Genomic DNA, 144179 nt, shown 5'->3' on the forward strand with positions numbered 1-144179 from the left:
GATGTGAAACTTTGTGAAGGTTCCATGGGGAATAGATGCTTGGCAGTCTATAGTCCCTCCTCAGACACTCCCCTAAAAAACATTGGGAAAAGAGGTGCCGATGACTGTGAAAATAATGAAGGATTAATGTCTGATGGTTCGGTTGCCAGTGGTAACAAGAAAGGGGTTGCTAACCCTAAAAGACAGGTTGCATTAGCAAAGGTTGGTATCAGAATAAAAGGGTGGTCCCTTTACAGATACAGAAGGAGGAGGACCATTGAAGCTTCAGGGCAACAGTTTTGGCAGAGGAGTCGGGAAAGAATATGTCCAGAAGGTGAAAGAATGCCCAGTAGCCCAAGGCCAAAAGGTAGAAGGGTTGGTAGAAAGACCAGTGGGGCCCAGGTAAGGTTTCATAAAAAAAAGTGCTTGTAGAAGAACACCAGTTTATCTAGGGAAGGTCTCATTAAAACCCGCAGGTCAGAGTTCACCTTTAAAGGAAAAAGCATGCCCATACATAGAATGCAGAGAGGGGAGAAGTGTAACCCCTATAAAAAATTTAAAAAAAGCCCATAGTCTTTGTGTTTAACCGCTTGCCGACCGTATATTATATATATCTATCTATATATATATATATATATATATACATACATACATACATACATATACATATACACACACACACAGCGGCAAGGCGGCTCTCCTGTGCAGGATCATGTACCTAGTACGTGATCCCGCACTTCCGGGTCGCGCACACCCGCTACTGGCGACCTGCTCCCGCTGTGATTGGACACAGTGGGAACCAATCAGCAGGTCTGGCACATACCAGACGATCGTTCGGGACACAAGCAGAATGGCAGTCCACCTATGTTAACAAGTTAGATTGCTGTCCTGTCAGTAGGGAAGGTATTCATCCTGTGTTTCTGCAAAGCAGGAACATGGATCAATGCCTTCTAGTACAAGCACCTCCCACACAGTAACCAAGCACTGGCTAGGCACACAGTTATCCCCTTCCCAGTCAGTGTCATTAGTACAGTGACAGTGCATATTTTTAGCACGGATTATTGGTTCCCAAAATAAGTGTCACTTTGTGTTCAATTTGTCTGTGTAACGTTCATGCGTTTTTGTTAATGGATGGATTTTCAGCTGCAGAATTATCACACTCAGTAGCCTTGTAGAGATACTGTTGAATAAACCTATCCAACTCTCAGGACTTCATCACGGTGTACAGCCTGTTATGCAATATACATATACTCAATCAGATGTTTTAGTCGAGGGATAGAACATATGAGAATGTATAGATGAGAGACAGGTTGTATGGTGATTACTAGGAGTAATATTAGGAGAGTTGCAGGTGATGGTAAAGCAGATAGGTTCTGATGTCTAGTATAATGCAGATGGTAAGAGGACACAGATGGAGTATACTTAGACAGAGTAACCTAGTGCAAGGATAGTTGAAGGTAGTCCCAAGAGCTAACAGTCTATGCAGATGGTATGGAATAGATAGATAGATAGTCCTGGTAATTGCAGTAGATGACAGTAGGAGATTGGTTAGTAAGGAATCCCCTGTGGGGTACTTATCACTTAGATAGGTTAGTAGTAACAATGTCCATAGATAGAGAGGTGATCCCGTAGCGAGATACGGATCAACGGTGAGGTTCCGGCGTCAGTTCAGCCAAGGAAATGTCAGCAGCTCCGACTTCACAGGAGAAGGTGCGGTGAACATGTGGTTTGAACGAGCGATGAGTGAGAGAAAGCCGGCGATTGAAATAGCCGCTCATAGCGGCGCTCGGCAATGATGTCATCCGGTCTTAAAGGTATATGCGTCTCTTGTTACACAAGATGGGACGCAATTAGCAAAGGAGAAATATGGAACAAGGGTACCAGAGGTACCAGAACATTACAGTCTGCCGCAATGTTGCTATAAGTCAATGATTGCCACCATTACTAGTAAAAATAAATAAAAATTCCATATATTTATGTATCCAATAGTTTGTAGATGCTAAAACTTCTGTGCAAATCAATATATGCTTATTGGAATTTTTTTTACCAAAAACATGTAGTAGAAAACATATTGGTCTAAATTAGATTTTTTAAATTTTTTATAGGATATCTTTTATAGCAGAAAGTAAAAAATTGTTCTTTTTTTTTAAAAAATTGGCGTTTTTTTTGTTTATAGCGCAAAAAATAAAAAAAACAGCAGAGGTGATAAAATACCACCAAAAGAAAGCTCTATCTGTAGGGGGAAAAAAAGGACATACACTGCTCAGAAAAACTAAAGGAACACTTTTTAATCAAAGTATAGCATCAAGTCAATTAAACTCCTGGGATAGTGATCTGGTCAGCTAAGTAGCAGAGGGGGTTGTTAATCAGTTTTAACTGCTTTGGCATTAATGTAAATAACAGCTGCACTCGATGGGCAACAATGAGACGATCTCCAAAACAGGATTGGTATTACAGGTGGAGACCACAGACATTTTTTCCCTACTCATCTTTTCTGACTGTTTGTTTTACATTTAGCTAGGGACAGTGTCTCTACTGGTAACATGAAGCAATACCTGGACCTTATAGAGGTTGCACAGGCAGTCCAAGTCCTCCAGGATGGCACATCAATATGTGCCATTGCCAGAAGATTTGCTGTCTCCCAATACAGTCTCAAGAGCATTGGGGAGAGTCCAAGTGACAGGCTATACAGGGCCATAGAAGGTCCTTAATCCACCAGCAGGACCTGTATCTGCTCCTTTGTGCAAGAAGGAACAGGATGAGCACTGCCTGAACACTATAAAAGGACTTCCAGCAGGCCACTGGTGTGAATCTCTCTGACCAAACAATCAGAAACAGACTTCATGAGGATGGCCTGAGGCCCCAAAGTCCTCTAGTAGGCCCTGTGCTCACTGCCTGGCACCCGTGGAGCTTGATTGGCATTGATTGATTTTCCATTGAACACCAGAATTGACAGGTCCGACACTGGCGCCCTATACTTTTCAGATGAGAGCAGGTTCACCCTGAACACTTGTGACAGAGATGTAAGGGTCTGGAGAAGCCATGGAGAAAGTTATGCTGCCTGTAACATTGTTCAGCATGACCGGTTTGGTGGTGGGTCAGTGAAGGTCTGGGGGGGCATATCCATGGAGGGATGCACAGACCTCTACAGGCTAGACAATGGAACCCTCTGACTGCCATTAAGTATTGGGATGAAATCCTTGGATCCATTATCAAACCCTACGCTGGCGCTGGAGTACCATTTTGAGTTGCTGCAAGGATATTTCAGCAAAATTGACTAGCCTGCTGCATAATTTTTTCACTTTGATTTTCGGGGTGTCTTTGAATTTAGCTCTCTGTAGGTTGATCAATTTCATTTCCATCAAATGATGTGGCATCTTTTCGTTCCTAACAAATTACTCAGTCCTTATCAGTATAGATTTCTGGCCTGATTTTTTTTCCCCATTGAGATCTGATGCGTTTTCAAAGTGTTCCTTACATTTTTTTGAGCAGTGTATATTTTTATTTGGGTACAGTATCACACGACTGCACAATTGTCAGGTAAGGTAATGCAGTGCCGTATTGCAAAAAAGGGCCTGGTCATGAAGGGGGGTAAATGTTCTAGAGCTGAAGTGGTTAAAGTGCTTTGTAACTTAAAAAGTGTAAAACCGACTAGGATGATCCCTGAAAAAAAAGTAGACAGTGGTTTTGGATGCGCAGCTGTAAAAAGGCATGGGGATATCTGTAGAACCCAAATATAGGGTGACACAGGGAAGATCAGCTCACGAGACAGGAAAGTTTCCATTTGAGGATAAAAGTTATGTTAGACAGGATTGAGGCCATGTAGGTGGTAGTTGTCACAGAAGTGCCAAATAAAGGTGTTTAAACTCATGTGTTCCACCCCCTTCTGGGTCAAAACTAGGGGGGGGGGTGCGGTGCCAATGCAAGGCCATGCCACTGTGAAAACATTGGAGAAAGGGACACAGGGATCCCAAGAATACAGTTTAAGTGGCTCCAGAATGTCAGTTTTGAACGGAGAAAAATGTTTTTTCATCTTTCTCTAGATCAGGGTCTAGAGCTCTATAAAGTGATTTGGGTGGGAAGAAGTCTCCAACCCAGTGTCCAGGACTTGCCAGAGACCAGCAGGGTGTTTGGCAGGTGATTACCGCCCTTGTAATCTAGGACCTAAGAATAGTTTGGTGCTCCACGCAAGAGACAGGAGGTATCTGTTCAGGAAATGAGAGGGCCTCACCCTAGGGGACCTAGTGATCAAAGTGTGAGCCAGTATCACTTTGTGCTGTTAGGTGTGTACATTGGGAAAGAAGATTATCTGGAGGAAACAGACAAAGCCCTGCAGAAGAGCTTGAAGTAGCTGTGTGCAATGGTCTGGAGTAGGGGGTTTTTCAAACAACGGCCCTCCAGTTGTTCAGGAACTACAATTCCCATCATGCCTAGTCATGTCTGTGAATGTCAGAGTTTTACAATGCCTCATGGGACGTGTAGTTCCGCAACAGCTGGAGGTTCGTACTTTGAGGATCCCTGTTCTGGATGAACAGGTTTGAGGCCAGATGTAACTGTGTGGCAAAAAAGAGCCAAGAGGCTCAAGTATTTTGTTTTGCAATTGACAGTTAATTTGTTTGTGAACTTTCTTGCTCATTTTAAAGAAAACATATGGAGTGGACTGAACTCACTGGGAAGCTCTACCTCTGAGCTAACAATTCCCCAATGTCACAATATGCGTAAGAATATTTATTTTGTTTTCTTATCGTTAAAGAATATATTGGTGAATGATTCTAGATTTCTAATAAAAGTGTATGTTTTAACTTTCTCTTTTTTTTTTGTGGTTCTGAATTTCTAAACAGTTTTAATTTTTATTCTTTTTCAATGTCTATTTTTGAAGTCACAACCTTGATATGTACGGATTAGTATTGCCTGTTGCATTTCATGCTGTGTTGGTGTTCCTGGTACAACTTCAAAAGTTGGGCAGGACAAATTAACTAAACTGCAGCCAAACAGCAGACACATTAAAATATAACTCCACTTGTAAATAATTAAAAAAAAAAGTTACCTTTCCATTTTAATCTGAAGCTGCTGTGTTAACTTAAGGGATTTAGACCCTGCAGCTATCCTCATTAGAACACCGAAAGTGTACCAGGTGGTTAGAACACCGAACCACCTATTTAGAAACACGTCTGGATCTTGCTATACCATAAGTGCTGCATTTTTTTTTTTTAGTTGAAGGATAGATTTAGCAATTGCATTCTGGGCACTATAACTGCAATAGAGAGAAGCATGATCTAGCACTTTATGATGCCTGTTTGGAAGTAAATACACCATATTACCAAAAGTACTGGGAATCCTACTTTTACACACACATTAACTTTATTGGCATCCCAGTCTTAGTCGAAGTGTTCAATATTGAGTTGGCCCACCCTTTGCAGCAATAACCGCTTTAACTCTTCTGGGAAGGTTGTCCACAAGGTATAGGAGTGTGTCTATGGAAATGTTTGACCATTCTTCCAGAAGCACATTAATGAGGTCAGGCACTGATGTTTGAAAAGAAGGCCTGGCTCGCAGTCTGCGCTCTAAAACTTTCTCATCCATGTCTTTATGTACTTTGCTTTGTGCACTGGTCCAAATAATTTGGTGGAGGTGGAATTACGGTGTGGGGTTGTTTTTCCAGGGGTTGGGCTTGTCCCCTTTGTTCCAGTTAAGAGAACTCTTAAGGAAGGCATCAGCATACTAAGACATTTTGTACAATTTCATGCTCCCAACTTTGTGGGAACTGTTTGGGGTTGGCCCTTCCTGTTCCAACATGACTGCGCACCAGTGCACAAAGCAAGGTCCATAAAGACATAGAGGAGCGAGTTTGGGGTGGAGGAACTTGACTGGCCTGCACAGAGTCCTAAACTCAACCTGACAGAGCACCTTTGGGATGAATTAGAGCACAGACTGCGCTCCAGGCCTTCTTTTCAACATCAGTGCCTGACCTCACAAATGCACTTCTGGAAGGATGGTCAAACATTCCTATAGGACACACTCACTCCTAAACCTTGAGGACAGCCTTCCCAGAAGAGTTGAAGAGGTTATAGCTGCAAAGGGTGGGCCAACTAAACATTGAACCCTACAGACGAAGACTGGGAGGCCATGTGCATGTAAAAGCAGGTGTCGCAATATTTTTAGTAATATAGTGTATAGTTCACATCAGTAACGTAGATAATTTTTTGTTCTGTGGGGGGGGTTCAGCATCAGGTACCAAGTAAAAGTCTTTTTAAATAACATAACTTGCGCCAAAATACATAAAGTTTGGAAAAAGGAAAAACTATGTAATGCCCATAGTAAGTAGGCACATCTTTAATTCTATTTTCTCACATCCTCTTGAAAATTAAATTTTTTCTTCTTTCAGTTTTTATGACGTGGCCCAGCAACAGAGAATATAATGAGGACATTAAAAAAAAAAAATCTACCAAAGCTACAATGACTTGCCCAGTTTCTCTTTTCTTCTTTGAGAGCTCATCCTAAAAACTTCCAAGGTTGTCATTGGTTCCAAACAGTGAATTTGATAGGAGTGCTAATCCATTTAGCCTGGCCTGATGAGATTCAATAAGATGAGCCCCTTAGAACCTGCTCAGTTAGGATGGCTATTACCTAATTAAAATGTGCAAACTGAACAGATACAAAGTGAGTGTGCTTCTCCCTACCATCCTCAAGATGGTGCCCTTTTCACCTGGCTCAGTAGGGTTGGTTATTGTGGTGACAGAGCACCATTTTGTGTTAGGCAGTGTAATTGCTGACTTTTTATTTTGTTTTTGACCTTTTTTTTTTTTCTCTAAAGGAAAGGCCTGCCAGTGCCATCGACAGGATGGTGCACTGTAATAGCCAACTTTACTGGGCAGATGCAAAGGGCACCATCTTGTGGAAGGAAGCAGCAAAGCACACACTGATTTTTTGTTAAAGAGGCATACAGGACAAGAGAAGTGGTACTTTGTAGACAGACACCGCAGAGTCCATACATACAGAAAAAGAGAAGATACTTAGAATGCGGTGCACCCGGGAAACACAACAGTATCATAGCCTTAGTCAATGTCATTAAGGCCCTGTTCACATGTAGTGATTTGGGATCATGGGCTGGCAGTATCCCCTTTATTCTGCCTGCAATTCCAAATCACACTACAATGCTGGCAAAACGCAGCACGAGTGTTTGTGTTCCATTCATTTTTAGTGGCACCAAAACATGGTGTGATTTTGGATCCTTACGTGATAAATCGCTCAACAATCACAGCAAAACCACACCACACCACATTTTGGTGTCACTAAAAATGAATAGAACACAAACACACGTGCTGCGTTTTTCCAGCATTGCCGTGCGATTTGGATTGGAATCTGGGTGTGGCGGCAGGTGGAATGACAGGGATATTCTGCCCACAATCCCAAATTGCTACATGTGAACAGTCAGGGCCTAACAGGCTAACACAACAGTAATTATAGAAGACTTAGCACCCAGGCAGCACCTCAATCAACAAACTTTGCCAGCAGTTCCCACAATCTCAGATACCTAGTTATAGTATGAATCAATGACCGAAAGAAATTCTGCACTGCAGTTTTAGCCCGAGGAGCACACAAGGGAAAGACACACACACACACATATATATATATATATATATGTTGGAAAGCTGCGCTAACAAATGATATAGCAAATATAAGAACAATGGGAATTTGAATACAGTCCAAGTTCATAAAAGAGTATCCAGGTCAAGTGTAATAGTTCAAGGAAGCCTCCAACAGACTCCGAGTAAAAGAAAGTCCACCACCAGAGAGCACTCGGTCAACCGCTGTGAAGCATGCATAAGGGGTATGCGCTTACCAGAAGGATACAGGTTTTAGGCATGGGTATACACCAAATATCCTCAAAGCCAGCTCCAGCGTAAGTCACCTCTCCCACCGAATGCAATCAGGGATAAAAACAGCACCAGCTATCTCGTCCTCATCAAAGCCAAGCAAACATATGCAAGAGAAGAGTGGGGCCACAATAGTGTAGATGGTATATACAATTTAATAGAAAAACAAATGGAATAACACTCACAATAAATCAAAGGATAAAAAGCGTTGAGCAGAATCACAGCCGCCGCCGCCCGACTTCCGGCCGCACAGTGGTGACGTCAGCACGTCTTCCCTACGATCGTTTCGTCAAAACTGACGTCTTCCAGGGGAGGAAGACGTGATCCCCTGGAAGACGTCAGTTTTGACGAAACGATCGTAGGGAAGACGTGCTGACGTCACCACTGTGCGGCCGGAAGTCGGGCGGCGGCGGCTGTGATTCTGCTCAACGCTTTTTATCCTTTGATTTATTGTGAGTGTTATTCCATTTGTTTTTCTATTAAATTGTATATACCATCTACACTATTGTGGCCCCACTCTTCTCTTGCATATGTTTGCTTGGCTTTGATGAGGACGAGATAGCTGGTGCTGTTTTTATCCCTGATTGCATTCGGTGGGAGAGGTGACTTACGCTGGAGCTGGCTTTGAGGATATTTGGTGTATACCCATGCCTAAAACCTGTATCCTTCTGGTAAGCGCATACCCCTTATGCATGCTTCACAGCGGTTGACCGAGTGCTCTCTGGTGGTGGACTTTCTTTTACTCGGAGTCTGTTGGAGGCTTCCTTGAACTATTACACTTGACCTGGATACTCTTTTATGAACTTGGACTGTATTCAAATTCCCATTGTTCTTATATTTGCTATATCATTTGTTAGCGCAGCTTTCCAACATATATTTGCCTCTAGTGTTTCCCACTAAAGCTGCAGCTCCTACTATTATTGCTCCAGCGCAGTTATTTACATCTGCATATATATATATATATATAGATATATATATATATATATATATTAGGGCTGGGGAATATAATCGAAAGATCGATGCATCGCGATTTGACCCTTCGCGATTCTGCATCGATGCGGGCTGCCGGCATAATCGATTATACGAAATGACGTCATCAGCCGCGGCCACGCCCTATCGCGCAAGGGAAAAAAAAAAAATCACAAGATCGCAAGATCGGCAGCTGATTGGTGGGTTAGTGGCGGGAGCTTAATAAAAAGGCTCCGCCCCTCCCCTTCCGTCTCTTTGACCCGGGCCGAGGCGCAGCAAGACATCCCCCGCGTGTATCGGCGTCCCACCTGCGGCCTTGCAGCCAAGAAGCCAGCCAGCCAGCCAAGCCAGAAGCCAGTCCAGTGAGTCCACACTCCACACACAGGAGCGAGGAGCCCCAAGTGCGTCCCCATCGCAGCCAGCCAGTCACCTCACCGTAGCCGACAGGCCCTGGAGGCCCAGCCGCCACGCCACTGCCAGTGACGCCAGCCGCCCGCCACCGAGCCCAGAGAGCAGCACAGCACCTGTCCTCCTCTGCAATGCAGTGCACAACAACCCACACAGTCACACAGCAGGTATGTCCGAACAAATTGTGTAATCATTCATGGGGGTCTCTCGTCTGTATCTCTGGGGGATGTCTGTGATGGGGGGGGCCTGGGACAGGGGATGGTCGGTCGGGGCCCGGGGGTACTGTTCTGCTGTGGCAGTCTGACAGCCAGGGGGCTCTCTCTGAGTGTCAGTGGGGGCCTGGGGGTCTCTGTCAGTGTCAGTCAGCTATGGGGGTCTGGGCAAGGGGGGGACTCACTCAGTGTTTGTCAGTGCTGTGGGGGATTGGGGAAGGTGTGGGACATCCAGGTCTCTGTCAGTGTGGGGGTCTGGGCAAGGGGGGGGACTCACTCTCAGTGTTTGTCAGTGCTGTGGGGGATTGGGGAAGGTGTGGGACATCCAGGTCTCTGTCAGTGTCAGCTGTGGGGGTCTGGGCAAGGGGGGGGACTCACTCGCAGTGTTTGTCAGTGCTGTGGGGGATTAGGGAAGGTGTGGGACATCCAGGTCTCTGTCAGTGTCAGCTGTGGGGGTCTGGGCAAGGGGGGGGGAACTCACTCTCAGTGTTTGTCAGTGCTGTGGGGGATTGGGGAAGGTGTGGGACATCCACCCAGGTCTCTGTCAGTGTGTCAGGCTGCAGTCAGCTGAGCTCAGCTGTGGGGGGAGGGGGGTCTCTGTCAGTGTCACTGTCACAGGCAGCTGTGGGGTAAGGGGGGGCCCCGGGGGTTTTGGCTCAGTGCATGCAAGGGAGTCTGACAGACAGACAGTCATATTTTATGAAAGATGTTGCTTGGTTGACTTGTTGCGGCTTAGTTTACAAGTTTTTTTTTTTTGTTTTTTTTTTAAACACTGACAGAGTTTGGCAACTTACGTCATCCGTCTCCGTCACATACGTGGTAGTATGGTGGTAAATATGGCAGAAGGAGAAAAAGATTGAGAGATAAAAAATGCACCTAGCGTTTTAAGAGCAAACATCTGGGCACATTTCGGATTTTACGAACACACAGGGAAGCGTGAGTTGGACAAGACACACGCCGTATGTATAGCCTGTCACACAAAAATTAAATACCTAGGGAATACTACGAACTTGAGAAACCATGTTAGCCATTTTCACTCTGAGTTAGTAACACCTGTCACTACCAGCAGTGCCACCACTGCCAAGGAAAGACTGCTAGACCCAGAATTGATGCCATACTGTCAACTTATCCGCCCAACTCAGAAAAAGGGAAGAAACTAACCAAAGCTGTGGCAGCTTTCATTGCCAAGGACCTACGGCCTTACTCAGTTGTGGACAACGCCGGGTTTTGCTACCTTGTGAAGACGTTAGAGCCACGTTATAAGATCCCATCACGCAGGCACTTTACAGAAAACGTTATACCTGCACTCTACCACGACACCAAAGCTCAGGTACTTGCGTCAATGAACCAAGCCAGTCGAGTCGCAATAACGTGTGATTCATGGACGTCAGTCACAACGGAGTCCAATGTTACAATAACAGCACATTACGTTACTAAGGACTGGCAGGTCTTATCACATGTGTTGCAAACAAGAGCCATTTATGAGTCTCACACAGGTGCTCATCTGGCAGAGCTACTGTCTCGTGTTGTGGAAGAATGGCAGCTGTCTGATAAATCTGTAGTGCTTGTGACCGACAATGTGGCGAACATGATAGTTGCAGCTCAAGTTGGTAAATTTCCTCATGTTAAATGTTTTGCCCATACACTCAATATTGCATGTCAGCGGGCACTGAAAGGGGCCACGCTCTCCAGGCTTCTCGCCAGAGTGCGACGAATATCCACATTCTTCCATCGCAGCACTAGAGCAAGCCACTGTCTAAAAGAGAAACAGAAATGTCTGGGCCTGAAGAATCATAAGCTAATAACTGATGTGCCAACAAGATGGAACAGCGCATATGACATGGTCGAGAGGTTCTTAGAACAACAACCTGCAGTTTGTGCCACCTTGCTGTCTCCAGAAGTCAGAAAAGGAGAGTCTGATCTCTGCACTCTCAATGAAACAGATGTGTCAAATGCAGAGGACGCTGTGAGTGCATTAAAGCCAATGAAGGATGCAACCTTGCTGATGTCAGAAGAGCGCAACCCAACAGTGTCTCTCATTGCCCCTCTAAATGCACAACTGCTCCAGAGCATGACAGACACCATGGGAGACACAGCCATGACCCATGAGATCAAGAATGCCATCAAAACAGATCTCCTGAAGAGGTACAGCAGTGAGGCAGAGAAGAAGATCCTTCATACAGCCTCTGCTTTGGATCCTCGCTTTAAAGGACTGCCTTTTATTCTCACAGAGGAGGAGAGATCGGAGATATACAGAGGAGTGACTGAGGAGGCTGCATCTTTGGAGGTAATTAGAATTTCATCATGTTTCCTGCCAGACAGCTAGAAGCTCAGCTACATTGTGTTGTGTAATAACATGCCCTGATTCACTGATGCGGTGTGGGAAGTGGAACTGTATGGTATGGATTACCGTGCAGTTTCCCACACCTCATCAATGAATCACACTCTTAGTCAGTTCAGCTCTTCTTATACTATTATCTTTTGTTCAAACACACAGATTACATCTAATAGAAGGACAAATGTGGATGAAGTGCCTAGGGAAAAAGCAACTGTGGAAGAAGAAACAACACCCATTGAGGACAGCCATTCTCCTCCCAAAAAAAAGGCCACAACATCGCTGCTCATGACTTTGCTGGGGCAGTCTTTCACTGATGGTGCAATAGAACCTAAGACCCCCTATGCCAAGGCAGAAGACGAAATGGAAAAATATTGTAAAGCCCCACCTCTGCCTCTCACTGAGGACCCTTTAAAATGGTGGCGTGAGCATGAGGTCATATTCCCCCTCCTCTCTCAGCTGTCAAAGCACTACTTGTGTATCCCAGGTACAAGTGTATCTGCAGAGCGGGTTTTCTCTACTGCAGGAGATGTTATAACAGCGAAAAGAAGCAGTCTTAAACCTGAGCATGTGGATCATCTAGTGTTCTTACAGAAAAACCTACATGTTCCCAAATGCTAAGCACTGAAATAATTACTAATTCATGTTTTTAATGAATTAGTAATTACTAATTCAGTCTGCCGCCAGTCACCAGTCAGTCACATCACCAGTCTTGTTTTATAGCTTTATAGCACTGATGGTTTGTTTTTGAAGATTGTCCTGTCCAATGTGTCCATTTCCAATCCATAATCCGTTCCGTTGCTTCACACTAAAAGTGTCTAGGCAAGTAGGCAGGGGTTCATTTAACCCTCAACCAAATAAATAATATTAAAGTGTATTTTCTCTTCTAGACAACTGACTGACACTAAGCCAGCCACGGTGCAGCATTATAGGAAGGAAAATCATTGAGAGAAATAACTTTTACATTTGAAGCTTAACCTCAAGTAAATCTTATCTTATTGGATCACAAACACCAATTGTGGATTCTTGTGTAATATACTATATTTGTGAGTTTGTGAATGTGACCCCCATAGGATTTCCTCAAGGTTAAGCTTCAGTTTACAATTTATTCTCTCAAGGATTTTCCTTCCTCTAATGGTGGCTTGTTGGCTAGCTTGGCTTCAGTTACAGAGGTAATCGACATGGTAGAGTGCTGCTCAGTGCAGTGCAGGTAAAGTTTTCTTTCTGTAACGTGACTGACTGACTGTCGTGACAACTCAAGAGCTTATAACGCAGCTCTAGCATTAACTCAACACACACACACACACACACACACACACAGTGTGTGAGTGTGTGTGTTGAGTTGATGCTGAGGCTGCGTATAAGCTTTTGAGTTGTCACGACACACACACACACTGTGTTTAGTTGACTGGCAATGGCAGGGGCAAACACAATCGCAGTGAACCTGGAACATTTTATATTTTTTACAGCTTTTCTGGCACTGGAGAGATGGAGAATGGCTTGTTTTCAAAAATAGTCCATTCACATAAGTGAATTGATAATTATTTAAGCTTAAGCTTATATTTGTATAACTCCCCTCTAGCAGCCATCAACTCACTTCACTTGACTGGCAGTTTCAGGGGGAAACAAACATCACGGTGAGCATGGAAGTTATGCAGCAGTGCACTATTGCCAGGTTCACCTTTGATATTTGCTACTAGTCAGGAAGTGCTCTGTTTTGTAGAGGACAGGTTATGGCACACACCTGGAATTTATTGCAACGCATGTCTGTCTGCTGGTCTGTTGTACTCTGTAGCAATAGCAAGTGTAGGGGGTTCCCTCAACCAAACAAATACTAAAGGTAAAAGTGTATCTAGACAACTGAAGGCAAGCCAGGCAGCCACGGTACAGGAAAGGACATCCTTGAAAGATTAAATCAATCAAACATTGAAGCGTAAAACCTTGATTAAATCTTTACTGGATCACAAATACACACAAACCTGACCTAACCTATATGCCTTGAGTTGTACCAGTGTGGCAATGCCAAACCTTTCTTCAGTTCTCATGATTCTGATGCAGACAATCGTGTTGTGTGTTTTTTTGTGATCCCATGAAGATTTACTCAAGGTTTAAGCTTCAGTTGATGATTTACTCTGTCAAGGGTTTTCCTTCCTCTAATGGTGGCTTTGGCTTGGCTTCAGTTGGGTTTAATCGTGGTAGAGACAGACTGTCTGCAGGACAGGTAACGTTTTCTGTAAAGTAAGTGACATAAAAGTGACATAAGTGAATTGATAAGTTTAAAGCTTATATTTGTAACTCCCCTCTAGCAGCCAATCCATCAACTCACTTGAGTTGACTGGCAGTTGCAGAGGGAAACAAACATCTCGGTGAACATGGAAGTTATGCAGCAGTGCACTATTGCCAGGTTCACCCTTGATGTTTGCTACTAGTCAGGAAGTGCTCTGTTTTGTAGAGGACAGGTTATGGCACACCTGGAATTTATTGCAATGCATATTCACATAAAAGGATTTATATATAAGGTTTTGTGGGAATTTATGATGACCATTTTCACAAGAATATTAGCTTGGCTGGCTGGCTGGCTGGCTTCTTCTATCTTGGCTTGCCTTAAAGTACAACTATAGGCCAAACTTTATCCAAAATCCAAAAAGTTTGGCCTTTAGTTGTACTTTAAATGGTGGTAGGCCTGGCTTATATTAATATTTTCTTTTATGAAGCAGTAAACTGCACTACTACAGTTTTTTACTAATTTTACTGTTACTTCTAGTAAAATACTAGTGTTGTTGTCTGTCTCTGCTATGCTGTTTGCATTTTCAGACCTTCCTATATGTTTGCAGTGCAAGTGAACTAAAGTATGCAGGGCTTGCAGGCCATGACAGGGTCCAGGAAAGTGTCCTTTGAAGTAAATGAAAATAAAAAGGATTCTTTTATTTGTGACTGCTTGATTGTTTTTTTTGATAAAGTTTTGAAAACCATTGGGCAGTGGGCTGGGCATGGGCATTGGGCAATAATCGTGATGCATTGCGGAATCGAATCGTATCGAATCGCGACCCTAATAATCGTAATCGCATCGAATCGTGAGGTAAGTGAAGATGCACAGCCCTAATATATATATATATATTGTGACAGGAAGTCAGGTAAATCTATGGGTGTTGTCACAGACGGGAGATACATCTCTGCGTTGTTTAGACAATTCACCAATTACTATAGGGTGTCGGCTGCAGAGGTAGCCAGAAAGGTGTAAGGATGTTGAAAAGGCTTCAGCTATTCAGCATGAGGCAATTAAGGCTTCTATAAGTTATCCAGAGGATGACTGCTGATTGCTGCCTCCTGAGGCTGTGTGAGCTGAGGAGAGCAGTCAGCTGAAGACTTCTCAAGGTGAGGTCATGGACTTTTTCTGTGTGAAGAAAAACAAATGGACATTTTCTGTGTGAAGAGAAAATAAATGGACTATTGATTGACTGCTGTAGGATCAGCAGTGTCTGCCCAGCAGTAGGTTGGGACAGACTCCCTAGGTAGGTTCCTGTGTGTGAAGGTAGACGCCCACAGTGGCCAGGGTTTATTTTATGTTTGTTTTCAAATAATGCTGTTTTTGATGCTTGCACTTGTGTGAAGAAAATTGCAAGAATAAACCATAGACTGTTGTTTTCAACTACTCCTCGGTTATCTCTCTGTGTAACGAACCCCCCCCAAGGGGTCACCCTCTCTCGCTACCGAGCTAATCCCTCACAATATATATTATATATACACACACACACACACACACACACACACACACACACACACACACACACACACAATAAACCCCCCTCCATTGCGGGGGTTACGTTCTGGACCCAGCCGCGAAAAGTGAAAATCCGCGAAATAGAAAAACCCTATTAAAATGCATTGTAGGCATGTTTTTTTTACTGTCACTGTACGTGTAAAAGCATTTTAAGGTCTTTAAACACACTTTTAAAACAATAGAAACTCATTTAAACACATAAAAGATACTGAGAGACATAGCAAGAGCTATGGAAAACACAAAAATATTAAATTTGTAATGATTTATATAGTAAAATAACATTACAAAAAAACACAATATACCGGGACCGCAAAAACTGAACCGCGATGGAGCGGGGGTTTACTGTATATAAATAAAATTAAAAAATTTGAAACTGCACTTGGAAAAACAGCATTATTAAAACCACCACTAATTGGTGATATAAGCAGCGACTCTGCTCTGCTGTGAGATATATAACACAGAATACATTCAAATATAGAACAAAAGAGCCACACAAAAATAAAGTGATAAAAATAATCATAATAATAATAATAATAATAATAATAATGTATTCGACGCAAACTAGCACATTATGCCATTAACTTTCAGGGAGAAGATATTTTGTGGTTTACTACCACTTTAAGCTAAGACCAGTAGGCCTAGCATCGCATGGAAAAAGGGTCAACAACTTCCTCAGCAGGATTACAATGTAGCAGGCTAGCAGCATACATTTATATAGGGATTAATAACCTTCAGGGCAGCATTCAAATGTAGTAGCACAGCACTCCATACAGCTAAGGGTAAATCTCAGAATGTTCCCACTGTTATGTGAATGTGCAGATAGCACATACATGGGGAGAGAGAGCCTGTTCATTTGTAGTTCTCCTTCCTTTTTTTCAGAGCCAATCTTTGTCATAAAATAGATAACACAACAACAAAAAAAAAAAAATCCATCCTGCCCACTGTGCTTATATTCAGAATGGCAGGATTGGCTTTTGTAAGAGATCATCAACCTTACACCTATTTTACACTCTAATGTTGAGACTGAGGTGTGCATTGAAAAGCATGAAATAAGAGGAGGATAAGTAGAGATATTATGAAAGAGTTTATAAAAGAACAGAAGAAAAAAACTGAACTCCAACTGTTCTAGCAGCCCTGAACTTGATCCATGGTTGAAGTTCAGATCTAGAACACAGCACACAGAGAAACACCTGGTGGTTTTTGGTGATCTGTCCTCCTGGAGTTAAGGTTAAGGTCCAGACTCCAGCACAGCAAAGCAGCACTTCAGAAAAAATTGAGATGATCCTTCCACGTGGTCTTGGCAAGCAGACAGGCAGGCTCAGCTGAGCTAACAGCACTCAGACTCAAAAGGCAGGAAGTGGCAGCTCGAAGAGAGGAGGAGACGATCATGTGTGTCAGTGGGCAGGATATGTGCTGCCCACTCCCTCCCGCTCTGCTCTCAGTGTTGCTGTCCCCCAGGAAGCTTCTGTAACTGGCTGGACAAGTCAAGACATGTCTCTGGAGTCTCAGTTTGGACTAGAGAGGAGGTGTGGAGGCAAAGCAGACAGACGAGATCACTGTCAGCCAGAGTCTCCCTCATCCCAAGCCAAGCCTACAGCCCGGGCGATGCTCTAGGTGGAGTAACAACAGGTAGCAGTATTAAAATAACAATGCATGGGGCGCATGCGCGGCGCGAAGCTGGACGGTCGCTAGAGTCTCAGCTCCGTCGGAGGGGAGAGGGATTAGCAAGATCCGTGGGGCCATTTCTACAATTTTCAAGCCCGCTACCTTCAACACCCCCGTGGGAATACCTTGTGCATGCCGTCAGCGAAGAAAAAGAACCGGGGACGCCCTCCACAGCACTCCCTGACAACTTATCTCCTGCGCACTAAAGAAGTCACTAGGATGTCTCAAGATGGCACCCAGGCTCTCCCCACGCCACAAGCAGAGACCACACCACCGCCCTCCACCTCCACTATACCGGCTGGGAATCGCGAGTACTCTTGTGGTGTCACTAAAGCAGATTTGGATGCAGGGTTCGCTGCTATATATGAAAAACTGGCAGATAAATTCCAATCTGAAATTCATAAATCAACCAACACTTTGACACAGGAGATCGCTGCTCTAGCCGTACAGACCTATTAGAGGCCAAGCATGATGAACTTTCTATTGCCCACAATGATCTTAGGAAAGACATTGAGTTTTGATCTGACAACTATAGCTTATTACAATCACAAGTGGAAGATTTGGACAATAGGAACCGCAGGAATAACCTGTGCCTCAGAGGCATCCCAGAATCAGTTACTGAACTGATCCCTGCATTTACTGATCCCTGCATTTACTGCCCCCGATTTACTGCCTGACAAGCTTGAGTCTGACTTTATCTGTGATAGGATTCACAGAGCCCTGCGCCCCAAACCACCCCCTGATAAGCCTCCAAGAGATGTTTTTCTATGTCTTAAGGACTTCTTGGTCAAGGAGGACATCCTGCAGGCTTCCAGGAACACTCCTAATATATTAATGGAGGGTAATTGGATCCAAATTTTCCAGGATATATCCCAGGCTACGTTGGGGAGGCGCCGCAAGATGAAGGAAGTCACCTCAGTGCTGCAGGCAGCTCGAATCCGGTATAGATGGGGCTTTCCCTTTAAGCTCACAGTCCCCCACAACGGATCGGTATATGTGGTCTATAATCTTTCAGAAGGAAAGGAATTACTCTTTAAGCTGGGCCTCATGGATGCTGCACCAGAAGCTCGTCCACAGATCACTCCTAGGCCCTCGCCTACATGGTCCACTCCTGCGACTAAAAGAGATCAGCGAAGATGGCGCAATCCCTTCAGGGATGGAGCATTCTGACCCTGCACATTGAGGATGGGAACTCTTCTTGATGTACCATGATGAATTGGTGCATGATTCCAGTTGTTTGGTGACTCTGGTGGGCCCTCGTCTGTGTGTCCACCCCTTACATTTTGGGGTGGGCATGCTGGGGCGACTTTGCCCACCTGGATTTCTACCGTAGCACTCTGACGGCATTATTTAACAAGTTGCATACTGTTGAAATGTATTTTTAGCTTTTCTCTCTTCCCTCCCGCTGGTTTGTCCCCTATGTGCTGTTTTGTGGAGGTTTGGGCTCCTGCCGTGATCGGGTACCTATTGGGGCCTGTGACTCCTGGTCTTGGGGGCCCGGATTCCCACATTTTTATGATTCTTTTATGTTTTGTTAGTTGTTGTTTCAAGAACAATTTTCGGAAAAAAAGAAAGTCATATTTTCAGGTCCTCATAAGGACATTGTTGGTACTTTGGTCAAATTACAGGCTTAGGGTTTTTGTGATAGGGGCTGGCTCATATCCCATCATTGGGTTGCATTCACCCTCTCGTGGGATTGGGTTAACACCCTCTTTATACCTGACTTCTTCCCTGTTCGCACACCCAAAATCATGTCTGGTCCGTTTGTCTCTGATTCTAAACCCCAACCTTCAGTTGTTTCAGCTTGATAGTGGTTCTCTCCCTTTTAGTTATGGGTCTTAAAATATTATCACATAATGTCCAGGGGTTTAATTCCCCCAATAAGAGACATAAGGCCTTCAGACAATAGAAGCGGTTAGGCGCTGATATACTCCTTTTACAGGAAACTCACTTTGCAGCAGACAGACATCCTACATTTTTTGATAAGTCTTTAAGACAATTCAAATGCTCCTCTTTCCAGAATAAAACTAGAGGGGTTGCCATCTTCATTTGTAATAACATCATGTTTGATATTTCAAACATTAGTCTCTATGCTGATGATGTGTTGTTGTTTTTTGTCCAACCCCCATGTGTCGCTGCCTCATCTAATAATAGAGTTGGAATAGGGAGAGGTATAAGCAGTAGAAAGAGAGAAGTGCTTATGCCGCTGTACAGAACACTGGTGAGACCTCACTTGGAGTATTGTGCGCAGTACTGGAGGCCATATCTCCAGAAGGATATAGATACTCTAGAGAGAGTTCAGAGAAGAGCTACTAAACTAGTACATGGATTGCAGGAAAAAACTTACCAGGAAAGGTTAAAGGACCTTAACATGTATAGCTTGGAAGAAAGAAGAGACCGAGGGGATATGATAGAAACTTTTAAATACATAAAGGGAATCAACTCGGTAAAGGAGGAGAGCATATTTAAAAGAAGAAAAACTACCACAAGAGGACACAGTTTTAAATTAGAGGGGCAAAGGTTTAAAAGTAATATGAGGAAGTATTACTTTACTGAGAGAGTAGTGGATGCATGGAATAACCTTCCTGCAGAAGTGGTAGCTGCAAATACAGTGAAGGAGTTTAAGCATGCATGGGATAGGCATAAGGCTATCCTTCTTATAAGATAGGGCCAGGGACTATTCATAGGATTCAGATATATTGGGCAGACTAGATGGGCCAAATGGTTCTTATCTGCCGACACATTCTAGGTTTCTATGTTTCTATGTTTGGAGAAATTTCGATCCATGTCAGGTTTGGGGGTTAATCTTTCCAAATGCTCTCTTATGCCAATCAACTTACCAAATTGGATGCAAGTTTCCATAAGAAAGCTTTTTTCATTTTCATGGTGTACTAGATCATTTAGATACTTGGGGGTTCAGATCACTCCTCACTATGATTCTTTATTCATATCAAATTTCCCTCCAATATTTAAAAAACTAGGGTTATTATTAAAAACTTGTTCTACTTACCATATATCATTTCTGGGTAGAGTTTTAGCTATAAAAATGATTATACTGCCAAAGATCTTATTTTTTTTTAGAGCACTCCCGGTCAATGTGCCTAAGTCTCATGTCGTCTCTTTTCAGCGGGAAATATCGAAATTGTCTGGAATGGTAAAAGATCTAGATATAATAATCAAATCCTTTATGCCCCTCAATCCCTTGGTGGACTGGGTCTCCCGGATCTATGGTCCTACTATCTCTCAGCTAAACTGTTGCAGATGGCGCAATGGAGTGCCACCGAAAATAGCATTCCATGGCTATCTTTTGAACACGCCTCAGTTGCCCCGATTTCCCTTCATGCTATTCTTTGGAATGGTTCACGTTCGGTTAGTTATAGCTCATTTCCTAACAAAATAATCAATCACTTATACCGGATGTGGTCAAAACTGAAGGCTCCCCTTAAATTAGTTTCTTAGGTGTTTCCTTTGACATCCTATTTGGGCCATATAGGCTCCCCGTCTTTCCCGTTGAACGGAGCTGAGTTAACTCCATGGTTATCTAGAAACTTGGTAAACTTTAAAGCGCTATCTGTAGGTAATATATTTTGTACTTTTGAGCAACTAGTTAACCTGCATAAACTCCCTAGCTCGGAACTAGAACACTATGCCCAAATAAAAGCATTTTTTCAGTCGCAAGGCTCTATCGTTGAATCCACCGTTCACAGTTTTTGAGAACATTTGTTCCTCCTCTCCTAGAGGTAGAGGTCTTATATCATTATTATACTCACATTTGATTACTCTCACACTCCAGGATAAACATAAATATATGATGAAGTGGGAACAAGACCTTAATTGTGTTTTCTCAGTCCCTGAATGGCATCATATGTTGTCCAACCTGCGTAAATGCTCACCCTCTAATGCATGCAGAGAGACTCCTCTCAAGCTCTTTACGAGGTGGTATCTAACCCCCTCCTTGGTGCACTCCTTTTATGGTTCAGTATCTCCTCTATGCTACAGGGGTTGCCTCAAGGAGGGAAATCTACTCCATCTCTTTTGGAGCTGCAGTCACCGGCAGCCTATTTGGGATCAGGCTCATATCTAAAATGTTAGGTTCTTCATTCTCTCTCTCTCGCCAAAAATTTGTCTACTTTTTACAAAAATCCCAGGTGTTCCCAACTCTACTTCCAGTTTGATCCACACGTTGATGTGCTCCATCCATTGGATGATCAGACACCCTATTATGGTCTCAGGCACTTTCTAGAATGGAATGCATCAAACTATCAGAGAGAATTTATCACTCTCTGCATGGTTCAATGCCGATATTTCATGCCAAATGGGATTTCTGGGATGCTCAATGAATGTTGTTATTGTACCTCATGATGCCAATGTTATATCTTCTATGATGATTAAGATCTTCTGCTTGTTGCTGTCTGTTTGATATGCATTTATATCATGACCAATGTCCTTTTGATACGTGCACTATTTTTATATACACTGTATATTTTTGTATTTTTCTATATGGTATGACCTGTGTTGTTTTCTATGACTTTCTAATAAAAATCTTTTGTAAACAAAAAACAATGCATTAGTGCCAAATGCGGCGCAAAAAGAAATATCTACGGCCCTGGTTCACATCTTACCCTGAATATGGGTTACGAACTGGGTAGGGTATCAGGGATTCTTTTTGAACTATATTCCAACTTTAAAAAATAACAGTTATACAGAAGTTAAATACAAGCTGTAATTTCTAGTTGCTCTGGCAGCCCCTCTCTACAACTAAGCACCTACCAGTTAGTAAATATGTCCTATAAATTATTTTCTACTTTAAAATAAAAACATAAGTCTCAGTTGCAAATCTACATGGAAACCGAGGAATAAACTAAGTAGGAAGCCATTCTCTCCTATGTTGCAATAACACACAAGGATCTAGACTTGCCCAAATAGCTGGAGACCTTTTTGTATGACCTTTTAAAATGGGAGATCTCCAGCTGTACGGGTAAATAATAATTAGTAAACTTCCCAGTACTTAGCCCTACTATCCAATAAGATGGAATATGGAGCCATATTCTTTTGAAACATCAGTTCCTCAGTCAAATCTTAAATATGATTTATTTATATATTTTACACAAGCATGTTAAAGAACACACACAAATATTATATATACATATATCCAAAACTGAAAAAATGTGCATGATTTGCCCTGTAAAAAGATGTTCAGTTAGAGGGCATTGACACAAATGAAGGTCCATACTTTAAAAGATCATGCTGCACATTTACTAAAGCCAATTAAAAATCAGATGACTTTAATCTATATTAGCGTCAAATATCCAAACATGTAGAGAAATAAAAAAAAAAAAAAAAAAAACTAAAAAAAAAATAGGAGTATTTCCTAAATATTTCTTGTTTAACCCAAACAGAATTAGTTCACTCTAATAAATTAACCTCAATATGTTGCAACCTATAAAATGCAACAATTTACCAATATAATATATGAGATTTGTTACCAATCTCAAGAAATTTTACAGTGACATTTGTTTTATTTCCTCATTTTGCTTTAAAACAAGCAATTATCCAATGCAGTACACTAATGTGCATCCGGTTCCCGACCCTAATTCAGTAAGTGAAACTGTATTTTAAAAAATGGACAACAAAGTAATTGCCAATATTCACATTTTACTCAGTCCTGATTTTATATTTGTAGGTAGATAAATGGTTACTTTAGCACAGCATTAACCTACCCTTGGGGATATACGAGAACCACAATAACAAAAGTTCCAAGTGATTATTAAATCACAGACATAACATAATACAGAAGAACATACGGTAATTAATGTAGGCTCATCAAGTGCAGAGCAAAAAAAAGTGCAGTCTATGTATAACCAAATAAATCTAATTTCATATATTCCATGAATGTGTTACATTGTGACAGCCTTTAATATGCCTTTCATAACTTTGTAACTGATCAGCTGCTGGTTCTCCTTTGGAGGGTAACAAGGTCCTCGTTCTGTCACATAAGAGTAAGGGAATCGCAAAACCCATAATCCATCGGATGGCAAGGTGATTTCCTGCTTTTCAGGAAAGAAAACTGAACAGGGAGGTGATCCAGGCTGCACCTAAAAATATAAAAATACACCAATAAATGTAGGTTTATTTCATATCAAGAATACAGTACGTTAAATGTAGAAACAGTAGAAACATTGGCTTACAAAGCTGGAAATGAGGCCAAAAAATACATTGCTGTGTTTAATATCTCAGCAACCTGATGCATAAGTAAGCAAGCAATAGCCAGTTATGTACAGTTGCCACAAAGAAGCTACAGACTTTGCACAGGTGTCAAAACAGAAGCCCTGTCCAAGCTGATAGAATATTTAAAGCAGAGCTCCACTCAAAAGGGGAATCTCCGATTCTTTGCCCCCTCCCCACCACATTTGGCACCTTTTGGGGGTGGAGCGGGTATCTGGTTTTGACAGGTACCTGCTCCCACTTCCGGGTGACTTTGCTGGGAGTGGGTACCTGTCTCCGAAACGGTGAAAGCAGCACCCGAGAGGAGACTGAAAAATTGACTAGGGTGAAGACACTGCTGGATTTCTGGACAGGTAAGTGTACTAATATTAAGTCAGCAGCTACAGTATTTGCAGCTGCTGACCTATGGTGGCCCAATCACTGCCAGCCCCCCTCTGCTAGGATAACATGTAGTATATACTGTATGCTGTTTTGTAAAATTCATCTTGTAAATACCTGCCCGTCGCTCTCTTTCTCTGATGTATGTACAACAGAGGAAGGGGCCGAGATCTCCCTCCGATTTCTGGTGGGCTCCCTATGTAGGGTTTACATTGGGGGAAGAGAGCGACGGGCGGTCACGTGACCGCTGATCGGGGAAAAGGATTAAGGTATTTAGAAGATGAATTTTACAAAACGGCACACAGTATATACTACATGTTATCCTAGCAGAGGGGCTGGCAGTGATTGGAAAGAGTAATGTTTGCAATGCTCGGAACAGTGCTAGAAAGAGCATGCAGGGAGGGTAGGGGGGGGGGGAGGCAGACAGAGGAGGACACAGGAGAACAGAGCAGGGCAGCGGATGACTGAGGCACGTAAACTGACAACGGTGTTAGGGCTCAGCAGCCATGGTACACAGTGGTCAGTTCACAGGGGGGGGGAGGGGGGCAAAACCAGGCAGGATCAGCCAGGTATTACAGGTGATGGAAGGGGCCAAATGACAGCACAAGCACTGTGCTGTCATTTATGCTTTAAAGGAACATGATCTTTTTTTTTTTTTTTTTTTTTTATCGTAACCAACGCTTTAATTTTTTCTGAAGGAGCCTGGCGCTCCGCTTTAAGAACAAAACAAAACTCTGCCACAAAGGGATGATAGAAATAGGCATTAAAGTAGCATTTGTAACAAGTCAACAGATAAGATCACCATAAATAATATAAAAAAAATGTGCATTTATTATTTTGTTTTAAGAAGAGCATTGCAACTGCGATCAGCAGATCGTGGATTCAAACTTAGGCTCCTGCAGACCTTCAGGATAGCCATCTGCGTGTACATTGTATGGGCAAGGAGTTTCCTGAGAGCAGGAAGATCAATATACTACGACACCTTATCTTCGGTGTGGCTTGCTATGGGGGCAGATGTCCCGAGACGGGCTGTGTTTCTCCACAGTCACACAGTGCTGCTCAGCCCTGTCCCCGCTAACAGAATTTGATCGACAGCAGCAGAAGCCAATGGCTGCCACTCCTGCCCGATCCTCATGTGAGAAGAGAAAGACAGAGGAGAACAACTGCAGACGGGCACACAAAGGGAATTGATACAGAACCTAAGTAAGGACCCAGCAAAGTGGCTGAAAGCGGAGTTCCACCCTCAAAAATCAACTTTTCCCCGTCCGCTTGCTCTAAATTACCTGAAAAAGAATTGGATAATTAATTTTTTTTTTTTTTTTGATTCACTTACCTTGTTTTTAAAGAAAATATACTTACTTACCTTCCTTCCTCTTCCTCCCTCTGCGGCCGCGGCCCGCGCCGTCACTTCCTCCTTGCATTGACTCCGGGGAGATGAACGTCATCGATCCCAGGAGTCAATGGGCCTGCACCGGCCCTGCTGGTCATTTCCGATGCAGGGTCGTCATTCCCTGCTAAACAGCTTCTGGGCATGCCCAGAACCTGTGCAGGGATGACTCGCCTGCACCGGAAGTGACGAGCGGGGCCGGTGCAGGACATTCTGGGACTCCGACGTCACCGAAGAGGACGCTCCGGCTTCAGCTGCCCAGACCTGAGATGGCAGCGCTGGACAAGACATTTTCAAGGTAAGCATTTCTTCTAAAAGGTAAGTGAAACAGGGGACAGTTCAGAGGCTATCGTTGCTTAAATGCACTAGCCGGGGGGTATTTTTATCTAAAAATTTTTTTTCAGGATGGAACTCCGCTTTAATGCAGGGAATGCATTCACTTTAAAAAAGGTTGTAGCTTCAGAACGACTTTAAAGCAAAAATGTCAGTAGCAAAATACAGAATTAAATCTCCCTCCGAATATGATGGTTGCCTGGCTCTTGTGTGGACCTATTCATTATAATACATTTTAAGTTACTGTTCTGGGAAACATTTTGCAGATCAGAACACAGGAAAAAAAGGTCACAAAGTTTTATATTCTATATTTTTTCTGGGTAAGTGACTCAAGGTATTAAGGCAAGAAAGTGAATGACAATGACATGAAAATGACAACTATGCAACTAGTATTTTCAGGAGAGGTCAGTGTTGGCAGTCTCCATGTTATCCCCATGAAAGGTAACAAATGAAATAAATTCATTAGCTATTATCCAGCAAAACAGCAACTTCATATTAAAACAGACATGTTAACTCAATGTATAACTCCTGCAATTCCCTGCCACTAGAATCCTGAGAGCACCTCAGAGTTACAAGAATTGTGCCATATCATTTTCTATTAGCTTACTTTATCGCCAATAACATTAAAAATTTGAACAGAAAAATTTGAAAGCAGACCTGAATCAAACTGGTACCAATCAGAAACATCTTAGTACTCCCTTTTGTTTGCATGCGTCAAACAGCAAACTTGACTGGGTGTGTAAGGAAATGCTTTAGGTCAAAAATGACTGGATAAAGTGAACAGGGTGGATGGATGGGTGCAATGCAAATACTGTAACGTCATTGTTGCCTGTATTTGTCTGAAGGTGAAAAACACATTTTTAATGAGGTGGTGAGGTACTCTCCACTATTTCAAATGTCCCATAAGGCAAAAGGGACATTACTCAAAAGAGGAAGTTTCGTTTTAAGCACTCCTCTTTCCCAAATATGCCTAGGTGGCTCGAGCGGAAGTTCTCCTCTCCCCCTCCCTCCTTGCAATCTTCTGGGACACGTCAGAGGTCCCAGAAGATTGCCGCGAGTTGTCACAGCCAAGTTCCCACACTTGCAATGCTGGCGCAGTGGAGAGGAAAGGGAGAAAGGAGAGGGAGAGAAGCGAGGCTTTGGGGCGGCCGTAAAAGTAAGAAGCTACACTTTTTGAAGCTTCCGACTTTTAATAAACACAAAAATGAGTGGAACTCCGCTATAAGATTATGCTACAGAATACTCAACAAAAAAAAAATCCCCGTTTCTGATGCTTAGAAGGTAATGGTGCTTCCAGCATTTGTGCATTATTGCTTGCAAATATTCAGCAATGAAAAATTCTTAAAGCGGAGTTCCAGCCTTTTCACTCACCTGTCTCACGGTCCAGCGATGCGGCCGCCCGAAGCCTCGATCCTCTTCCCTCTGGTCTTGGCGGCGCCGACATCACTGGTGTGGGCACCCGGCTGTGACAGTTAGCGGCTTCACAGCCGGGTACGCACTGCGCGTCTTGATTGGCCGGCAATCTTCTGGGACCTCTGACATGTCCCAGAAGATTGCAGGGAGGGAGGGGGAGAAGAACTTCCGTGCAGGGCGCCCGCGGCGCTCCGAGCAGAAGTGGGAGCGGGTACCTGTCAAACTAGGTACCTGCCCCCCCCCCCTGACTTGGATCTGACTTGTGAGGCCCAAAGTCGCAGGGCATATGGAATGCCATGCACCTCTATAGGAGCCGTTCTAACTGACACTACTGGAGTTGCTGCGACTTCAGAAAAGGTTCCTGCACTACTTTGATCCGACTTTGACATGGCTTCAATGCCAAAGAGTGTAAAAGTCTTATCAAAATTAAATTAAAAGTCATATCAAAGTCGGACTCCAAAGATGCACTGATAATCGCGCAAATTTGAAGTCGGCTAGCTTGTAGTTTTCAATTACCTACAAGGGCACTGGTGAGAGGGCACACAGCTCATTCATTCTTCCCGCAGTTACTTGTGAATCTCTGGTGTCAGTGCAAAGTTAAAGAATAAGTTCACCTTTGGGAACATGTTCCTGCTCCTGCAGCTCTCCTCTTGATTCCAACCCCCATGACAGCGGGCCGGAGATCTTCTCCCTGCACCTGCTCTGACAATTTGAAAAGAGTTCACAGAGTTCAGCCAGTGCAGTTGACGGCTTGTAGTTCTCAATGAACTAGGAGGGCACCAGTGAGTGCTCTTCTCTTTCATCGATTCTTCCTACAATTCGCTAACTGGCTATACCTTAAAGGGTAATTCCACTTTCGTGGGGAAAAAAAAAAAAATCAAATAAAGAAAATAAATAAATATAGCGTATACAATTGCGACACAAGTCATATTGCAATTAAATGTTATTAAAAATTACTTTTCAATCTGCAGCTCTGTAATTTTCTGAAATTGCAATGCAATATGGCTACCTGGAGGTGTTCTGTACACAGAATGTGTACTGACCACACCCCAGAAACATAATTTCCTGCTTGTGTGATTGGCTCACCAATTTTCCCAGAAGTCTGCCTAGGATACAAGCCAGATTTCTGGCATCCCCTGCAATAAAAATTTCATTTTTGGCGAGATACTCCTAATAGGAACACGTCTAAAGGGATGCAGGCCCAGCAGATTTCCTCAGTGCCCTGCAGGGCAGAATATCAAAAAGGTAGGAATCTGCAACAGTTTGTTATAATCCTTGTAATGTACATAGATCACCCAGAGGAGAATGTTTTTATCTCAACAAAGTGGAGTTACTCTTTAACCGCTTGCTGACTGCCTAACGCAGATCTACATCGGCAGTCAGCCCCTCACAGGCAAAGCGACGTAGGTCTACGTCGCTAGCTTGTGAGGGTCTAGGGAGCGAGCGTGCGCCGCCGGAGGCGCGGTCACGCACAACCCCCCGCGCGTGTGACCGGCGGACCCGATGTCCGCCGGTCACTCTGCGATCGTCGGGGGAGAGGGAGAAAGTCAGGCGGCTTGTGTAAACAAGCTGCCTGTCATTCTCCCCTGTGTATGAAGGATGATCATACGGTTCTATGTAGAACCGTTGATCACTGTTCATACATCTGAAGCCACAGCCAATCACAGTAGAAAGCACGCCCCTAGGGACACACATAGCCCCTCCCTTTCAAAAAAAGTTAACCCCTTCACTGCCAGTGTATTTTTACAGTAGCAGTGCATATGTATAGCACTGATTACTGTAGAAATGTCACTGGTAACCCCAAAAGTGTCAAAAATGTCAGTCAAGGGTCCGATCTGTCCGCCGCAATAATAAAAAAAAAAAAAAAAAAAAAAAAAAAAAAAATCGCAGATCGCCGCCATTACGCGGTAAAAAAAAAACAATCGCTTTTTGCGATTTTTTTTACCAAACATAGGTAGCATAAAACAAATTGGCCGAAAATGTTAAAAAAGTTTGATTTTTACATTTTTTGGGGGGGAATTTCATATAAAAAAAATGTGAAAAATATTGCTATTTTTGCAAAATTTACGCTCTTTTTTTGTTTATAGAGCAAAAAGTAAAAATCGCACAGGTGATCAAATACCACCAAAAGAAAGCTCTATTTGTGGGAAAAAAGGACGCCAAATTCGTTTAGATACAGCGTCGCACGACCGCGCAATTGTCCGTTAAAGTCACGCAGTGCCGAATCGCAAAAAACCCCCTGGTCAGGAAGGGGGTAAAATCTTCCGGGGCTTAAGTGGTTAACCTCTTTTCTTCACAGGAAGTACAGGCAGACAGCTGATTTAGAGTAAACATGCAGGCAATGCCTTACAGGCTGCAGTGTAAAAAAAATAAATAAATGCATATATTTTTACCCGAAAAAAAGATGTGCATTAATTTTTTTTTAAACTTGTCCTTTATTAGGAGTAAGGACCTAAGTTATTTAGGCAATCAGTTTTGAGACACTTCTGCAATTATTTAGAGCTCATTAACAACTGTAAATGACATTCCTCTAAACTACATCAGCCTACTTTAGCATTCTTATTAACTTGTATGGAGAAAGAAACCATTTTAAAGCAAACAAAAGCTTGTACACACACATTTTAACAATGTGCCTTATTTGAAATAAAATTATATTCCCTTACTTTAGAAGAACTATACCTCTCAAAATAGAGTGACCTGGATACACCACTTACGATCAATATATTAGAAATGTTAACAAATGTTTACATGGCATTATTCTAGTCACCTCTCCAAGTCTTATAAAATAATAGATCATAACAGCAGTATAAAAAAAAAAAATAATGAGAAGTACAGTACACATTACCTGAGGCGTCAATATAACTTGTAAAGGTGCATCAGGAACCACAACAAACAGTCTCATGAGCTGTGCATAATGAGGTTTAAGTCCTCGCCCTTGTGACGGCGATAGCATATACAAAGGCATGTCACTGTTAAGAGCTTTAACTGCTGATTCTTTAGGTCCATTGCCTAATACTTTCATTATTTTATCAGGGCCTGAGCACATATATCTGCGGCCTCTCGAGTCCTCATATTCAAAACCCACAAATGCTCTTGCAATATCATCTCTTCTACGGCCTCTTCCCATTGCCACTCCACTTCGTTTTCCAGGGACAGATTTATTCGGAGCTGGCCAGGAATTGGTGTCTAGATCACCTTCGTCTTCAGGCCTCGTTCGGATTACAATGTCCCAAGGCATCAGGTAATTTGTCCCAGGAATGAAACCAAGTTGATCTAACCCAGTGTGGAAATTGTATGATTTTGCAGAACCAAGCTTTAAAAGTGACCAGCTGGAAAATTTAGGAAGAAGACCTTTTGGACAGTTTGAGTGCATCATGCCAGGGAGATATTCTACAGTGGATGCTTGACGGTCCACTAAACTTGGCCTCTTTTCCCCTTTGTCTTCTGAACCCTGTCCAGGAGCATCTCCATTATCTCCCCCTGCTTGAGGTTCAGCTGGATATGTTCCCAAACTATCAGTGGATTGACCCAGACTGAAGGCCAGACTTAAACTAGTACTTTCACCTTGTGTTTGAGGTTCTTTGTCCTTTAGCTTCTCTGTTTCTACTTCACCCTCTTGAGAAGTAAAAGAGGGTTCATTCTTCGCTGGTGCAGGGTCAGGGGTGCTAGGCTGGAATATTGGGAAGTTAATGTGATCCAGCTTTCCACAGCACTTCTCTTCTAACATCTATTAAAAAAAAAAAAGAAATAATAAATGTACTGAGCTAAACCACAGCATAAAGCCAGCACAAGAAAAAAAAAAAAAAAAGCAGTGATATGATAATTCATATTTTACCAACTATCTGAAAAATAAGATAAGTACAAATAGTTCTCCAGCTTTCCTTTCACTTTAAACAGTTTGTTTGGACTATTTCCTTCACTAAGTGCTGCACTGGCTCTAAGTTCTGTATGAACTGTATGTAGCTTACAGTGCTGGAGTCTGGCTGTGGGACAGAGACTCGCCATCTCACACCCAGAAGAAAACAGAGTCAAGCTCAGGAGCACTCAGCCATTTAGGGGCGACTTTGTATTCTGTGAATTAATACAAAGCATCCTCTGATTGGCTGAGGCAGAGAGGTGGGTGGCTGACAACACAATATCCGATATGGCCAATAAGATGAAGCTTTGTATTCATTCACAGAATACAAAGCTGCCTCTGAATGGCAGAGTGCCTGTCAGCCTGACTCTGCATTGTTCCATGTGTGAGACGGTAAGTCTCTGTGTCATAGCCAGAACCCAGCACTGTATACTGTATGCAGCAGAAGCTATATACAGTTCATACAGCACTTGGAGCCAACACAGCACTTTGTGAAAGAAATAGTTTGTCTGGACCACCTTGGTCCAAACAAACTATTTTACATAACAGGGAAACCTGGATATCCGCTTTAAAATGTAATGCTGCTTTATGTTCAACAAAAGCAGAAAGCAGTGTTGTAGTAGGAGCCAGTCATTGAGAACATCTTCAAAACTTCAGATGTCACAGAACCATTGACAATCCCTGTAGCTTAAAGAACCTAGGACTCTGCATACATAAAAACCCCCTTACTATAGTTTTTTATATTGAGAAATTTTGACACATACAGGTGTCCTTTTATGAAACGGAGATGAGCAGTGATCCTGCTGATCACAGCTCATTTCCGATCATTCTCAGTTTATGAAACAGAAATGATCGCAGGAGAACATGTTCTCCGCTGATCATCTCTTCACATGGGAATCTGTCATTGACAGACACAGAAACAGCCAGGCTATGAAGCTGCGATCCCTGCACTTCACTGGTGATCTGTGCCAGAATTCACACTCCTGGGTTCACCAGCCTGGAGCTTGTGAAGCGGGGAGTGAAGACAGAATCGGGGGAGAACTGAGGGGGAAAAAGGAAGATTATGGACTTCCTTCTTCCTCGTTCAGACCCCCCAACACAGTAATCATGTCCCCCTGCCATATTTATGTATATATATACATGTATATATATACACACATACATGTAGATATATATTTAATGTGTATATATATATATACAATGTATGTGTGTGTGTATTCAGTGTATATATATATATATTTATGTAAGGGGACTATTATTTATAACCTCGTGTACTCAGCAGTGATAATTTATCTCTGCTTGTTAAAGCGCGCGAGGGATTTTCATACTACTGTAATCTCGCTTTGTCTCACGAGATTACAGACGCTCCATTGACTTCTACACAGATCTCCGAGAAAACCGTTCTCCTCTGATCACCCTGGGTGAACTGAAGTTCTCCGATTCATAAAATGGGTGCCAGATGTGATCATTTTCCCCGGAGAACTGTAGAGAAGCCAACGGAGAAAAAAATTCACCCGTTCATAAAAGGACACCACAGTGCCTTGAAAAAGTACTGAAACCCCTTGACATTTTCAACATTTTGTCACGTTACAACCAAAAACTTAAATTATTTATTGGGATTTTATGTGATAGACCAACACAATGTGGCACATAATTGTGAAGTGAAAAGAAAATGATAAATGGTTTTCAACATTTTTTACAAAAAAATACCTGAAAAGTGTGACGTGCATTTGTATTCAGCCCCTATGAGTCAATACTTTGTAGAACCACCTTTCTCTGCAATTACAGCTGCAAGTCTTTTTGGGTATGTACCAGCTTTGCACATCTAGAGAGTGAAATGTTTGCCCATTCTTCTTTGCAAAATAACTCAAGCTCTGTCAGATTGGATGGAGAGCGTCTGAACAGCAATTTTCAAGTCTTACCACAGATTCTCAATTGGATTTAGGTCTAGACTTTGACTGGGCCATTCTAACACATGAATATGCTTTGATCTTTTTTCCATTGTAGCCCTGGCTGTATATTTAGGGTCCTTGTCCTGCTGGAAGGTAAACCTCTGCCCCCAGTCTTTTGCAGACTCTAACAGATTTTCTTCTAAGATTGCCCTGTATTTGGCTCCATCCATCTTCCCATTAACTCTGACCAACTTCTCTATCTCTACTGAAAAAAAGCATCCCCACAACATGATGCTGCCACCACCATGTTTCACGGTGGGGAGGGTGTGTTCAGGGTGATGTCAATTTTTAGTTTTCCACCACACATAGCGTTTTGCGTTTAGGCTAAAAAGTTTAATTTTGATCTCATCTGACAAGAGCACCTTCACATGGCTTCTCACCAACGGGACTTCTTATGGTTTTCTTTTAACAAAGGCTTTCTTCTTGCCACTCTTCCATAAAGGCCAGATTTATGGAGTACATGACTAATAGTTGTCCTGTGGACAGATTCTCCCCTCTTGAGCTGTGGATCTCTGCAGCTCCTCCAATGTTACCATGGGCCAATTGGCTGCTTCTCCGATTAATGGTCTCCTTGCCCAGCCTGTCAGTTTAGATGGACTGCCATGTCTTGGTAGGTTTCCATTGTGCCATACTCTTTCGATTTTTGGATGATATATTGAACAGTGCTCCGTGAGATGTTCAAAGCTTGGGATATTTTTTTATAACCTAACCCTGCTTTAAACTTCTCCACAACTCTATCCTTAACCTGTCTGGTGTGTTCCTTTGCCTTCATGATGCTGTTTGTTCACTAAGGTTCTATAAAAAACCTCTGAGGGCTTCACAGAACAGCTGTATTTATACTGAGATTAAATTACACACAGGTAGATTATTTACTAATTGGGTGACTTCTGTAGGCAAATGGTACCACTACTCTTTAGTTAGGGGTGTCAGAGTAAAAGGGGGCTGAATACTAGGGATGCACCGAAATGAAAATTTTGGGCCGAAACCAAAAATGCAGGATGTCCTTGGCCGAAAACCGAAAATGACTTTTTCCCCAAAATTTTTTTAAAATGGATAGAACAGGGGCATACACCAAAAACAGGTAGTGACGTACACCTGTCGCTGCCACCCTGTCACAGTATATGTACTGTGATGGGTTGGCAAGAGGTTAATTTAATTACCAATGGTATTTGTATTATGAAGCATGAGGGGTTAATGTATTGTCACTGCTGGTCACTCATCTATTAGTGACCGACCAGTGGCAGTTAATTAACCCCTTTGTGCTGCATTAGTGCAACCAGTATCAGTGCAACCAGTGTTAATTAACACTGATACTGGTTGCACTATTGCAGCACAAAGGGGTTAATTACCTGCCACTGGTCGGTCACTAATAGATGAGTGACCAGCAGTGACAATACATTAACCCCTCATGCTTCATAATACAAATACCATTGGTAAGCTGCCTCAGCCCCCCCCCCCCCCCATCTCCCCCCCCCACTGCCTCAGCGTCCCCCTCATTCAAAAGTCCCGCCTCTGGCCGGCGGCACCGCCTCTCAATGACGTCCCTACTACGATCTGTGCATTATGAATGGACATACCAGGCGGGGGGGGGGGGCGGGGCGAGCGGCCGCTATAGAGAGAACTAATGTGATCCATCCCTGTCAGCTCAGCACGACTATGTGTGAATGAGAACAGAACTGACACCGGGCGGGGGGGCGGGCGGAGCGGCCGCTATTAGCTGTAACTATGTGAGAGCTTCACTTCCCTGTCAGCGGAGATACATGCCTGTCAGGGAAGTGAAGCGCTCACATAGTTACAGCTAATAGCGGCCGCTCCGCCCGCTCCCCCGCCCGGTGTCAGGTCAGTTCTGTTCTCATTCACACATAGTCGTGCTGAGCTGACAGGGATGGATCACATTAGTTCTCTCTATAGCGGCCGCTCGCCCCGCCCCCCCGCCTGGTATGTCCATTCATAATGCACAGATCGTAGTAGTGACGTCACTGAGAGGCGGACGGCCGGCCAGAGGCGGGACTTTTAAAACCTGCCCTGCACTGCGCTGCGCCCTCCTCCTTCCCCACAACGGCCATATTTATTTTCGGCAATGTTAACCCATTATTGGCCGATAATTTTGGTGGCCGAAATTTCGGTGCATCCCTACTGAATACTAACGCATGCCGCACTTTTCAGATATTTGTAAAAAATTTTGAAAAACATTTATCATTTTCCTTCCACTTCACAATGTGCCGCTTTGTGTCAGTCAATCACATAAAATACATTTGCGTTTTTTGGTTTTAACATGACAAAATGTGGAAAATTTCAAAGGGTGCGAATACTCTTTCAAGGCACTGTATAACAGCACTCCCTTTTTGTAGAATATAAAAAGAGAATAGCAGTTCCCGTTTTCTGTCAGCAGCACTAAAGGGTCCCTGCACAATTAGCTTTGCACTCAAATGTTAGCACAATGGGGTTTAGGAAGACAAAATCTAGAAGCAGCAGCTAAAGACTTTGAATAAACCCGAACTTCAGAAAACTAAAAAGTCCTCCTCTGCATGTTTAGTGTAGGGGACATGAAAAGCACTTTTACTTAACCAATAACCCCCTCCCCTAGGAAGATGTGTTCCTTTAAATTGTGGGAGCAGACTGTCCCTCGGCGTCCTCACATCCATTGCAGGGCTATGGGCACAGCCACACTGGAAGGAAGTACTTTAGTTTTCTACAGTTCAGCTTTAACAACTACTAGATCATGCACAGTACCTGATAGAAATCATAATTGGCGCTCTTTATGTCGAATGGGTCCTCACGAGGTGCCTGTTTTCTTCCACAGTTACAGTTTCCAGTTGACCTTGCACGACTATTGTGATACAGTATAGGAGGATTTCTATCGGGTTCAATTTTCTCTCCTAAAAATATATCAAACATAAACAGTTGGTATAAATCAAGGATAAAACAAAAACTAAGCTTCAAGCCTAATTTTACTGTCCCTATTGAAATTAATATCTTCTTTTTACATATGGACACACCATGTGTTCAGTCAAATCTCAGCAAACAACACTGCATATAGATCAAATGACAGAAGCCAGTAAAGAAGTGACTGACAAAGATCTTTGCTAAAGCTAGCCATAGATTTGTTCTTTTTACATTCAGTTAGTCCCCGTTCACATTAGGTCGCTCCGACTTCGGGGGTGACCTGTGAAGACGCGTGCACCGCGAATTCGGCGCGACTTGCACGGACTTCATCTAATGAATGTCTATGCAAGTCGCCTCCAGGTCGCCCCGAAGTAGTACAGGACCCTTTTTCTAAGTCGGAGCGACTTGTGTTGCAGCTATTAGAACCAGTCCTGTACTACTCAATGGACCCGACGGTGCGCGACTTGCCTGGCTGACCAAGTCGCCTGACAAGTCGTATTAGTCTGAACCGGCACTTAGTGGGCTGAAGAAGAAAAAGGAAAAAAAACAAACAAAAAAAGTGGATGGTAGGCCAACCGCTCAAAACACACACACTGTTTTCTGAAGTGGGATACGGCTTTGTCAGAATACAATAATCAGCAGCTGTTTCAAGGAAGTCGATCCAGCAATTGACTTCTGTCAGAAAGGAACAGACACTCGCGGAAGGAAATTCATCCACTCCTTGCTTAAAAGCGGATCTTCACTGTATCTGAGCACCACAAACAAAAACTGCTATTTAATTCATTTTTAATATTCAAAGCAAACTCCCCCATCTATCCATGTCTCCATGATTTATTTTGGTGAGAAATCACTTTGAACAACAACAACCCCTTAGCATTTCTGGCCATGGCCATCTTGAGTAAGGGCAAATGATTCATACAGCATTTACTTCCTGCCCTTAGCCCAAGTATGCATGCAGGAGTGTGCGCCTAGCTGAGAAAACCCCTCCTCCTCTCCGCCCTTCTAAAGACTCTTGGGATTTATGACATAATTTGCCTAGGCAGGAAACCAGGAAGTAGCTGAAGAAAATGAAAAAAAAAAAAAAGTTTAAAACCAAGAAAATATGATATACTTGCCTATCTAATTACTAATGCGAGCAGCATGAGAATTAGAAATAATCAATGTTGATTTGGTGAGTGAAGTTCCACTTTAAAGTGGAGTTCCACCCAAAAGTGGAACTTCCACTTTAAATAGTCCTAACCCCCTGACATGCCACATTTGGCATGTCATTTTTGGGGGGGGGGGGGGGGAAGCGGGTACCTAGTTTTGACATGTACCCGCTCCCACTTCCGCTCGGAGCGCCGCCCTGAGCGGAAGTTCTCCTCTCTCCCTCCCTGCAATCTTCTGGGACATGTCAGAGGTCCCAGAAGATTGCCGGCCAATCACGACGCATAGCGCAACTCGCGCATGCACAGTGCGTACCTGGCTGTGAAGCCGCAAACTGTCACAGCCGGGTGCCCACATCAGTGATGCCGGCGCCGCGGAGCAGAGAGGGAGAAGACGGCGCATCGCTGGACCGTGGGACAGGTGAGTGTGCGGTTAGGCTGGAACTCCGCTTTAAGTGGACAAATTTTAATCCATCTATGGCCGATGATTAGTTGATGGCAGCCAGCACTACACATGCAACTACGAAGCCTTCGAGTACCTATATTAACCTTCATGGTAATTCCTGCATTCCTAATATGTTAGGCTCAGACTGTACATAGTACAGCCTCTACTGCTCAGTTAGGTTCTAGAATTTAACATCAAAATGATAACGGATGGGCTTAGCAAAAAAAAAAAAAAGTGGTAGATCTTAAAGCATAGGGGGTTCACTTCAAAGAAATAAAATAATAAATGCACATTATTTTGCAGGTAAAAAAAATGAGCATCTTGGTCACCTGACAAGTAGCTCCCAATGCTGTGCAATGGAACCGTTCTAATCAGAGCGACTCAAGTCGCTCCAACTTAGAAAAAGGATCCTGCACTATTTTTTGGCGAAGTCGGAGCGACTTGCATTGACTATTATGAGAAGTCGTTTGCAAGCCGCGATGAAGTATAGATGAAGAATAGTGCAGGAACCTTTTTCTAAGTCGGGGCGACTTCGTCGGATTAGTGTGAACCGGCTCTAAAATTGTTGTTTGTTTATTCTCTGCACACACAACCTTTGTGCTGCCATCAGCAGCGATGGAACAACCTACATCAAAACACATTCATAAAACATTTATTAAGTGCTGTGAGAATTCGTTCTGAAAACATAAAACAGTATTATGTGTGATATTTACTTAAAGTATAAGTTCACCCCAACATTGAAATCTCTAAATCTACTGGCCTCCATGACCTAAGACTAACCTATCCAGCCCTGTAAAGAAATCCCTATACATACCTTTTCTGAACCTGATTTGGTCCCGTCTCCAGTGGTGGAAGCATTGTAGAGGAGACAGCCGACAACAGTTGGGAAATTACGTCACCCATAGAGTTACTATGGGGCTTCCGTTGTCGGCTGACTCTTCTGCACAATCTCTATAGTGAAGCTGCTGCTGACAGCTCAGCATGGAACTAGCTTCAAAAAAAAAAAGGTATGTATAGAATAGAGCTGCACGATTAATCGCGATCTCGATTCCCCCCCCCCTACCCCCCCTTACGATCTTAAAACGGCATGTCCTCGATTCATACAGAGCTGCTCTCTGCTCGCTCAGTGTCAAAAAAAAAAATTTAAAAGCCTCCTCCAGCAAATGTTTATCAACATTGTTAAGGCTACGATAACTATAAACACAATGTATCATTTATTTCTTTTAGATCAAAGGAATAAACCTCCATCTGTAAGTGAGGGCAGTTTAACCTCTTAAAGACTAAGGCCCCTTTCACACGAGCGATCCAAACAGATCCGCCTGTCAGTTTTTTAGGCGGATCTGATCGGATCCCCCATGCATCCCTATGGGGCAGCAGATGTCAGCGGAGACATGTCCACTGACACCCGCTGCCATCTGCATCCAATCCTGTCCGTGAAATCCGGACGGATGGAAAGCCCGTTTTCCATCTGCACAGGCGATCAGATTGGATTAGAGCGGACAGGAGGTTCGCTCTCATCAGATTCCCCTATAGAGATGCATGGGGCTCTGATATCTCCCTCTCCGCACACAGAGCGGAGAGGGAGATGTCACCTTCCTGCTCAGTGGGGATCTGTGTTTACGATGCCCTGCTGAGGAGTACGGATCCGCCTACGGAGGCGGGCCGTGTGAAAGCGCATTAAGCCTTTTTCTGCCACTTGTTGCTTACAAGTTTAATCAGTATTTTTATCTGGAAAATTACTTAGAACCCCCAAACATTATATATATTTATTTAGCAGACACCCTAGAGAATAAAATGGTGATCGTTGCAATTTTTTTATGTGACACTGTATTTGCGCAGAAGTCTTTCAAACGCAGTTTTTTGGGAAAAAATACACTTTAATGAATTTTAAAAAAACTAAATAGTAATGTTAGCCCAATTTTTTTGAATAATGTAAAAGAGGATGTTACGTCGAGAATCAGAAGCGAATCATGATCTTTATTCTAAGCAAAAAATTGTGATTCTCATTTTATCCAGAATTGTGCAGTATAGAGATTTCTTCTTTACAAAGCTAGATAGGTTAGTGTTAGATCGCGAATGTCTAGACTTCTACTTTAAGGGGCACATATGTAGAATTAAAAGGCCTAAAGTGAAATTCCTAAGATAAACCTGCTTAACCACCTCTGGTTCTTGCAGGAACTGCAAAACGTCTAATCCATGGGTGTCCAACCTTTTGGCTTCTCTGGGCCACATTGAGTGTAGAGAAATTTTCTTGGGCCGCATATAAAGTAATAAAATGCCGCTGCGCCCTTCCTGTGCCCCCCGCACTAATTTAACACAACTAGAGGATGATGAAATGAAATGGAATCAGTGTACAGAGGTTTACTTCTTCTGAGAGATAATAAAGGAACACTCTAACCACCATGACCACCTCAGTGATTTGAAGTGGTCATGGTGGTAGGAGTCAGAAACACTGCACATGCTTGCCTCCGAGGCAGCCTCTGCCTACCGTTAGCTGAAAGCTGCTGTGGCCGTGCCCCGACCCGACTTCCTTCCTCCCCAGCAAAAAAAAAAAAAAAATTGTCAGGGGGCAGTGCCTACGGTTCTGGGCCATATGCGGCCCTCGGGCCTCAGGTTGGACATGCCTGGTCTAATCATTACAATAAAACACAATGGTTCTTAGGCTGGCCATACATTATACAACTGTCTTGTACACTTTTCCTTTACATTTACCAAAACCATATAATATGAGGTCAAACAAATACTTTCAAATGGTATGCAATCAGGCAGGCCCTTTTACTACATAGTTGAAAGTAAGGCCCCTTTCACACAGGCGGACCGTTCAGATCCGCCTGTCAGTGTTTGGCGGATCTGAACGGTCCCCCCATGCATTCCTATGGGGCATCGGATGTCAGCGGAGACATGTCCGCAAACCTGGACGGATGGAAACCCTATTTTCCATCCGTCCAGCGGATCGGATCGGATGAGAATGGACCGACGGTCCGTACCCATCCGATTTCCCCCATAGAAATGCATGGGTAACTGACAGCTGTGTCTCCGCACACAGCACGGAGAACAGCTGTCATTCTCCTGCTCAGCCGGGGATGGGCGGCTCGATCCCCCGCTGAGAAAAACGGACTCCGTCCAACGGACGGAGTGTGTGAAAGGAGCATAAATCTAAAAGAAAAATTAAAAAGACAATTGTATAATCTGCTTATATTTTGCCCTCTCTAAATCAACATGCAATTTTTTTTTAAATAAAACCTGGTTTTCACTGCATACCTTATTTGCCTCTCTATGCAATTAGGGCAGAGCATGACTAGTGTGAGGGGCCAGAATCATCACAGCACCTGCTCCAGTACTACTTTTAAGAGGCCTCTGCCATCATGCAAGCCGTAGGCTGGCACTTTAGAGGAAATATGTGTATGTATGTATGTATATATATATATATATATATATATATATATATATATATATATATATATATATATCTCTATCAAACTGCCTTGATGGGTGGGAATTGCCAAGCAGACTGCATCTGCATGGTGAACACCCCAGGGAGCACTCACGTGTTATCCAGAGCCTCCATAGTTATAGGAAATTGAATCCAATGTATGAAAGATGTGGGGCAGGAACAGTCAGGCGGAGGTAGAAATCCATGGATGATGGTCCTCTGAAAAGGAAATGAGGTGGGCTCCAGCTAATCTGCTGCAACTTCTAATGCACACTATGAGGAGTTCATTGTGTGCTATGAAATCAAAAGTAAGCAATTTCAGTAAGAGAAAGAAGCCTATACAAATGGTGCAAGACTGAAGCTTAACCACTTGCTGACCACCCTCCCACAATGTACTGCGGACCTGCAGCCAGTGCAGGCAAAGTGACGTACCTGTACATTGCTGCCTGCTTCCAGGTTTAGGACACACACATGCGTCCCACCTGTCCCCCTGCTGTGGCTGTACACAGAAGGGGTCTGTCAGCAAGTCCTGGCCAATGATTAATGGCTTGGACTTGCTGATTGGCTGTGTACATTCACAGCACAGAGTCCTGTGTTGACAATCAACAATGACGGAACCATCGCTCAAGAGTTCTTTTGTAAAAATCAGCACACATTACACCTTGTTTAGGTACACATTTAACCCTTTGATCACCCTAGATTTTAACCCCTTCCCAGCCACTGTCATTAGTATAGTGACAGTGTATAGTATTAGCACTAATCAGTGTATTAGTGTCACTGGTGATGTCAATGGCAGTTAGCCAGTTCCCCTTTAGCTGGATACACACTATACAACTTTTGTTGTTAGATTTACCTTCAACTATGTAGTGTAAGGGCCTGCCTGATTACATACAAATCGAAAGTGTTTAGGTCTGACCTTATATATGGTTTTGTTAAATCTAAAGGAAAAAATCTAAAGACAATTGTATAGTGTGTATAGCCCATTAGGGTCAGTGTCAATTTGACCGCTGCATGATCACAGTCCCATTAGTATAAAAATAAATAAAAAAATTCTAGTATTATATCCCATAGTTTGTAGATGCTATAACTTTCACGCAAATCAATATACACTTATTCAGATTTTTTTTTTTAACCAAAAGACATGTAGCAGAATACATTTTGCCCACAATGTATGAAGAAATCAGATTTTTTGGATAGGTTTTACAGCAAAAAGGTAAAAGATATATTTTTTTTTTTTCAAACTTTTTTCATCTATATAATAAAAAAAAAAAAAAAGAAAACAGTGGCAAGCAAATGCCACGAAAAGAAAGAAAAATATTATATAAAATTCGCTTGGGTACAGTGTTGCATGACCAGTTATAGTAGTGCAGTGCTAAATGGCAAAAAATGCTCTGGTCGTGAAGGGAATAAAGTCTTCTGGAACTCAAGTGGTTGATGTAGATGCATTTACCTGGTTTTGGCAACAAGTGAAATTTATGGACACAGTGCTGATCTGTTAAACTCCTCTCTTCACAAAGCTGATGGCCACTGCTCCAGAATTTGTAACAATCCTCATTAAGGATCATAGCATACTTCTGAAAAGCTGGTCCCCGTGCATGCTGGCTATATACACGTAATGCCTGTGCCAGTTGATTCTTATGGACCGTGGTAGTATAATTATGTGGCAGATTAGACTGGTAAGCGCTATGGGCTAAAGGAAGAGCCTTTTGGCACCTGTTTTCTGAAAACTTTGTGTCAGCGTCCAAGTATCCTTCTAGCACTTTCATGTTTGCCAATAGTTTAGGAGGATAGCCCCCTGGGAATGCGGGAGGATCATCGTCTTTATTCTCTATGATGACTTCATACAGTCTCAGGGCCACACTAGCCCATTTGTGATAGGTAGGTAGCTCAAAGTGCGAGGGCTGTGGGTTCCTGCCCACACTGTCATCAAAACCCTTCTTGGTGAGCACTAGCTCCACATGCTGGAAGAGGAACTCCCTGAGTGTGCAGTCCACTAGCTGCCCAGACACCCCAGAGCTGCTCTCTGCGGTAAAGGAAAGCTGCTGCCGGCTATGCCTCATCATCTGGTAGCGCCGGGGTCCTGAGATCGGCTGCGGAATGCCAGAAGAATCAGTGTCCTTGACAGTGCAGTGATGCCTCAAGCCCTCTAGTAACATCCCAATGGGATCATCCTCCTGGTCGGCCACAATGTAGACAAAGGCCTGGTTGGCCGGTACGGTGAACAGGCAATTGATGCTCTGATTGGTGAGGACGCGGCTCTTCCGGAAGATGCGGTAGATCTGGTCCTCCAAGGCGTGCTGGAGCCTCCTCTTGGGAGAGTGCTTCTTGGGCTTGCTGTCTGCGCCCACTTGGCCCCCTCCGCGGCCACTGGGCTCCACGCCTCGTAGGGCTCCGTTCAGCTGGAAAACAAAGAGCAGCCGGGGAGGGCAGGGCCTGGCGTTCAGCTTCCACTCTAGACCCACTGGGCACTCCTTGAGGGCCGGCTTGAGGGAGGGCAGCAGCTTCTGGCGGACGCTGTCTAAGGCGCGGAAGAGCTTCTCGTAGGCGATGTCAAAGCAGCAGGTGGGGTGTACAAGGAGCAGGAGGTGGCACACACAGAACAGGTAGAGGACGTGCATGCAATACAACTTCTCCTCATCCTTCCAGAACTCATGAGCCTCCGCATGAGGCACCACCCTGGCAAGCTCCTCACATGCCCGGGCCAGCTGTGCCGTGTCATTGATGCCAGTCAGCAGCACGTACAGCACCCGGGACTCCTGCTCGTAGTAGGTCTGGAACAGGCTGCGCTCCCGGGCCCGTTCTGGCGGCCGGTGAAAGAGGGGGAAGACATGACGGTCACACAGAGAGTTCACAAGGCAGCTCTTGTCCCAGCCGCCCTGGAGCAGCGCCGTCTTCCCGAACACCCCCACCACACACACCTCGTCCTCCTTCCAGGCCGGCTCAGAGCTCAGCAACTCCCGAAGCAGAGACGGCCCACCCGCCGACATTTTCATCTCCACCCTCAATACCCGCGGTGTTTCCGGGGGAAGCAATTGTGCGCTGGACTGTCAGGTGCACCAATCTAAACTGTCCCACCGGAAACGTTTACTCCGCTCCTTCCTAAAGTGCCTGGAACGTAATACTCCTGTGGTGCGCCCTCTGGAGCCTGGTGGAAGAACTGTACACTTGCTAAGATTCTAGCTTCAACTCACATCCGATTCCTGCCATTTTGAATAAAGTTTAACCTTTCAAACATGGGGACTGTTCATTTCATCAGTTCAGTCACGTCAAAATAGATGAAGTATTCAGCCCCTTTTACACGGGCTTTCCGATCCGCGTGTCAGTTTTTCAGGCGGACCTAATCGGATGCTGCATGCGCCCCTATGGAGCGGCGGATGTTAGCAGTGACATCTCCGCTGACACCCGCCGCTATCCGATCCTGTCCAGGAAATTCAGACAGATGGAAACCCTATTTTCCATCCATCCATTGGATCGGATGAAAACGGATAGGTGGTCCATTTTCATCCGATCTCCCATAGAGGAGAGCGGGGATCTGATAGGTCTGTCTCTACAAAGTAAGCAGAGACTGACCTGTCGCCTGCTCAGCGGGGATCGGCGGATCAATCCCCACTGAGCAAAACGGAGTGCGCTGGGTGGAAAGCCCGTGTAAGGCTGGCCATACATGATCCAATTTTCTTACAATTTTCTGTCCAATTTTCTTGAAATTTACCTTAAAGTATGTAGTACGAAGGCCTGCCTAATTAGATACAAGTGAATGTGTTGTTTAGCTTTGACCTCACATTATGTGGTTTGTGGTAGATCTAACAGAAAATTGTACAACAAAAGTTGAACATGTATGGCCAGCCTTAAAGGACCCTTCATCAGTTTTTCAATAGTGGTTATCCGTTTGTTCTTCATCAGTTTTTCATGTTTTTTTTAAATCCACTACCAATGAAAAAGCGGTTGCAAAACTGACCATTTATCAGTTTCCATCCATTTTTCATCTGATCCGTTTTAAACGGAATAAAAATAGAGATTTGATCAGTTTCAAAAAACGGATGCTGACAGATGCGTATGTAAACTGATGTATATGGATGGTCATTCATTTACATTTGTTTTTCCATAGAGATGCATTGATGTCCATTTTTCATCTGTCAACAGATGGATGAAAAACGGACAAAAAACAGCCTTTCACACAGGCTTTTCGATCAGGTCCGCCTGTCAGTTTTTCAGGCGGACCTGATTGGATGCTCCATGCACCTCTATAGGGCAGCAGATTTCAGCGGTGACATGTCTGCTGACACCCGCTGCTATCCGATCAGATCCTGTCCGTAAAAGCCAGACAGATGGAAAACCGATTTCCATCCGTCTGGAGGATAGGATCAGATAGAAACGACAGGCGGTCCATTTTTATCCCATCTCCAATAAAGGAGAGCAGTGCTCTGACAGGTCTGTCTCAGCACAGTGAGCGGAGGTGGACCTGTAATCCGCCTGCTCAGCGGGGATGGGCGGATCAATCCCCCCTGAGCAAATCTGAGTCCACCGGGCGGAAAGCCCGTGTGAAAAGACCCTAAATGCCTCCGTTTGTAAGTAGGAGTCATTTGTAAGTCAGATGTTTGTAACCCAGTGACCGCTTGTAGTTTATTTATTCACAGAACTCTGTGAATAAATGATGCAGCCTTGTGGGCAGAGCCCTGAATGGCTGTACTTTTTTTTAAATTGGGACAGCGGGTGCAGGGAAAAGATACCCTGCTGTCAAAGGTACGGGTGGGGGATAAGGATTCAGGAGCTGGAACATGTTACATCTTCCCCCCTAATACATGTAACATGTTCCAAAAGTAAACTTATCTTTTAAGGTGTCACTAAAAGCAAAACATTTTTATTTTAATTTTGGATAGAGTAAGGGAGGATTGTAAGCCCTGTCAGTTTTTTTATCCCTCTATAGTGTGTACTTGACTTCATTAAAAACACTAAGTGCCATTTCTGTTTGCTGCTTCCCTTCTCTGCTATCAGTATGAATCACTTCTGACAAGTTTTTTTAAACATCAAGAGAAAAAAGGTGACAGGGGAAGGTGCTCCAGCATGTAGCCTGTGGTTGACAGCCTCAGCTCCATTCCTGTGTGCTGTGTAAAGGAGTGCGTGTTACTTCCCTCCAATTAGCTCTTAGAGCTCTCCACACTGAGCTATGCAGAGTGTAACTCCAGCTCTCTACCACCTGTTTCCTGACAGCTGTAAAAATTCTGTACTTTAAAAGATGAAGAATAAACATGAATGCAGATAAACAGGCACCACTTATGTTTCATCTCTGTGTATCACACAAGGCCAGTCACTTCACTGGGTATATGTAAGGGTTTACAACCATTTTAAAGTTTAGTGAGAGAAAAGTGAAAAAACAGACTTGGGCGCAACTCTAACCAAGTAGACTAGAATAACATTTGTTTGGCCACCTCCAAATGTTCCCAAAACATTTTAGCCCAAGAAAATGTTTACATTTTTTTTTTTAACAGTAAACTAGAAAATGTTTACAAATTAGTATCTTCTGGGTATATGACTCCTGACCACATATCTAAAATTGTGGTGGCTGTAGAGAGCACCACACTCTTTTCCACATTTGGTGGTCCTGCCTCAACGTATCTTGCTCCTGGATACAAGTATTTACAGTATAACACGATAAGATCAGTCTTAAATGTACATCTTACTCATAACTCATGGGAAGCCCTATTACATAGGCCTATCCCAGCCCTTAATAAAAACAAGAGAAAGCTGATGGGGTTTGTGTTCTTGGGGGCCCGGCAGACATTAGCCAAAGCTTGAAGACAACCATCATTTAAAGTGGTTGTAAAGGCTTAATGTTTTTTACCTTATTGCATTCTCTGCATAAAAGGAAAAAACCTATGATCAGGATCCCTGTAGCCCCCCCCCCCCCCCTATACACCTACAGTACCTGAGCCTGATCTCGATCCAGCACTGTGCCCAAGAGCAGCGGCTCTCTGTTATCTCAGTCCTTCCTCATAGGACAGAAAGGCAGCAGCAGGAGCCATTGGCTGCTGTCAATCAAATCCCATGACGAGGCAGTGGGGGATGGGGTCAAACAGTGCTGTCGGTGTCTATGGAAATCAAAAACTAAGGGATTTCCAGTCACTACTTACCAACCAGCCAAATTAACCTGTCTAACAGTATGCGTTAAAAACAGGGGTTTAGTTGCACACATTTGCAAATACATGCGTAAGCTGCAGGCCCCGCCAAGGCACCCTGATATCTGCAGTCCCTAACTCTACCTTTAAAGAGTCTTCACAATGGAAGCACATGCATTCTGATGAGATAGATGGAGGACAGGTGACTGGAGGGAGCCCACCCCTCCTTAAAGGCGCAGGGTCACACTGAACACCCAGCACATAGCACAATGGCAGCCAAGGTGGCAGTGCGTTGCCTGACCAATATAAACGTTATACGATATTGCAAAAAGTGGCCACCTCCTCCATCTATAACTGGTCTTGATAGTAAGGAGCACTGGAAGGGCAAACGCAGATCAAAAACGAAGGGATTTCCAGTCACTACTTACCAACCAGCCAGCGACCAGCCAAATTAACCTGTCTAACAGTATGCGTTAAAAACAGGGGTTTAGTTGCACACATTTGCAAATGCATGCGCAAGCTGCAGGCCGCGCCAAGGCACCCTGATATCTGCCGACCCTAACTCTACCTTTAAAGAGTCTTCTATGGAAGCAGGCAGCGCGTCTCGGGATCCAGCCTGCACAAATTACCCCATAGGAAGCAGCATGCACTTATCAAACAGGAGGAGCCAGGAGCGCCAGCAAGGAACCCCAGAAGAGGAGGATCAGGGCTGCTCTGTGCAAAATTAAAGGTTTAGAATCACTTTAAATTTGCTGAGGTTAAACACATGCTCATGGGAACTATGACACATAAGATGCTCACTTCCATACTTCAAACATAATACACAAAATTTCATAAGGTTTGGGACCCGTGGATGATGTATAATGGTGATTTGAATTTGGATCGCTCCCTACTTTCAGTGTGGCTGGGCTCACCGATTTACACAGATGATGCTGTTTAGTTGGGCCTAACAATAACTCTCTTTACCCTCACCCCTCCCCCCTTTCTCCTTTCCCATGTCCTATTTTTCTCTTTCATGCTTGCCCTTCTCCCTTTCCACCTCTCTGTTTCTCTTCTTTCTTTCTTTCCCCTTTTCTGGTTTTTAGTGTCTGAGTTAAGAGTGAATCCATTTACCTCTTCCCTTCCCTACAGAGGCACTTTATTTTCTCATCATTCATGCATCCCCATAGGATTTGTACCCTTACCGTTCTCACATAAATGACGATCCTTTGGAGTTGTGTTTTAAATTGCCTCTGTGTTTGTTTTCTGGTACTGATGCCGGTTAACTTGTATGCTTCTGTCAATTTGGCGAACTTGTATACCCATGGCCTGTTCTACTGTACATAATTTATTATTTAAAAAATCCAATAAAACATTTTAAGACATTTAAGGCATTTTTTTAAATTTGGAAAGAGTAAGGGAGAGTTATAACCCCTGTCATTTTTTTTGTTTGTGTCACGTACCTTGTGGCAGAGCCTGACGTGCAGAGGGAGAACTCTCGTACAGCCTTGGCTCAGGCACCACTGGAGTTGCAACAGTGGATGCGAGAGCGCAGTGGGGTAAGAATACCTGCGCTGGTCTTCCATTGGCAGCCGAGATGTGTGGCCAAAGAGTCACTGGACAGGACTGGATTTCTGAGCAACAGGTAGAAGCAGGTACAGCGGTGCGGATGCACAGCAGATGCAGGACTGCATCACTAGGCACTGGACGGAGCAGGATAGGCAAAAGACAGGAGCAGGGTCAGACAAGTCGGATCGGTCACAGATAGTAAGATATGGCATAAACAGCAGGCAGAGAATATTTGGTGTACAGGCAGAGGTTGGCAGCAGAATATCAGGCAGGAAAGCAGGTATAACAAAGTCTAGGCAAGCCGGGTCAGGACTGGAGATAGGCAAACGTGGTCAGACAAGCCGGGTCACAACAGAGATCAGTACAGGCACAGGAACACAACTCAGGTAAAGCAGCCAATCAGACTGCACTAGTGCAGCTGCTGTCCTTATAAATGCCATTTAGGCGCCAATGCTAAAACGGCTAACACGCGCATATGCAAATCTTTGTGCGCACGCTGATGTGCATCTGCCTATTACCTGAATGTCCCTGACAGTTTGGCTATCTGTGTCCCATTTCTGTTTACTTTCTGCACTGTAGCCAAAGCAGGAAGTGAGAGGAAATCCTTTCCAAAGTAAGGGAATCCCTTGTTGTCACCAGAAATAGTGTCCCTATTGGAAGATTTGGAATTTTGGTAAATTTTGGGTTTTCTGTTACTTTCACTGATTGATAAATAGAGAGGTTAAATCTCCCTAACGGGGGCACAGACAGCAATAAAAACCTGATATGTGTTCTATTCCATCTTTACTATATTAAAAACAAAAATGGGTTGGCTTTAGTTATACTTTAAATGTTCATGTGAAAACTCAGAAGTCCAAGATCCTTTATTGGTATTATAACACCATACTTTCCAACTATCCCAGATTTGCCTGGGCTGTCAAGCTTTTACCTAAGCTGTCCCAGGCTGACCATGTCCTGGGCAGGGCCCCAAAATCTGGGCTGCGGGTATAGCAGCAGCCTGTCACTGGCCTAAATCTACAATCAGAATGACATTTTGACCTCCTGTATCACTTTGCAGGCGTTAAGGGAGAACACTCAAGGAGGAGTATTTTACCACTGCCGGTGTTTGTGTGGGTGGAATGTGTACTGCTCTGATCATATGGGATGAGTAGGAGAGGAGGGCCGGCGGGGATCAGAGCAGTACATATCCTGTCCACACAAGCCACGGCAGCTGTAAAATGCTCCAACTCTGGGGTTCTTCCCTAACCCCTGCAAAGCGCAGGAAACTGCGGGGGGAAAAGTACAGTAGGCGAGATGTCATTCTGATTGTATATTTAGCTGAATGACAGCATGCCAGTACAGGTAAATCTGCTCTGCTTAAGGAGACCATATATTTTTTACACATTACCGCCCCCTATACTGTACCCTACTGACCCCAGTATTGTGCCCTCCTGACCCCCCGTACTGTGCTCTCCTGACCCCAGTATTGTGCCCTGCTGCCCCCCTGATCCAAATGTTATGCCCTTATGACCTCCCTGTACTGTGGCCTCCTTCCCATTCTGTGCCCTCTTGCCCATCCCCATACTTTGACCTGTTGACCCCTGTACTCTGCCCTGCTGGCCCCTTTCCCCTGCCCTACTGACCCCTCTCCCATGCCCTGCTGATCCCCAGTCCTCTGCCCTGGTGACCCCCTGTCCTCTGTCCTGCTGATCCCTGTCTTCTGCCCTGCTGACCCTCTGCCCTACTGACTTATGTACACTGCCCCACATACTACTGACCTCTGTACACTGCTACACATCCTACTGACCTCTGTACAATGCCCTACATCTTACTGACCCCTGTACACTGCCCTACTTGCTACTGACCTCTGTACACTGCCCTGCATATTACTGACATCTGTACACTAATGTACCTGGCAGCTACGGAGTCTTTTAGGAAGTCAGACTCACTATTTATGCTCACGGATAGGCCTCGGAAGGGGTTGTCTGTTTCCTGTCTGCGACCATTCCCAGATGGATCAGACATATGGTTATTCAGGCAGTGAGTACTACCCACAGCAGTACCAGCCACCAGTATCAACCAGCAGTGAGTACTACCCAAAGCAGTACCAGCCACCAGTATCAACCAGCAGTGAGTGCTACCCACAGCAGTATCAGCCAACAGTACCCACAGCAGTGCCAGCCAGCAGTACCCACCAGCAGTACCAGACAGCAGTAACCGCCAGCTGTACCCACCAGCAGTACCAGCCAGTAGTACCCACCAGCAGTACAAGCCAGCAGTACCCTCCAGCAGGTAAACCGCAGTGCATCCATGTGAAAGCAGCCTTAGGCCCCTTTCACACGATCGGTCTGTGCATTAGCGTGTGTTAATTGTTGCAATATGTTTTTTTAATACCTAGTTGTGTTCTGTCATATTAAAACGTCATGTCCTTGTTCATACATGTATGAACAAGGACATGACATTTTCTGGCTGCCTAAGTCACATGTGCTAGGGGTGCAAATAGCCCGCAGCACATAACTAAATATTCCAGCATGTGCAGTGTTTCTGACTCCTACCACCATGACCACTTCAAATCACTCAAGTGGTCATGGTGGTTAGAGTGTTCCTTTTAATACGTCTCAAAAGATGTAAACCTCTGTATACTGATTCCATTTCATTTGATCATCCTCCAATTGTGTTAAATTGTTGGGGGGGTGCAGAGGCGTGGCGTGCCACCTCCCTGAAATTAGTTTTTGCAGGTTGGGATGTCTGGTAATAACATCCCAATGTAGCCTTTATACCTTGAAACAAAAGCAAGGAAGCATGAAGGATACAATACTTAACAGGTATGTATTAGAAAGGGATAGGAAAAGAAGGTGATAGGAAAGTAGGGGGGTGGGTCCGTCTGGTGGATTCGTACGTCAACACGTAATGTGTTAAGCCTTGTTCTTTTGGAACCTGTAGATAGGCGAGCCAAGGAGAGCATACTTTGTCGAAAATGCTTTGCTTCTCTTGTAAGATGCTCACAATTTTTTTTATTCAGCATAATCCAAGTGAGTTTGCGTTTCTCTAACGTGGTGTCTATTTTGGCTGACAAAAATATGTAATAAATTAAGGTTTGAGTGTGTCTCGGAATGTTTTCGCCAGGTTTATTTAGTAGGGAGATGCTCGCATTCTTTGTGATATTGATCCAGAACCGGCGAACCGTGGGGCATGTCCACCACATATGCAACCATGTACCTATCTGTCCACAGCCCCTGAAGCAGCAAGCAGAAGTGTTTGGAAACATCTTGGCCAGGCATTCAGGGACTAGATACCATCTCGCCTGTACTTTGTATCCTGCTTCCACTAAGGCAACATTGAGAATGCCTCTGTGGATTCTTGCGCTCCATTTGCGCCAGTCCTCCACCTCAGGGGCAATAGACCGATCCCTCTTCCATGCCGACTGGTAGGATTGTTTAGAGACAGGGTTCACCTGTAGTTTGTATAGCATGGATACACCCCCACATTGAGAAGCGTCTTGCATGCATCTATTTTTGAACATCGTTCGAACTGCCATGTCCGTGTTTTCCTTTTGTAGAGATTTAAGAAAATGGTAAATTTGTTGTATTTGGAAATTCTCTGTTGGGGGCATCTCCAGGATACCTGTGTAATAGAATAGGGAGCATATGCCCATGTGATCAAGGAAGTTGCCTAATGAGATTAGTCCCTTATTGAACCACTAACTAAATATATCGGGTTGCATACTTGGTGGGAACATGAGGTTTCTGAAAAGAGGAGCAACAGGGATGTGCACGGAATGTAAATGCCATTTTCTGCAACTCATATCCCATAATTGTAAAGAATGGGAAAGTGTAGGGCAGAGGATAGCTCTACGGTATTTCCTTGGGATCCACAGGTTAATGTACAATTTCAAACAGGAGAGTGACCTGTAAAACTGTCCAAAACTGAAGGCAAAACTGCTTTAATTATACCTTTTAAACATTCATAGCTTTTAAATAGTTATTTTATGTTTAGAAATAAAGAGAATCTCCATTTTGGACTGTGTTGGCTGTGTCCTGTGTTTACACCATCAAATGTTCCTGCTAAGATACTCCTGCTTACTGCTAGCACTCCGTTAAGAGACAGGTAGGTAGGTACTGCATTGGGCTGCTCATTATTAACAGTCAACCAGCCCAGCAGTTGACACTAGTATTTCATGTCACCTTTTCTGTGTAATTTGTCACCTGTCTGGCCATTAAACAATAAATCTGCATCAACACTATGTTTGGTATTTATCCATTGTGCAGAGGTGACACTTGCTGCCACAAAGAATGTGGGGACACACCAAGTAACTAAGACTATAACAAGAGTATATTGAATATTAATAGATGTTCTACCTCAATATCATGAAGCAAGTGATTTAAATTATATCAACACATTGATATAAAAACCCTTCGGGGGAGCCACACCTAGTACTTGGGGTGGGCTGTTTCGGCGGTCCCCCTGGAGAACGGGGTTTGCCAGGTCTCGGCCAGGCAAACCATAGGAAGTACCTCAGTCCCTGTCAGGAGTCTTGCGCCCCAGGGGATCAAGGTATAGGTCCAACCTCTTCGGAGGCCAGACCATTTTCGCACACCCTCTGCAGTTTTTGTGTTTCTTCACGTTTGCATGTGTGCACTTTTTTATGCACCGGGTGTTAAGTCTTTTGAGTGTGTTTCACACGCTACGGGCTTTAAAAAAAAATATATATATTGATATAAAAACTGTGACTCTCCTCTCGCAGTGAACTTACCCTATATTCCTGATCTTAGAGGAGCAGAGTTTTATGAATCTAAAGTACTGGGGAATTTTTCAAATTTAAGGTGAATATTGCAGCAGGAGCTGGTTTTGTTATTTTATCTTTTAATGTGCTATTTTTTTAATCTTATTTTTGCCTGGGGTTCTGCTTTAAAATGTGACCAGTTATTGTGAAAGACATGTAACATTCACCCTTTATAAACAGAGTGAGTCCCGGTTCACACTAGGGCGACCTGTGAGGCGACCTGGTCGCCTCACAGGTCGCCGTAGGTCGCCTCCCATAGGGAAGCTGCGGACCCGTTCTAATAGGAGCGACACAAGTCGCTCTGACTTAGAAAAAGGGTCCGGAGCTTCTTTGGGGCGACCAGGAGGCGACCGCCATAGACTTCAATGTTATGAAGTCCGTGGCGGCCGCTCCGAGGTTGCGGCGTGCTGCTCGCACCGCGACCTCGGGGGTCGCGGTGCGAAGTAGCGTCGCCCCTATGTGAACGGGGCCTTAATGTTAAAACACTTTTTCTGCTAAAAAACAAATATTGGAATGTGTCAGAGAATATAATGGTGAATGTTTAAAGCGGAACTACACCCATAACAGCAACCTTCCCTCTGTTTATTCCCCCCCCCTCCTCTTACAAAAATGAGAGCATGTTTCGCTATTACTTTTTATTTTGCAGTACTATTTTGCTCTTCATGGCAGAACTTCCTGCTTTCTGGCCTAAGCCGTGCCCCACTGCCTCCTGGAATTTCCACATGACATCTATCCCAGAAAGCTGAACATGTGCTCTGCAAGATTCAGCATATGCATAGACTGGCTGCAATTGTGCTGCACATCTGCGCACACGCGAAGCAATTCTGTGCATGCACATATGTGTCACACCCGCTAAAGTGCCCATATACCAGAAGCTGGTGGCATGTGTGTGCACGTACGTCATTGGATATTCCTCCTAAAGTGAATTTTTAGCTCATTCACTAAGCTAAGGGAAACTTTCCTTGCAATCTGAACAGCCGATTTGCCTCTGGTAAAATAAAAACAGAACATTGTTTAAAACAATAATTTATTTTATAAGACATGATTTTAATATAAAACATAAGCCAAGATAGAACATCAGCGGTAAACTTTACAGCAATTACATATATATAACAGCTGGAAAAAACATTACATAGTATAGTCACTTCATACAGTATTAGTCACAGCTAAAACACAAGTAAATGTTTAAAATACATAGGTCTGTAGCATGCTGGTACTTATCAGATACTGGAGTAAAAGAAAATTGAATTATTGTCCATAGCAGTTTTTCTTTTTCCAACCTGCCCCCTGATGGATATGGGTAACATAGACTATAGGGTTGGTTTGCTACAGGCAAGTAGCCTGTTCACTTTCCAAGAGAATTTGCATTTTGAATGTAGTCTCCAGAGCTTAGTGAATGTGATGAAAGTTCACTCTTCAAAGAATACACCATCACGTACAAAGAAAAAACATTTTTTTTTCACTTGTATATGATTGGATGATGCAAGTCATCAAGAGCATCAACTCATTCACTAAGCTCTGGGGAAAATGCCCTTGCAAAGTGCAATTTCCCTGTAATAACTCAACCCCTTTGTTACTACTTCCAGTTTTGGTAAACTATTCCCAGAATGTCTTTTTTTAGTGCAAGTTACCAACAAAAAAATGTTGTATATATTTATATATCTAATAATTTGTAAGATCTAACTATATATGCTTGTTTTTATATAAACAGCCACAGCATACTGTACTACATATCCTATAGCTCAGGAGTTCTCAAACTGTGGGTCGGGACCCACTGGTGGGTCGCGAGCTGCGTCTGAGTGGGTCGCGAAGAGCCAGAAATCACTGAGAGCGGGCCTGCTTAAATTGTGCTGTGCGAGCCTGCGCACATTACAGAGAGCCAGGCAATCAAATCGCCATGGATTGAGGACCCGCCCACGCAGTTAATGGAGACTGATCTGCATTTCCCGTGAGGAAGATACTTGCATCAGTAAGTACGTCTGTTGGCTGTTATGTAGGATGTGTTCATGGGGTGCAGAGCCAGCTCCTCTGTCCTGCTGGTGGCAGCGGTGGTGGCTAGACTGGCGGCGGGATTCTCTCAGCTATTGCGGGCAGACAGCAACCTTGGTGTCATAGGAGGACCAGGTGGCCTGGCGGTGTCAGGAGTTCATGGCAGCTTCTGTGACCCCAGTAGAGGATCTGAAGGAGAAGAGCCAGGACACCAAGACCAATATAGAGCTCCTCATCATGGAGACTCTGGGTGAGGTGTGCTGGGCCCTGGAGAGGGCAAACAGGGGCTTCACCTTCACTATGGACCGCTGGGAGAGGAAGTAGGGTGAGTGCCATATAGCCTTATATTTATTTAAATATTAAATGTATTCAAAAATAAATTAAAAAGTTGTAAATTGATATTTAATTTAACATCCCCTTCCCTTTAAAATATGCATTATTATTAATAAAATTTGCATTCATTTAGCGCCAACAAATTCCGTAGCACTTTACAATATTCAATTACAAGCAAGTGGGTCCCGAGAAAATAACTGTATTGGGTCTCGGCCCAAAAAAGTTTGGGAATCCCTGCTATAGCTCATTCATTTAGTGATGAAGACGACCACTAAAATGTAGGGACCTAAAATAGTCTTTGGACTCAGATGGCAAACGTAAAGCAATAGGAAACATTCTATATTTATTTCCAAATCTTGAAAGCTTGAATGACCTGTAAAGGTTTTGAAAAATGTGTTCTTTTAGTGGTTTATTCCTTTTTAAAAGGTGTGTACTTCAAAACATTGGAGCTGTGGTCGTTTGACATTACATCTTTCTCTTTTTAAAGAATAAAAAGTAACCCAACACATTTTTGAAAATGAATGGTGATCTATATACTGTATATTTCTTGTCTCACCAGTATAACATATTAACACCTACTGTATGTGCTCAGTTTAAGTGGGAAATCCTAGTGAAATACCACGTGCCAACCATAAAACGTACATAGCTCCTCATCGGTGAATAAAAGATCATTTGACCAGGTAGAAATACCAAAGCACTGAGGGTAATAGGAAGGTCAGGGCAGATGATCAGGCAACTGCCTGATCTGCCTAATGAACAGAATATCACCCCGTGCAAAAATAATTCCAAAGGCCATTTAATGTTTGATCTGGCATTATCAGGTATAAAATGGTAAAGGTAGTTGTGCTTGACAGTGACTACATCCATCTGTGTGCAGTATCATTGCTAAACTATATGTTTTTGTATATATTAGAAAAAATGGTCACTCCCTATCCTGCCAAAATAAAAAAGGAACAGGCCATGGTCAGCATGTGTATAGGTAAAGGCACACATTGGGGTAAAGTAACTGTTACCCAACCCAGCTTAATGGTTAGACACTCCCAGGCTAACCAATAAGTGAAAAGACTATTTCAGGATGGATTTGCCTGACTGATCACCATGGTTTTCAATAAAAACTGGGCCGGAGGTGTCTCTAGGGGGCATGAAAACACACACCCCAGATAGCAAGCAATTGTGCAGCGAGTTTGAAAATGACTTGCTAAGCTATTGCTAGGCTTCACAAGTTTGTTGCAAAATTGCAGCAAGTCCGCATTGAATGACTCCAGATCAAATTTCTTTGCAAACATTCTGCAAGTCTGCTGCAAGTTCTGGTTCTGTTATGTTGTGCAATAGTCTTCCCACCACAGGGGTCACTGTGGCTGAATTTTCTTGCTGTAAACTTGCAGAGCTCTTGCTGCAGACTCACCATTGCAACTTTGCTCTTTCTAGAAACTCGCCATCTAAATTTGCTACAAATTGGTAAAGTGTCGACTAGAACTTGTGCTGCAAGTGCTCTGCAAGTGTACAACTTGCCAGTGAAAATGTTCAGCAAGTTAACAAGACTTAAAATTCAACACTGCCACCAATGTGATGCAAGTTATTCTTGCTATCTTGGACTTGTTCAGTGCAATTGTGCATGTATTTCTTTATACAGACAGCCATGTGACTGCTACCTCATTTCTTCCTTATCCCTAAAGGCCCGTACACACGTACCGATCGTCGGCATACAAACGTCGGTGGACGAAGGATCTGCCGATTGTACGCGTGTTAGTATGGTGCCTCCGACAGATGTCTGCGCACAATCCGCGGACAAAAGTCTTTCGTGCAAACATGAAAATATTTGTATGCCGACACCAGAACGGACGATTGTTCGCCTGTCAGTACACAATTCGGCCGACAGACCGCAGATTTGCAAGACTGGGCATGCTCAGAAAATAGAAAACACAGGGAAAGTTAACCATTACATGACATCACTTCTGCAGTCGGCGGACAAAATTCTTGTGCTGTCCTTGTGCTGTCTTTGCACTTTTCAGCAGACACCGACATCCCGGGGAGAAAAGAGGAACATTTGTAAGCCGACCATCGGTACGTGTGTACGGGGCTTTACTCTCATCAGACACCTGCTCTTTGGGGTGGGGGAATGACTTCATAGATGGCTTAACACTAAAATGTCTAGACTAAACTATAAGAGGATCAGCCTTTGTAACCTAGGCATACAGTTATGTAATAAACTATTTTGGTGAAAAGATCAAATATATAGGATCAGTTCTGTTTGATGGGTGGGAATGAGGAGATTTCTTAATCATTTTACCACAACTCAAGCTTAAAAATAGGATTTTCAATTAGAAGTATGCTGATTTTTATTATTGTGTGGTTCTGTTTCGATCCTTATCAGCTGTTTACTGCTACTTGTGACCCTTAAGAGATAGCCCTACATTAATACCTACCATTTAGGCAATCTGAGCTTCATTTCCTAATTTAATTTACCCAGAGTGCATTTTGCCTATATTCCTTTGAAAGAACCACTAGGGCTAGTGACAGCAGCACTATGGTGTCACCACACCTTAGTAATTTATCAATAGGAACGTAGCTAAACCCGGTTATTCTTGGTAGGATTAAAGATGTCCAAAATCTCCCTTCTGGTGGTTATACAACAGTAAAAACGGGATTATGGATTAAATAGAGCTCCCCCACCCAAAAGTGTCCGACTTCCAGTTTAACTTAAAACTGTCAGGAACATTTTAAATTACAGTATGAAATAATACATATAAAAACAACGAAAGCTTGACACCAAGACCACAATAAAAATCATGCACATAGAGAATAAAACTGAAGACACAGCGAACAGACTTTTTTTACATTTATAATACCAGGCAGCCTTTGTTTCAAAACAGCAGCGCAACATGTAAACTAAAATATAAGGCTTGTTCTAGTGTGAAAGTGAACTTTGCATTGATATTTGATAATATATTTACTTATAATTTGTAATACTGAAAAATAAATGTGGTAGACTATTATCTTATGTGATGTATTCCTTTCTAACAAATGATTTGACTAATACAGAGCAAGAATCATTGACAAAAATAACCATTGCATCTGTTAATAGTGTGTACACATTGCTCATCAAAGAAGTGAGGCACTTGCTCATATGAGCAAATTTATAGTAAACTGTGTGTTGTTTCAGTAAGTTAAGACAAACATAAATTTATCCATAACTTATTATGACCAGTAATGCTGGAACAAGACCAAAAGTGAACAGAGACTGTGGTTTTTTTCTATTGTTAAAAACAAGGTTAAAAACTGCACGTTGCTCAGTGGCTTTCTTGAATAAAATTCCCAGTATAAATGCCGTTACAAAAAGTAGGAAAGCTCCTATATTTTTTCTATGTACCACACAATTTTTGTGGGTATAACATGCTTCTTAACGACCTTGGTTTCCTGGAGACATTCGCAGTGGTGATGGGCTTTTTGGGTGAGCCATCTGTGAATTAAAATTGAATATTTCTAAGCATTCATTTAACTACCATTTTGTATCTAGCGATGTACAATTTAGCATTAAATAGAACTTAAAAAACTAACTTGAAAACATTTTGACTATGCATACCGTCAGCCCATGTTCACATCGGCCCAATTTGACATGTCAAATCACATGCTAAATCGGAGCCTATTGCCCTTAACTGCACTGTCCGAATCTGACGCGACTTTGCGGCGCCACACCGATTCCCAAAAGTAGTTTTTGCACTACTTTTGGAGACTTCGGGGACGATTTCAATAGACATCTGTGCAAATGTCTGTCAAATCACCCCCGAACTCGCACTGAAATGTGGGTTTGAAATCGTGGGAGTTCAGCTGAACTCCCACGATTTCAAACCTGCCCTCTGTGTGAATGAGGGCTTAAAGTAGTGGTTAAGTACGCTATAATTTCTTCTTTTCTCCAAGGTGGGTTATGCCATAATGTACGTACTAGTTTGCACAGCATATTATGGCATACTTACCTGTCAAACTAAGCCCTCCAGCGTTGCAGTGATTAATCCGGTGCTTCCATCTTCTCCCTGGTCTTCCTTACGAGTTCTGTGCCTTTGACTGCTTGACAGGCAAGGCTGCAATGACGTCACTCCCACATATGCGCACGGGAGTCACATCGCAGTGGCACAGATTGGGGCCAAAAATGTTCGCCGAGCTGCACAAATATGGCTCAGTGTTCATAGTTACATAGTAGTTGAGGTTGAATAAAGACAATAGTCCATCCAGTTCAACCTGTGTAGGTGTGTGTGGCCGTAATCATCTCTCATACCCCTTAATGTTCTGATCCTTAAGATGTATGTCCAAGAGTCTTTTGAAAGTAGCCATACTTCCCGCAGAAACTACCTCTTGTGGTAGAGAATTCCACAATCTTGTAGCCTTAACAGTAAAGAACCCCCTGCGTTGCATGAGGTTAAAACGCTTCTCCTCTAATCGCATTGTATGTCCTCGCGTCCTCATGCAATCCCTGCGACTTAATAGCTTTTTTTATATGCTGAGATCACCATTGAGGTATTTGTAAATTGCTATCATGTCCCCTCTCATGCGTCTCTTCTCCAGGGAGAATTAAGCTATTGTAGACGCTCTTCATAATTAAGGTCCTCCAATTCCCTAATTCGTTTATTTGCCCTTCTCTGGACTCTCTCCAGTTTCATCATGGCGTACAGGCAGGAGGAAGCATTTATGACAGAAGAAACCGATAGGGTCTTTTCTGTCATACATATCCTGCCTGTCAGCAACTTTTCAAAATAATAAGTTTACTGCCACTTTAAATTACAAACCTAAATGAAAACATAATACACTTGCCTGAAATTTTTGCCTGAGAGCTTTTGTCATTAAAGGAGTCAGTCCTGTGCCATTCTCTTTGTTATCTCTATCATATATTGGGGTTCCTCCTGGGCTCCTAAAAAAAAAAAAAAACACCCAAAAAAGGAACAAAAAAAAAGTTAGAGAGTTGCTCTTCTTATGAAAGGTGTACTATATGTATTAATATACTGCCAAAAGAATGCAATAAGATTTTTTCTTTTTACTATCTCAGTACAACAAAGGTGAACAAACCAGAGTATATTTGTTTGCTATGAATTATATCAGGCAGAAAATAAGTCTGGCTATGCCTATGGGTAGTCATAGGGGGTATACTCCCTCTCTCTGCTATAGGTACTCAGTTTTGTTACAAGCAGTGTCAGAGAAAATATAACTCCACAGAGAGGTGGGTGCTGTGTCCGTCAATGAACATCAGAGAAATTGATTTTTACGGTAAGTCAAAAATTAAATTTTCCCTCTCGTTCATTGACGGACACAGCTCTTGATATTCCTAACCATCAGGATGTCCCAAAGCAGTGTTAAACATGAGGGGTGGGAACTGCAAAAAATTCCCAAGGCTAAAGACAGTACCCAACCAGGCAACAGGGGTTCAACCAAAACAACTGGAGCTCACCTGAAAAAAACAATACACCATCAAAGAGGAGCAAGTTTTCTAAAAAGCAGCCTGCAAAACCTTGCGGCCAAAAAAGGCACCTGCTGATGCCAACACATCCACTTTTTTGAACTTTGTGAAAGTGTGCACCGATGGTCAGATGGCTGCCTTGCAAACCTGCGTCACTGACGCCTGATGACGGAAGGCCCAGCAGGCACTGAGCGCCCAAGTAGAGTGCGCCTTGATAGGGAAAGGAGGAATCTGACCTCTAATGGAATAGGCCTGAATTACTGTCTTTCTGATTCATCTGGGAATGGTCGCAGAGGAAAACGGACATTCCTGTCCGAGACCCATCCATAAGCACAAATGGTGAGTCTGACTTCCTAAAAGACTCCATAGCTGCCAGGTACACCCTAATTGCCTAAATCACATCCAAGGCATGCAAGGCTATTTACTTAGGATGTTTTGGCCAGGGACACAGGGAAGACAACACAAGGTCTTCATTCAAATGTAAATCAGGGACAACCTTTGGAAGGAATGACGGACAGGGACGAAGAACCACCTTATCTCTGTGAACCACCAAGTAAGGTGAATGACAGGATAACACAGCCAGTCAACACAATGTCTTCATTCCCACCTTCTGAGACATTGTAAACAAGGGAAGCTCCCAAAGAATCTCAAAGGTAAACTTCTGGAGGACCGAAAGCACCAAATTGAGGTCCCAAGGCGGCAACGGAGACCGCACTGGAGGAACCAAGCGGCGAACACCCTGAAGAAAGGTACACACCAGGGAGTGTATGGCCAAGGGTCATTGAAAGAAGACCGCCAAAGCTGACCCCTGGCCTTTAATGGTACTCAAGGCCAATTTCTGTTCAACCTCCAGTGAAGGAAGGTCAAGATCCGAGCCACGAGAACGAGCGAGGATGAACCCCAAGGGACTCACACCACGCGATGTACATCTTCCATGTACAATTGTAGATCTTCTTAGAAGTAGATTTCCTAGCTTTTAACAGCGCTGAAATCACCAATTCAGACCAACCCCTATCCTTTATTACCTGGCTTTCAACAACCAAGCCATCAAAGCCAGCGACTGTAAAGCAGGGTGGAAGATTTGCCCTTGGGACAGCAGATCCTCCCTAAGAGGAAGCTTCCAAGGAATGTCAGCCACCAGCTGCACCAGATCGGCGTACCAAGCCCGGCGAGGTCAGTCCGGAGCCACTAAGATGACCAGAATCCCTTCTCCCTTTATCCTGTGTAGAAGTCTTGGCAGAAGCTTTAGAGAAGAGAAGGTGTAAATCAGACGATACTGACCCCACAGGGCCACCAGCCCGTCTCTGGCATCCGCCAGAAGATCCAGTAACCATGCCATGAATCTCTGTACCTTTTTGTTGAGCCGAGACACCAACAGATCCACCTCGGGGGTGCCCCACCGGAGACACAACTGATGAAAGCACATTCCCCCTGATCCAACGCCTGCCGACTGAGGTAATCCGCCTGCCAGTTTCCCACTCCGGGAATGTGTACAGCGGAAAGGGCTGGAACAAAAGTTCTGCCCACCTGAGAATGCTGGCTACCTCCAAAGCCACCAGGACACTTTTTGTGCCCCCGGCTGTGGCATTGTCTGATTGAATGCGCACTGGACATCCTTGGAGATGATCTGTCCAATGTTCCAGGCACAGTCTGATCGCTTGGAGCTCCAGGATATTGGTTGGTAGTCTGGACTCTTCCAGGGTTCAGACCCCCTGAGCAGAATTTCTGTCGAACGCCTCCCCACCCAGACAGGCTGGCATCCGTAGTGACCACCGTCCAATACAAGGCAAGGAAGGATTTGCCCTGCTGGAGTGCCGGAGAACAAAGCCACCAGATCAGGGACCCCTTTGCACCCCAACTCAGCTGGAATTGGTTGTCCAGAGACTGCGGAGTCTTGTCCAATTTGATCCGAATCTCCCTTGCAGGGACCTCGTATGGAACCGTGCAAACAGGACCGCCTCAAAAGGTAGACACCATCAGGCCCAGCACTCTCCGGAGGAATGACCATCTACTAGACAGCAGAAGGCGAATTGCAGCCTGCAGTTTCTGGAGTTTGTCCAGAGGAAGGAGTACTCTGGCTAAGGCCGAGTCCAGAGTCAGACCCAGATAGTTTAGTTTCGTGAAAGGAACCAAAGCAGACTTATGAAGATTCAGAATCCAGCCAAACTTCCTCAGGGTCTGTATGGAGATCTCCAAGTTTTCCACCAGCGCAGTAGGAGACTCTGCTCGCAGAATAAGGTCGTCCAAGTAGCCCAGGACCACGATCCCCTGCTGACGTAGCAACCAACACTTTCGTAAAGACCCAAAGAGCGGAGGCGAGACCAAAGGGAAATGCCACAAACTGACAATGCTCCTCTTCCACGGCAAAGTGGAGGAAGCGCTGGTGACTGACACATATAGGAATGTGAAGGTAAGCGTCCTTGATGTCGATGGAGGCAAGAAAATTTCCCTGATGCAGGGAAGTCACCACAATGCAAACAAACTCCAATCTGAACTTCTGCACCTGCACAAGAAGTTCAGCACCTTGAGGTCCAGGATTGGAGGCACCTTGCCTTCCTTTCTGGGGACTGTAAACAGGCTTGAGAAAAACCCCTGAAAATGTTCCAAAGTCGGAACCAGGACAATCACCCTTTGAACTAAAAGGTCTTGCAATGCCCCAAAGAGAGCCTGTAAGCAGACTGGGGACAGACGGATGTTGGAAGGAAAGAACCTTTCCAGCGGGTAAGAACAAAACTCGATCTTAGAGCCGGACCGTATGACTACATGGACCTACTTGTCTTGTATCGGGGAAGTCCACGGGTCCAGAAATCAGTGAAGACATCCCCCTACTCCAGATACGGGTGAGGGCGCACCTTAAGGCTGAAGGGGGCTTGTCCTCAGGTCTGGAGAAGCCCACTCTTGACTTGCCAGACCAAGTTTGCTTGGACCCTTGTGAGACCTATAGCAATGTCATCCAGGGTAGCACCAAACAGGCGATCTCCTTAAAACAGGAAGATCAGTCAAGGCCTTTTTAGAAGTCTGGTCCGCAGACCAAAACTTGAGCCAAAAGACACATTGAAGGACCACTGTCGAAACAGAGGGCTGAGCCACTAGGGGAGCCGCATCCAAAGAGGCATTACAGATGCCCCTGGACCAGCTGGTCCGCCAGCTTAGCAAGGGCAGGGGGAGGGGCTGCTCCCCCTCCAGGTGACCGTGCAACAGCTTAGCCCATTTGATCAGAGTCTGCTACACTAGGGCAATGGTGAATATCGGCCTTAGTGCGAACCAGCCAGAGAGTACATATTGCGGGCCACAGCCTCCGCCTTCCCGTCAGTCAGGCCCTTCAAAGCCAGAGACTCTTCAACCAGAATCATGGTTGCCTTGTTTAATCTGGAAACCGGGGGTCCACCACCGGTGGAACAGTTCACTTCTTAAGAAGGGACTCCTTATAGGGGTATCGCCTAGCAAAGAGTTTAGGGACCTCAAGGGGACGCTTTGGCTGTCCCCACTCTGTAGTGACAATTTTGCCAAAATAGAAGGGACAAGGTTACACCTTTGCCGCTCTGGATGGCTTGTAAGTGCCAGAGGGGACCTGTGCCTCCGTTGCAGCTGCGTTCTCCATCTTTAAAGTCTCACGCACAGATACAATCAGTGTGTCCCCCAGCGCCTTTTCGTGCGCAGTTGCAGAAGTGGAAGAATCCTCCTCACTATCTGAAGATGTAGGGCGCATAGTCGTAGACCCATGCATGGTGACCCAAGTCCACGGCAGCTGAATCAGATTCAGGATCTGAGGGGACAGATGAGGCAGGGGAAGACGGGGGGCGTTTTTTTTGCCAGCCTGTCACCCAAAAGCCAACTCCACTGGCTGTCAGTGTGTCAATGGATGGTTGGGACCCAGAGAGTCCCGTGGTCTCAGAGAGGGGAATCAGTTTGGGAGATGTGCTCTAAAAGACTCCATGAGTCACCAGGGGTACTCCACAAAAAAGTGTAAAACACTACTAAGGGCCACCCCCTGCTCTGGCAGCACACCCCATTGCCAATCACAGAGCACCTAATCGATCTTCAGCAGAGAGGGAGAGGACCCCACCAGACTCCCCACCCCACAGAAACCAGGCATTGCAGCCACCAGGAGAATCTGCACTTCTTGTACAGCGATCAGGAAAAGGAAAGGATCCAGGAGTCAGCCACAGGGGATGAGGAGGGGCTCCCACCGCTGAAATCACCGCCCATAGGGCTCCACTGTCATGATCGCCGCTGTTTTCTTTGACAAACCATCGCAAAATGGACACTGGACTACACAAACATGGCCGCTGTGCATTGCAGCACAAGGGCTACAAGAAAATAGCAACCCCGCTTGGCACCACAAGGCTCCCAAGGACCCAGAAAGGATGCCTAGGTCTCAGGACAGGCACAGGCAGGACGGGGGACCTGGCAGGAGCCCCCACCAGGTACAACCCCCCCTCCCCGCACAGCCGATCATCTGGTCGCCGGCGGTGCACCCCCCATCGCCAGCATAGCGCCCTGCCCCCACCCCGAGAGGTGTAACAGACCACCAACACAGCCTCAGCATTAGTGGAGGGGGGGAGGGGTAGGATGGGTGGACAGATGAGGGGGGTGCCTAAGGGGAAGGAGGCAAACCCGGGGGTCTGACCTTCCCATGAAGGGGCCCACGTCCACCCCAAAACCCTCCAGGGGGAGAGGCGGGACAGCTACTCACCATACCAGGAACCGGGCGGGCACTGCTCCAGACAGAACCTCCTCACCATCAAAATTGGGGGCTCTCGTCCAGGAGGAATACTGCGACTCGGGGTGAGACCCGGACGTATGCGACCTCGCAGGCCAGCGCACGCTCGCTGGACAGACAGGCATGACCACTGCATCTAGATTATCCAGCCTCTTGCCCAGTCTGGTAGTTGATTGTAGATCTCGCAGGAAAAATCAGGAGAAAAAAAAATATCTAAAAGAAAAAAAAATTGCCAGGACCAAAGATTGCAGCAAGGAACTAGGTCCTTACTTCTGACTAGGCAGAAAAAAAAGTACCTATAACAGAGAGAGGGAGTATACCCCCTGGGACTGCCCATAGACGTAGCCAGACTTTTTTTCTGCCTATTGTACTACTCCTGTAGGGGGCAGTATAACCCAATGGTAAAGGATATCATGAGCTGTGTCCGTCAATGAATGAAAGAGAAACATGGGTACAAACAAATTGCCACTGCCCTCACCTATAACTGGCCTTTGAAGCATGGAGCACATGGAAGGGCGACGCATGTCAAACAAGACCAAAGAAAATTTGCAGTTCAACTTACTGATCGGCCTGCAACCAACCAAATTATCCTGTCCAACCATATGCGCTAAAAACAGGGGTTTAGTTTGCACACATTTGCAAATAAATGTAAGCCGCAGAGTCACTTCATGAAACCCCAGTATTATCTTCAGTCCTAACTCTACATTTTGAACAGCTCCACTGTGGAAGCACATGCATTTTATATTTAATCTATTTTTATTGAAGTTTAAAAAGTGCATAGAACATACTGAGATAACCAAAACAAGGAAACACCAGTCGGAAACAAATCGGGATCAGTAAAAAAAAGAAAGCAATAATAATAGGTCATAGGTACTGGACATAATATTATATAATGACACATGGTCCTGTGCATTTCACATATGCAGGCAACCAAGGCCCGAGTCCATTTATGCAAAAGGTTCGTATAACAGTCAATTCTATTAAGCATCATATAGTAAATATATAACAGAACGTTAATGTCCCGGGCAATGAGACCGCAGGACGGAAGGGATAAGAAAAGGAGAGTAAAGAGGGAAGAAAGAGAGGGAAAAAAAAGGGGGGGGGAAGGCAAGGGAGAAGAAGAGTGAAAGGGAGTATGAGACCCAGGCGTTGTTAAAGCACATGCATTTTAATGAATAGGCAGGGGGCAGGTGAGCCTGAAGGCCTTAAAGGCACAGGGGCGCTCTGGATACCCAGCACATAGCACAATGCCAGCAAGGGTGTGCAGTGCGTCCCCTCACCTTCGGTTGGATGCAGGCTGGTTGGTAAGTTGAGCTGGGAATTTTTGTCTGCGTAAAACATAGGGAACAAAGTTCTGCTATATGACACTGGCTTCTAAAACCATTTGTGCTGATCAGTACAAAAATTTTCAGTGTAAACAAAAATGAATTTGGTAATCACAATAGTTAATCTGTATTTTAATGAAGACATTTGAGGAAGATGCCATTTAGCTAGAGGAAATAGAATTAAAGTTTAGCAGGATGGAAATACTATATACCTCAGGTCAGTGATAAGCTTACCTCATCATATTGACTTTTCTAAGATGGCGTCTCAAGTCGAGAGGGCTTTTACTATGCGCATCTCTGTATCCAGTGAAATAATACAAAAACATACTAAGTGAATACAGTGTACATGTAAATGCTAGTGTGCTTTCGATAAAGATTTCCAGTTAAACGTCTTACTTAAAAACATGTGCGAGCCGCCTCGGTGGTATCTTAGAAGCACTCTTCAGACTTACGCCTTTTAATGCGGATATGGTGATCTGTGGTATAACATCATATTTGTGTACTGCCATCTTAAAATATTGCAGTGGGACAGACATGAAAGAAATATATTAATTTACTTGAATAGGAACACAAATTAATCTCTTAACAATGTTGCTTGCAATACTGTTTAATCTCTTTGGCACACTCAAGATTGGAAGATCATTATAGATTATAAAATAATAAACCCTTTACTTCTAAGAAAAAGTAATTATTATTTTACAGTCTGTTACAGCAAGAGACAAAGTTTGCCATCCACTGTAGTTATTATTTAGCATCTGCCAGTCTATAACTATTCTTACCATCATTATAAAAACTGGACCATCTAGAGAGGTTAACATGCAACCATAAGCATGCACCTCAAGCAGAACTAAAATCTCTAATAAAAAAAAATAAATACATTTAAAAGAAAATGGACTGTGTGCAGATGGGCTTTTTATTGCAGAAGAAACATACAATGCCCTTCTGCAAAACAAGAAAACCTATCTGCCTGCTCACAGTCTTCTTTAGAAGGCTTACATACCAGAGGTGGGGGACTCGAGTCACATGACTTGACTTAAGTCAGACTTAAGTCACCAGTTTGAGGACTTGAGACATGCTTGACTAAAATTAATAAAAGACTCAACTTGACTTTGACTTGGTATTCATCAATTGAGACTTGACTTTTAACCACTTTACCACTGGAGGATTTTCCTGCTGTACGTCCAGGCCACTTTTTGCGATTCGGCACTGTGCGACTTCAACTGACAATTGCGCGGTCATGCAACGCCGTACCCAAACGAAATTTACGTCCTTTTTTTCCCACAAACAGAGCTTTCTTTTGGTGGTATTTGATCACCTCTGCGCTTTTTATTTTTTGCGATATTAATAAAAAAAAAATCGAAAATTTTGAAAAACAACAATATTTTTCTACTTTGACAGTTAAAAAATATCCAATATATTCAATTTTTGTCATATATTTAGGCCAACATGTATTTAGCTACATGTCTTTGACAAAAAAATTCTCAATGAGCGTATTTTTATCCGCTTTAAGACCGGAAGATTTTACCTCATTCCTGACCAGGCCATATTTCGCGAATCGGCACTGCATTACTTTAACGGACAATTGCGCGGTCATGCGACGCTGTACCCAAACTAATTTATGTCCTTTTTTTCCCCGCTAACAGAGCTTTCTTTTGGTGGTATTTGATCACCTGTCCGATTTTTACTTTTTGCACTATATACAAAAAAAGAGCGACAATTTTGAAAAAAATAACAATATTTTTCACATTTTTTTATATGAAATTCCCCCCAAAAAAATGTAAAAATCAAACTTTTTTAACATTTTAGGCCAATTTGTTTTCGGCTACATATTTTTGGTAAAAAAAGAAAAAAAAAATCGCAATAAGCGTATTTTAATTGGTTTGCGCAAAAGTTATTGCAGCTACTAACTAGGGGTAATTTATGTCACTTTTATTGTTTTTTTTTTTTAAACTAGTAATGGCGGCGATCTGCGATTTTTTTTTTTGCGGGACTGAAACATTGCGGCGGACAGATCGGACCCTTGACTGACATTTTTGACAGTTTTGGGGGTACCAGTGACATTACTACAGTAATCAGTGCTATAAATATGCACTGTTACTGTAAAAATGACACTGACAGGGAAGGGGTTAACTTTTATTGGTGATCAAGGGGTTAATGTATGCCTGGTGCTTACTAACGTGTGTGGGGGGAGGAGACTGTGTGACACAGGCACAGATCGCAGGTTCAGCTATGCTGAATCCTGCAATCTGTCACAGTTTGTCACTTAGGAGATCCGCCCGCTTTGTTTACACAAGCCGGCGGATCTCCACACTCGATCCCCGACGATTGGGGAAGAGTGGCGGTGATCACGTAGGTCGATGTCGCTGGACGATATCGAGCCACTTGGCCGCAGTACCGCAGTACCAGCTCAGTGAGCGGTCGGCAAGTGGTTAATTGAGACATATGACTCGAAATGACTTTACTTTTTTAAGTTAATAAAAATTTGCATTTTCTCAAGATGTGTTAAAGCAAAATCAATGTGCCTGTTATATTACCTAAAACACCTCAGTGTGTTCTGATTTTTAGGACACTGGCTGTTTAACAATGGAAATACTTAACATGTTTTTAGTGACTGTGGTGTTGATGACCGGACGAAGGATTTTGAGCTGTTTGGGCATTCAAAGTGTTTCTTTCATATGCCAAGAAAAAAGCACTAAGCCATTTTGTTAATGTTGAAAATAAAACAAAACCTTTCCTCACTACTGACTTTTAACTGATTTAAAGGTGAAAATTGGGGTAGGAACAGTATTTTGACTTGATTTGTGACTTGACCAAAATAAATGACTTGACTTGCTTGACTTCTAGCAGGGACTCGACTTGACTGGCTTGCTTTTCGCCACAGTAACTTGGGACTTGCTTGAGACTCTAAGGTTAAGACTTGAGACTTGCTTGTGAGTTACACATGTGTGACTTACTCCCATGTCTGTTACATACTGACAAAGATCCTGTGTGTCGGGATAACTGAACTCCTGTGTAAGTGCAGGAGTGATGTCATCATGTACCGAACAATGAAAACAGCCCCAGCCGGGCACCTGGAAGAAGCTTTGTAGCTTGTAGTGTGTGGCCATATTGAGAATTATTGAAAGAAACTTACCTTTTGTCTTTCATTATTATCTTTTGTATTTCTTAATTTAACATTCAAAAGGTCTTTAATTGTTATTTGAATGGGCCCCTCTGGTTTTGCAGGTTCCTCCTGAAGAGAGTACAAGAAGAAAATTGTAAAGCTAGAAGCCAAATTTATTATATCTCTGTTGTAGCACACTCTGTTGTTCAAAATAAGGCACATTTTTATAAAATTTAGTAAAAGTTGCCCATATAATATAAACCACTGATGATCTGGATCACATCCACATTTCTATACTTCACTGAACAACTGAAGATAAAGTTTTGAGGCTGCTCTACCTTTACTTTTCTCAGCTTTAACCATGGACTTAATATCATATGTAAGACTTACCACCTTTTCACTGAGCCTCTCCTCTAAAGGTGTGGACAGATATATATTCCCACAAGCGCTTTTTTGACACAACCTACAAGTTTTGGGCAGAGCGAACTTGAAGGAGGGAGAACCACATTCTTTGTCCAACAAGCAATACTCCTTTGCTACAGACTATACTAAATTATTGTATGCTCGTTTTCTAGCTTTTAAATTTTTCCTCTTGAAAAGTATTTGATTGGAGACACGTGAGATGGTAAAAAAAGACAACCATATCTAACCTTAGGCGGTCTGGTACTTCCAGTTTTCTTCAGTATAGGCAAACGGTTTAGAAATGGTAAGGCTAGGGAAGGAGGAATTGGCGGTGGAGGGGGTGGTGGAGGGGGAGGTGGAGGTAGAGGAACTTGTGGTAGAAGAGAAGGCAAAGTACATTCTTCTGCTGCTTGCACATTTGATTCCTTAATAGAGGAAGCAGCGGTTGCTTGCTGACAACTTCTGCAGATGGAATTTTCTGATACACTCGAATTAGTTCCTTTATCCTAGAAGAAAATTAGGCAACATTTAATAGTATCTACCTGGGAAATAACCCGTGTCTCATAAGTTTATTTTAGAAGTAAAATAAATAGGCTTGGTTTATGTACTTTGTGATAAATGTTGGAAGCCCATTTCAATACATTTTGGAATTCAAAGTGATAGGCACACACTTTTTCATTGGCTTGTTTATAGTATGTGAGTATCCTCCTCATGAATAAAGAATGAGATTGGCTTGTGTATGTTGTGGCTGGGCTTTGTCTCCATTTTGCATCACTTCCTAGAGATCTGATGCCCCAGAGAGGATATGAAAGCATAGTATACACAGGCCGAATGTTGGGCGACATCGGCCAGTTAAAAAAAAAAAATGTCCAAAATTCAGGCCTGTGTGTATGGCAGCCGGACCGATGAAAGTCGGCTGTTCAGCTGGCAACTGTCAGACATTCCTCCTGGAAAACCAGCATGCAACCAGCTCCTGATGAGCGCTTTTAGCAAATGGCTGGGAGCGCTGACTGGAGTGTTCTGGAGGGGGGCAGAACACAATAGCACAGCAGGTTAGATTGTTGTACTAACATTGGATTGTTAGTACAGCGGCTCCGATCTGAGCTGTGAGGTTTTTTTCGAGCAGGTTGAATGAAAAAAAAAAAAAGAAATAATAGTAAGGATAAGGAAGGAAGGATGTGCTCATTATGTAATGAGTAAGGCTTCAATTTTATATGTTCACCATGAGACAAAGATGAGGTACCTATGCTTTGCAAGACAGGTTAAAAAAAAATATTTTGGAAACAAATATCTTATCTAAAACAAAAAGAAGAAAAACAGTAAATTTAGAAGTGCTTACCGGAAGTGATAACTGCAACTTGAGAAACTCAATTTCAAGTTTGTGTAGGCGTTTTCTCAGTGTGCGTAACTCACGTTGGCAGATTAAAGGTGGAGCAATTGTATTTTTTACTAAATTAATTTGCTGAAAAGAAATACAGAATTTTAAAACATTTTTGTTTTTTAGAAGCTATTTTAAACACACGAGTTACTAAATTACAAATGCCAAAATTAGTATTTTAAAGATGAATTCATCCTTACCCTTGAAATTCACTCTTTTTTTTTGAAAAACACATTTTAGCCAAAATCTAAAAATTATTATAATGACGATGGGTGAAATCTGTGCTGACACATCAGTTGATGCATGTCATGGTTGTACTAGCAGTAGAAGCATCCACAATGTTTGTTGAGAGCCAAAAACACCATATATACTAAAGTTCTGCCTTAATAGATTTTCTCATTTTTGACCATTATCAATTGTTAATTGCAATTCTGTTCTGAGAATCCACCCTTACTACTTGTCCTATTTATCTGTTAAAGAGGATTTACTCTTACTTTGGGGAGATTTCTGCTCACTGTCTGTTGTGGCTCTGGGACAGGAAGTTAGAAAAACTGAATTTTTGTAAAATCTTACCTGTAAAATTCCTTTCTCTGAGTCCTCCGACAGTCGCCGCCTCTTCATATTCGTCACATATGGGGTATTAGACTTTGCTCCGAAGGAGTAGCTAGGCAACAGAATATGTTAACAATAAAGCTTTAACATATCCCACCCTCAAGGGGTGGTCCCCTCAGTCAATACCCTCCTACTTCCTGCAACCATATCTCAGTTTTAGTGGAATAGCAGTAGAGTATACAATCAAACCCCAAAAGAGGGGCGGGGGCGGCGACTGTCGGAGGACTCAGAGAAAGGAATTTTACAGGTAAGATTTTACAAAAATTCCGTTTTCTCTTACGTCCTCCGACAGTCGCCGCCTCTTCATATTCGTCACATATGGGGACGTCCCAAAGCAGTGCAAACATGAGGGGTGGGAAACGCATCCGCGCCGAAAGGCAACGCAGTCTCCGCATCAAAGAAGGAACCTTACCAAAGGAAGGAAACCAGCTGGGCAACAGCAAAAAACAAGTGCTCAACAGGAGCAACAACCCAGGAAAAGACAAAAAAACCAGGGGATACAAAACTTATCCCAACAGCCAGGAGTCCCCAACAAGGGACCCTAGGGAACAGCCGCACTAAGAACCTTGCGGCCAAAGGAAGCATCCGCCGATGCCTGAACATCTACTTTGTAGAATTTTGTGAAAGTGTGCACGGTCGACCAAGTCGCCGCCTTACACACCTGGGCTACAGAAGCCCCATGACGACAGGCCCAAGACGTACTCAGAGATCTAGTAGAGTGCGCCTTCACAGGCACAGGGGGAACCTTCCCCTGCAAAGCATAGGCCTGTTCAATGGTCTGCCTGATCCATTTGGCGATGGTAGAGGCCGAAGCCGCCATGCCCTTCCGAGGACCCTCTGGAAGAACAAACAAGGAGTCCGTCTTTCGAAAAGACTCAGTCGATTTAAGGTAAACCCTTATCGCCCGAACAACGTCCAGAGAGTGCAATCTCACCTCCTTTGGATGTTTAGGCTTCGTGCACAACGAAGGCAAGACAATATCCTCATTAAGATGGAATTCCGAAACCCGTTTCGGCAGAAAAGAAGGATTAGGTCGCAAGACCACCTTATCCAAATGAATAACCAGGTACGGAGACTTGCAGGACAAAGCCGCCAGCTCCGACACTCTGCGAGCCGAAGTGATCGCCACCAAAAAGGCGACCTTTTTGGACAACATAGACAACGAGATCTCCCTGATCTGTTCAAAAGGAGCACGTTGTAACACAGATAGAACGAGATTCAAGTCCCAAGGGGGCAGAGGATCCCGCCTCGGGGGAACCAGATGCCGCACACCCTGAACAAAGGTGCCAACCAATGGGTTAGAAGCCACGGGTCGTTGAAACAGAACGGCCAGAGCAGACACCTGACCCTTTATCGTAGCCAGCGCCAAACGCTGATCAACACCCGTTTGAAGGAAAGACAGCACACGGGACACCGAGTACGTGCGGGGTGAAAACCCCCTGGACTCACACCAGGCAAAATAGGCCTTCCAAGTACGGTAATAAACCTTCCCCGAGGAAGACTTCCTCGCGTTGATTAAAGTATGAACGACCTCCGGAGAGAGACCCCTCTCCTTCAGGACCTCGGTCTCAACAGCCAGGCCGTCAAAGCCAGCGACTGTGAAGCAGGATGGTATATCGGTCCTTGAGACAGTAGATCGTCTCGAAGACGCAGACGCCACGGTGCGTCGACCGCCAGATTCACGAGGCCTGCGTACCAGGACCGGCGAGGCCAGTCCGGTGCCACAAGAATCACCGTGTTGCGTTCCGAGTGTAACCTGCGAAGGAACCTGGACAGCAACTGAATCGGCGGAAACACGTACATCAGCCTGTACTGATGCCACGGGGCCACTAACGCGTCCGACGCGTCTGCCCGAGGGTCGCGCGTCCTTGCCACGAACCTCTTCACCTTGTTGTTGAGGCGAGACGCGAACAGGTCCACATCTGGAAGACCCCACTTCGCGCACAACGTCTGGAAGACAGCCGGATGGAGAGACCATTCCCCCTGATCCAGGGTCTGGCGACTCAGATAGTCCGCCTGCCAGTTCTCCACTCCCGGAATGTGAACCGCCGTTATCGCCGGGACATGAGTCTCGGCCCAAGACAGAATGTCGGCCACTTCTCGAGCCGCTCGGGCACTCCTGGTGCCCCCTTGGTGGTTGATGTAGGCCACCGCCGTGGCATTGTCCGTCTGCACCCGAACCGGGCAACCCTGCAGCCGGTCCGTCCAGCGATGAAGACAGAGACTTATCGCACGCAATTCCAGAATGTTGATCGGAAGGGAAGACTCCCCCTCCGACCAAGACCCCTGAGCGGACAGAACGCCCAGAACTCCACCCCAGCCCGACAGGCTGGCATCCGTGGTGATTACCGTCCACGAGATCGGACGAAACGACTTGCCCCCGGACACCAACGGGGACTGGAGCCACCACAGAAGGTTTTCCCTGGTGCGAAGACTCAACGAGATTTGAAGATCCAGAGATTGAGGTCGCCCGTCCCACCTGGACAGGATCTCCGCTTGGAGACCCCGCGTGTGAAACTGTGCGAAAGGAATCGCCTCGAAGGCCGAGACCATCAATCCCAGACATCTCATACACGTCCGCAGAGACGAGTTCGGAACGTCCCTGAGGGACCTGACTTCCTCCCGGAGAGTCCTGAGTTTGTCTTCCGGCAGGAAGACCTTCGCCTGCACCGAGTCCAGTATCATTCCCAGATAGGGGAGACGAACCGACGGACTTAGTGTCGACTTTGGAAAATTTATCGTCCAACCAAACTCCTGCAGAGTTTGCATTGTGACAGACAGGTCCTCCTCCAGACCCTGGCTGGTCGCAGACCGAACCAGAATGTCGTCCAGATACCCCAGGACAGAAACGCCCTGGGCCCTCAATAATGCCAGAACCGGTGCAAGCACCTTGGTGAAGACCCGCGGAGCCGAGACCAAAGGGCAACGCCACGAACTGGTAGTGATCCTCCGCAATGGCAAATCGAAGGTACCTCTGATGACCCTCGAATATGGGGATGTGAAGGTACGCATCCTTCAAATCGATGGAGGCCATGAATTCCCCCGGAACCAGGGCAGCCACCACCGACCGCAGGGATTCCATGCGGAACTTGCGAACCCGCACAGAGCGGTTCAGAGCCTTCAAGTCCAGAATCGGACGAACCTTGCCCTCCTTTCTGGGCACGGTGAACAGATTGGAATAAAACCCCCGAAACCTGTCCCGATGAGGCACCGGAACCACCACTCCCTGAGCCCTCAGGTCCCGCACCGCCAGGTGCAGGTCCCGCAAGCGCTCTGGAGACAGTTGAAGATTTGAGGGAAAAAATCTGCTCTCCGGCCGAGAGAGAAACTCGATCTTGTAACCAGATCGAACGATTTCCAGAACCCATCTGTCCCGCACACGGGCCAACCAGGGCTGAAGAAAACCGAGCAAGCGTCCCCCCACCCCAAAACTGGGTGAGGGCGCCCCTTCAGGCCGAACTGTTATGGGCTGCAGGTCCGGATTGGCCGGACTTCTGTTTCCCAGACCAGGGCTTCTTCTGAGAGCCTTGACCTTTGAACGGTTTGCCCTTGTAGTGCGGCCGAAAGGCACGAAAGGACCCCTGAGGGGGCCGAAAATTTGCATGCTTCTTCCCAGAAGCCCCCTTAGCCTTAGGGAAATGGGGCAAGAGAGTGCTCTTACCCCCGGTGATCCCCTTAATCAACACATCCAGGGACTCCCCAAAAAAGGCGAGACCCATCATAAGGCAGATTGGCTAAGGTCTTACGTGAAGATTGGTCCACCGACCAACATTTTAACCAAACCAGGCGGCGAGACAACACCGCCACGCTGTGCACACGTGCAGCCAACGGAATCAGGTCCAGGTCCGCATCACACAGATACATGACACCCTGGTGGATCTGATCCACCATATCCAGGGTCGCCGGCGAGGCCGAGTCGGCCACTAGGACGCGCCTAAGCATCTGCGTCCAACTTGCGATCGCCTGGGCCGCCATGAGAGAAGCAAACAGAGCCTTAAGCATAGAACCCGTAACAGAATAAGTATGACGGGCAAGAGACTCCAGTCTCCTATCCGTGGCATCCCGGAAAACAGGGGAACCCTCTGCAGGAATCGCAGTGGCTTTGTTCAAAACCGCAATTGCATGATCCACTGGTGGAGGCACACACCACCTTTCATCAGTGGCAGGCGAAAAAGGATAACGCAGCTTGAATTTACTTGGTACCGCAAAAGGTTTGCGCAGATCGCGCCATTGATCCTTAACAGCGTGCTGAAAATCAGCATTGCAGGGAAAAACCTGCGGCGTCCTGCGTTTTCTCTGCGTCCCATAAGCCGCCAAGGCAGCGGGGGGACACACTTCGTCCTGCAAACGCAGCGTTTGCTTAATGGAAGCAATCAACTCATCCATGATTGCAAGCTCTTCAGGCGAGCCAGGGGGAGAATTATCGACCCCCTCAAATTCAGCCTCCACCTCAGACCCCACTAGATCAAGAGAGGAGCGGGACCCCGATAAGGAGGCCCCTGCCAGAACAGCCCCATCACCTTCACCCTCAGAATCAGAGGAAAGAGCAACTCTGGGCCTTTTAGTAGATTGAGCAGCCACCAGCATTTGCACCTGAGCAGCAAGGCCAGCCACAATAGTGGCTAAATCCCCCCCTGGGGGGGAAACAGCGGTCCCCTGGCTTTCCACCAATACTGTAGGAAATTTGCCCTCCTGAGAATCCATTGCCCCTGTAATGCCAGACAACCAAGGGTTAACTGCCCCTTTTAAGCAAGCGCGGCAAGCGCAGCCCACCGCACCACACTCAAGCACAATGAGACCCCCACAGGGAATATGCAAACTGAACACAGGCAATGGATAGCAAGAACAGAAGGATAAAACCTGAGGAGACCCTCGCCGCTGCTGCTGCCTCGATCGGTGTTCCTGGAAAGAGGAAGTGATGCTGCCAGGGCGCTCTATGTAAGCCTATGGAGGCTACAAGAAAATGGCCGCCATGCATGTAAACCATGCGGCCGGAGCGGGTGTAGGCAAAATGGCGTCGTTTGGCGCCGAAACCGCCGCTCCACAGTGCATTAAAACACACATTACATTCCAATATAAGAATACATGTCAGATCGCCGCAGCGATCGCTGTATATTCCCAAACATGCCAAAAAAACATGCCCCACAGTACACAGCTTCTCACACTGCCCAGTCTGACACACACAGTGTCATACAGCTCCCCCCCCCCCTTGCAGCCCACAGCATGCAGCCGAGAGAAAGGGAGACAAGCAGTGTGAATAGAGGCAGGTTACACAGTCCCAGACTGACACCCCCCCAGACAGACAGGTCCCCACATAAATACACTTACCTCACATGGCGTGGGGGACCCGCACAGGCGAACAAGCCGCTGCACATGAGGCAGGGAGAGTCGCAATTCAAGACGCACAAAATGGGGGTTAAGAAACCGCACAGCGTTCAGTGAGGTAGCCACCTCACCAATCATCCCTGCACCGAACAGGGATGGGTCGTTCACTATGCCAGGAGCGTTACCTGGCTGAACGCTCGATGGCAGACTGGGAAGCCACTGACCCACGACCTGCGACCAGGGGGATCAGCCCGAGACCCAGTCCGCATGATCCTCTTCGTCCGAAGAACTAACTAACGCTGACAAAATAACAGCTAATTAAAGGTAGAGAGAAAAACTCAAACAAAATATATAAAAAGAAGAAAGAGTCTGGGACAGAAAGTCCCAGCACAGAGAGAGCCAGCCACTCCTGACAAGCTAGACATTAAAACTGAGATATGGTTGCAGGAAGTAGGAGGGTATTGACTGAGGGGACCACCCCTTGAGGGTGGGATATGTTAAAGCTTTATTGTTAACATATTCTGTTGCCTAGCTACTCCTTCGGAGCAAAGTCTAATACCCCATATGTGACGAATATGAAGAGGCGGCGACTGTCGGAGGACGTAAGAGAAACAGAGTTTTAAAGAATTAGGCTGTTTCTTAGAAGAAGTGATTGTACTTAGTGTAGCCAATGTTTATCTGATCTTATCCTTTACAGAAAGTTATTGACTCCTTAGTTACTACTACTTTTTATTTTTGTTTTGGGAGTCAAATACCGTATATCAGTATACTTCACCAAGTTGCTGCAATAACCAAACATATCATTAAGCTTGTGAAGAAATTCAGATGTAGGTAAATAGAGACCCAGTGATGCAGAGAACACAGTCCCTAATAGGTAGAATAATGCCAAAAGCTCAATTAATGGGCAAAACAGGATCCATAGGGATTCAGGGAACAATCCGGTATAGGGGAACACAGTTCAGATAAATTGTAAGGAGGGATGGCTCCCTATAGATGGCTGGATGTGTGCAGACTTGAAGCCCAGTGGTAACCGTCCAGTGAGGTGGAAGATTGCTCAGCTCTGATGAAACCAGCGCCCTTTGGCTGGTGAAACACGTCAAAACCGCGCCATCGCCATCACACCAATCAGCGTCATCTGGCACCAGCAAGCCCATCGCCTCGGTAGAGAAGCAAACGTGGAAGTCACTGCAGTGACGGCGTGCTGCTAACTCCTCCCGCAAATGCTCGGGTAGAGTGAATGAGGCGGCTGAAAGCATCCGTGCTGGGCAAGGTTGCCAGAAGTCTGCACACCGACACAGAGCTTCAGGATCCCCAGACACAACCTTAGAGGATGTGATTGTACGGCACTGCAAGGAGGTATTGTGCACTGCATAAGAACTGCATATAAACTGTACAGAATCGGCTGTTATGCCACATGTTCAACTCCTTTAGGCAGTTTTCATTATACCAGTTTGTGCCCTATTATGAACTATACAGAGTTCTCTGCTTAGCCATGTGAGCAATTTCTTCAAGCAGATTTCACTATACCGGTTGTGCTTTGTACATGAACCACACAGAATCTTCTGTTTAGCCTCATGTTCAATTGCCTTATGTAGTTTCAATCAAGCTGGGTTGTATTGCAATCTTCCACCTCGCTTGACTGTTACCACTGGGCTTCAAGTTTGCACACATCTGGCCATCTATAGGGAGCCATCCCTCCTTACAATTTATCTGAACTGTGTTCCCCTATACCGGATTGTTCCCTGAATCCCTATGGATCCTGTTTTGCCCATTAATTCAGCTTTTGTGCATTATTCTACTTATTAGGGACTGTGTTCTCTGCATCACTGGGTCTCTATTTACCCACATCTGAATTTCTTCACAAGCTTAATGATGTGTTCGGTTATTGCAGCAACTTCGTGAAATTGTTTTTAACCATCTATGTTTTTTATTTGAGATTATGTTTGTCTTGGGAGTGCATGGATTTTTTCCACAAATTTGAATAAAGTATTTTTTCCAATATTTGGTGTCCATAGTTGACTCTCTGAGGAGTGCTTTTCTCTTCTTTTGTTTTTTGATAAAATGAGTAAAGTGACCGGTTAAATTTAGGTGCATGCATGTTTAAGACCTGCAGGGAGATCACACTACTCCCCTAAAGGTCTTTCATCTTCTCTTCTCCAATTAAGGCTGGTACCATCTTTGTTTAGGCATCATCCAGGGACAGCATCTACTTTCTGAGTGCTTCTGGCCAGTAGATGCCATCAAGAGAATTTTTGTTCGTGCAATAAACCTCTTACTGGCTTTGTGTAAAGGTGTCACATAGCTGCCTCTCACTTTGTGACTTACCAGAAACTTACAAGAGTACTATTAAATGGTCACAGAAGCAGTGGAGATGAAGGGATTCCTCCCGCCTGCATCTGACTGATTGCATCATTCTCCAAGACTACATCTCTCATGCTTAACCACCTCAATACAGGGCACTTAAACCCCCTTCCTTCCCAGACCAATTTTCAGCTTTTAGCGCTGTTGCAATTTGAATGACAATTGCGCGGTCATGCAATGCTGTACCTAAACCAAATTTGTGTCATTTTTTTTCCCCACAAATAGAGCTTTCTTTTGGTGGTATTTGATCACCGTCAGGTTTTTTCTTTTTTGGTGCACGAATAAAAAAAGACTGAAAAGTTTGAAAAAAAAAAAAAGTTTTTTTGTTTAGGTTATAACATTTTGTAAATAGATATGTTTTTTCCTGCACTGATGAGCACTGATGATGTCGCACTGACAGGCACTGATGAGGAGACACTGATGGGGTGGCACTGATATGCAGCACGGATGGGAACTGATATGCAGCACTGATGGGCACTGATATGTGGCACTGATATGCAGCATTGGTGGGCACTGATAGGCAGCGCTGATGGGCACTGATAGGCAGCACTGATGGGCACTGATTGGCGGCACTGATGGGCACTGATAGGTGGCACTGTTGGGCGGCACTGATGGGGGGCACTGATCGGCACTGATGGGGGGCACTGATAGGCAGCACTGGTGGGCAATAATGGGCACTGGTGGGCGGCACTGATAGATGGCAATAACGGCACTGGTGGGCAGCACTGATAGATGGCATTGGTGGGCAACACTGATAGGGAGGGCACTGGGGGGCTCTCTGAGCCCTGCTTGCCATCCCTGGTGGCCATAGTGGGCATCCCTGGTGGTCATGGGTGGGCATCCCTGGTGGCTTAGTGGCACCCCTCCCCCCCCCCCAGGGCTGCACTGGTAATCAATGTTCTGATTACCAGCACAGACCCCCCCTGTGATCAGTGAGTAATTAGAAATACTCACTGATCACCCCCGCAGCAGCACCGATCATCCCTCTTCTCCTCACTGACAGGATCTGTCAGGAGGAGAAGAGATCGAAGCCGTTACAACGGCTCTATTTACATTACATGACGGCTGTGATTGGACACAGCCGTCATGTGATCAGGAGGGCCAATCACAGGGCCCTCCTGCCGAATGATGTTGCTCTGTGTCCGAGGGACACAGGCACATCGAGATCGCGCCGCTGCGCGTGCCCGCGGCGGCGCGATCTCTCTCCTTCTGAAGGACGTTCCGGAACGTCCATTCAGAAGGACGAGACTCCCGCCGGCCGTATATGTACTATGGCCCGGGTGGGAGGTAGTTAAACAGCAGTCGCATGACTGAAGCTTAACGAATATTGGTTTTATTTAAATTATTTTACTAGTCTATTTATAAAGCAGTGAATGCGGTGTTCACCAATTATTCTCTGATGGTGAAACAACCATAGTCATTTAACCACTTGTTACCCGCTAACAGTAGATTGCTAGCGGGCAGCAGCTGCAGGCTCATAACTGCTATAAGCAACAATAGTGCAGAAAAAAAATCCCTGATCAACCCCCCCAAGTAGAACAGGGTCACTGTTCTCTGATGACAGAATGTAAAAAAAAAAAATTTTTTTTTTTTTTCTTTACATACTGTCACCAGTCAGTATTGGTGATACCTGCACTGGTGACCATATGAAAAGAATGGAGAAATGTTTTTTTCATTTAATGTCTTAATTTTGCAAAAAATGTACAACTTCAAAAAACTTGCCATGCCTCTTATTAACTACCTTGGACTGTCTAGCTTCCAAAAAGGGGTAATTTGGTGATGGTGGGGGGGGGGGGGGATTGGGAATGGGGGTTATTTGAACTGTTATGGCATTTTAGGGCCTTAAGAAAGGAGCTAAGCCGTCAGTACATCAGGATTGATCAATTTTCATTTTGATCTAAATTTATGAAGAAAAATGATGTATTTGCAAAATTTAAAACAGAAACTGGGAAAGATAATTTTTTTTTTTTCTCTCCAACATTTTTCAGTATTTTTTAATTTATATCGTAAACATAAAAGCACTATTTGTGTGAAAAAAAAAAAGATAAAAATGTAATTTGTGTACAGTGTTGCATAACTGCACAATTGTCAGTTAAAGAAGCACAGTGCAGAATAGCAAGAAAATGCTCTGTTCATAAAGGGGGTAAAACTTTCCGGAGGTCGTTGCAGTTTGCTATTCATGCAGTAACTCGTGTAGGTGTGATATATAGACCACCTGGTCAAGTTAAAGAACTAGATGATCTACTAGTTGAAGAAATAGCTAAAATGACAATGAAAGGAGAAGTTATCATTATGGGAGATTTCAATCTTCCAGATATAAACTGGAAAACCAATACAACAAGTTCTACCAGGAGTACAGATATTCTAAATTCCCTACTGGGGTTGTCTCTGCAACAAGTGGTTGAGGAGCCAACCCGGAGGGAGGCCATTTTGGATTTGGTATTCACAAATGGGGATTCGGTATATGATGTCATTGTAGGCGAAACCTTGGGATCTAGTGATCACCAGTCAGTGTGGTTTAATATAAGAACTGTGAAAGAGTCACACCACACAAAAACAAAAGTTTTAGATTTTAGAAAAACAGACTTTTCAAAAATGAAATTAGTCATAAATGAGTACTTATCAGACTGGAACGGATTACATGGAGTCCAGGAGAAATGGGACTACTTAAAAGGTGCATTATTGAAGGCAACAGAAAATTACATTAGACTTGTCAGTAAAAGCAAAAAAAGGAAGAGACCACTGTGGTACTCAGCAGAAGTGGCCCAAATCATTAAAAATAAAAAGCTAGCATTTTGTAATTATAAAAAAACCCAGAGCAATGAAGATAAGGAAATCTACAAGATTAGGCAGAAAGAGGCCAAGCAAGTTATAAGAACTTCTAAAGCGCAGGCAGAAGAAAAACTAGCTCAGTCTATGAAAAAGGGGGATAAGACATTCTTCAGATATATAAATGAAAAAAGGAAATTAAAACAAGGAATAACTAAATTAAAAACAAAGGACGGAAGGTATGTAGAAGAGAATAAAGGGCTAGCCGACTGCCTTAATGAATACTTCTGTTCAGTTTTTACAGAAGAAAAAGAAGGAGAAGGACCTCCACTTGAAAGGATGACTAATGAATCGTTTGATGCATGTGTCTTTACAGAGGAAGACGTTCTAAGATTGCTGTCTAAAGTGAAGACAAATAAGTCACAGGGTCCTGATGAGATACACCCAAAATTATTTATACTAAAGAGCTTAGTGGTGAGCTGGCAAAACCATTAACAGATTTATTTAACCAATCATTAGTAACAGGAGTCGTCCCGGAAGATTGGAAATTGGCAAATGTCGTGCCCATTCACAAGAAAGGTAGTAGGGAGGAATCGAGCAACTATAGACCAGTGAGTCTGACATCAATAGTAGACAAATTAATGGAAACCCTATTAAAGGATAGGATTGTGGAACATCTTAAATCCCATGGATTGCAAGATGAAAAACAACATGGGTTTACTTCAGGGAGATCATGTCAAACAAATCTTATACATTTTTTTGACTGGGTGACTAAAATAATAGACGGTGGAGGTGCAGCAGACATTGCACATCTAGATTTTAGTGAGGCTTTTGACACTGTCCCACATAGAAGACTTATCAATAAACTGCAGTCATTGAGCATGGACTCCCATATTGTTGAGTGGATTAGGCAGTGGCTGAGTGACAGGCAACAGAGGGTTGTAGTCAATGGAGAACATTCAGAACAAGGTCATGTTACCAGTGGGGTACCTCAGGGATCTGTACTGGGACCAATTTTGTTTAATATCTTCATAAGTGATATTGCAAAAGGCCTCGATGGTAAGGTTTGTCTTTTTGCTGATGACACAAAGATATGTAACAGGGTTGATGTTCCTGGAGGGAAACGCCAAATGGAAAAGGATTTAGGAAAACTAGAAGAATGGTCAGAACTCTGGCAACTGAAATTTAATGTGGATAAGTGCAAGATAATGCACCTGGGGCGTAAAAACCCAAGGGCAGAATATAGAATATTTGACACAGTCCTGACCTCAGTATCTGAGGAAAGGGATTTAGGAGTAATTATTTCAGAAGACTTAAAGGTGGGAAGGCAATGTAATAGAGCAGCACGAAATGCCAGCAGAATGCTTGGATGTATAGGGAGAGGTATAAGCAGTAGAAAGAGAGAAGTGCTTATGCCGCTGTACACAACACTGGTGAGACCTCACTTGGAGTATTGTGCGCAGTACTGGAGGCCATATCTCCAGAAGGATATAGATACTCTAGAGAGAGTTCAGAGAAGAGCTATTAAACTAGTACATGGATTGCAGGAAAAAAACTTACCAGGAAAGGTTAAAGGACCTTAACATGTATAGCTTGGAAGAAAGAAGAGACAGAGGGGATATGATAGAAACTTTTAAATACATAAAGGGAATCAACTCGGTAAAGGAGGAGAGCATATTTAAAAGAAGAAAAACTACCACAAGAGGACACAGTTTTAAATTAGAGGGGCAAAGGTTTAAAAGTAATATGAGGAAGTATTACTTTACTGAGAGAGTAGTGGATGCATGGAATAACCTTCCTGCAGAAGTGGTAGCTGCAAATACAGTGAAGGAGTTTAAGCATGCATGGGATAGGCATAAGGCTATCCTTCATATAAGATAGGGCCAGGGACTATTCATAGGATTCAGATATATTGGGCAGACTAGATGGGCCAAATGGTTCTAGTCTGCCGACACATTCTATGTTTCTCTATGTTTCTATGTTATTCATAATCTCATGGCATGAAACAATGACATTGGTAAAATGTGGTAGAATAGTGGTAGAGTAAAAAGGAAGGCAACATGTACATACCTTTTTCAGACTGTAATAGCTCCACACAAATAAAGATATAAATGGATTAATTGCGTAATATACAATGGATTTCAAAGTATTTCTTATATTGGGAAATCGAAACCATATAGAAGAAATAAATTCCAAATACCAGGACAACCTTGCATCTGTATGTTCTTGCAACCTGGAAAGCAGAAAGTGTAAGCATAATTTAATCACTATGTTGATCAGGACTTCAACTTGCAGCAATATCCCTTTGAAAAAAAAATTAAAAATCAAATACCCTACACACATAACCCATATTCCTAAAGTAACTGCAACATCTGTGGAAGATGGCTTTACAGTTTTGGGAGACCCTAAAGCAGTATTAATTCCAAAAGCAAACATTTATTATATTGCAGCTTACCAATTCTTAGAGGTGATGGCTGCATTAGTGGTCTTTTTTAGGCTTTCTTTTGTCAACTTTCATCTGGTGATCCAGCCAGGGATGAGACAAACCCTTTTACAATGGCAGGCTTGCTTACAATGATTAGCTTTTTTTTTTATCTACAGTACATAAAATCATTATCCCAAGCGTGAGCTGGAGTCTGGCTTTAATTTGTTAGTTTATCTAAATCTGCTAGTACATCTTACACTCCCCCCCCCCCCCCGATTGACAATGCTGCTGTTAAAAGGTGCCCTTTGTGATCCTTCATCCATAGTGGATAATACAAGAAGTGTGTTATTTGTCAGATCACGAAGGTGAAAACAGAGGGGATAAAGCCTAAAACAAAGAAAAATAATGTAGCCACCACATCTAAGGATTGGTAAGCTGCAACATATTACTTTTTTTGGTTTTGAATTTAACACCACTTTAAGTGCTCTGCACTTGTGTGACCACTGCATACCAAGTGTAGCATGGTGCTTGGCTAGAGACAGAGAGATTCAGGATACTGTGCTGCATTGCTCTATGTGCTCCCAATGGAGTTCAGCTGAATGAGTTAACACTACCTTGCTTCCATCCACCAGGAGGAGCTCACAAGCAGAAGGAGCTCAAGAGACTTGATGATTGGCAGCAATGAATCATGGGAGATTAAGTTCTGGAAAGAAACTCCATTACAACAGTTAATGGATCTTTGGACTACAATTCCCAATGTGGGATGGGTAGAGAGAGAGAGAGATGAATTTTCACAGCCTGGACAACAAAGAAATTCCTCTTTGCTATGAGAAGACCAAGGTGTGCACATAGCTGCTCCTGTGTGCACATCAACCTGCTACAAGCCTGCAGCCATTTACTGAGGACTGGAGTTGCTCCAGGCAGATCCAGAAGTGAGCTGACATCTGAACAGTTGGACCCCTGTTGCTGCGTCGCTGGGACTGTTGAGAGGACATTGCTGCCATTGCCCTGTTGCCACTATCAAAGACTGAGCACATAGGGATGGGCCATCTACCTAAAAGCATTATTTACTGCATGCAGACTTTACTGGGACTGTACTCAAGTGCACAACCATAAAGACTGGGCCCCAATGCTAGCCAGCTGAAGAACTAGGGCTAAAGTCTGTTCACTCAGATAGATGCTTCTCACAAACTTTGCCTATTGTGCATAGTAAGAGGTACCTCTGCAGGGAGTCTTAGAGGATAAGTACAGCCAAATCTTGTTTGGCTGTACTTCTCCTGTGAATCACAGGAGTGCAGTTTGTTTTGCACTCCTATCACAGAGCCGCTCCGGCTCGGGCGTTATCATGACCATGGTGTCGGGACTCGCCCACATGCCTGGACAGACACAGAGCTCAGCCTATCAGAAAGCTGCTGAGACCCTAAGCCGGCTGCTCTTGCCCCCTCCACAGTCCAGTGCTCCATTGAGCGAGGGGGGGGGGCAGTAGAGAGAGGCGCGACTGGCAGTCAGCAGCTGTCTGCACACGGAGCTGTAAGAAATGAGCGATTGGCACTGCCACTGTGTCCCTACAGACAGGCTGGGAAAGAGCTAGGTCGTGTGACAGCTGTATATCAATTAGGAAAGCAGTACTTTGATTTATTTTTTAATCATTAAAGTGCCATCATCCATATTTGGAAAGCGAAGGGATAATGTAAATTAAACAGTGTGTGTTTAGTATCACTTTAAAGCGTAACTTCAGTCTCCATACATAGCTTCTTCTGAGTGCTGTCTTCAGACATCTTCATTGGCCAGTGGGGGTGACATCACTCCTACAGATGCACAGGAGGCCATCATTCCACCACTTTGAGACCAGCCCAGCACTGTAAGCTGAGCTGCGCATCCCAAAGGAGATGGAGAGCAGGCCAGAAGGGGCATTTTATTGCAGAACAAACAGTGCATATTTTTTACAGTGGGACTTCAGTTTCACTGTAAAGTGGTTAGGTTATACACAGAGATGAAACAAATCCTCCTACATAAGTTGTAACTGTTTGTATGCATCCATCTCTTTCTACATCTGTTCAAAAATCCAGAACTTACAAATCTTGTTTGAGCTTTCAGGAAACTAAATATTGAACCCTACGGACTAAAACTGGGATGCCATTAAAGTTCATGTGCGTGGAAAGGCAGGTGTCCCAATACTGTTGGTAATATAGTGTATATAGCATAGTGCTTTTACAGTGTCAGTTTTCCCTTTCAATGTTGTACAATACCTGGTTAATCCTGCCTGTCCCCCATGTTCGCCTGTGTGTACTAATCATGTGAATTATGGCTGCTGATTCTTGATAGCGTGGTCAGATTATGTGCCTCCATCATCCTGCTCTCTCCTCAGCATCTCTGCATCTCCCCCACTCCCTCCTTCTCTCCCTGTCATTTCTGTAGCCTGTGTGTGAACTGTGATGCCGACCTCCTCCCTGTCCCTCCCCTCCTGCCTTGAGTAATTCTATTCTCTTCAGCTGCTCCAGTGCTTGTAAAGAAACATCTATTTATTACTTTGATCCTCTGTGTTAGAGGCAATGTTTCTCTGTTTTAGGTGCATGTTTTAATGCAGTGTGTGCTACATACCTTCTTTGCACAGTGCTGCTGTGCAGTCTTGTGGCCTCCCTCTGCCATCTTGCATACATCAGAAGGAAATCTCAGCCCCTCCCACTGTAGTCTCTTGGATCGAGAAGGGAAGCAGAGGGAGGATAAATGACACCACAGCAGCACTGTGCAAAGTAGAAATTTTGCATTATAATTTTAGGAAAACACACATATATGGTACTAAACATGGACCTAAAACAGAGAGGATCAAAGTAATTAATAGATGTGACTTTACAATTACTTTAACTCTTAGTGAATTGTGCCCTATATCACTATTGCTAAGCAATAAGGTTGAAGAACAGGTTTTGTTAAACTTGCTAAGAAAAAGCTCTTACACATCAGCATAACATAAGCTTTGACTGTATGGTCTAATCAGCAGCCAGAGGCAAATCATGCAGTATTAACTTACTGAACTGAGTTACAACTGGAAGCCTCCGATTTCTTTGCTGTCCATCGTTTCTTCTGCTTGTATTTTCCAGGTCTTCGGCGTGCTTGCAGGAATTTTGCCATATTCTGTAATTTTTATAATTTAAATCAAATCATTATCTTTTTGTGATTTATATGGCTCTAATGTATGCATTCATATAATACTGTATTATTCAACATGAATTGCATTAATTAGGAGTCTGCCCACCATTTGAGGCCTAAACACCACCCAGAAATGTAATTTCCTGCTTGTATGATTGACTTACTGATTTTCCCAGAAGTCTGCATTAAGATACAAGTCAGATTTTGGGATTCCCCTACAACAAACCAAAAAGTAATTTTTGGTGAGATATCACATCTAAAGGAATGCAGACCCTGACACATTTCTCATTGGAACTATGAAAGTGCAGCAGCTGACTGGTAAAGTATAAAATCACTCCAATTAGCATTCACTTGGCACATGGACACAGATAAACAGCTATTTTTTAATAATAACAAAAGGTAGGAATCTACAAAAAAGTTTGTTAAAATCCTTGCATAGTAAATTGATCACCCAGAGGGGAATGTTTTTTTCTCACCAAAAAGGAGTTACACTTTAAACTGTAGGTTACCCCAACATTTCATATTTCTGATAGGTGTCTGTGTTACCATGTACTTGCATTAAAAATATCCTGTTCCTTTTTAGCTTCCTACACTTTTCCTCCCTCCTCTACCACCCTCGCCCTCCTTTTTTTTCATCTCTCATCTTCTCCTATCTTCCATCGTGATTGATGGATTTACATCGGGAGACACATTTATTTATTTGATAAAGGACTGTCTTGTGTTTTTAATTACTTTTGACATTTTTTGGTGAATGAGTAGGGGAACCTACTCATTTACATGGTGGGACCAAGATCTGGGGGCTCCCTTCTTAAAGGGGGCTTCCTGATTTCGAAAAGCTACCCCCTGCACCCCATGGAAGGGCATGTGGCCTGGAAGAGACCCCCCCCCCAAGTTGACAGCATGTGGCCTGGTATGGTTCAAGAAGGGGCTGCTCGCTCATCCCCCCACTTTCCTGGCCTGCCAGGGCTGCATGCTCGGATAAGGGTCTGGTATTGATTTTGGAGGGAACCCCACGCATTTTTTTTTTTTTGCACAGGGTTCCTCCTAAAATCACTACCAGACAGTACCAAACATCCTGGTATAGATTGGCGGGGGACCATCCCCTGCTGTTTTTTTTTTTTCAATGTTGGCTCTTTTGTTTACATCCTGCTGTCACCAGGGGTGAGGAGGTAATATTTGCCTTAGAAAATGTAATATGTGGATGAACTAGCTGCATCACTTGGAGCAAATATATGCCACTGTTCCCTCCATGGTATATTCGGCTGATCTAATGCAGACTTTCATGCTGGCATGTATTTACTGTGCTTTGCAGACTAGTTGCTTCTTTACTGTGGAACTGTGCTTGCCATCGTGAAACAGCTTGCTTCCATCTATTCTGCCTGCAGCTGCACTTCACTTTATATGCTTGTTGACATTTGCTGGTATATGTAGTTGCCTATTGCTACCTTATGGAATGTTTTTTTTTTTTTTTTTTTAGTAGCCATATGTATGTACCCATCTGTCCCATTATGTTTGAATTTCGCAGAACTGTAGTTTGCCATTTAATATTAGGAATGTGGTTACACTGGGGTAATCGCTGTATGTGCCCTGCATTTTCCTTTCATGGGACACTCATCTAGGAGTCTTATTATACATTACATTCCCCTTGGTTTACTCTCTATGATGATTGGAATTTATTTCATATATTTAAGGTGTATATACAAAGTATGTGTGCATGGCTTTTAGACACACTGGTTGGTACAACTTTGTCTTTTTTATGGTGGTGGAAGGTGGTCATTATTTACAGTGCCTTGCGAAAGTATTCAGCCCCCTTGAACTTTGCGACCTTTTGCCACATTTCAGGCTTCAAACATAAAGATATAAAACTGTAATATTTTTGTGAAGAATCAACAAGTGGGACACAATCATGAAGTGGAACGAAATTTATTGGATATTTCAAACTTTGTTAAATAAAAAACTGAAAAATTGGGCGTGCAAAATTATTCAGCCCCCTTAAGTTAATACTTTGTAGCGCCACCTTTTGCTGCGATTACAGCTGTAAGTCGCTTTGGGTATGTCTCTATCAGTTTTGCACATCGAGAGACTGAAATTTTTGCCCATTCCTTCTTGCAAAACAGCTCGGGCTCAGTGAGGTTGGATGGAGAGCGTTTGTGAACAGCAGTTTTCAGTTCTTTCCACAGATTCTCGATTGGATTCAGGTCTGGAGTTTGACTTGGCCATTTACTGTTGGCACCAGGCGTGAGCATAGCTTGCCCGAGCGCAGGAGTTGCCAAATGATAGGCTGTGAATCTCCCGTCAAATCCCTCCTGCTATGAGCCTATTGGCCATCTCCTTACGATTTTTTTGTTTCTTTTTTTCTCACAAGCAAGGCCGTGGGATTCTCGTCTGTGATTGGCCTCAGCAGCTCTCAGTCAGGCAAAGCATCAGGTGGCTGGGCTACCCTCATCTTTCACTGCCTGGGCTTTTGACTTGGCAGGCTGTGGCCGGTCTAGACAGCACCAGCTCGGAGCCCTATCTGTGGCTGAGCTTAGTGGTCATTGCTGGTGGCTGTGTCTTCCTGGGCCTGGGACGTGGAGCTGTGTGAGAGACGCCATCCCAGGGAGAGGTGTGGCCAGTGTAGCTTGTGTCGGCTCCATTTAGCACTCCCCTCATCTTCGCCCACCTGACCCCCCCCCCCCCCCTCCACCCTCCACCCTCCACTCCCAGGCTCCTTATTGTTTTTTTTTTTTAAAGGTATTTTATTGAACAAACAAAACAATACATAACAGAGAAATAACCGGAACCATGTCAATTGAGGAGCCAAAAGAGACACACACAAGACTCCATTTCACAACAAAAGCCATGACAAAAATAACATACATAACTGTCAGCCGTACCATTAGTATAGAACCCTAGTCAGAAACTGAAGAAGCAGTCCGGTCAGAGTCCACCCAAAAAGACCAAATTTTCCGGAACTTCTTGGGGCAGCCTCTGGCCTCATACGTCATTTTATACAGAGGCAATGCCTGATTAATGAGAGCAATCCATAATGGAACGTCAGGGGGAGCAGTAGACTTCCATCTAGTAGCTATAGTCTTCCTAGCATAAAAGAATGTCAAGCGGAGAAACAATTTAGTACGAGCAGGGACGTCCTCGTCATCCACATAACCCAGCAGACAACGAAGGGGGCTACAACAGGCTCCTTATTGTTGTCAGAGTGAGGAGAAGCACTTGGCCTGGGCAGCTGTCAGAGCTCCTCTTCTTCCTCCTCTATACTACTGTAGTTCCTGCTAGCTCCCCTGTGTGTATACAAAGTATCTCACAAAAGGGAGTACACTTCACATTTTTGTAAATATTTTATTATATCTTCATGTTACAACACGGGAGAAATTACACTTTGCTACAATGTAAAGTAGTGAGTGTTCAGCTTGTATAACAGTGTAAGTTTGCTGTCCCCTCAAAATAACTCAACACACAGCCATTATGGTCTAAACTGCTGGCAACTAAAGTGAGTACACCCCTAAATTAAAATGTCCAAATTGGGCCCAAAGTGTCAATATTTTGTGTGGCCATTATTATTTTCCAGCACTGCCTTAATCCTCTTGGGCATGGAGTTCACCAGAGCTTCCCAGGTTGCTACTGGAGTCCTCTTCCACTCCTCCATGATGACATCACAGAGCTGGTGGATGTTAGAGACCTTGCGCTCCTCCACCTTTCGTTTGAGGATGCCCCACATATGCTCAATAGGGTTTAGGTCTGGAGACATGCTTGGCCAGTCCATCACCTTTACCCTCAGATTCTTTAGCAAGGCAGTGATCGTTCTGTTGGAATACTACCCTGCAGCCCAGTCTCCGAAGGGAGGGGATCATGCTCTGCTTCAGTATGTCACAGTCCATGTTGGCATTCATGGTTGCCTCAAGGAACTGTAGTTCCCCAGTGCCGGCAGCACTCATGCAGCCCCATACCATGACACTCCCACCACCATGCTTAATTGTAAGCAAGACCCACTTGTCTTCGCACTCCTCACCTGGTTGCCGCCACACACATTTGACACCATCTGAACCAAATAGGTTTATCTTGGTCTAATCAGACCACAGGACATGGTTACAGTAATCCATGTCCTTAGTCTGCTTGTCTTCAAACAGTTTGCAGACTTTCTTGAGAAGAGGCTTCCTTCTGGGACAACAGCCATGCAGACCAACTTGAAGCAGTGTTCGGCGTATGGTCTGAGCACTGACAGGCTGACCCCCCACTCCTTCAACCTCTGCAGCAATGCTGGCAGCACTCATACATCTATTTCCCAAAGACAACCTGTGGATATGACACTGAGCACGTGCACTCAACTTATTTGGTCACCCATGGCGAGGCCTGTACTGAGTGGAACCTATCCTGTTAAACTGCTGTATGGTCTTGGCCACCGTGCTGCAGCTCAGTTTCAGGGTCTTGCCAATCTTCCTATAGCCTAGGCCATCTTTATGTAGAGCAACAATTCTTTTTTTCAGATCCTCAGAGAGTTCTTTGCCATGAGGTGCCATGTTGAACTTCCAGTGACCAGTATGAGAGAGAGAGAGCGATAACACCAAATTTACACACCTGCTCCCCATTCACACCACCTGAGACCTTGTAACACTAACGAGTCACATGACATTGAGGAGGGAAAATGGCTAATTGGGCCCAATTTGGACATTTTCACTTAGGGTTGTACTCACTTTTGTTGCCAGCGGTTTAGCCAATAATGGCTGTGCGCTGAGGTATTTTGAGGGGACAGCAAATTTACACTGTTATACAAGCTGTACACTCACTACTTTACATTGTAGCAAAGTGTAATTTCTTCAGTGTTGTCACATGAAAATATATAATAAATTATTTATATAAATGTGAGGGGTGTACTCACTTTTGTGAGATACTGTATGTCCTTCCTGGGAGCTTGGCCTGCAGCTGGTCTATCCCAGGTTAGAGAAGGAGGTGGTTGTGGGATGGAAGGGCCAGGCTGTTCTTACCTACCGAATCCTGGGTCAGAGCAGGCAGGAGTTGGAGCAAGCAGCAGCAGTGTGTCCATGGAAGCAGCCCATGTCCCTGGGGGAGGAGGATGGAGTTCTAGTATTGATTCAGGACCATATGAATAGGATATGGTAACTATATCAGCTACGCCCCTTCCCCCTCCTTAAAGACCAATGGTTGGTCTCTAAGGAGTGTTCTCACACCTCAAAGAACAAAAAATGTTTAAAATGCAGCGCAACTTCCCCCTTATAATTATACTAACTGCATCCGCACACAGTACATTTACTGTGGGTGGGTGGCACGAGTAGGCTGCATACTGTACAAGTACATCATCAAGCCAGTTCCAGGTGAGGGGCGCGCATGCGGACGCTCCCTGCTGATCTGCACTGACACTAGCTACAGCGGGATTTTGTCAACAGGACCCAGCCAATGATTTATAGCTGAGACCTGCTGATCAGCTGTAACCAATAACACTACAGAGTCTTGTGTTTATAAACACACAGGGCTCTGTACACAGGTCAGCAATCTTTGTAAGTTAAAAAAAAAAAAAATGGCTCCTAACTTTTTTAGCTGGTTCCTAGGTTCAAAGCGAATTTGTCATGCCCTGAAATAGGCCCCTTTCACACAGGACGACTTCACCTCAGTGGGCAATCTGTCCCCTGATCCCCGCTGAACATAAGGAAGACAGGTCCATGTCCGCTCTTCTCTATGGGCTGTTGGATGAAAAAACAGAGCCCTGCCCATCTCCAGCGGACCCGCCATTTGGATGGGGAACGGATCCCCACCGTCTGTTTTTAGCAGACAGGATCAGATCTGTTTTGCTCATGTGACTAACAATCAGATGCTACCAATGTGACTTCCCCTCTGATATCATCTACTATTTCCTATTATTGTGCCGCATACATCTTAAAAACTTTAAAATAGATCATTAAAATAATTTAAATATAAAATGGATTGTTATAATAATATCAAATATGTACTATGCCACTTGTATTCACCAATTAGACTAAAAACAATATAAATCTAATTCAATATTTAACCCTTTAGGACTTAAAGTACTCAACAAATAGATCCATTTTGTTTCATTTTGGGAGCTGGCTTTTTTTTAGGTTTGTTCCTCTTTAGTTTGGCTCTACCCTATCTATGCCACAAAACTCCCACAGTGTGAGGGCTTTGCTATGGACCAATCTAAAATGGCTGGACAGGCTATGATTTTTAAACCCCTTTCTAATATTATTTACATGTTGAGAGTCTTACTCCAGGCTTTCTGGTAGTTCTCCTTACATATTGAAGCTTACATGGACATTCTAAAAGATAGGTAATATAGGTACTCCCGCAAGTGATAAAATTATTTATCTCAAATGTTTTACCCAAGACTCAAAATGTGTAGTTTTCTTATTTCTATTCTTTACTGTCCTACGTGCCACACATTGCCCACAACTAAAAAAACCCACTTGGTCCAAAAAAGTGGTGGTCCTTTTAGGGGGGTTAAATACATTTTTAGCCAGCTTATTTCTCAAGCTGGGGTTTTTTTTGGTAATGTTTTATTTAGTATCTCATCCTTCAAAAATCATAAAGGCTATTCCATCACTTTGTACTATTTTTCCTTTTTTTTTTTTCAACATGTCATTTCTATCCAAATTTTAAAATGGCTTCTTTTGTTTTAACTAGATCTTTGGACCTATATCCCTTTTCTTGAATTCTCTCACGGTTTGCTGTCCGTGTATTATAATTGGTTTCTTCATCACAGTTCCTCCTAATTCTTATCATTTGACTTTAAGGTATTGCACTTAGCCATCTTGAATGATGACAACTTCCTTTCGGAATGTATCCTTTCCGATCTACATCCTTGAAAGAAGTCTGCATGTATATTTTTCTACTATATACATATATATATATACATATATATATCACGAGATCTAGGAAGTTAATAGCTGATCTGTCATAACTTTCCGAAAACATGATTCCATGCTTGTTACTTAGTTCTTTTAAAAATGTTAGAAGTTTCTTGTGTTCATGACCACACAAAAAGAATATCATCGATAAATCTTTTGTAAACTTTTAATTCTGGTCTAGATCTATCATATATGGTCTTATGTTCCCAATTGCTCATAAAGAGATTATGCCCTAAACAAGGTTTGTAAAGATTTTGAATTACTTTCAACAGCAGCAACAGGAATAATTAGTAGTTTTTAAGTGAACATAGCATAGGTTTTTTTGGTGTTTCTTTACTAGTGGAACCAATTGCCTTCAGAAATCACCTAATTAGTAGAGTTGACCTGTGTGTAATTTAATCACAGTGGTTTGTGAGAGAACCTTCATAAACAAACAGCATCATGAAGGCCAAGGAACACACCAGACAGGTCAGGGATAAAGTTCTGAAGAAGTCTAAAGCAGGGTTAGGTTTAAAAAAAAATATCCCAAGCTTTGAACATCTCACAGAGCACTGTTCAATCCATCATCCGAAAATGGAAAGAGTATGGCACAGCTGCAAACCTAACAAGACATGGCCGTCCACCTAAACTGACAGGCCAGGCAAACAGAGAATAAATCAGAGAAGCAGCCAAGAGGCCCATGGTAACTCTGGAGGAGCTGCAGAAATCCACAGCTCAGGTAGGAGAATCTGTCCACCTGACAACTATTATTTATGCACTCCACAAATCTGGCCTTTTTGGAAGAATGTCAAGAAGAAGGCCATTATTGAAAGATGTGGAAGAAGGTGCTCTGGTCAGAAGAGACAAAAATTTAATTTTTGGGCCTAAAAACAAAATGCTATGTGTGGCTGAAAACTAACACTGCACACCACTCTGAACACACCATCCCCAAAGTGAAACATGGTGGTGGCAGCACCATGTTCTGGGGTTCCTTTTCTTCAGCAGGGACAGGGAAGCTGGTCAGAGTTGATGGGAAGATTGATGGAGCCAAATACAGGGCAATCTTAGAAGAAAACCTTTTAGAGTGTGCAAAACACTTGAGACTGGGGCGGAGGTTAACCTTCTAGCTGGACAACGACCCTAAACATACAGCCAGACCTACAATGGAATGGTTTAGATCAAAGCATATTCATGTGTTAGAATGGCCCAGTCAAAGTCCAGACCTAAATCCAATTGAAAATCTGTGGCAAGACTTGAAAATTGCTGTTCGCGGACGCTCTCCATCCAATCTGACAGAGCTTGAGCTATTTTGCCAAGAATGGGCAAAAAATGTAACTCTCTAGATGTGCAAAGCTGGTAGAGACCCAAAAAGAACTTGCAGCTGTTATTGCAGCAAAAGGTGGTTCTTACAAAGTATTGACTCGGGGGCTGAATACAAATGCATGGCACACTTTTCAGATATTTGTAAAAAAAAATTGAAAACCATTTATAAAATTTTCCTTCTACTTTACAATTATGTGCCACTTTCTGTTGGTCTATCACATAAAATCCCAAAAAAGTTTTTGGTTGTAACATGACAAAATGTGGAAAATGTAAAGGGGTATGAATACTTTTTCCAGGCAAAGTAATCTGACAGCAGAGGTGTCTTTCTCAGCTGTAAAAATGCAATAGTGCCTACCTTGAATGTGTAATTTTCAGAATGTTTTTTTTTTCCCCCCCTTTTTCTTCTTTTGGATAGCCAACTGTCTGATCAAAAAAAAGATTCATCTAAGATCATCATGCATGTCACAGTCCAACTGTACAATCAACGTAGGCCCCTTTCACTCTGGCAGAGTCCAGTAATCCCATGGATGACAGGTCTGTGTCTGCTCTGCTGATGCACAGTGAACACAGCCTGCTCTCCTCTATGGGCTGTCTGATGAACATGGACTGTCTGCCTGTTTCTATCCGACTGTCATCCGATCCACCAGACAGATGGGGGGATGAATCCCCATAAGTCTGTTTTTAGCCCACGGGGAACAGATCCCAATTTGTCTGTTTTTTATCAGACAGGATCAGATCGGATCTCAACGGGTGTCAACAGACACATGTCCATTGACATCCGCTGCTCCATAGAGAGAAATGGGTGATCAGATTGGGTCCACGGTTCGGTTTATTTGTGTGAAAGGCGCCTTAGATCTACTAAAACTAATATAAGGACCTACCTAAACCAACTAGTTTGTATCCTTAACCAGTTGCCGACCGCCCCAAGTACATATACTGCGGCGGTCAGCCCCGGCCAGGCAAAGTGACGTACCGGTACGTCACTAGCCTGTCACTAGCTTGTGAGCCAATAGCGGGCGAGCGCGCGCCCGCGGAGGTGCGCGCCTGCCCCGGCTCGTTCCCTGACAAGTCAGTGCATGTGACCGGCGGACTCGATGTCCGCCGGTCACTCGCGATCGTTCGCCGTGAAGGGAGAAAGGCAGGCGGCTAATGTAAACAAATCCGCCTGTCATTCTCCCCTGTGTAAAAATGGAGATCACACGGTTCTACTATGTAGGACCGTTGATCTCTGTTCTTACACCAGTAGCCATGTCCAATCACAGTTAGAAACACGCCCCTAGGGACATACTTAACCCCTCCTTCCCCAATAAAGTTAACCCCTTTCCTGCCAGTGTCATTTTTACAGTAACAGTGCATATTTATAGCACTGATTACTGTAGTAATGTCACTGGTACCCCCAAAAGTGTCGAAAATGTCAGTCAAGGGTCCGATCTGTCCGCCGCAATGTCGCAGTCCTACAAAAAAAAAAAAAATCGCAGATCGCCGCCATTACTCGTTAAAAAAAAAAAAAAACAACAAAAATGACACAAATCATTCCCTTAGTTAGTAAACGCAATAACTTTTGCGCAAACCAATCAAAATACGCTTATTGTGATTTTTTTACCAAGCATATGTAGCAGAAAACAAATTGGCCAAAAATGTTAAAAAATTTTGATTTTTACATTTTTTTGGGGGAATTTAATATAAAAAAAAATGTGAAAAATATTGTTATTTTTGCAAAATTGTCGCTGTTTTTTTATTTATAGCGCATGATCAAAAAAAATCACACAGGTGATCAAATACCACCAAAAGAGAGCTCTGTTTGTGGGAAAAAAAGGATGTCAAATTAGTTTAGGTACAGCGTCGCACGACCGCGCAATTGTCCGTTAAAGTCATGCAGTGCCGAATCGCAAAATAGGGCCTGGTCAGGAAGGGGGGTAAAATCTTCCGTAGCTTAGGTGGTTAAAGCAAGCTCTTGCACAACACAGTTGTTGGTAGATCTAAAGTAGATTATACAATCAGATTGTAATGTGGTGAGCGGAAATGAGATTGCATGCCTTCTGCTCCTTTGATCAGATAGAAGGAGTACAAGCAGTGCCAATGATCAGATAGGTTGAGCCTTTATTTGCAGCTGTTGTCCAGCTCTGATCTAGGACGTGCACAGAACATGGCAGCAGCCGGGTGGACGTGCCATGTATGCACAGATGTTCAGCTGTAAGAGTTAGATGATATATTAGAAGACAGGAGCCCTCACACCCACCTGGATCAGATGAATGCAGGACACTTGCCTGCTGTCCCCTTCTTCTTCCGAACAGCTTCTACATTCAAAATCAAAACCAGAGGCGGCGTGCTTGCGAACCAGCCAATCAGCTACCGCTAACACCTAAGGAGCTGGGCGGTGCCCATCCGAGAGCGAATCGGCGCATCGTATTTCTCGCATCATACCCAACCGCTTCCCCCCTAGGGTTAAACCCACTGAGCGCTGAGCGGACCAATTAGGCAACGCGGGCGAGATCGCTCCAGCCAATGAACGTGCCGGACTCATCGGCGACGCACCAATCGGAGCTACATTCGACATGACAGCTGGCCAATGAGCAGCGGGGATTGTGTGCCCTCAGTCTAGTACAGTAGAGGCAGGGCTCCTCCTCTGCGCCCTCCCCCGCTCGTATTCCCGGGTCCGCCTGAGGAATGTAAACTATTCAACATGGAGACAGCAGTCAATAAGCTGGAGGCTCTGGTAAGACGGCGGCGGGTAGCGGGCGCTCTGTAGGCCGTACGGGGAGCGGGCCCTGCGGGAATAGACGCTCAGGTATAGGGGAAGACGGCTATCGGACATGCTGATCTTAGCGGCCTTGGATATGGGGGTTCTCCGCCTAGGCGCCATACTTCCCCCGGTGGACGGGGTGGCGGGAGATCGGGGGGAGGGGCTACGTTCTAATGAAGGGGAATAGCGGGCCCGGGGATGGCGAGAGGGGGGTGGGGGTCCGTACTGAGAAATGGCGGGAGACGGAGACGCCTCCTTATTCCCGGCCTCCACCCACTATGATCAGCCAGCCCGATCCTCCATGTCAGCCCTACACAAAGCTTTACTAAATCCCCTGCCCTCCCTCTGTCCTTGATCAGCACTCCTTTATTAGCCTTCTACATGGAGCACTCCGCCTAGCTTGCCCCACCTTCTACCTCCTGCCTTGGCACATCAGGCTCCTCCCACACTGGCCACATCAACCAGCAGAGATCACATGATCATCCATAGCTCTGCTACACATGGCCTTCTGTTTGTAGAAGAGCAAGCTTGCTGCGGATCATTCTTTAGAGGGCGCTAGAGTCATGGCTGCCAGGCATGATGAGAACCAACCCCAATCCATGGACTCTCTCCTTCCATCACACATGGACAACCTCGGTGCCGGCCACCTCCACTCTTTGTCAAAGGTATGAAAAATATTAGCTGTGCCCCAGAACTTTAGCTCTTTATTTCTCCAAGACAGCATACAATTGGGTCCTCGTGGGGAAACCACCCTTCCTCGATGCGTTTCACCACTCCTGGCATGCTCCTTAGGATAGGGAAGTCTACTTGCAGTCTTTTTTTTTTTTTTTTTTTTACAATAGATACAGAAAGAAGTGAAGTTCTGGAGTGCAGCTAATATTTTTCATATTCGGTAGACACTATTGCCTCTTCAACGAGGATGAGCTCAACCTGAGTGAGCCCGCAAGGAAGCTGTCCCTGTACTGGGCCAATCATCTGTGGCTGAGGCTTTACCTGTCTCACGTCTACACTATATTGTCAAAGGTATTGGGACAGGAAGCTGTCCCTGTACTGGGCCAATCATCTGCGGCTGAGGCTTTACCTGTCTCACGTGTACACTATATTGTCAAAGGTATTGGGCGCCTGCCTTTACTTGCACGTGAATTTTAATGGCATCCCAGTCTTGGTACATAAGGGTTTATTATTGAGTTGGCCCACCCTTTGCAGCTATAACCGCTTCAACTCTTCAGGGAAGGCTGTCCTCAAGGTTTAGGAGTGTGTCTATGGGAATGTTTGTCCCTTCTTCCAGAAGCGCATTTGTGAGGTCACAAACTGATATTGAATGAGAAGGCCTGGTTTGCGGTCTCCTCTCTAGTTCTTTCTTGCTGAGATCAGGACTCTGTGCAGGCCAGTTTAGTTCCTTCACCCCAAACTCACTCATCCATGTCATTATGGACATTGATTTGTGCACCGGTCAAGATCATGTGGTGGAGTGGAGATTATGGTGTGGGGTTGTTTTTCAGAGGTTGGGCCCCTTGGTTCCAGTGAAGGGAACTCCTAAGGTGTTAGCATACCAAGACAGTCTTGGACAGATTCATGCTCCCAACTTTGTGGGAACAGTTTGGGGATGGCCACTCCCTGTTCCAATATGACACGAGTTCACAAATCAAGGTCCATAAAAACATGGATGAGTGAGTTTGGGGTGGAGGAACTTGACCGGCCTGCATAGAGTCCTGACCTCAACCTGATAGAACACCTTTGGGATGAATTGGAGCAGAAAATGCAAGCCAGGCCTACTCATCCAACATCAGTGTCTGACCTCACAAATGTGCTTCTGGAAGAATGGTCAAACATTCCCATAGATAAACTCCTAATCCTTGTGTACAGCCTTTCCAGAAGAGTCGAAGCTGTTATAGCTGGAAGGGATGGGTCAACTCATTATTGAACCCTATAGAGTAAGACTGGGATGTCCTTAAAGTTCACGTGCTTGTAAAGGCAGGCGTCCCAATACTTTTGACAATATAATGTATATCCCCATGATTAAAGAGGAGTTCAAGTCATTTCTGTGTTCATTAAAAGTCAGAAGTTACAAAAAGTTTAGCTGCAGACTTTTAATAAACAGACGCTCTCGCCCCATCCAGCGATGTGCCCGACTGAGCCATGACTTTTCTCTCCGGCACCGGTATTGTAACTGGGCACCAGGCTGTGACAGCCTACGACTTCACACACGGGCTCGTGATGCGCATGCGCATTTTGCACTGCGTGTCCTGAATGGTCCGGTAGTCATCTGGGACCTGTGATGTGTCCCATATGACTGCAGGGGGTGTAGTGGAGGGAAGAACTTCTAGGTGTATCGAGTGGGGGTGGGTACCTGTCAAATCTAGGTACCCGATACCTTCCCTGCCCTTCAAAAAAAAGACATGCTTAAAGTGGCAGGGGGAGAGGAGTACTTAAAGCAGAGCTTTTCTCTTTTTGGGTGAAGCTATCCTTTAAGGTCTGGAGGCAGGATGAAGTGCTAACTCAGGTGGGTTTAGACTGGATTCAAACATACCAAAGCTCATCCTGACTCCTGCGTGCCCTCGCTAAAGGGGAATGTTCTATTGAAATAAAGAAGTGTTTGACTCTCGGGGGGCAGCATAGCTCCCCAGTCCCTTAAGGCCCATACACACAATAAGAAAATCTGTAGGGAATATTTGTCTGGCGACCGATCTGCCGATTTTCGGATTGTTAGTATGGTGCTTTCAACAGCTGACTCCGACTTTTCGGCCGACAAAATCCTGATGTGCAGGCTATAAAATTTTTGTCGTCCGTCAAAACAGCGTCTGATTTTCGTCTTAATAGTACAAATTTAGATGGAAAAAGATCTTATGAGCAAGACTAGGCATGCTCAGAGACGAAAGAACGCATACAAAGCAATCCAACACATGACATCACTTCTGAAGTAGAATTCTGTTGTACGGGAAAATTCGTATGAAAATAACCTCTTCACTTTCCACATCAGACTAGCATGCCACAAAAACGGACGACAGATCGTTCGATAATCTGATAGTATGTACGGGGCTTTAGAGTCCCTTAGATCATATTTGGTGGTACTGCCTGCTGAATACAGCCAGTTGTATACATTTTGCTGTGCCACAATTACAGCAGTGTGTACCAATAAAGTTACAGGCCATGTTAGCTTGTCAGACAGGGCAGTAAAACCACAGCTCAGCCACCTATTTCTCCACTACCTGGCTGCCTGTGTAAACCATGCTTTACTAAGGTTTTAAGAAATTTGTAGTAGACTTATCAAGGGAAGAAGGTGAAACATCTGTTCCTTTAAGACTGGATTGAAAAAAAGCTAACACACTAAAGTCCTTCAAAAGCACTTCCAAACAATAGAAATAATTTAACAGCAGAGCTGGTTCGGTATAAAAATGCACTTCTTACAGAACAGAGACCATGTGAAGCCTTTTTTAAGCTACATAATATAATGGATCCCTTTGTAGAAGTTACCCCTTTGATCACAGGATAGCTCTTGTAGTGACACACCATGCAACTTATACTTTCCCCTAAGGGCATACGGCATACAGAACTTGCCCTAGGCTCTTGGGTCTCTAGCCAAATTCCAGCGATGGGGCAAGTCTTTTTTGAAAAAACTGGCTATCCCTTCCAGTATGGATTCCTTTCTCTATCTATGCTCTCCCGATTCTGGGCTGCTTAGCGACACTGCACTTTATATTGCACATCTGTATCAGAAATGGCCACCAGACGCCCATAAGAGCTCTGTGTCCAAGCTTAGACAGGCTCTCCCAAGATGGCACCTAGAGCCTATGCCAGAGGACCCATTAGTTCTATGCTTTGGCTTCTCTGGTGCCAGCAACAAAGGCATTTACGTGACTTCACTGTTAACATTAAGGCCCCTTTCACACAGGCGGACCGTTCAGATCTGCCTGTCCGTTTTTTTTGGCGGATCTGAACGGTCCCCCCATGCATCTCTATGGGGCATCGGATGTCATTGGAGACATATCCGCTGACATCCGATCCGTCAAATCTGGACGGATGGAAACCCTGTTTTCCATCCGTCCAGCGGACCGGATAGGATGGGATTGGATGCGAATGGACCGACAGTCCGTTGACATCCGATTTCCCCCATAGATATGTATGGGGAGCTGACAGCTGTGTCTCCGCACACAGCGCAGAGAACAGCTGTCATTCTCCTGCTCAGCGGGGGATCAATCAAGATAAACTGAGTCCAACGGACATCCTGTGTAAAAGAGCCCTGAGGGGGAAGTGATTTGGTGATTGTAGCTCTGCTGCCTCCCTTCCCAGCACTGCTGACCTGACAGAGCAACACCATTGCTCCTTGGGAATATCTAAGGCCACTTCATACACCTGCTAACAAGTTCTCTTGAAGCATTTAAAGCACCTTTTTAGTTTTTAATTGGGGATGGTAAAATCAAACTCTGGCCAGGATTATAAAATTATCCACAGGGCACTTGCTTTTCCAATGTGAAAGCATCAGCCATTTATTCTTGGTGTCTGTTTTGTAGTAGTTTTAATCCCTAAATAGGATCCCTCTTCCTAGCTTGCTTATGTGACCAGGCAATGCCACTTTAGTTGTGTGGAAAGCTCCTGGTCACTTCTCCTCCTAGATGTAGTTTGAAGAAGGAGCCGGTACCTGTGGCAACCTGCCCACATGCACTTATTGACAGTAATCAAGACACAGCCCTCAGCTTTGCCTACCTCATCCTGCGTTTTGAATGAAGGCATTAGCTTATGTCCTCTCCCCAACATCTGTGGACAGTGCGTTTTCCTAAGGAGTTGAAGATCTCATTGGGATGAAAATTTTCACTTCTACCTTAAGCATAATATTTTTAAAATATTATCAGCAGTTTATTTGAGCATGGGGAGTGGAATCCTGGAAGTAACAAGTGTGCAGGATCCTGGAGCTGAGCTTTAAAGCTAAAAATCCTAAGTGATGGGATACTATATACTAAAATCCTAATAAAAGTTGGACCTGTAAAGAAGAAAGCCCCTGCCATCCATGGTTTTAAGAGAAATCGCTGGTCATTTCTTTAGATACTTACTGACACTTCCAGAAGGTGTCAATCTCGTGGTCCCCCAAAGCACTCAGCAGTTCCTACTAGGGATGCACCGAAATTTCGGCCACCGAAATTATCGGCCAAAAATTAGCCTATCTCATTTCGGCCGATAATGGGTTAACAGTGCCGAAATTAATATGGCTGCCGTGAAGAAGGAGGAGGGCGCAGCGCAGGGCAGGTTTTAAAAGTCCCGCCTCTGGCCGGCCGCCCGCCTCTCAATGACGTCCCTACTACTATGATCTCTGCATTAATGAAGGGACATACCAGGCGGGAGGGCGGGGCGAGCGGCCGGTAATAGAACTATGTGATCCTTCCTGTCAGCTCAGCGGGACTGTGTGTGAATGAGATCTGATCTGACCTGACACCGGGCGGGGGGAGCGGCCGCTAATAACTATAACTATGTCAGAGCGTCACTTCCTTGTCAGCGGAGATACATGCCTGACAAGGAAGTGAAGCTCTCACAGTTATAGTTATTAGCGGCCGCTCCCCCCGCCCGGTGTCAGGTCAGATCAGATCTCATTCACACACAGTCACAGTCCCGCTGAGCTGACAGGAAGGATCACATAGTTCTATCTATTAGCGGCCGCTCGCCCCGCCCGGAGTGTCAGGGAATTGAAGAGAAGTGAAGGGCTCACATAGTGACAGATATTAGCGCCACTCGCCCGCCAGGTGTGTCACTTCATTCATGTACAGATCGTAGTAGTAGTGACATCACCGGGAGGCGGGCGGCCAGAGGCGGGACTTTTGAATAATGGACACCGGAGGAGCTGAGTGAGTAGGAGAGGGACGCTGAGGCGGGAGGGGGGGAGCTGAGGCAGCTTACCATTGGTATTTGTATTAATTATGCAGCATGAGGGGGTTAATGTATTGTCACTGCTGCATTAGTGACCGACCAGTGGCAGTTAATTAACCCCTTTGTGCTGCATTAGTGCAACCAGTATCAGTGCAACCAGTGTAATTAACACTGATACTGGTTGCACTAATGCAGCACAAAGGGGTTAATTAACTGCCACTGGTCGGTCACTAATGCAGCAGTGACAATACATTAACCCCCTCATGCTGCATAATACAAATACCATTGGTAATTAAATTAACCTATTGCCAACCTGTCACAGTACATATACTGTGACAGGGTGGCAGCGACAAGTGTACGCCTGCCTGTTTTTGGTGTATGCCCCTCTTCTATCTATTTTAGAATTATTTGGGGGAAAAAGTCATTTTCGGTTTCGGTTTTCGGCCAATGGCATCCTGCATTTTCGGTTTCGGCCCAAAATTTTCATTTCGGTGCATCCCTAGTTCCTACCCCTACATCACTACTGTTATGAAGTGATGTATGCTTGGTGGGAGGAACCACAGTATGCTGTGTGGAACCAGGAGATGGACATTCCTGGAAGAAACGCCAGTTGGTGGTTTCTCATTCACGAAGTGGCATGGGTAGCAGGAGAAGTATTTACTTCTTTATAGATAGGGTTTTTTTTTATTGAGAAATTGAGTTTGGGGATTGTTTCATTAAACATAGGTCATGACGCTAGTGCTGGCTGTCACTTCAAACAAGCTGATAGCAGGTTTTCAGAAAGCTTCATAGTTACTGCTTGGGAAGCCTGCTAGCAGCTTGTTTTTAAAGTGACATTTAACACTACCATCATGATTTGTTTTTCTAGTGCCCGCACTAAAATGGAACTTTAAAGGCTTTGAGAATGCTGATTAAAGCATAACACCCAACAAAAAAAGCCCAAAGAAAAGCCCATTTAAAAAAAAAAAAATAATAAAATCTGGAAGCTGATTGGATTCTATGCACAGCTGCACTAGATTTTGCACACTGCGGTTATAGTATTTCACCTCCTAGATGTCCTTAACCACTTCCTACCCGGCCTATAGCAAAATGGGATTTTTGTTGTTGTGGGTGGACTTCATATGACATCCTCTGGGAATGTGCCCTGCTGTGGGTGAGATCTGTCACGGGCTGTGTCCACCAGACACTGCCAATGACAGATCGCTGTACTTGCCCGTTGCCACTACCATGTGATTGATGTGACCGATCATAGCAGATCACATGACAGTTGTAAACAATGAATGGCTTCCTTTCATGCCATCCTTTGGGTACAATTGTTTTGCTAGTGATGATTGGTCACAGTGATCACATGGTACAGACAATGCCAATCACAGCCCAATTGTATCATGTGCTTAGCTGTGGAAAATCATATGACAATACTAATGCCATGTACACACGCGTCGATAGTTGGCCGTGAATTTTAGGCCGATTTTCGGCTTGTTAGTATGATGCTTTCGACAACCGACTCCGACTTTTCGGCCGAATAAAATCTGGTGTGCAGGCTATAAAAAAATTTTTGGGCCGTCGCCACAACGGCCGATTTTCCGTCAGTCAGTACAGATTTCGGCAGACAAAAATCTGATGAGCAAGACTGGGCATGCTCAGAGAAGAAAAAACATGGAAAGTAAACCAGCACATGACATCACTTCTGAAGTAGATTTTTGTTGGCTGAGAAAATTCGTGTGCAGTCTAGGCACATTCCAACCAACACAACAACACTGGACAAAAGTCGGCCGATCGGTCGGCCGATAATCGTTGCGTGTGTACGAGGCATAACTGAATGAATCAGTTTCATTCAGTAAAAATATTTGCTTCTTTACTGTCAGAGCAGTAAGGATGTGGAATTCCCTTCCACAAGCAGTGGTATCAGCTGGGAGCATCAATAGTTTTAAAAAACGATTTAGATAGACACCTTAAAGACCACAACATACAGGGGTATACAATGTATGGTTAACAAACACACACACATCATAGGTTGAACTGGATGGACTGATATCTTTTTCAACCTCACTAATTATGTAACTGTACCAATAAAATTGACTGCAATTTATAATGTGTAAAAAAAAAAAAAAAAAATCCAGATCACTTCCCTAGAGTAGTACAGTGTTACTATGGTAACACAGTTATGCTCTGATCACAGTATAATATATATATTTATTTTTTTTACATTGTCCCTTATCACTGCCACACCAGTTATATGGTGTACTGAACTGGTGACAGGACGCAAACACACATTGTGATGTGTGGCATGAGCTACTTTGCCACATTTATTCCACGTAGGGCTCCTTTCTGAAATCAGTGGGTTGCCCTATGTGTGTTGCATGGAAAAAAAAACATTTCAAATTGCTAGGTGTGAATAAGACCTTAATGTGATTGGTAGCTTCACTGACCAGAATAGGCTCAGGAGGTTGGAAGGGCTAAGCTCAAGTTTTTTATAGGTAAAGTTCAGATTTGAATATAGCCTGTTGCCTATATCCGTAGATAAAGATATACTGAATGCTTTTGTGTGCGGTTTTCTTTTTCAATGATTTTTATTGAAAGTTTTCACAAAAATAGTGCAAAATATACACACATAATAAAAAATCAGTGCATAATAAACGTTAACAGTGGTATAACCATAGCAAACATTAGATAATACTTCTATAAAAGGTCGAAACTATAACGTGGCAAGGGCTAGCACCTCAAAACACAAAAAACAGGAGCCTCAAGGTATCTAGAGGGACCTTCACCGAGGGTAAACAGGGCCAACCACCCCGAGCATTTAATCACATTGTGCGTACTACACAGGATAAGTGGCTAGATCGTGATCCCACAGATCTTTGCCCCAGCCTGGGCTGGGGACATGGGGTACTAAGCCCTTAGAATACAGTACCACTGTTAACCCCATATCGTAAACTGAGACAAATCGTAGAAAAAGAGAAAGAGAAAGGACAATAGAGCCACAAGAAAAGAAGAGAAAAGGGAAAAGAGAGAAGAGAAAAGATTTGTACGATTGGACCCGACCCCGCCCCCGCACCCCACCCCCAGACCTTCCCGAGTCCATCAGGTACCCCCAGTGAGGTAGTTAATCCACGATCCCCATACCTTGTCAAACACACGCAATTTGTCCTCCAGTTGAGCCGTCAGGCGCTCATTAACCATAATCCAATTCAGTTTGTGCCTAAGCAGCTCAAATGGTATCGTAGCAGACTTGTGTGCGGTTTTCATTGAATTGTAACTCTTGCTCAGTTTGAATTGCCAGATTTGTGGCAGGATTACATTAGCAAATGCAAATCTGGACATGTATGAAAAACATTTCCGTTCACTTTAGTTTCATGTTGTGCTAATGAGCCCTTTTTCCTGAACAGACCTTATTATATAAACACCATAGGGATAATGGTTCCTTATTTCCATGTACTCGAATAACACTGTTTTTTATTATAAGTAAAAGAATATTGGTTTCATATCTCCCTGTACTTATCGCTCAAGCTGGCATTGTGTGAGCTTACAGCCTTTATGTACCCATAATCATTTGCAATTAAGTTGCTGAATAAAACTTAGACTTGGCCTACAATGAACATCAAACACATTTTGTTCTAGATTTGATATGCTTGCTCAGTAAAATGCATCATGAACTTTGTAAACTGAGCATCTACCTAAACCATCCATAGTCAGGTAGAATCTCAAAATGGATGCTTATGCCTCGTACACACGCAACGATTATCGGCTGACCGATCGTCCATCTTTTGTCCAGAGTTGTGTTTTGTTGGTTGGAATGTGCCTAGACTGCACACGAATTTTCTCAGCCAACAAAAATCAACTTCAGAAGTGATGTCATGTGCTGGTTTACTTTCCGTGTGTTTTTTCTTCTCTGAGCATGCCCAGTCTTGCTCATCAGATTTTTGTCTGCCGAAATCTGTACTGACTGACCGAAAATCGGCCGTTGTGTTGACGGCCAACAAACATTTTATAGCCTGCACACCAGATTTTTTTTCAGCCGCAAAGTCGGAGTCGGTTGTCGGAAGCATCAGACTAACAAGCCGAAAATCGGCCGATCGGTCGTTGGCCGAAAATTCCCGGCCAATAATCGATGCGTGTGTACGAGGCATTAGTCCTACATCATCTTGATCTGACAGACCGAATCACCTGGAGAATCTGTAGCCATATATGAAGCCTTTTTTTTTTTTTTTTTTTTTATTTATACGATCACGTCAAGTGATTTACTGTCAGACAAAAATATGTTTGAGAGATCAGAAATATTAAGTGCACCATACACTTAACAGTCATATCAATCTATTGCCTTTATTACAATCAGATTTTCCATCCAGACTTTGATTGACAAAATTGATCAATTTTGCTTAGAATCATTCGGTGGCACAGTATGTGCTTTTCGATAATTATTGATCAGATTAAGTTTATGGACCACCTTGTCTAAATAAATGGAGATGACAATACGCACAACTGAGTGTTAGTCCCGGTTCACACTACCGCGACTTGTCAGGTGACTGGTCAGCTACAGGAACCGTTCTAATAGGAGCGACTCAAGTCTCTCCGACTTAGAAAATAGTTCCTGTACTACTTTGGGGCGACATCGGAGCGACTTGCATTGACTTCCATTATGTGAAGTCCGTGCAAGTCGAGCCGAAGTCGCGATGCACGCGACTTCACAGGTCCTCCTGAAGTCGGATCGCCATAGTGTGAACTGACACTTAAGGATATACAATACATTGTTTTTCTGTACAGTGTCATAACGTATTTTGTTTTGAGCGACAATAGATTAGATATCGATCTATCCTTAAAGAACACAATAGATTAGATATCTATCCTTAAAGAACACCTGAATTGGGCTCTTCTTTATTTTCTTCTTAATTCTCCCTTTTTTTTTTTTTTTTTTCTTCATTTTAGCTATAATATGAGCATAATATAATATTAACACTGAAAAAAAAGGTGTATGAATATCAGCCCTAATTTTTTTTTTTTTTTTTTCAGTGTATGTACTTCCAGTGCTCAGAACTCCCAGGTGCTTGTTTACGTAGGGACTTTCAGGGCCAGATGGGTTGATGAGCGACAATAATGGGCCAATAGCAAATTCCCTAGGTTGGGGCCTGACTCATTTTTCCACATGTGCAGCTAGGGGGCAGTAAAACCAGGTGGGTGAGCTTTACCGCCCGCCTGAACGAGGGCATTCCACTGCTCAGGGCTGTACACTTGCTGTGGCAAGATTAAAACAGTGTGACAGCAGACATTGCATCCACCGAATGTCACCCATGCAAGTCTTTGGTGCCACACCATGTGCGGTAGTGCCTATATTTTATAGGGTTTAATCGGGGTTAAATACCTGCTTGTCAGATGCCTTCTGAAAAGTGACCTGTCGCAGATCTCTCTTTTCACAGAGGTGACAAAGGCAGCCGCCTTGTGAACATCCCTTAGGAAGTCTATAAATCAAACCATCTAGACCAGGGGTCTACAAAGCCCTTCCTGCAGGCCACATCTGGCCCGATTGTATATTTTGTTTGTCCTGCAGCTCATTTAGACACTTGCACTGCCAGCCTGCTTGCTTTTACAAAACCCTGTATGGAGTATTCATGCCAAGTTCCAGCAAGCAACAGACAAAGCGGCTCCCCCCAGCCCCTCCTGTGCTCCAACACTGTGCTGTGGAGTTGGTTGCTTGGACTGACAGCGTCCCAGCAACCACTGGCTTTATCAGTGCAGTACCTCTCTGGCTCCCACCCACTGTTTATATTAGGCTGCATTCACACTTGAGAGTAGCGTTTTACCGCGTTTTTACCGTGATTTTCAAGCGTTTTTGGAGGCAGGCATTGACATCTATCAAAAACGCTGGTAATCAGCCCAAAAAGAAGCTCATGTACTTTTTTTCAGCTACAGGCGTTTTGCAAAACGCTCAGATGTGAACAGGGGCAATTTAAATGAATGGGGTTTTACTTGTTGGGCGTTTTGGAATGTTTTTTTTGAGCGTTTTTGGAGCTGAAAAACACTCAAAAACGCCCAGGTGTGAATGGAGCCTTAGTGTTAGTTCTGACTACAGCCTGCTTGTGTAGCAGTGGTTGGAAGCCGGGAGGTGCAGGATACCTGTACTGTGTTACCATGCCACACAGTTCAGTAAAGATTGCAGTGTAAGAGGCAAAAGGGGCAATGTGCTGGGTATAAATGTGCCACTCTGATGGGGATACAGACATGGGAGAGGCTGATGGGGACACAGATTTGTGCGAGGAGATTCTGATGGGGAGACAGATGTAAAGGGGGACTCTGACATTAGGGAAGACTCTAATGGGAGCACATACGTAAGCGGGGGACCCTGATTTTATTATGCATTTTTAAATAACTGATTGGGCTTGGCTCTAGAGATCGCCCTATTATTTCTGATACTGTATAGGAATAAGTATTGTTTCTTTTTCAGGCCACAATCAGCTATCCAGTGACCTTATGCAGGGTATTTGTTTCATTAAAGAAAACATGCACCAGTTTGATTTAATGTTTTTTTCCCCAAACACGGTTTGCTTTCAGACCTGGGTAAATATGGTTTTTCCTATGCATAACCACCTAACTATTTTTTATTCTTGCCAAGGATGACTGTCAAAACCAATGTTCAAGAATCCTGTCCAGCGCCCTTTTTATGTTGTACTACTAGTGGCCACACACATAAAGCAGTGCAATGTTAAAAGGGCATTGGCCTGTGACCCAAGGTACATCTTGGATGGACAACATGCTGCTGTTAGTCTGGAACTGCTTCTGAGATCTTATTGGCTTTCCCTATTAAACGGTAAGCTTTTTCTGCTAATCTATGCTCTGACTTTATTGCACTACTGTAATATACAGCTAGCAGTGCAATAGTATTGTCAAAGCATCTGAAAGCAGAGACAACATCATCATACAACAAGCAAGGATTGGACGCCATCAATGTACAGAATGGAAAGTTTATTCTAGAGGGAGGATACATGGCACTTCTAATGAGCTGCTCTAGTTTCTGTAATCTTTGTAGGTCAAGTTTATTACCTAGTTTGTTGGTGCTGTGTGTGTTTTTTTTTTTTTTTTGTTTTTTTTTGTTTTTTTTTACCTAATCTAGTTTTAATGCCGCACATAATAAAAATCTATAAATCTGAATTTCAGTTCCAGAAAGCCGAATCTGACTTGGACTACATTGAGCAAAAGCTTGAGTTTGAAATACGGAAGAGCTTACCAGATGAGTCTGCAGCTCAGGTAACTGCACTGTTTAAACTGATGAGTGATAGAAATTAATTCTGGACGTTGGAGAACCTTCTGTAACGCACTACGCAGTATGACAAACGCATTATATAGTGATTCTGTATCTAATGCACTTTAATGTTTTAGTGAACTGGTGATGATTTAGATGAACTGGAGAAAGTAGAGCTGATTCACCCAAATGTGCAATTGATTCAAGTGTAGTTAAGAAATGTAAAGCTCATTAGCTGCTGTGAACAAAATTCATATTATTCATTTTCTAGTTTTGCTGAAAATTACTTTAGGGGAAAAAAATGAGGCTCACTCATTTAAATAAAAAGGGGATTAGTGGCATAAAAAGTAAATCTGTAATCCTTGACAGGCAACTATTTTAGTTATCCTTTTCTAGCACAGATTTCAAAGCAAGAGCAAATAGCAATTGGGTTACCATGTATTTATCATTTTAGAACCTTATGTAGATTTTAATTGGAGAGAGGGGGGGATATGCTCATTTGCAGTTAATTATTTAATTCTAAAACCAAAAGCGGGGGGGGGGGGTTAAGAGGAGCAGCATGCTTGTTAACCTTAGAGGATCCAGAGCAGAAAGCTGTGACTGGTGCATGTTGACAACAGTAGATAAGATAGTGCGGGACATTCTCACCTTAAGAAGTATTAACACTTAGTTACAGGGTAACTCCACTTTCTTGGGGGGTGGCAAATAATAAATAAATATATGTATATATATTTAAGTGCAAAACAAATCATATTGTGATTGAATGTTAATAAAAAATACCTTACTTTTTCAATCTGCAGCTCTGTAATTTTCTGTAAAACATAATGCAATATGGCTACCTGGCTACACTCTGAAGGAATAGTGGTCTGTCTGTGTCCATGTGCAGAGTAATAAAAAGTTGGAATATACAACAAATGTACATTGAGCACCAGAGGGGAATAGTTTTTTTTTCTCTCAACAAAAGTGGAGTTACTCTTTAATACTTAACTGTTTGTGCTTTTGATAGCATTATATGTAACATCATTACTAAAGTTTGAACACAGAAAACAAAGAAAATGTAGGAACCTATTCAGGCAAATGATATAGGCAGTATTGCTTTAAATCTATGTTTTGCTCTGTTTTAAAGTGTCATTAAATCCAGACTATTGAAAAACTTCTCTTTACATGTTCTTTAAATGTTTTTTTATACTCCCTCACAAAGCCAATAAAGCATTTATTTTATGTAGAGTGAAATATTGTATACCTGGTTGATCCTGCCTTCGGCCGTCCCTCCCATCTTCTTCTCTATTTCCCCATTTCAGGCTGAGATTGTGTAGACCAGCTGGTGTCCTCTATGGAGCATTCTTAATTTCAGTTACCTTCCAAATTTAATTTGCTCCTTTTTTTTTTTCTTCTCTGTGCAGCCACTCATTACTATTGAGTCACACATGCACAGTGGTAAATTGCACTCCCTCCTTCTCCATGTCCTCCTATTGCTAAACACTGGGGGAGGCCTATAGTATGCTGATTGATCACATTCACAAAACACAGAGAAAAAACGTGATCGCACAAAAGTGCTGCAAGAATAAAGTACTTTAAAGGCTTTAAAAAAAACAAAACAAAATACAGTGCAATGATAGATATATATATATATATATATATATATATATATATATATATATATATATATATATATATATATATAATGAATTATGGCAATTATCTGTTTAGTATCACTTTTTTAAAGAGTTTATTACACTGCCATCCTTTCCCATGGTAGTATTGTTGGTTAAGCTTTATTAAATTGTAAATGGTCAACACAAAAGGTGTTTAAAAGAAAAAAAAAAAAGCTGCATCACTTAATGACAAGGGTATCTTTATTTCCAAGTTTCCATTAGCTCATCTGGAAAAGAAAATTCCCTCTCCTTATTCCCCTTGTCGCTTCTTCCCACTTTTTTGCTTTTTGCCACTGGGGTGTTTATTGTTACTTTTCCCCTTTTCAAATTGAAAAACCGAAAAAAGGCGTGGTATGTTTTCAACAGTGTACACAAGAAGTTCTGCTTTACCACTTGGCGTGTTGCGCTATAGCCGAAAAGGCCTAAATTGCTGGTAAGGCATACATGGACGTACCCCCTGTCCCACCCTGTTCTCACCCTGCCCAATGCCAGCTGATCACATGATGTAAACAGAAGCCGCCACTAATCCACTTATTTTTCTTGACGTTAGGAGAAAAAAAATAAGCTGATTACCGGTTTCTGTAAAAGGGACATCCCACACGGTAATTGCCATTGCTACTAACCAGTGCCACCTATGAGTGCCCATCAGTTCTGCTAACCAGTGCCCACAAGTGCCACCTCCATCAGCGCACATGAATAAAGGAGAAAAAATTACCTGTTAGCAAAATTTTATACCCAACTATGAAAACCGTTTTTTTTTTTTTTTTAATAAACCCAGTGGTGGTTAAATACCACCAAAAAAAAAAAGCGCTATTTGTATGATAAAAATGTAATATGGGAACATTGTAGCATGACTGCACAATTGTCATTCAAAGAGTGAGAGTGCTGAAAGCTGAAAATTGGCCTGTGCAGGAAGGAGGTGTATGTGCCCAGTAGGCAAGTGGTTAATACTCGTATCAAACACTGTCTACACTAGGGCTTAGTACCCTTTGGTTTACCTATGTTTGACTTTGTTTTTGTGTACGACGTTTTCAGTACCCGGTGCTAATATGTCTGTTTTTACAAGGTTTTGTTTTACTGCCTCTTCTAAATAAAGAAAAAAACCCTGCCAGCAAAGTCCACTTAGGGTGACAATGATACTGCACCTCTCCTGAATTCAGAGCAGATTTGCCACTCTTATGTGTTTGCAGGGGATGTGGCTATCTGCATTGACACTGCTGATTCACAAGACTGTAGCTTGTCAGTCAGCACCTAGCCACACTTAGTACTGCCCTCTGCTTTTTGAATTGACAGCATTGTGTAGCTAAACCTTCCCAATGTAACCTGCAGTATCTGGGAGAGCACCAAAGAGGCATATTTCGGCTGAGTCAGGAGAGGTAAAGAAGGAGTCAGTTTACTTTGAGGCTTGTGCCTCACATATTAAAGCGGAGTTCCGGCCTATTTTGCAACTTTAGTGATTCCTGGAGTGCTCGCTATGCTGATCAACAATTGGACATTTTCAATTTTTTTTCGGGGGGTCCCTTACCTCATTTTCAGGGCACTTTTGATTGTACTTCCTCCTTTTCCCCCCCTCTGTGGCCCCGGCCACCGACATCACTTCCGCCTTTGCATTGCATCCTGGGAGCTGTTTGTCATCACTCCCAGGAGACTGGAATCAGGAAGAAGTACCAGAACACTCCTTGGAATCAAAGGACACAGCAGATTACACTACGGCTTCAGATGCCCACGTCTAAGATGGCCGCGCCCAGACAGTGTTTTTTTAAAAGTAAGATTTTTGACTAAAATCCAATACTGTACACCTTGTAAGTATGAGAATAGCGGTTCTGTAAAGGGCGATGGATTAGTATTATAGGGTTATATTTAGTTAAAGGTATTTGAGGCCTGAACTCCGCTTTAACTGAATTTGGTTCTTGTTTAGACTGTCATACAGGAGCCTTTAGTTTAAACTTTGGCAAAAAAAAACTTCTTTAAAAAAAGAGAAAATTTTATTGTTGCTTTCTTTTGTTATACTATACTATGTGCAAACTGTATATCTTTACATAGAGATTGTCCAAATTAATGTGAAGTATAACTTTCATTTTTGAAAATATTTCTCCCTCATTTAAATGTATTGTGTAAAAGCCCCACTCTAGGCAGAAGAAAAAATGATCCTTGCAGTGGGGTGTCCCTGCACTTCAAGGGTTAAATGCTCATTGAAGTGATTGTAAATCCTTGTGTTTTTTTTATTTTTTTAAATAAAAAACATGTTCTACTTACCACCTCTGTGCAGTTGGTTTTGCACAGAGTTGCCCGGATCCTCCTCTTCTTGGGTCCCTCTTTTTGTGCCCTGGCCTCTCCCTTCTGTTGTTGAGTGCCCCCACAGCAAGCAGCTTGCTATAGGGGCACCCGAGCCGAGTCACAGCTCTCTGTGTAAATTCAGACAGGGAGCCGTGACCCTGTCCTGCCCCATCTCTCTCTCTCTCCTGATTGGCTCCCGCTGCTGTCAAAGTCAGTCAGCCGATCCCACCACACTGCTGTCTCAGCCAATGAGGAGGGGAGTCCCGGGCAGATGAGTTAAAAAAAAAAAAAAAAACTTTTGGTTTTACAGTCCCTTAACCCTAGGGTTAGAGGAATACGCTTGTAAAGCTTACTTTATTCCTTACTCTGACAGGCTTCTACTCTACTGTGTGACCACTTCTCCAAGTCTGCTTCCCTTTATCACTCTAATTGATGCAGGCTTTCAAATGTCGTCATGTACAAAGCAGGACTAACAGTTGTGCATTTTAGGTGCGAACGTGGAAGGTTGACCCACAGCCTGAAGTTTGAGAGATAAGATGTTGCATAAGTTAAGCAGTACAGCTTGTCAATCATCCCTCTAGACCAGGGGTCACCAAACTATGGCCCCTCCCATTTGTTTAGGAACTACAATTTCCATCATGCCTAGTCATGTCTATAGTTCTACAATGTCTCATGGGACGTGTAGTTCAGCAACAGCAGGAGGGCCGTTGTTTGGAGATCCCTGCTCTAGACTTTTGAGCACTCACTGCTCAAAACTGCTAACAACTTTGGTTAATTGCATTTATTATTTTGTGTTTCCAGAGTCCATAACCTAGAACATGGTTGCTTGCTTATTCTAGGTAATTTGTTCTGAAAAGTATTGAATTTGGGGATCTGTATGACTGCCAACCATTTATTTAAATTTGGAGAGAGAGCCCCTGTATTTCTCTCACCAGAGGTTTCTTTTTGGGGCAAACACTATAGACCAACTCATGTGGCTCTTGTAATTTGTAAAGTAAGGCCCCTTTCACACATGCTGTCCGTTTTTTTCATCCATCCGTTGACGGATGAACAACGGACATCAATGTATCTCTATGTAAAAACGGATGACAACGGATGATCATCAGTTAACATCCGTTTTCATCCGCTTCCGTCAATGTCCATTTTTTTTTTTTTTTTTGAACGTATGAATCCGTAAAAAAAACAGATGACAACGGATGAAAAACAGATAACTGACAAAAAACGGAAGAAAACGGATGAAAAATGGATGGAAAACTGATAAATTTTGACGTGACTGAACTGATAAACTGAACGGACCGTATGTGTGAAAAGGGCCTAAAGCATGCATACCTAGTCAACAGGTTGATCAACTATTAGCAAGGAGAAGCCAAATTTGCTCTTAAATGATTGATGATGCCAAAAGTGGTGTTTACAGCATCTTGGAAACTGACTGACTGTTAACCCACTCATCTGCAAAGGGTTCTTTACTGTAGAATGTGTCTTCCAGAAGCAAATTCTAGCCAGCCCAGTAGATACTTTCACCAAATGAACAAAATATAAAAGGCTACTTATTTGTCAGAAAAAAAGAATTGACCGATTGTCTGAGGCTTTATAAAGTTTGCCTCTTCTTTTTTTTGCTTTCCCCTGAATCAACTGGAGGTGTTTTTATTTTTTAATCTATGAACTCCCCTCCAGCCTGACAGTTTTTTTTTTTTTTTTTTACGCTTTAATGCCTGCTGTTTGTTCATTTTGTAATTCAAATATCCAGGTGAGATTCTTATCTCAAGGCGTTGTCCTGAAATGTTTGTATTAGAAATAATGTACTACATACATAAATTTAAATCTAACGTAAAAATGTCATGGTTTTGTCACATTAAGATGAGCTGTACATATATCCATTCTTTATCAGTTTTCACTGGAGGTTTTCAAGCAACTTGATACTTTAAAGTTGTTCTAAAGCAAGGGTGTCCAACCTTTTGGCTTCTCTGGTCCACATTGAGTGTAGAGAAATTTTCTCGGGCCGCATATAAAATATATACTATAGTTAAGGTATATAGGAAGTAAAATGCTGCCGCGCCCCCTGCACTAATTTACCACAACTAGAGGATGATCAAATGAAATGGAATCCGTATACAGAGGTTTACTTCTTCTGAGAGATAATAAAGGAACACTCTAACCAACATGACCACTTCAGTGATTTGAAGTGGTCATGGTGGTAGGAGTCAAAACACTGCACATGCCCCCCCCCCCCCCCCCTCCCGAGGCAGCCTCTGCCTACTGTTAGTTGGAAGCTGCTGTGGCTGTGCCCCCGACCCGACTTCCTTCCTCCCCAGCAAAAAAATAATTGTCAGGGGGCAGCGGGCTGCATTGCCTGCGGTTCCGGGCCGCAGGTTGGACATGCCTGTTCTAAAGCCTAAGCTTTTTCTGTCATTTAAATCCTATGACGAGGGAGCTGGAGGTGAAGTTCACTGTCTTTGTCAATAGTGCAGACAGGGTAGCTCAGGAGCACAAAAGTGCCCCCACAGAAAGCCGCACTTGGCAGGGGGAAGCCTGGAGCGCTGATGGTAGACCCGAAAAGATCGGAGCTGCTCTGTGCTAAACCATTGCACTGATCAGGTAAGTGTGACCTGTTTGTTATTTTAAAAAAAAAAAAAAAAATTAACCTTTACAGTCACTTTTAACAACATGTTTCAAAAGCGAAACCAAATTTTTAAACCTATTAAATACATCCTCATTTATTAACATGGCTACGCTTTTTTGGGATTTTACTAATTTACACAAAAAATGGCACTGTGAAGGATATAAAAAGTGGGGGATGTTGCGCTCAAACATGTGTTTAAAGTGCTTGTGCAGATAATGAATTTAACATAGACTCACATAAATGTATAATCCAATGAAAAATAATAAATGCTAAATGGTGTGGAAAATCATCAATCAAAGCTAGGTATCACAAAGTGCAAAATCCATATGCAGCAACAGAAAAACCAAAAGTCCATATAGCATTGGTGTCACTATGTATAGCAGAGACTTGATAATGGTGCAGAAAAAGCCTTCACCTCCACACTTCACCCAGTGCTCTAGCAAGGTACTCCTTACTGGAGATATATGACCCCTTGATTATAGGGGGTCACATAGACATGAAATCCACTCATATACGATCCTCAGCTCCACAGTACATATTCCTATGGCAAGCTTTTAGAATACAGCCTGGATCTCATGGCGGACATAGAGCAAAAAGACTCTCATGGTGCAGTAAGTCTAAACATGTCACTTTATTTAAAAAAGGTTTACACTTACTAGAATCTCCATGCATCAATCGCTTTGTCACAAATAACAAGCAGTGGGATGATGAATACTGCCGAACGCCAGCGCTCCTCCAACCCGGAAGTGGTTACGGTCTCACGTTCCCGACGCACGTTTCGTCAGTACGAGCTGACGTCATCAGGGGACTTAAATAAAGTGACATGTTTAGACTTACTGCACCATGAGTGTCTCTTTTTGCTCTATCTATGTCTGCCATGAGATCCGGGCTGTATTCTAAAAGCTTTCCATAGGAATATGTACTGTGGAGCTGAGGATCGTATACTGAGTGGATTTCATGTCTATGTGACCCCCTATAATCAAGGGGTCATATATCTCCAGTAAGGAGTACCTTGCTTGAGCACTGGGTGAAGTGTGGAGGTGAAGGCTTTTTCTGCACCATTATCAAGTCTCTGCTATACATAGTGACACCAATGCTATATGGACTTTTGGTTTTTCTGTTGCTGCATATGGATTTTGCACTTTGTGATACCTAGCTTTGATTGATGATTTTCCACATCATTTAGCATTTATTATTTTTCATTGATTATACATTTATGTGAGTCTATGTGAAATTCATTATCTGCACAAGCACTTTAAACACATGTTTGAGCGCAACATCCCCAACTTTTTATAATCGTTATAGCACTACAGCTTTTGTTTGCCGCTCACAGTAAGGAAGAAATTCCTTAAAAAGCCTTAATTAAGATACATAGGTTTTTATATTTTATTTATTCCTTTATTTAATAATTTTTCACAACATCACGGTTTTAACCATTTGCGCAGTTTCTTTTGGTCTTCACCAAATTTTTTTCACTGTGAAGGATATAGTCAGGTATTCCCAAGTCATCCTTCCAGGACAGTCACATGAAAGAGAGAGAGAGGCTCCTCCTCCTACACAAGCACAGAGAGAAGTTAAAAGCTGCCCACCCACTAATGCCCGTCAGTTCTTGTGCTTCCTGCACTCCGGCAGACACATGCACAGCAACTTCTGTTTTGTTTTTTTACATTTTGGTTCCTAGAAGGTGCCTGGGAATGCCTCTGCAAACTCACTCTGGCTTGAACAGGCAAGGTCTTTGACAAAAGTGGGGGAGAGGGTAGGGGAGGATGTTTGCAGGTTGCTTTAAGCTACATCCTCCCTCCCTGATTTGCAACCTTCGGGTCTCCTTACCCCCCTACCTTTCCTGCTGAGGCTGCCTGTATAGTGATAGCTTGTACAGGGGCGAGGATATCCATCTGAGGAGCTAAAGTAGGCAGTAGGTACTGACCGGAGCTCCTTAGTAAACACCGGCAGTATGTGTGGAGGTGCACTCACCTGCTGAGGTCCCTTCAGTTAACTGGCAGTATGGGAGGGAGGTCACATCTATTGCTTCTTGGTGGTGACATGGCAGGGGCTGCCTGCCACTTCCTGAGGAAAGGATGTTGTGTGGCAGCCATTTTCTTGTAACCGGGCCATCTTTTCTGGAGAACACAGCTGAGGTGGCAACTTCTCTGAAGCCAAGCACCAGCCTCTCTATGGTAAGACTGTGACCGGTATGGTGGAGGGCCCTATAGGTCCAGGCCTTTAAGGGTGCATAGCTCTGCTTTCTGGAACACATGCTAGACAGACCTGAATATATCCAGTAAGGAGGCCCAGGCAATGTGCATGGTGAGAGGGATAACCATGTGGTCAGGCAAGGCTGCTGCGGGAATCCAAGTAGCTTGCATTGCTTAGCCAGCATTAGTCCTTCTTTCAGGAGCAGGGTGACTACAACTTTTTTTTATTTTGGAGCTCTACCCTATGCTGTTTCCCTCGCCAGATTGGAGAGGACACAGTCAAATCTACCAAGTCAGGTTTCTATGCCTGGTACGGAAGAGGTGAGGTACCCCTCTAGGTGGAGGTCCTGTACTCTTATTTTGCACATGTGTGCTAGAGGCCTCTCTATTTCGTAGGCCTGATTTGGAAGATGGCTAATGCTAGTAAGCTTTACTAATGAAGCCCATGCGATGTGGGGTAACTGCTCCCTGAATAAATGAGCATTTTAGCCAGTGGTCTAATCCTGCAGTGGATACTGCCATGATAATGCTCACTGGTGAACTACCAGCAGGTGGAAGGAAGGATAATCTTATTTCCTTCTGACAAGCTGTTTGCTTTTTGTTCCGAGGAACTGGGTCAGGTTAACACCTTTTTGTCCCATTATTGTAGTCACCTTGGTTGTTCAGTCCAAGGCAGTATGGGATCCTCCTGCATATCAGGATTTCATATAAATTGATCGTATAGGTGTGAAATCCTAGCTATAACTAAGCTGAACTTGCAGCATGTTATTAATTGGTTTCTGGGGTAAACCTCTATACAAATCAAATGCTGTCTTGACAAACCTGTGTTTGATTGCTCATTCCTGCCTGCAGGTGTTAAGGCCCGTACACACGTACCGATTGTTGGCCGTGAATTTTCGGCCGCCGCCCGATCGGCCGATTATCAGCTTGTTAGTATGATGCTTCCGACAACCGACTGCGACTTTTCGGCCGAACAAAATCTGGTGTGCAGGCTATAAAATTTTTGTTGGCCGTCAGCAGAACGGCCGATTGTTCCTCAAGTCAGTACAGATTTCGGCCGACAAAAATCAGATGATCAAGACTGGGCATGCTCAGAGAAGAAAAAACACACGAAAAGTAGACCAGAATATGACATCACTTCTGCAGTTGGTTGTTGTTGGCCGACAAAATTTGTGTGCAGTCTAGAGCACATTTCAACCGACACAACAACACTGGACAAAAGACGGCCGATCGGTCGGCCAACAATCGCTGCGTGTGTACGGGGCTTTAGACTGATTACACTTCCAGGCTGATATGTTGGACACCTCTTCTATGGGTATCAGCTGGTTCAATTTACCTTTTTAGCCTAGGTACGCACTGAGGCCATTTTGAAAGAACTCACACGATTTCAAACTGGCATTTCAGTTTGACTTTGGGGGCGGTTTCACAGATATCTGTGCGCATTTCTGCACAGATGTCTATTGAAATCGCCCAAGTCGCCAAAAGTAGTACAGAAACTACTTGGGAATCGGTGCATCGCTGCAAAGTCTGCGTCGCACCGATTCAGACGGGGCAATTGGCTCAGATTTTGACATGCAATTTGAAATGTCAAATCAGATCACTGAACTTGGGCTGAGGTCTGTGCTCGTTAACATCTTAGAAGCTGGAAGGCTTGGTCGTTCTCCCACCTGAGTGTGGGCTGGTTAGAATTATTCATACTTGTTTCAGTGGTGGAATCGGTGTGCGTATGCATGGTTAAATAATATAGTAGTATGATGGCTTATATTTGCTTCTATTCTGACCAAAACTTTTTGGATTTGTTTGTCTAGGGGTGGAATCTGTGTTTTAATTTAGGTTACTGGTTTCTTCTGCACATACCACTTGAGGTGCTCAACCTTAGATTTCTATCACTTGTAACTTAAATTGAAATGGATTGGTATCCAGAGACTAGGTTATACCTATGATATGTGGTTGTGCATAGTCTCTGCTTTTGTGTGTGTTCCTTGGATGAATACACTATAAATCTGGCTCAGTCATTCCTTGGCAGTATGTGTCTGTATAATACACAACTTTTAAACTTCTGCTTGTGTTATTGTCTATTGTTATGTTGTATTGTGCTCTCTTTCCTGCAGAGCATATTGCATATTCTCTATGAATGGGTTTAGGGTATGCTTTGTGGCATAGGCCTCATCTGCATAGGCCTCTGGATTGGGAAGTTTCTTATGTGAATACACCTTTACCCTGACTTCTGCTATTGGGTTGGCTTTATGTAGTAATGTATTTGGTTTGGGAACAAAACCTCTGCTGAGACCTGACTAAGGTATCTTTTTATAAAGTGTCTCACACCTGATATATGTAATTCACAACCTGTTTCTTATGTATGGGATTTTTAGTTCCAGACCTTGCAGTAAATTCTGCATAATTAGTTGTCCTTGTATGAATACACCTCATTCCTGGACTCATGTATTGTATAATATACTTTTAAGTCATGATATATTGTATCGGTATGGTATACATGTATAAATGCTAGGCCCCTTTCACACTTGTGCGACTTGTCCTATGACGTGGGACTGCAAAGTCGCATAGGATGTACTCCATGATTTCCAATGTGTATCATTCATATATGTGTGACTTCAATTCAGTCCCTGCACTACTTTTGGTCTGACTGATGCGACTTGAGGTCCATAGACCTCAAGATTACACAGGCATTGCTTCAAGTGGTGTGACTTTCAAAGCACACAAGTGTGAAAGGGGCCTAATGCCCCGTACACATGTGCAGATTATCTGAAGACTTTTGTCTTCAGATTTACCTTTTCTATGTAGTGCAAGGGCCTTCAGGATTGCATACAAATTGAAAGTGTTTAGGTTTGACCTCATATTGTATGGTTTTGGTAAGTCTGCAGACAAAAGTCTTCAGATAATCTGCACGTGTGTACAGGGCATTACTGTATGTAGTCAGACTGTGGCATCAGCTTCATTTGAAAACATGTTGCTGTTGGGTATTTCATAAATGAATACACCACGACTAACTTAATGCTTCAGCAGTATAGGTAGTACTGGGAATAACATAACATTGTTGTTTTTTATTTGCAATAGATTATGCCTGAAATTCAGTATTTGAGCCTCTGCATATGTGATATTTCATATAGCAGTGTTTCTCAACCTGTTGTGAGTCAAGGCACCATTTTAAAGTTAATCCCAATTTCAAGGCATTCCATTATAAAAGGTAAACAATTAGTTTTACATAACTCAACAACATCTGCTCCTATCGGACGTTAAACATTTAGAGGTGATTTATTTTTCCAAAGCATATACACCTTTGCACACTGGTACTGATTTAATGTTCCAATGTTTCTCGTCTTCCCACCGATAGTGTCACTCAGCTAATGTGACCCCCAGTGCTAACAGAGGGGCAAACAAGGATGCTGGGCAGGCACCAGACTTTTTTTCTTTTTTTTTTTTTTTTTCAACCAGTGATTTCATTATAAAAGTGCTCAATGAAAACCTGTGGCTTTGTGTAACTATTAGTCAGGCTCGATCTGCCCACTGGCTTGAATACAATTTTTGGGCAAGTTTTATGCCAAGGCACCCATGAAGGCACTCCAGTTGCAATGGCTGCCCTATAGTATGCTTTGGGGCATAAGCCTTATTTGGATAAGTGGTCCCATGCATTGGGATGGTTGTTCTTATGAATAGACCTTCACCTTATCTTTGTGCCTTTTTGTAATATGGTTGTCCTTATGCATATATGCACAAGGGTAACAGGAGTATACAGGCTAGGGACAAAACTTCCTGGTTGCTGATGCTTTTTCATGGTATCTTTTTTTTTTTTTTTTTTTTTTTGTCGGACTTCATATATGAAATTCACACCAGTTACCCTATTTTTCATGTTTTTTGCACTTGGATTGTTCATGGGTTCTGACTCAAATTTTCAGGCAGCAGGTGAGCCTATCTTTCACATTAAGGCATACCAATTGCAGAGGGCCTGTGACTGATAATATTACACACGGTTCCAGTCATCTACCATTCGAAATGTTGTTATAAATCTCCTTTTTTTTAATTAAGCTTATAACTCATGCTCTGATCCCTTTTTTGTAGGAGTTTTTCTCATCATGTTTATGTAATTTGTTCTACAGTAAAGGTTGTTTTCATGGTACAATGCTATACATGAAACATATATTTTAAACACTTTTATGCAGTATAGTGTGGTCATTATTCTCTTTTGTAGTGGCTAGGTTGTACACTATATGGTATTCACCTCTTGAATGCACAGTGGGGGGGGGGGGGGGCTAGGGTTATAGGCCAGGGTTCTGTGGAGGCAGACAGACCATTTCCTTGATGCATTCTGTAGATTGCAGGCTAGTAGAGAACCTGAACAGAACATGCTGTAGCATGTCAATAAGAATGTTCTCTTTTGAGGGCCACCTGGAAAATGGCGGCTGCATAGTCCAATGGCTCTGGTCCCCGCCTCCCTTCCAAGGCTCCTACTCTGCTCCAACTGCACCTACTGCCACAGGTGTCACACCATCTGACTCCAGAGGAATCCAGGCACTCAATGGGTAAGGCGACCAGAAAAAAAAACACCTTCTAGCCCCCTTCAGTGCCGTTGCCTCCTCAGGAGTGGAGAGGGACCTAATTAAATGGAAAAAATGAAACAATATCTGAAAGAGGCGAAATTACCTAAAATACAACAAGATAAAATAGACCAACTAGAAGCCCAAATTACAGAAGAAGAGATAAGTATAGCCCTTAAAACTACACCCTCAGGGAAGAGTCCCGGACCAGACGGGTTCACGGTAAGCTATTATAAAAGACATAAGGACCTGTTAATACCCAAATTAAAAGAATACTTTAATGGCTTAGGGCAAGAATATGGGATGAGTAAGGACGCCCTTTTAGCATCAATTACGGTAATCCTGAAAGAAGGGAAAGACTCAACCGTATGTTCAAGCTATAGACCCATTTCGGTTTTAAATATCGATACGAAACTTTTCCCAAAAGTGTTGGCAACTAGAATGAAAAATTTAATGGGAGAATGGGTCCATAGAGATCAAACAGGATTTATACCCGGGAGACAGGGCCGTGATAACGGTGTAAGAACAATTCTGTTGATGCGGCAGATGACTAGGAGTGGATCCCAAGGGCTGATTCTGTCGATAGATGCTGAGAAAGCATTCGACAGGGTCAGCTGGGATTTTATGATGGGAACCCTGGAGGAACTGGGAATTGGAAGAAAAATGATGGCATGGATAAAAACACTCTATGGCCAGCCCACTGCCAGGGTGAAAATCAATGGGGCCCACTCTGAGCCATTTGGGATGTCTAACGGAACAAGGCAGGGATGCCCGTTGTCCTCGTTTACTGTTTGTACTTTCATTAGAACCCTTATTAGCGACAATTGGAGAGATGTGAAAGGAATAAAAGTAGGGGATGTGGAGCATAAGATTGCCGCATTTGCGGATGATCTGTTACTGTACATCACCAGACCGAGGATAACCCTACCAAATGTATTAGAAAGCTTGAAAAAATACGGAAAACTATCTAATCTAAAAATGAACCCTACTAAGTCAGAGATATTAAACATCAATGTAAAAAAAACAAGAAGAAGAAAAACTAAAACTGGAATTCCCCTTTACCTGGAAAAAACTAGGATTAAAAATATTTAGGAATCGTTCTAACAAAAAAATTTGAAGGATTGTATAAAGAAAATTATATCCCGCTATTAAATGAAATAAAAAAAGAACTTAACAGGATATCACATAGGCCGCTATCATGGATAGGGAGAATATAATAAAAATGGCATATGCTACCAAAAATAACCTATAAATTTTAAATGTTACCTATTTTGATCCCTCAGATTTATTTCAGAACTTTGAAATCTTTAACTAGATTTATCTGGAAAAGATGTAAACCCAGAATACAACATGCAGTATTAATCAAGGGAAAAAATCAAGGTGGTCTAGCAGTACCAGACTATTCTTTCACATGTGATGGAATGGGGGAAAATAAAACGTGAAAAAAACTGGGTAAAAATAGAATGCATGAGTCACACCCACTTAAGAAAAATCATATGGATACCTGCACAATACAGAAATTTAAACTTTAATACACACCCGATCACAATTCAAGCACTTAAAATTTGGGATTTAACCCACAAAATAAATAAATGGCAATATAATTCACCGTTAATTCCTTTAAAAGACACTAATTATTTCCCACCAGGACAAGAAAAAATGGGAGGAAAGTGGATAGGAGATGAGGATGCACGGTTGAGAGACATTATGGATAACGACCAAATATACACACATGAGGAATTAAAACAAAAAAGGAAAGATTGGAGACTCGATGAGTGGCGGTATTGCCAGTTGAGGCACTTTGTGACTTCCCTGCCAAAACCGCTGAGAAGGGGAGAAGATTTGCTCCCTTTTGAGCGGATCAGCTCCTCTGAGAAACATGATAATAAAATATCAAATATATATAAAATCCTGGTGGACTTGACGGGACCGGCGATCCCGCCATTCATCGACAAATGGGAGAGGGAATTGGGCACACGAAATAGAGATTTTCACTTGGGAAAAAGTTTAAAATTAATACACAGCGCCACAGTTGATATAAAAACAGCTGAAATTAATTACAAGATGGTACATTACCCCCGATAAAGCTCATAATTATCAAAAAGAAAAATCAAAAAACTGCTGGAGGGGTTGCTTAGAAGTAGGCACAATGGCGCATCTATGGTGGGACTGCCCAAAAATTAAAAAGTACTGGAAGGAAATCTTGGACCTAATCAAAATAATCACGAAAATAGAGATCCCGGAAGATCCCTGGTTTTGCCTATTTCACGGTATTAAAAATTCTGTTGGGCAATATAAAACATTAATACCCATCTGATGAATGCAGCAAAAGGATTAATCCTGTTATTTTGGCAAAAGGAAGAGGCCCCGACCATGGGAGACTAAGAACATTGGAATACTTGAGAGATTGGGAAGAGGATGATATGGAGGAATGGGGTGATATATGGGAAAATTGCAGAGAGTTTAAGACGATGAGAGAATATACTAAATGGAGTGCAGAAAAAGAGGAAGACAAATAGTATATGTAGGGTATCAATAGAGGGAAAATAAGGGAAGGGAGAAGTTTTATATCACTGGAACTTGAAGTTTTTATTGTATAAAATGTATTTGTGTGTTCTCTTCTTTTTGAAAACAATAAATTAAAAAAAAAAAAAAAGTTGAAAAAAAAAAGGTGAGCCTCTCCAAAGCTGAATAAGGAGGGTACTGCAGGAGCAGTACGAGCACCACATGAAATGGCCTGGAGGGCTGGATTCAGCTCGCGGGCCTTGTTTTGACACCTGTTCTAGAAGAGGATAATGCTGCAATCAAACACGGTCTCCCAAATTCAAATGCAACAGGAAGATCTGGAAAACGGGGATCGCCGCCAGAACCTGTGGATCCACAGGGTCCCTGAGACCATAAGTGAGAAAGGAGGGGCCAGGGTGATAAGGGTGAACTTCTATTTCAGGCATAGATTGGTGCCTAGATGGGGCCCATAGATCTCTGGGCCTCAAACCACCAGCAGGCCCCAATCCTAGAGACATTGTCTGCTTTCACTACTATAAAAGCAAAGAAGCCCTCATGGCTACACAGCAAAACCCGTCTGAATTTCAAAGGAGACAAGATTTAGATCTTCAGTGACCTGTCGCCCATCACTCTGACTAAACAGTGGAGTCTACGCCCCGGTACCACTCTAAAAAACCATTGTGTTATGTATTGCTGTGGATTTCTCATCCGACTGTCTCATACCATTGTTTTTTGTATTTTTCAGGGTTTTTTTTTTTGCTCCAGATTTTTGGATTTTGTGTTTACTACTGATTCCTTTTACCTTGTACATTGACTTTGTACATTTTCTTTTCCTACAATGTGGCTCCCAAGTATTTTCTCATGTAATGTGAAAGGTTTTGCAAACAAAGAAACCCAAAGAAGGGTGCACCGACCTAGCGCATTATCCTCAATATTGGCTTTATTAGTAAAACATAAAAATGGCTACTCGCAAACGTAGGTGAAAAAACGATCATATCAAACTCAATCGCTACACAAACATGGTTTGTTTGATATGATCGTTTTTTTCACCTATGTTTGTTAGTAGCCATTTTTATGTTTTACTAATAAAAGCCAATATTGAGGATAATGCGCTAGGTCGGTGCGGCCTTCTTTGTTTGCAGTACTTCTGGACTACCCCAGTCCTTTAGGGCAGCAAGACCTTAGCCATCCGAGATGCCATATGTGAGTCCCGTGGGAAGAGAGGTCGGGGAGCTGGGATTCTGAGCGCAGGAGACAGATGTTTCATACACCACATCGTTTTGAAATGTGAAAGGTTTAAATTCTATTTATACGAGATGGCTTGCTTTTAAAACGTTTAAATCTTCTAAAGCTAACGTGATCATGATTCAGCAGACTCCTTTTGGAGCTGATGGCTCATTTAAATTTGCTTCCAAGCAATTCCCCACGGCTTGTGTGGCCTCAGACCCTTCTGGGAATAGCAATTTAAATTAGACGTTCATGTCCAATACAGATCAAATCCTCCTTTCTTGATCCCCATCGTTCACCTTGGTCAACATGTATGTACCTAATTCGGGCTTATACCCAGGGATTGTCTACCTCTTTTCGTAAGCTTATCAGATGCTGCAATCTTTTTGACTAATGGAGGGTTAAACACCTACTCTCTCCCATTATGGCTTCTCAGGCCCTTTTATTTATGCCTTGCAAGCTTTATACTCTACACCCACCTCCCAGGTACAGCTTGCTTTTTTTTGTCGCAATCCATCCCCTTGATCAATGGCACCAGGCAGGGGTGTCCTTTTTATCACCATTACTTTTTATCCTTAGTTTGGAACCCCTTGCTGCTGCCATGTGCTGTCATCTTGATATTCGAGGGGTAATTTTGCAACAACGGGAATACAAGCTCTCCCTCTATGCTGACAACATTCTACTGACCCTAATCCACCTCTTAACCTCTTTCCCCACATAATATCCTTTGGCTCTTTATCAGGCTTTAAGATCAACCCTACCGAAACAGCGCCCCCCCCCATAAATATTCCTCCTTACCTCACTTCAACCGAATTTCCATTATTGCTGGTGCTCCCACACACCTAAATATTTGGGAGCCTATTTAACCCCCTCTGATTTTACACTTTATCAAGCTAACTTCCCTTCACTATTTACAGAAATTACCCGCATGGTAAAACATTGGACTACCCTTCCTCTTTCACTCGTAGGGAGAATCCAAAACCTCAAAATGTCTATACTTCAAAAGCTGCTATAGTATATTTGTTTGAAACCCTCCCAGTTTCCATCCTATTATCACAATTGAAATTGCTTCAGAGCGCTGTTCTTACCTTCATATGGAACAATGCTTCACATCGGGTTGCAGGTTCAGTAGTCCAAACCTTGAGATGTAGAGGATATACTCAAATATTACTATGCAACACACTTTAGTGGTTATTTCCTAGTCGTTCCGTTGTGCCCCTAATAGATGGTCTGAAATTGAAATGGGAATCGCCTATCTTGTACATGCATGTTCTATGTGATGGTCAATATCTGATAGGTATATGCCTCAACTGAGAAGTCTGTTAAGTTCACCTTGACAATATGGAAAGTACTGCTCCCCTTTTTTTTTTTTTTTTTTTTTTTTTTTCTCCTTGCCCCCAACTTTTGAATGTGCTCTTTAATACAGATATCCCTGACAGCCTATCGTATAGCTGTATGCTTCCCTGGACCCAAGCAGGAGTGTTTTTTTTTAAACTCCTTTACTTAGTTCAACCTGTAAACTTTTGTCCTTTTGCGGATCTTCAAGCTAAATGCCATATACCATATTTTACTCCTATTTACAAATCCAAACTTTTTTTTCTCCTGCCTTATCTTTAGATAAACTAACTGGATTTGAAGTTGTGTGCTACCTGTGAGCAGGCAGACTATTTATTGCACAAGAGACATACAGGGTTTATTCTGCATCAGTACATAACTGCCTGCTCTCAGCTTTCTCTGTAATGTAAACTGTGCCACAAATGCGTAGTTTAGCATACGTCACCAGCTCGGTCCTCCTGTGCAGGGAATGCTAGACTCTTTGTGCGTGTGCAGAGTTTCATCATCCTGTGCCGGGGCCAATGGAAATGCCTGAAGATCGGCACTCGGGAAAACGATGCTGTCGAGGGACACCTCACCGGCTTTCAGGGATAGAAAGGAGGTAAGTATACTGCCATTTAGATAACTTTTTAACTGTCATTTATAAAGGGGTTTTGATTGCTAGAAAGGAACTTCTCTTTGCAAAAATATTGATGGAAAACATTTTTTATTTTAGGAAAATCCTACAAAATTGTTGGAGCAGTTATCCGGTGTAAAATCTCGATTTAAAGGTTTATCTGCACAGCTGGACAAGATTGCAACTGACCAACAGAAATCCGTAGAGAGCATTCAGCAAACAATAGCAAATACATTGAAAATTGTGCAGCATTTGCAACAGCAAACCGATGTACAGGTACAAAGTTGACCCTTATTATTTAATTTGATTACTTCTCTTCCTGTTGTGTTTTGATGCATCTCTTCCCTTCTTCTATCAGTATTTTTAAAAGAAACTAGCCTTTCAGTTGTTAAATAATTTAGTGGGTTTTATAATATAGTGCTTTTTGAACGCTTTCACATAAAGGCACCATCATTTTTATCATTCTCAAGAGTGTTTAGCAGGTTTGATTTTAAATTAGAAATATTTTTGTATAAGTCGCATAACTTAAATTATATAAAGTGTGCCTAGCATCAGATATTGTTTTCGCGAAGTTCAATATATACATAACAAATAATGCATAAATACAGCAATTGCAAGTAATTAATTATGACTTCTTACAGAGATTACAATACCTGCCCTAGCTATGGCTACATCTTTTCCAATGAGCAGGATAGTACCAGCTTTGTTCAGACATTCTCCAGATCCAACATCTACTTCCTAGATTGGGATTATGTTTCAGAGATGAGTCATATAGATTCTGGGGTCCATGCAGTGCTTGGCTGTTTCCTCAAATTTCTGACTCTGATCAGCCCCCTACTGCAGCTTCTTGCCTTACTACAAAGTTACAATAATTGTCTGGTCACTGGTTAAGATTGGAGCGGGGAAATTCATACATCAACTCAGCCTGTCATTGTTTAATTTTTATTGCATGTCTCCCTTAATTTAATTTAACTTAAGTGCAAGTTGTCTGTCTGTCTGTCTTATTTCTTGTTGTTTTTTTTTTTTTTTATAGTCATTCAATTATGTAAAATATTAGTCCATGTTTTAAATTGTGGAGCTCAAATAGAAGTTTTAGGTACTGAGGACCTTCAAGAAGTATTAAAACTAAAACGAGGTGGTAGCTGCATTCGTGTTTTTTTTTTTTTTTTTTTTATTCTCTAGGGTCTCTGCTAAAAAAAAAAAATATAATGTTTGGGGGTTCTAAGTAGTTTTCTAGCAAAAACAACTGATTTTAGCTTGTAAACACCAAATGTCAAAAATAGGCCTAGTAGGCAAGTGGTTAAAAGTAAAAGTAATGCAGCCACCCTACTAAAAATTGGTTAAAATGCAATATAATGTTTGATTTAGGGTTTAAAACCGATTTACGCAATTTTTTTTACTGTTTCTTCACAAGACTGCATCCTTTGTCACTGCAGTGCAACTTTTGTTGATGAGGCTGTAGTCAGCTTGAAGAAGGCATTGCTGTAATTATTAGGTTCTCTCGCGTTTGTTTTCCTACCCTCTATATTTGATCACATTTAGAAGAGGAGACTAGCGACTTTAGGTATTTAGCTAGCAGAGCAGCTATGTGCAGGCGATGAATGCCATAATTTAAATTGGAGACTAGACTATGTTCTGTGTTGAAATGCATAACTCCCTGAAGGTGTACTCCTCATTAAAAATGAAAAGATTACTCTGCTGGTTCATAAATAGGCTGCATTGCTGAACTAGCATAAAAGCTTTTCACTTGCCTAGCTAGGAAGTGTTTCAGGTATGTGTGTATCACAAGATTGGCTGGACAGAGTTGCACATCCTTTAGCTTTTAAAACATTGGAAAGATTTGTATTTTGCCATTTGCGTTGACTTACTAAATTGTGCATCTGTTTGGAATTCATTTCTTTTCCTGTATGCATAACAGACAGTAATGTACCTCTGTATTTTATCTACAGGTACCACCTTTGTCTGAGGAGGAACTTCAAGCTCTCCAGCAATTTGAAGCCCTAGCACTAAAGGGCATTAACTTGCCGTCAACAAGGTAATGTTTCAAAGTCCTGTATAATTGAATGTCATAGGATTTTCAGTCGCAATCTGACTGATGAATAATGTTTTGTTTTCTTATGAAAAAAAAAGGTGTATATAGTATAAAATGTATTGTATATGTTTGTGCATAATTATACATTGTTTAGGGCTTGTTCACTCCAGCACTGCTGATGTGCGCTATGAGACACAATACAGATGCACTGATCCCAGTGCATTGCACTGTTTACTTTAGTAATTACTCTGCAATAAACAGCAAATTTGCATATTCAGTTAGATTTTTTGTTTAAGCATAAATTCAAGACAAAGGATTGTCTCTTGTTTGTGCATGTTACAAATACAGTCTGGATGTGCAGTGTGGAAATTTTGCGCATATTTTACAAGATTGGATGTAAATGCTCTAGTAAAGTAGCCTAGTAGTCTACTTTTCACTCCGGCGATTAGGGCCAGCGCAAATAGTGGCAGGAATTGGAGATTCCCGCTGCAAATCTAAGCTGCTAGGTGCCGTCGCCGACACAATTCACTATAATACCAGGTGAATGGTGGCCAGCAAAGATCACAGCAGGTAATCACTGACTGTAGAGAGCCACGAAAATCTGCAGCCACTGGCGACAAGTCATTATAGCGAATGGGGCTGGTGGCCGCACCTAACTGCTGAGAGCAGCAGAAATCAAAATTTAGCTAGTTCAGCGGGGACCAGATGATAAAACTTCTTTTTTTTTATTTTAATTTAGAAGGTTTGCATTTAAAAATGATGGCTTGGACATTATTGGTGTGTTGGTACATCTGGAGCAGCAAACCTTATCGAAATACATACAGCATAACACAGGCATGACACTGCTTTGTTCTAAAATTGCATTCTACAAAATGACATACACTGCTAAAGTATAAATTTGTTCACATAACTGGAATAATATTGGAACGCTGGGAGAAAAAATATTGAGAAGCCAGACTGGAGCCGCCAATCAGCCATACTGTCAATCATGGCATTCGACACATTTTTTTTATATTTTTCTTTCTGGAGCAGAATTTGAGGGAGGAGAAAGAGGTGATGAAAGAGAGTGACAAGAGGTGGGGAGGCAAAAAGAGAGAGAAAAGGAACAAGGGGGAATAAAAGGGGGGAGGGGAGAAGAGGGAGACGGCTGGGGTATGGATACGGAGCTTGCAGATTGCAGAAATTGAGTGCATTTACTGAAAGTGTAACTTTTGTATTCATTACAATAATGAAATAAGTCTCAGTGGATCTATCTGGCCTTATGTTCAGCAGTTTTATCTTTGAGAGGGGCAGTCATGTGTTCCATTTGTTGGATAACGTTCACTCTGGAAAACCATTGTGATGTGGTTGGAAGGGATTATGGTTTCCACAGGACCGCATGAATTTTGAACAGTGTGTGGCCGTTCCTGCTCAACAGACTAAGGGAAACGACTTTCCTCTTTCTCAAGGACAAAAAGTGTATGTGAACTTTACAAGTCTGGAAATGGTCTTTGGCTCCATAGTCATTCCACTCACTAAACCTGAGCGAGATGTCAAGGGAATTAAAGTTAGACATCCCAAGGAAAGAAAAGTTGGCATTTTAAAGAAGAGGAGCTTATAAGCTGGCAGCAGACTTGTATGGAATGATTCCTCCTGTCTTCATTGCCATATTTTTCTAGCTGGGCCTTTTTTTCATTTGTGGCTATTGTATTTTGATAGCCGGTCCCACCAGTGGCTGCATCTAATTGAATACAGCAGCAGTTTGTCTGGATTTTTTAGCAGATTCCTTTTTTGGAAAAAAGCGGGGTCAGAGCAAAGGGGTCCCTCGCTGAAGAAGTCCCGCTTATCTTTACGGACGCAACGCGTACGAGGGACATCACGTGACCCGCGGCCGCCTCTCACTCTTCCGGGTTGGTGGACCTGATGCACGCCTGCTTGCAAACTCTGCAGATATGCGCTGTTAGTTTCTTCAAAAATGTGAGTTGTTTACTTATATGGATTAAAGAGTGCTTGATTGCATACAGAGAGCATTAGATCTTTCTTTCTTTTCTCCTACACGTATTGATAACATTGTTTGAGGAGCTGACAGTGCATCGGAGGTGTAATAATTTACTACGCTTAAGGAAGAAAGTGTGAGGATGCTTTGATTTTGAGATGACATGCTGGTTGACCCTGTAGGGTCTCTTTGTTAAGGTGAGCGGCAGTGTGAACAGGTGGTGGGATTGCATGAGCACTCGTGGAGACAAGCACCTTATGGAATTGCCCTAGGACCACTTTACACTGGAGACTTTTATCTGTTTATATGGACACCTACTAACATTGGGACTCTGCATGATTATATGATTTATTAATTTTACCACTAGGATTGCGCTGCACTATTTTTCTATTATGTATTCAGAAGGTGTTTTGGAGATATTGCCCTTGAGTGCTTAGCTGCTGGTCCATTTATTAGTGGTGTGTACAAGAGTCCAGCGCTGAATATTTTTCTTTATTTGATTTTTTAGAATGTGCAAAAATCTTAATCTCCACTTATGTCCATAGAGGGCCATTCAGTAAACTTGAGTGAGTGGGAATAGAGCGCATTAGTCGAAGTTGCCAAGAGGCTGCCTCTGAAAGGGAAACGGAGATCCACAGCTGTTAAGGGAGAAACTGTCAATAGGAACATTGTAAATAACAAGTACAGTGACCTAAAGAGGATTTTCTGAAAAATATCCTATCTCTTAGGAGTTTGTCAAAAGCCTTTTAGGCGACAAAACAAACATGTGGAAAAGGGCTCTTGCTGCAAAAGACCTGAAAGTGAGCTTTTAACTGTTAGCAGTACAATGAACCTAACTACATAGCCAAGCAAACCGAAAATGAAAGTAAAAGAAAATCCTAACGTTTTAGTGTTGCCCAGAACAAAATAGTATGATGGGTACACTAGTTCTGGTAACCCTGGTGACAACCAGGGATTCACTCCCTTTCACCTCCTGCCAGGGCACCCCTCGTCCTGCCTCAGTCTATCCTTGAGGCCTGGGTTCCCTCCTGAGTCCCTGTAAGCCTTGTGGTACCGCCATTTTGCTGTAACCAGTGTTTCTATACACGACGGCCATGTTTGTGTAGTCCGGCAGCCATTTTGCGGTGGTTTGCCATTGAAAATAGAGGCGGCCATGACAGTGGAGCCCTGTGGGTGGTATTTTCGGCAATGGGAGCCTCTCCTCATACCCGGGTGCCTGTTTCTGCTGGGTGGTGAGTCTGGTGGAGTTCTCTCCCTCTCTGCTGAGGATCACCTGGTGCTCGTGCATGTCGACCTTTGTTTCTGCCAGCACAGTGGGGATTGTCCCTTGCAGTGTTTTACACTTTTTATGGGGTCCCCCTGGTGAGTCATGGAGTCTTTGGAGCACATCTCCCCACCTAATCCCCTCTCTGAGGCTGCAGGGACCTCTGGGTCCCAACCATCCATCGATGCCCTGACGGTGGTCCTGGAGTCATGTGTGTCCCGGGAGGAGGTGGTCTTCGGACGACGGGCTAACAAAAAGTGCCCCTCCCCCCGCCGCCTTCCTCTATCTCATTAGATCCTGAATCTGATTTGGCTGCCGTGGACATGGGTCACCTTGCTAGGACTGCAACCACGCGCCCGGAATCCTCTGATAGTGAGGATGAGTCCTCCACGTCTGCAACCGCACACGAAAAGGCGCTGGTGGAAGCACTGATTGTATCTGTGCGTGAGACCTTGAAGTTGAAGGATGCAGCTGCAACTGAGGCACAGGTTCCCTTTTGGCACTCACAAGCCATCCAGAGTGGCAAAGGTGTTTCCTTTCCCCATCTATTTTAACAGATTTGTCGCTAAAGAGTGGGGATGACCAAAGTGTCCCAGTGGGGTCCCTAAGCGCTTTACTAGGCGTTCACTCCTGTGAGGAGTCCCTTCTTAAGAATTGGACTGTCCCGCCGGTGGTGGACCCTCCGGTTTCCAGATTGAACAAAGCAACCATGATTCTGGTTGAAGAGTCCCCAGCCTTTAAGGATCTGGCTGACAGGCTGTGGCCCGCTATATGCACACCCTGGCTGGTTCGGCACGGAGGCCGGTATTCATCTTTGCCCTGGTGTTACAAACTCTGACCGAGTGGGCTAAGCTTTTACGCCGTGACCTGGAAGGGGTGGCGGACAGCTCCCCCCTGCCTTTTGCTGAGCTGGCAAACCAGCTGGTCCAGGGGCTGCATGCAGTTTATCTGTGACTTATGTTTGAGTGTCTTTGGATGCTGCTCCCCTAGTAGCTCGGCTCTCTGTTTTGGCAGTGGTCCTTCATTGTGTCTTTTGGCTCAAATGCTGGCCTGCGGACCAAACTTCTAAAAAGGCCTTGACTAATCTTCCCTTTCAAGGAGATCACCGGTTTGGAGCTACCCTGAATGACATCATAAAAGGTCTCACAGGGGGAAAAGGTACATTTCTTCTGCAGGCTACTAAGGGCAAGGAACCTCGTCAGACGTGGGCCTTCCTTTTCGGCTCATAACTTATTGCGTCCCTCGGGGTCGACTCACAAGGGTTTGAAGCCTTTCAGGGCCTCCTCTGGAGGATCCAAACTGACCTGTTCTGGCAAGCCAAGATCGGGCTTCTCTAGACCCGTGGACAAGGCTCCTTCTGCATAAAGGTGTGCTCTCACCCCTATCGGGGGTGGGGGGGGATATCTTCGCTGGTTTCCGGACCCCTGGACTTCCCTAGTTCAAGACAAGTGTGCAAGACAAAATAATTTGGTCCAGCTACAAGATAGAGTTTTCCTTCCTACTTGCGCCTGTCCCCAGACCGCTTACAAGCACCTGTTTCGGGCGGTAGAAGACCTGTTTCTTCAGAGGGTGATTGTCCCGTTTCCAACCTCCCAGAATGTTTTCAGGGTTTTTACTCAAACCTATTCACAGTTCCCAGTAAGGAAGGCAAAGTGCGTCCAATCCTGGACCTCAAGGCACTAAACTGCTTTGTGCGGATGCAGAAGTTCAGAATGGAGATTATTCAAATGGTGGTGGCATCCCTGCGTCAGGGGGATTTCCTTGCCCTTATCGATATCAAGGATGCCTACCTTCACATTCCAATATGTGCCAGTCACCAGCGTTTTCTCCGCTTTGCTGTGGGAGAGGGGCATTATCAGTTTGTGGCTTTACACTTTGGTCCCGGGTCTTCACAAAAGTGTTACCCTCGGTGCTAGCTTTGCTATGCTAACGGGGGATCGTGTTACTGGGCTACTTGAATGATCTCCTTCTGCGAGCAGAGTCTCCCTCTGGTGGAGAACCTGGAGATGACAATACGAACTCTGCTCTGGTTCCGTCCACAAAACTGGACTATCTGGGCCTGACTCTGGGGTCAGATTTAGCCGGCGTGCTCCTTCCTCTGGACAAACTCCAGAAATTAATTTCAGACTGCCATTCGCCTCCTGCTGTCCAACAAAGGGTCATCCCTCTGGACTTGCATGCAGGTGCTGGACCTGATGGTGTCTACCTTCGAGGCGGTTCCGTTTGCACAGTTCCATAGGAGGCCTCTGCAAAGGGAAACCCTTACCAAATGGGTCAAGACTCCGAAGTCTCTGAACAATCAGATCCGGCTGAGTCGAGGTACTAAGGAGTCCCTGATATGGCGGCTTTGTTCTCCGGTGCTTAGTCTGGGTAAATCCTTCCTCCCCTTGTATTGGACAGTGGTCACCACGGATGCCAGCCTGCCTGGCTGGGGTGGTGTCCTCGGCAAGCATTCTGCTCAAGGGATCTGGATGCTGGAAGTCGCCAAGGGAGCACAAGAAGTGTCCTGGAGGTAGCTGGCATTCTAAGGTGAGCAGAACGGTTTGTTCCAGCCCTCTCCGCTGTACACATTCCCGGGGTGGAAAATTTGCAGGCGGATTACCTCAGTCAGCAGGCGTGTTGGATCACAGGGAGTGGTTCCTTCATCCGGAGGGGTTTCATCAGCTGTGTCTCCAGTGGGGCACCCCCGAGGTGGATCTGTTGGTGTCTCGGCTCAGCAGGTACAGAGGTTTGTGGCTCAGTCAAGGGATCCTTTTGCGGATGCCACAGATGCGCTGGTGGCCCTGTGGGGTCAGTATCGTCTGGTTTACGCCTTTCCTCCTCTCAAGCTTCTGCCCAGACTTCTACACAGGATCGAGACAGAAGGGATTCCAGTCATCTTAGTGGTTTTGGACTGGCCTAGCCAGACTTGGTACACCGATCTGGTGCAACTGGTCGCCGATGTTCCTTGGCAGCTTCCTCTCAGGGATGATCTTCTGTCCCAAGGACCAATCTTCCATCCTGCTTTATAGTCACTGACTTTGACAGCTTGGCTGTTGGACCCCAGGTGCTGAGGGATAGGGGTTTATCTGAGTCATTGATTTCTACACTGTTGAAAGCTAGGAAATCTACCTCTAGGAAGATCTACCATCATACATGGAAGACATACATTGTGTGGTGTGAGCCTCTTGGGGTTCTTCCTCCTCAGTGGCTCGGATCTTGACCTTCCTTCAACGGTGGGAAGGGGGGGGTTCAACATAAATTGGTCTTGAGTACAATCAAGGGCCAGGTGTCGGCTTTGGCGGTCTTTTTCCAACGACCTTTGGCCACACACTCCCTGGTGCGTACCTTTCTTCAGGGTGTCTGACATTTTGGTTCCTCCAGTGCAGGTTCCGTTGCCACCTTGGGATCTTAATTTGGTGCTTTTGGATCTACAGAAGCCTCCCTTTGAAAATATCCGGGAGATTCCCCTGTTTACGCTGTCCCAGACGGTGACTTTTTTAGTGCCTATTGCCTCTGCGCGCAGGGTGTCAAACTGGTGGCGTTATCCTGTCGTTCACTTTTACCTGGTGATTCATAGAGATGAGGTGGTTCTTCGCCCCTGTCTGTCGTTCCTTCCAAAGGTTGTCTCTGATTTTCATTTGAATGAAGATATTGTGTTGCCTGCCCTGTGTCTCAGACCTAACCATCCAAAGGAAATTGCATTGTATGCCTTGTATGTGGTTCGGACAATTAGGGCGTACCTGACAGCTGCAGAGTCTTTCAGGAAGTTGGACTCTCTCTTTTGTGCTCACGGATGGGCCTCGTAAAGGGTTGTCAGCTTCCTCTGCGACCATTTCCAGATGGATCAGATAGACAAGACAGTGGGTCAGGTTCCTCCTTTCCCTTTCAAGGCGCACTCCACTAGGGCGCTTAGTGCCTCCTGGGCTTTCTGTCATCAGGCATCAGTGACGGAGGTTTGCAAGGCGGCCACCTGGTCGTCGGTGCACACTTTTACAAAGCTTACTAAAGTGGATGTGTTGGCATCTGCGGATGATTCTTTTGGGCACAAAGTTTTTCAGGCTGCGGTTTAAGGACCTGATCCTTTTTTTTTTTTTTTTTTTTTTTTTTTAAGGTGGGCTCCAGGGGTTTGGTTGAGCTTCTGTTGCCTGGTTGGCTAATGTTGAGCCTTGGGATTTTTTTTTTGTTGTTTCCACCCCTCATGTTTAACACTGGTTTGGGACGTCCCAATGGTTATGAATATCAGGAGCGGTGTCCATCAATGAACAAAAGAGAAAATGGGATTTTTGACTTGCCGTAAAATCCATTCCTCTGATGTTCATTGACCGATCCAGCACCCACCCCTCTGTGGAGTTATTCTCCTGACACTGCTTGAGTGGCTATAGCAGAGAGGAGTATACCCGTTGGAACTACCCACGGGTGTAGCCAGAATTTTTTTCTGCCTAGCGTCCTACTCCTGTAGGGGGCAGTATAACCCAATGGTTATGAATATCAGGAGCTGTGTCCATCAATGAATATTAGAGAAATGGATTTTCCTGGAAGGCAATACACCATTTTTTTTATTTTTTCCCCGCAAAAAAAAATTTTGTTTGTAAGATCGCTGCGCAAATACAGTGTGACCTAAAGTATTGAAACTATCTCCATTTTATTCTCGAGGGTCTCTGCTTTAAAAGGATTATAGATAGATAGGGATAGAGGGATAGATTTTCTTTTGCTTTAATAAAAAAAAAAAAATCTAAAAATGGCTTGTTCTAGATATATATATATATATATATATATATATATATATATATATATATATAAAATATCTTCAGTTGTTTAAGTGTTGACTTTAACTTTTGTTGCTAGATAACTGATCTCTTATTTTTTTCCCATAGTATTACTGCACTGCATGCTACAGACCCCTGAAGACCTGATCTCAACCGCATTTCAAAGAAATTATTCTCTTGTGCACACTAAATTCCAGAGTGACTACTTGATGCATGAAAAAAACATTATTGATACCTTGGTACTGTCAGCTTCTATTATTGTTCAAATTGCAACATACTGGTTGTGAAGAGTAACGCAATGCAAGGAATGTTTTCTTGTGATTTGAAAGTGTAATGGTTCTTTTCCTGTCCCTTTTCAATTTTTGCTGCGGGTCAGCTTTTTTTGGGGCCACAGTTCTACTTTGCAATCTTTCCAAGCAAGTTCTTTCATATGGAAAATTACTTTTATTATACAGAGGCACGGTGCTGCAGTTGTGTATTAAAACTGATTGATACAGAATGTACTCTGGTATTCTGTTATCGCTGAATGGTGCTGGAGGTACATATGTTAATAAATTTCCATGTATGTTTACTTAAAATATTTGTTTTATTAAGTAATAAATTAAATACTACCCTGTAGTAGCCTAGTGTGTTTGTTTTTCTTAATTCATTAGATTCCAGTCACCAACTCGATTAAGTACAACAGAAATCTTCCACATATGCACGCAAGATCATTACAATGTTAGATTGTTAGTGCAATGTAAAGGGCAGAAAAATAAATCTACCCAGATGGCCATCATGTTCTCCTAAGGCTTTGATCACTTGGGCTTCAGCTCGTATATAGGGTAGGGGAGGGGATCTGGGAGTGAACGCTGAGGAGAGGAGCTTGGGGAGGGGAATTAACCCTTAGGAGGATAGCAGACAGCTGGAACATGCTCAGTGCTCCCCATCAGTTTGTTTTCTACATGAGTGTAACAAAAAAAGGCCAGAAGTAAAAACAAGAGCTGTACAAAACAAAGTTTAGACCATGGCAATTATCCATAGGAGATAATTTTCCAACTTAAATTGTGTCAGGCAGGTCTGAAAGTGGACACAAGGCTATCCATCCTTTTTTTTTTATTAATAGGGTTAAAAGATCCTATAGCACAAGCAAGCGCAAGTTCTCAGAGAATTTGAAGAACATAGCTGACCAGAAGCACCTGCTGATCTATAGATCATTGCAGGGGTAATGTTTTTAATTGGTCTAGAGAATGGAGGAGATAATGTAGTTATTCTTTTACTACTACCTCTTTGGCTACTACCTTAAATGTCCTATTAATTGCCTCTGTAATGTATCCATTACTGAGATCTGCAGATAAATGGAAAAAAGGAATCCTGGCCAAAACAAGGATTAAACGGAGTACACAAGCATGGACCTTACACTCTCTATCAACATAAAATGGCCCTGATTTCCAGCATATTCACATTTCTTATAGGAGCAGGTGTCTCGAGAGAAATTATGTAACCATTCTTGTACCCATTGCCAATTCCCTTTCTTAAAATGCAAATTGTCTGGCTGGTACACTGACTATCTGAATTTGGAACAAGAATGCATATCTGTAAAGTCTAACTGAATCCAATAAAAAAAAAATTAATCTTGGGTGAAACTATTTGGAAGAAAAAAACAACCCTAAAGTAACCTGTAACTAAACCTGTCAGCCAGAAAACTAGCATTTGTAGAATGAGCAGTTGTAGCTGCAACCTCCATGTCTCTCCCAGGACTGATACCCCCTGCAAAGTAAATATTGAATACTGACTTCTCCTGCTGCTTACACCACTGGTATCTCTCCTACAGAGACCAATGTCTGACTATCCTGCAGAAACCAACACTCCTGGTTGTCCCAGTTTTCTTTTCCCCAACTGGGTGCTGTGGGTTCTCCCATATGGCACTGAGTCACAGCAGAAAACCGTAGCGATACAGGGCCTGGCACCAATGAGTGTAGCTTGAGAACAGGAATCCAGCATTCCCAGAAGTGGTGGGTTGAGCCCAGTGTTTCTCAACTCCGGTCCTCAGGGCACACTAACAGGTCAGATTTGAAGTATTACCTTGGGGAGATGCAGACTAGAATACTGCAAGCACTGAGCAGCAAATTATATCACCTGTGATGTATTTCAGTTTTCTTGCAAACATGGCCTGTTAGTGTGCCCTGAGGACCGGAGTTGAGAAACACTGGTTTAGCCAATGGCTTATCTCCACTACAGCAGTAATTGGTGCAGGCGGCAGAAGAGATGAGTAATCGGTCTTCATTATAGGGGCAATTATAGTAATATTTTATTTCAGCAACAGGGCCCCTTTACTTATTAATTTGTACAGTTATAAGAGAAGTATGGCCAAAGCGTGTGCACAATCTTCAATAAAGCTTTAATAAGTGCTTCTTATGCTCTGTGTTTAAGCCCCTTTGTATGTATATCAAACATTGCATCAATCCAAGCACAGGTACACTCAATACATTAGATAATCAACTTGAGGAACTCATTCAGCAACTTCCTGTTAAGGGAACACGAGGGTGCCTTTTAAATGAACCAGTTAGAATATTGAATATAAGAATAAATATCCTCTCACATTTTGTAAGAAATATACAAGCATGTCATAGCAAGTGGTTGTCCAGTTCATAGGCAACAGAAGGTTAACATCCGAGGAACACTGCAGAGCTGCTGGTGGATGTGTGAGCATGAGCAGCATCGGCAATGAAAGTTAGACCAACCTGAGCT

At 43.6% G+C, this 144179-nt stretch overlaps 4 protein-coding genes across 4 annotated transcripts; 2 read left to right on the forward strand and 2 right to left on the reverse strand.

Moving 5' to 3' along the window:
- Positions 1–11285: 11285 nt before the first annotated feature.
- On the forward strand, positions 11286–12401 carry LOC309545382 (E3 SUMO-protein ligase ZBED1-like; the record flags this gene model as incomplete). The annotated part of the gene is made up of 2 exons (XM_082244554.1): positions 11286–11732; positions 11943–12401. The coding sequence occupies 2 exons, from the start codon at positions 11286–11288 to the stop codon at positions 12399–12401; spliced, it is 906 nt and encodes a 301-aa protein (XP_082100680.1).
- A 10369-nt stretch (positions 12402–22770) lies between these two features.
- SMG8 (SMG8 nonsense mediated mRNA decay factor) lies at positions 22771–43746 on the reverse strand. Its single transcript, XM_082248356.1, has 4 exons — positions 42130–43746; positions 35504–35649; positions 29808–30689; positions 22771–23321 (listed from the first exon to the last, which is right to left on the reverse strand). The coding sequence occupies exons 1-4, from the start codon at positions 43670–43672 to the stop codon at positions 23124–23126; spliced, it is 2769 nt and encodes a 922-aa protein (XP_082104482.1). The 5' UTR covers positions 43673–43746; the 3' UTR covers positions 22771–23123.
- Positions 43747–58824: 15078 nt separating this feature from the next.
- On the reverse strand, positions 58825–88422 carry PRR11 (proline rich 11; the record flags this gene model as incomplete). Its single annotated transcript, XM_082248090.1, has 9 exons — positions 58825–58884; positions 60231–60327; positions 67153–67215; positions 67315–67427; positions 70052–70150; positions 70672–70929; positions 71763–71885; positions 84939–85101; positions 88322–88422. 9 exons carry the CDS (start codon positions 88420–88422, stop codon positions 58825–58827), a joined length of 1077 nt encoding a protein of 358 aa, XP_082104216.1.
- A 10762-nt stretch (positions 88423–99184) lies between these two features.
- SKA2 (spindle and kinetochore associated complex subunit 2) lies at positions 99185–141673 on the forward strand. Its single transcript, XM_082244325.1, has 5 exons — positions 99185–99333; positions 112363–112452; positions 131530–131706; positions 133380–133465; positions 141558–141673. Exons 1-5 carry the CDS (start codon positions 99301–99303, stop codon positions 141586–141588), a joined length of 417 nt encoding a protein of 138 aa, XP_082100451.1. The 5' UTR covers positions 99185–99300; the 3' UTR covers positions 141589–141673.
- The last annotated feature ends 2506 nt before the right edge of the window (positions 141674–144179 follow it).

The sequence above is a fragment of the Pelophylax lessonae genome (genome assembly GCF_965119305.1).
Source record: "Pelophylax lessonae genome assembly, chromosome: 2".
Lineage (NCBI taxonomy): Eukaryota > Metazoa > Chordata > Amphibia > Anura > Ranidae > Pelophylax > Pelophylax lessonae.

What these genes read in the sequence shown, in the direction of transcription:
- SMG8 (XM_082248356.1), bottom strand. Translation starts at nt 43,672, where the DNA reads ATGAAAATGTCGGCGGGTGGGCCGTCTCTGCTTCGGGAGTTGCTGAGC. An exon ending in TCACTTGTTGCCAAAACCAG is followed by an intron (nt 35,650 to 42,129) that starts GTAAATGCATCT and finishes ATATATTTTTAG; the next exon opens with GAGAGAAAATTGAACCCGAT. An exon ending in CCAATTATGATTTCTATCAG is followed by an intron (nt 30,690 to 35,503) that starts GTACTGTGCATG and finishes TTTTTTTAATAG; the next exon opens with ATGTTAGAAGAGAAGTGCTG.
- SKA2 (XM_082244325.1), top strand. Translation starts at nt 99,301, where the DNA reads ATGGAGACAGCAGTCAATAAGCTGGAGGCTCTG. An exon ending in AACAGCAAACCGATGTACAG is followed by an intron (nt 131,707 to 133,379) that starts GTACAAAGTTGA and finishes TTTTATCTACAG; the next exon opens with GTACCACCTTTGTCTGAGGA. An exon ending in ATTAACTTGCCGTCAACAAG is followed by an intron (nt 133,466 to 141,557) that starts GTAATGTTTCAA and finishes TTTTTCCCATAG; the next exon opens with TATTACTGCACTGCATGCTA.